The sequence below is a fragment of the Indicator indicator genome, chromosome 22, assembly GCF_027791375.1.
Source record: "Indicator indicator isolate 239-I01 chromosome 22, UM_Iind_1.1, whole genome shotgun sequence".
NCBI lineage: Eukaryota > Metazoa > Chordata > Aves > Piciformes > Indicatoridae > Indicator > Indicator indicator.
In genome coordinates, this window is record NC_072031.1 from 10,208,618 (window position 1) to 10,352,796 (window position 144,179).

Consider the following 144,179-nt stretch of genomic DNA (forward strand, 5'->3'; position numbering starts at 1 on the left):
CTGAGGCCAGCCTCGCCTCAGGCAGCGCGGCTTAGAAGCGGCGGCAGCTGGCAGGCACCTTTCCCAGCTGGGACGAAACTGCCCTGGCAGGGCACGGTAATGGTTGGCCGGGGGTTGCGCGTACCCTGGTACGGGGCGGCACCGTAGGCCTGAGCGCCCGCCTCCGCTCGGGCAGATGCACAGGAGGCGGGGCGTGGGAGGAGGCGGCCGGAACTGGGTTCGAGTCCTTCCGTTGCGCCCATGCGCTGCCGCCGGCCTCGGGGAGCAACAAAGGAGGGTTCTGGGGGAACCAAGGCCGGCCGAGCCCAGGGAGCCGTGGAGTGAGAAGCCCTTGGGGTGGCGGCGGCATCGCCTCGGTGAGGCCCGGGTCTGGGCGCTGTGGAGCGGAGTAAAGTGACGGGAGGCGAGGCCTGGAGCGCAGCCTGCGGGGCGGAACCGGCGCTCTGCAGGGAGGAGGAAGGGGCCGGAGTCACATCAGTACAGCGCTCGGAGGCCTCGGGCCTTGGACGGGAGCCGGGCGGGCTTGAGGGGTGGGAAGCGTTGTTGCGGCCGTTCACGGGTTCCCCTGTTCACAGGGCGGGCGCCTTGGCAGGGATGGGGTCGGCGTGATGGCGTTCTGGCAGCGGGGAGCGACCTGGTGGCGACCAGCCCTGCGGCGGGGAAGGTAAGCGGGACCCGGGACTCGGAGGACGACGTCCCAGGCCTGGGGCAGCTGTGGGGAACTGAATGGGCAGCTGCAGCGGACTTTGCAGGGGAGTGACAGGAAGGCGCCGAGGTGAGGAGGTGGCTCGCTTGTCTTTCAGGCTGAGTTTGAGTCTAGGTTTCTTTACAAGAGAAGCAGGCAGCTCTTGGTGGCAGGACAACCTCTGGCATCTCTGGGAGCGAGTTCTCTGGCGTGCATTCAAAGGGAGCTGTAAGTTTGGAATCTGTCCTGGTTGGAAGAGGTGTGTGGGGTGCTGGGAGCATCCCTGAGCCTGCTGCTGCTTCTGGAAGAGATGAAACTGCACAAAGCGTGTATATGGTTACCCTGTAAATAGCCGAGCAACTACGGATATTCAAAAGTGTGTTCTGTTATACCAAGATGCTGCACAGGTCAGGCGTTATGTTTTGTTACGTATGAATGGGACAGCTGTGGGTTTTGGAAGAGATGTGTCCCATTCAGTGTGTGGAAGGAATGGATGTAGGTGATGTGATAGCTGCTGTTAACCAGCCATAGAAACTAACTTTTTAAAAATTCTTTTTGTGTAGGTGTATACATCTTGATTTTGCATACTGAAAGCTTGATCCTTCTTCCTCCATGATGGCATTTGTTTCAGCACAAGGGCCTACTGTGGTGGACCAAACCACTTTGATGAAAAAATACCTTCAGTTTGTGGCTGCTCTTACAGATGTCAATACACGTAAGGTTTTGGGTTTTCTATTGAAAGTTGCAGCTCTTCAGTAGTTCGTTTCACAAACGTCGCAGTGTTATTTAGTTGATAAATGTGTATTGAATTCTCATTGAATTTTGAGTTTTGAATTTTAAAGAAGCAAAGTGATGAGCAATACTTCCATGAGCCAATGTGAGCGAGCTGCGTGTGTGCAGTTGTGTGAGAACTGTTTGTGTGAGAATTGTGTGCCTTGTAATTGGGCAATGATGGCTAAACTGATAAGATCTGATTGCTTCTTTAATCAGTGGGCTTGGTATTTTCCTTCATGATGTAGTTTTACATTTATTTATTGTTGCTTGAATTTTCGTTTTCAGCTGATGAAACCAAATTGAAAATGATGCAAGAAGTCAGTGAGAATTTTGAGGTAAATAAAAAAGCCACTCCAAACAACAAAACCCTACCAAAACCTCCCAGCTTTCTGAAATGGCAGTAGTTCTTCTTAATGTACTATGGTTTGATTTCTCATGTTTTGTGGTTAAAGTATTAATATTTGCATCTTGTGACATGATTTGTATTGTAAGTCATTGATTTAAAGTTTGTATTTAAGAATTAAGTTATTGAAGAATTGCAACATTTGGACTTAGTGAAATCTTTCACTCTCTAAGCAGTAAGCATTTAAATTAAGATTGTAGAATGCATTGAGTTGGGACCCTCAAAGGTCATCTTGTCCAACCCCCCTACAGTGAACAGGGACACCTCCAAATAGATCAGATTGTTCAGGGCCCCATCAGGTTTGACCTTGAATATTACCAAGGGTGAGACCTCTACCACATCTTTGGGCAACCTGTCCCAGTATTTCATTGTGAAGAACTTCCTCTTTATGTCTAATCTAAATCTACTCTGCTCTAGTTTAAAACCATTGCCCCTTGTCCTATCATTACAGGTGCTTCTAAACAGTCCCTCCCCAGCCTTCTTGTAAGTCCCTTTCAGATCATGAAATGCTGCTAAAAGGTGTCCCTGTAGCTGTTTTTTCTCCAAGCCAAACAGCCCCAACTCTTTTAAGTCTGTCTTTGTTGGAGATGTGCTTCAGCCCTCTGGTCATCTTCATGGCCCTCCTGGACCTGCTCCAACAGGTCCATGTCCTTCTTGCGTTAAGGGCCCTGTAGCTGGACCTAGAACCCAGGTCAGGTCTCACCATAGCAGAACAGAGAGGCAGAATCACCTCTCTTGACCTGCTGGCCATGCTTCTTTTGATCCAGTCCATGATGCAACTGACCTTCTGGGCTGCAAGTGTGCATTGTTGTCTTGTGTCTTTCTGTAGGGCTGCTCTCAGTTGTACTAGCCCAGGTTGCTCAAGATCTTGTCCAACCTGGACTTGAACGCTCCAGATGTTCATCTACAACCTCTGTGGGCAACCTGTTCCAGTGTCTCACTACCCTCACTGTAAAGAATTTCTTCCTAATCTCCACTCCAAATCTACCCTCCTCCTGCCTGAAAATGGTTAAGAGTGTCTTTGGATGTAACTTAGTATCTTCTGTATAATGTCTATTACACCAATCTTCCTGTTTTTTTTGTTTTGTTCTTCATTAGAATGTGACATCCTCCCCTCAGTATTCTACATTTCTGGAACACATCATCCCTAGGTTTCTCACCTTTCTACAGGATGGAGAAGTTCAGTTTCTGCAGGAGAAGCCAGCACAGGTAAACTGTGGGGAGTATCTCTTACCTTTTTTTGCAAATCATGCAGAAGACTAGTTCAGTAATGTACTCAATTAATCTAATGAACTGATTTATGTATAGACTTTGTTGTTAAAAATAGACCTGTCATTTGGAGTGAAAGTGAAAAAGTTCAGTTTCTGAAGAAGTTACCTAGAAACTTTGCAAATCTGGGCTCCTATAAAAAAATGAGGAACAACTAGGCACAACAGAAGTGGATTTCTTACTGAAATAGGACACATTGTTGCAAATTAATGACTTCATTGTGGGATGAAAGGCCAAAGTTGAACCTCTGTCATTAAGTACTTAAAATGGATTTCCTTAAAAATAATCTGATAAATTGCTTTTTTTAACCACAAAATTGGTAAATTTGCCTTATTCATGTATTGTGGGTAGTAGGAAGCATCATGTGTTTGTATGTAACTATACAAAGGAGAATGGCTTCTTTTCTCTTTTAATCAGGCAGAAGTATTAAGCTGAAGAAATGCTGCAACCAGTTGTTTTTTGTGGGCTATTTTAAAAGTTCTGTCTTTTTTCTTTCTTTTTTTAACAGCAACTCCGCAAGCTAGTGCTTGAAATAATCCACAGGATACCAACCAATGAGCATCTTCGTCTTCATACCAAAAATATCCTCTCTGTGATGTTCAGATTTCTAGAGGTATTTTTTTTTTCCCTCTTAAAACTGTTTCAAATTTTCAGAAAGATTTTTCCTCTTCTTTCTTCCACTCCAAGAATTGCTGGGGGGTAGGATTTTAAATAGCTGTGCTTCTGGAGCAAGAGCTGAAGGGCATTCAATTTAGGCTTCACCAGTGAGATATTTTCCTGTCTACAAGTTTTCTGTTCTCTTCTGCCCTTAAGAAACCTGAATTTTACAAATGCAAGGAATTGTTCTTGTGCTAGACAAAATTTCATTCATGAACAGTTTGCTGGATTGTATAGAGACTTTATTTTGTTTCTTACTTGGAATTGAAAGCATTGTCATATGAAGCTCACAGAAAATAACCTATGTGGAGGTGTCTCAGTGCATAAATAGCTCCACTGGTGTGTGTCTCTGGGGGGGGCATTAGAAATGGGTCAAAAATTCTGGGTTTTGTTCCAGGAGGGGTGCAATTAATTCTAGCCATGCTCTAAGGCTGCAAGGAAAGGCATGAAAGGAAAGGCATCTTGCTTGTACAAATTCATACTAATGGGGCACTTGTACGTTGCTGAGATTAGTATAATTTTACAGGGTTTTGAAGTACTTTTGCAGTAGTTAAAAGAATGCAGCAGTGGACTCACTAAAGATGCTCTTTTTTCAGACGGAGAATGAAGAAAATGTCCTAATTTGCTTAAGAATCATTATTGAATTGCACAAACAATTTCGACCAGCAATCACTCAAGAAGTAGGTCCTAAGTCTTATTATATGGTATAGAACTTTCTGCCATGCTCTTCAGAATTGCTATTCAGATGCATTGGCTGCTTCATGTGTGTTTTCCTGCTGTCCTTTTATGCTGATTGACCTGTTGTGGTGTATCCATATATTTAGTCTTTTTGATCTTCAACTAATTTTTAAGAGGGTTGCATAGTCCTAGCGCCCTGGAAGAAAGCAAATTGTCAGAGCTTAGTTGTCATTGCTTTAAATGTTCATGGACAAACGATTAGACTGAGGAATAAAATTCCTGTAGAAGAGAAGCAAATTGGTGCCTTTTTAGTTTGTGAGGGGAAAATCCTGGAAAAAAAAAAATCACAGAATCACAGAATTATTGAGGCTGGAATAGACCTCTGAGATCATCAAGTCCAGCCTAATATTATAATTGTCTCTCCTCCCCGTCTCTCCTGCCCTCCTCTCCTTTGACTCATGAAGGAGTATTTGAAAGTTGGCATTTTTATTCTGTTGTTTTCCTTAATTTTCTCCTAGGAAGACTTTGTTGGTTTATGGTAATTTCAAGTATCTCTGTCCAATTGTAATTAATATTGGCAGAACAGAAGAACTCTTTTAGATTCTTTTAAAATGTCTAGTGGTGCCTAAAGATTTTATGCAACTGTATTCTTAATACAGAAAATGTGAAATAGTGATTTTTTTTCGTTCTTTTTTTTTTCTTTTTATGGTAAACTGATTCTTTCCTTCCTAGATCCATCATTTTTTAGATTTTGTGAAACAGATTTATAAAGAACTTCCAAAAGTAGTGGTAAGCTTTTTATTTCTTATATTGCCCTTGCTGTAGTCAGAAAAGTAGTTTTTATTTCTTAATTTTATCTCTAGAAGCTGTTAAGAGAATCACTTTTGTATCTAGTGGTAAACAAATGTAGTTTTAATAAAAATACGTAACAAAAATATGTCTAAAAATGGAGAAATCTAGATTTTTGAATTGGCAAACATTCAGTTTCTAGCACAGTGTTGCTAGTATGAGAAAACTGATAGGAACTTAAAGCACTAGTCAGTTGATTGCAGTGGTGTCCATATAGCCTAATGGTTGAGGTTTTATAGAGGTGATGTGCTTTCCAGCAGATAGAGCTCTTCAGCGTGCTTCATCTCTGTGAAGGCCATTGCCTGCTTTTCCTCATTCAGGATATGTTTGAACATTTTACTTTAGCAAAAGAACCACTTAGTGGTGGATGCTTTTCTGCCACTTGCTGTGGTGGGAGTGAAAGACTGCAGGATATATGTGTAGTCCTAGTAGATACTGCAGTGTAAATGTCACACGCAGAGGAGAAAAAAAAACTGTCTGCAATAAAGTATAGGGAGAAATTACATGGAGGAATTACAGAATCACAGAAACATTCAGGTTGGAAAAGACCTTCAGGATCACCAAGTCCAGCAGATAATCCTACTCTACAAGGTTCACCCCTAAACCATATCCCACATCCAAATGACCTTTAAACACATCCAGGGTTGGTGACTCACCCACCTCCCTGGGCAGCCCATTCCAGTGCCTGACCACTCTTTTTGTGAAAATTTTTTTCCTGATGTCTGGTCTCAACCTGCCTTGGTGCAGCTTGAGGCCCTTCCCTCTTGCTCTGTTATTAATTACCTGTGAGAAGAGAGCAGCACCAACCCCTCCCCAACATCCTTTCAGGTAGTCGTAGAGAGCGATGAGGTCTCCCCTCAGCCTCCTCTTTTTTCAAACTAAACAGCCCTGGCTCCTTCAGTCACTGTTGATGAGATTTATTGTCCAATTCTAATGTGATGAAAGGTCTCCTTTGACTGTTACTAGCATTATTACATATTTCTTCTGCTCTTTGCTTGTAGAATCGGTATTTTGAGAATCCTCAGGTGATTCCAGAGAACACTGTTCCTACTCCTGAAATGGTTGGCATGATAACAACAATTGTGGTGAAAGTAAACCCTGAGCGAGAAGACAGTGAAACAAGAACAGTGAGTACTCTTCTCACTGCTCTTTGGCTATGAGGCTGGCTATTACCACATTACCTCAAATCATAAGGGCAGGCTTTTGCTTGTTTTTCTTATCAGGATTTATTTGTAGAAGCTCATTGAAACTTTTCAGCTGATAAAAGCAAATGCTTTTGTGCTTTTTAAACGGCACTGTCACTAAATACAGTGCTATTAAAATGAGAAGTTCGATTCAAAATGCGTTTCCAATGCTTTTTTGAATCAATAGTTACACTGTTTCCAAAAACGTGTTCTTTCTTTCAGCATTCTATCATCCCCAGAGGATCCTTATCTTTAAAGGTCTTGGCTGAGCTACCTATTATTGTTGTTCTCATGTATCAGGTTAGTATCCTCCAGCATTTTACATGCAAGTACTTCTTATTGCTGAATGACTTTGTGTAACTTCTGCTGGCTGACATACTGGTAAAAATGAATATAACATATTTGAGATGAAAATATGGTCTAAAACCAAGTCAATGATATTTCTTACTTTTATTTTTTTTTTCTGATGAGCTTTTGCATAGTTTGACTCTGGGTATGGCTTCTAAATTTCTTTAATAATCCTTTTTTTTTTTTTTTTTGCTTAAGCTCTACAAACTGAACATTCATAATGTGGTAGCTGAGTTTGTGCCCTTAATTATGAACACTATTATAATACAGGTTTCTGCTCAAGCAAGGTAAGAGCATTTTAACACTCTTTGGAAGATATTTGAGATAAACTACTTAAACCTGCTTATTCAGTATCACTCAAAATATTTTTCTCTTGTATCTTGTGAGATTTTGCTTACTGATATTAATCTCAAAAGTAGCAACTTTTCTTTTATGTAAAATTGTCAGTTTTGTAGGTGAAATAACTGACAGATCTTAAATATTTCCATTTGTCACTGATAAAATCCATAGTTGTGCAGTAGATCCCAATTTATTATTTGATAATGCAGAGTATTTTGATAATGCAGAAATCTGTATTAACCAGAGATGGTCTCCACCACACACTATGTTAGCTGGGACACTTGCTGCTGTTAAATCATTACCATTTCACTAGTGATAACATTTTTGCTCTTTCAGGTTATAGCTTAGGTGAAGCCTTGTGATGTTGCAAATACAGGTGCTTCAGAGATGTTTCTAAGGAGCAAAGTGAAGCTGAGCAGGGCAGCAGGAGTAGAATTGCTGTCTTTCCTTGTCTGCCTGGGTGATCTAAAAAATGGCTGAAGCTTGATAAGAGACAGACGAGTCTGTGGGAGGGAATATTGCCTGGAGAAAAAAAAAATGGGCCTGTTAGGGAAGTGGAGCCAAATGTTTGATGCTGATGTATTGACTTGGTGTTCTGTAGAAAGTAGAAGATTGTATGGCAGTCTTGGGGCTGTGCATTTCTGCTTGGAGCTGATCAGATGATGGGAATTTGAATGGCAGAGAGTTTGTTTAAAATGGGCTCTCCTGTGGTTTTACTCCTTTAACGAAGAATGAACCTTACTACAAGATGATGTAATAATGAAAATTCTGTTAATTTTGAATAAAGCTATTGAAGAAGAGGAGCAAAATAATAATGGCTGTTCAATTTAATTTCAGGCAACATAAACTTTATAACAAGGAATTGTATGCTGATTTTATCGCTGCTCAAATTAAAACCTTGTCTTTTCTGGCTTACATCATAAGAATTTACCAGGTAGGTTGATGTTTGGTTACTTTGTTACTCTTAGTGCAACAGATTTCTAGTTATGGGATGCCAGTGAGCAGGCTGCAGTAAGTGCATCAGGGACTGTAGAGATCATTTGTGTAGCAAGGCTGAAGGTAGGGCTGTATTTGGTTGTCCTTTCAGAAGTATTCTTACGTGGATGCAAAGCAAGAATGTGCTGTGTCCCAGCCTCAGGGATTCTTGGAATGGCTGCTGTATTTTAGTTTATCAAGTAGACTTCTTAAAGTGATTTTTAATTGGATGTTATTTTGCAAATGTAAAAGGCAGTCTTTAAAGTAGTGTCATGACAATTGTATTCATGTTACTGTTTATTGCAGGAATTAGTGGCCAAATATTCTCAGCAAATGGTAAAAGGCATGTTGCAGTTGCTGTCCAACTGCCCAGCTGAAACAGCACACCTCCGGAAGGAGCTTCTGATTGCTGCTAAGCACATCTTGACCACAGACTTGAGGAGCCGTATGTAGCACTTTCTAAAAATATATCCATAAACTGGAAAGATTTCAACCATTTCTGTGGATTTAAGAGGCATATTGATTGTTACTTGCTGTGGACTATTGCATACTTAGGATTGTTTTGGGAGCGGGTGTGATTTTTGTTTTGCCTTTTTTCTTTTTCCTTAAAACAATTAAAATCATCAGAATAAGATGGCATACTGTACAAGTGGCTTTTTTAGCTTTCCAAGTGTTTCTTGTTCCAACTAATTAGCACTTGATGATGGAGATTTGTGTTGGTTTGTAATTATGCCTACAGTTGTATAGATACTTTAAGATATTTGTCTCTTAAGCTGAGTGAAAGTAGTTCTGTCAAAAACTAATGCCATATGTTTGATTCAGCTCATAGTATTTGCCTCTAGCAGAGGAAAACCATTTTTGGTCTGCCTAAATTAACTAAGTTTGGTATATGCTCTGTTCTAGCAGAACTGCAGAATTGGAGATGAGTGTGCTTTGTAAAATATGAACTTTATCTCTTCCTCTTTTTGTTTGCCTCTTTGCCTACTTGTTAATACAAGTTTTGGCTTGTTGCATTATTAGGAGGTGTGAGCACTTAATGCTTCCTATTTCCATTATCTGCCTTTATGGTGGGGTGACCTAATCAATTCCATAAAGTTGCTGATTTCTATGCTCAAAAAGAAAATACTTCTGTAGTCTTACTTTGTCACTTGATTTTTGTTACTGAAATCGTCCTCTTGTTCTGTGGACTTTTAAGTTGCATGTATTCCTCCTTATATTTTGGGACGAAGCTCCCGTGATAAAATGCCAGACAAAACAGGATTGTGTTGTATGGTGTTGCCCAAAGCTGTCCTTTCCACTAACTCATCAATTACATTTAAAAAGTTCTGCAAAGCTGAAAACCCTGTAAGCATTTTTTTTCTTTTTCTGGGTGTAACTGGTTTTTGTTGTATCAGTGCTGTGGCTTTGACCTTTTACTGTAATGTTGCTCAAGGGACAGGTGTCAGTGCAGTTCATAGTCACCAAAGGTTGATTGAAAGTTCCTGTATAAATGACACTGCCTTTTGTAAGCTTCAGGAATGAATTGTATAATAAATCTTTACTGACTTAGTGTTAAATACCTAAGTTAAATAGTTTAATGCTGGACTCTGATTATTTCTTTGACAATCATTTTGTCTTTGACAATAGTTTTTCGTTTTTCCTCTCTCTTTTTAATTATAGAATTTATTCCATGTATGGACAAGCTATTTGATGAATCTATACTAATTGGCTCTGGATACACTGCCCGAGAGACACTGAGGTATGACAGGAAGTTTGGAATAGCTATCTGAGTGCCTGCCAGGACTGGTATCATTAACAAATATTGAATATTTACATGATACTTGCTTTAAAGAACTAATTTTATTAGATTCTAATATTGGAAGGCTTCTGCTACTGGAAAGGAGTTATTGTTTAACACTTTGATGCAGCAGGGTAGCATGAATGAAAGGCAAAATCAAATAAACAAGTGAATGAAAGTAATTTCCGTTTTTGAATTGCAGAGCATAACCAAAACAGTCACCACAGTGAGATCAACTCAATATCTTCTTAATATTTTCATGAAACAGCCTAAATCTTGTGTTCTGTGTAAACTCTGAATGGGATTTAAACTGTTTTGTCAATGAATATATTACAACTTACTCTTTAAAAAATAGATCAGGAGCATACTGTCTGTGTCTTCACAGAATTTAGGTGCTTTTCTTGACCGAATTAAAATGTGTTAACTTAGGAGAAATATTTCCTCTTGCAGGAGAAATATTTCCTCTTGTTTAAGTATCAGCTGTATTACCTTATTATTGCATTAGACTTAGAAGTATTCACTCTACTAGATGCCTAAACCTGGTATTTGAAAATAAACTATTTTTAGCATCTGTCAGATTTTATAATTACTTTTGAAATAGTGAACCATCAATAATTAATTGGGAAACAGCTTACCAGCACTACTTAAAATGTGGTTTAAAGCATACTAATTTGCTCTTAACTGCAAGTAGATGAACATATCTGCTGGGGATGTTCAGCAATGGGGGAAGAAAGATCAGAAAAGTGATTTTTTTAGTGTGTGGGACAGATGAATGCATCTTTGGTTAGATTGTGCAGGTTGTGGTTCTCCTGTTCAATTGAAAAAGCCTTGCAAGCTCTGCCTTTGCATATAACAATAGAAAATGTGGATTAAGAGTCTTGGAAATAGTTCCAGGCAGTAATTATGTGTTAAGCCCAATTAACAACGTTTATAATTGTCCTCAACATGTTTTCTTCATTTCTTGTTTTTACTGATAGACCACTTGCATATAGCACATTGGCAGACCTGGTGCATCATGTCCGTCAGCATTTACCACTCAATGATCTCTCCCTTGCTGTCCAGTTATTTGCCAAGAACATTGATGATGAATCATTGCCTAGCAGTATCCAGACAATGTCTTGCAAACTTCTGCTCAATTTGGTAGACTGTATCCGGTCTAAAAGTGAACAGGAAAATGGAAATGGTAGAGATATTCTTATGAGAATGCTGGAGGTATTGATTTGTTTAAAACATTTGAAAATAAGCTGACTATCCTATTTTTATAGTATGTTGTCAGTCACTTTTTGCTTTCTCCTTTCCTCAGAAATGAGAATTTGTAGAGACAGTCTGCATACTGTATTTAAGTTTAATACTTCAAAGAACTGCTCTTTAAAATGCTATGCAACTGGAATAATATCTCAAGTGTAATGGGAGATGCTTTGCTAATTCAGCTTACTCATTTAGTGATTTGTTTCGAAGCAGGAAAGTGAATGTCTGTGATATTTGAGGGTAGCTTAACTAGTTTTCTTTTTTTTCCTTTTTCTGTATAGCTATTTGTTTGAAAAGGGAGATGAAGGAAGTCTGAATGTAGTGGACCCCCTCCACCTTTGGCTCTGCCACTGACAAGCTGTCATAGTTCTGAATTTACCGGGGAAGAGATTTAGTCATTTTGGGCATCACCAGATTATTTGGTGTTACCCCTGAACTTTTTATGTTTTAAGGTAGAAGTAGTTTATGGAGTGGCTTTTATCCTAAGTCTAAAATACAAGTGATGGTGCAAGTGAAAAATCTTGATTTTATTAATTGTAGTGGGTCCTTCATTCCAGAATCCATTCCAAACTGAAGTAGCTTTCTAGTAGGCTTTGTCTCCAAATTAACCTTTTTTTTTTTTTTTTTGATACTTTGGGAAAAAAAAAAACTGTAATGAGCAGTTTGGTCATTTGTTTATCAAATTAAAATTTCTGATACATGAATTCTGGGGTGGAAGGGAGTGTATGTAACTGTGGTGGTAGTGGTGAAATACCTAAGCAAGCCAAGTAAATCGAGACTTGACAATACTGAAACCTTGTGCAACATGTCCCTTGCTTATTACCAGTCAAGAGGCAGAAATGTTCCATTGTTCTGAAGGATTGGTTGTTGCTTTCTAAATCTGATAAGTTGCATAAACCAAACACTTAAACCTATGATATATAGATCTGTTAACCCTTCTGACATACTTTACATATAAATCTGAAAACTTCGAGCTTTTTCTGCTTAATAATATTTGTCTATTAATATTTACTAAGTGTTGTCTTGAAAACTAATTTAAATAGCTTTTGATTTTAAATTCAGTAGAATTGTAGAGAGACCAGGGTTTTTAGTTGATGATTTTACTAGTTTTCAGCAAATATTTTGAATTTTAACTTGGTAAAGGAAGCAAACTATTGATGCACTTAAATGTTTGCTGTCATGTGAGTGGCTTTAGAAATAATTGTAAATTTTGCTGATCTCAGTGTGCTAACTTTAGCATGATTTTTGAAGGTGAAACTTACTTTCCTGTTCCTTCCCTCTCCCTGATCTTTTCATTTGCCTTTCCTTTTTCTGCCTTAGGTTTTTGTGTTGAAGTTTCACACTATAGCACGTTACCAGCTTTCTGTCATCTTTAAAAAGTGCAAGCCACAGTCGGAACTTGGAGCTGCTGAAGCTGCGTTACCAGGAGTACCCACAGCAGCAAATGCAGCACCTGTTCCTGTTCCATCTCCTGCCCCTGCCACTCCAGTGGCCCCTGCACCAGTACCTGTGTTTGAAAAACAAGGGGAGAAAGAAAAAGAAGATAAACAGACGTTTCAGGTCACAGATTGCCGAAGCTTAGTGAAAACCTTGGTCTGTGGTGTCAAAACGATCACGTGGGGCATAACATCCTGCAAAGCTCCTGGTGGTAAAACTGCGTCATATTTAAATACATTTGTCTTTTGTAATTCTACAATTAAAACTCTCTAATGTGAGAGCAAATAGTATTTTTAATGGTTAACTACTGTCTTATTCTTTATCTTCTTTCAGAAGCACAGTTCATTCCCAATAAGCAATTGCAACCTAAGGAGACTCAAATCTATATCAAACTGGTAAAATATGCAATGCAAGCTTTAGATATTTATCAGGTATGTAACCTGCCCACTTTAATTTATATTAGTTTGTCTTAGATTTTCTGATAAGGATTTATGTGTCAGCTAAATAACAAATTCCATGTGTAGTATATTTACATTTAATTTCAGGACCTCAGCTATTGGGAAGTTTTATCAATTTCGAAGTACTTTTCACTTGCAAGGAACAAATTCATTTCTTAGGAGCCCTTATTGTCTGTGTTTATGCAGACAGGTCAGACTAAAAGTAGCTGTCTTTGCAGTGGATGAAATCTTGCCTTCAAAGAGATAGTTTAGCTGTCAGTTGAAGCATTCACATGACTGTGTTTATCTTCTATGGTTACACAAAGTACTGATGAAATGTAGAAGTACGTGATTTGGAAATAAGTATTTTTACAAATAGACTATGGTGTTTCCTGCTCTCATCTTTTTTCTTCTCCTGACTTCGTGGGTTTGAAGTCTGTGCTGAAAATTCTGATTTTAATATTCTTACTGTCACTGTTGGCTCTCATACTCCACTTATAAGGGGCTTGCTCGTGAAACCTGTAAAATCTGTTTCTTTCAAAAGGTATTTTAATAATAGTGGGGGAAAAAGGCATTAAAATTCCATCACCGATAGCTGTGCTTTCTCAATTGCTGTAGGTCCAAATAGCAGGAAATGGACAGACATATGTGCGGGTGGCAAACTGTCAGACAGTCAGGATGAAAGAGGAAAAAGAAGTTCTGGAGCATTTTGCTGGTGTGTTCACAATGATGAATCCTTTAACTTTTAAAGAAATCTTTCAAACTACTGTTCCTTACATGGTGGAGAGAATCTCAAAAAACTATGCTCTTCAGGTATTACATTTTTATTTACTTTTTTCGATTAAAACAACACTTAGACAAGAGCTTATGCCTTGAAGTGGAATTACAAATGATAACATTGAAATTAGGACAGAAGATTAGAAGTGGTCTCTAAAAATACTTTGTAATAAAGATGGATTTTCAGAAACTCCAGAGGAAGTGATGAAATACAAACTCGAGCGCTTCAGTTTAGAAAATATGAAGGGATTTTATTCTTGTGAAGTATTGAATGTTGTGGAGTTCTTGTTTTGTTCAGGTGGTTGTGTTGATGTTCTACTGTTTTGTAGGACCCAAGTCCTATAATACACATATAATGTTAAACTTTACACTTGAATACATTAAGTTGTGTCCTGATGGTTTTCCCTGGATAGCAGTGGAGACGGGGAAAGAAATTTGTCTTAAGTTTTTATTTTAAATCTACAGTATATTTATCCCTTCTTTCTTTTCACTACAGCAACAATAACTCCTTTGTGGTTTCCTTCTATAGATTGTTGCCAATTCCTTTTTGGCAAACCCTACTACCTCTGCCCTCTTTGCAACGATTTTGGTAGAATATCTTCTGGATCGGCTGCCAGAAATGGGCTCTAATGTGGAACTTTCCAATCTGTATCTCAAGCTGTTCAAGTTAGTCTTTGGCTCCGTTTCGCTATTTGCAGCTGAAAACGAGCAAATGCTGAAGGTAAAGGTCAATTGTGTTAAAAACAAAACCACCACCACCACCAAAAAAATCTGTTTTGACTCCTAACACATTCTCCAGATGTCTGAGTAGTAATTTTACACTGTCTAGCATTTGCTGGTGTTTTTGCTTGAACCACTACTAGTGATATGTCACCATTTCTTCCGAGTGCCAACTGTCTGATTTGTAAGAGAGAGTTTCTGTGAATGTTTTCTTTGTATTTGAAACTGCAGAGTGATGCACTAATTGTGAGTGTAAATGCCTGCTATGTGGATGTGGCATGATAAGGATCTGTGTAACTTCATGGTCAGCATATGTGTGTCTTTCTGCATGTATTTTACAACTTGTTTCCCTATTGACTGAAGACTTGCTTAGACTGAAATCAGTCTTTTGTGTTTTGGTGAATCTCATTCATGTCATGTTCAATGACATAAACCTTGAGTTAGATATGTCTGTGTTCTTGAAAAATCTGGGTTAAGGACTGACAGTGTTTTCTGTGGACAATATATGGGATCTGTTTATGCTGATGAGATTTATCTCACGATTCGGTGAGTTTAGAAATACTGATCTTGAAGCAGGAGTGTGCTTTTCTTATGAAAGTAACAGCTGCCTATATCCAGAAAACATGAAGATACTAATTAGAGGTTGCTCTTATAATTTCTCTTCTACCTTAGAATAAACAAAATTTCTGATACAGATAATGTTGTGATTATCATTTCTATGCTTAATGATTTGTTACAGCAGGATTAGTTCAGTTTTCTGACTAGAACGGAGGTGAGAGAACAAATTTTCCAGATTATTTGAAAGGTAAAAGTAATATGAAGCAATATGCAGAAGTAATATGAAGCAGTCTTCATATTATCTTGCTTAAATTCTTGTAGTTTGTCATCAGAATCAAGGTCATTTGGATTTTGTAAGCTGGAGATCCAATTTAATGAGTGTGATTTACTACCTTCACAGTTTCACGCTTCTGTAATGTTTTTTTTTGTTTCCTCAGGATTGATGATATGGGCTATGGGTAGTCAATTTAATTGAGTGATGAAGGCTATTTGCAGCATTTGCATACTAATGTAGAAAGCTTTTAGTTGTTACTAAAATCAGGAATTGTCTAGCTGTTTTTGATCTGTGAGAATCCTTGTATTTTGCAACTGTTTTTCATGATTCCTGCAAACTGCTGATGTTCTCTGCTCTACAAAGACCACCAATCCCATAACCAATTTTTTAACCTGTAAAAATTTGCTTTCAATGTGAAATGTTAGCACTTACAAAAATTAAGAATTAGTGATCAAGTTAGATCAGCAAGAAGGATAAAAATAATACTGTGAAATGTCTTCTCTTGCCCTTCTAACACCTGATTTTTCCTGCATATCCCAAGATTCTCTGGAGCAAATATTTTTTATTTTGTCAGATTTGCAGAATGTTCTGTAGTGTCATTTTTTTTTTTTCTTTTGGTAGCAAAATTTAATGGATGTAAAAAATGTTCTGGGTTCTTTGTACTGTTCAAATATAGATCTAGTTATAACAAATTCTTCAACAGCAGATTAAAATTAGTGTCATATTTGGAATAGTTGAAGGTTTTTTATCTGAAAAACTCGCCTCATGCTGAACTCTTGTACATTACAATGATGATAAAATGAGTATTTTATTAATCTTCAGCCTTGTAAAATTTTTTTTTTTTTATAGCCACATTTACACAAGATTGTGAACAGCTCTATGGAACTTGCACAGACTGCCAAAGAGCCCTACAACTATTTCCTGCTGCTCAGAGCACTGTTCAGATCTATTGGAGGAGGCAGTCATGATCTGTTGTATCAAGAATTCTTGCCACTGTTACCAAACTTACTGCAAGGTAGAGCAATACCTTCTTTCCTCACTCCAGTCTCTGGTCTCTTTATGTAAATAATATTAGTCAGCTTTGTTTTTGGTTTTTTTTTTTTTAATTACATAACATAAGCCTTAACCCTGATAAATAGCTTCTGATTTTGAGCTTAGCTGTTGATTAAATATCTTGTGGTTTATTCTTATTTATTACCAGCTGCTTTTGGCTCCATAGTTTTGGCTTCCCAGTTTCTGCTGCTTGTTTTTCTACTTTTCAGTGGGCGTTTGTTGCTTGCTTTGTTTCATTATTTTTTTTTTTTTTCTTATAGGTAGCTTTGTTAGCATAAAGAATTGAGGGATAAGTGTGATAAAAGAAGCAATATTGCCAAGGTCATTTCTGGTTTTGTGGGAAGAACATTACAGAGAAGCTCTGGTAGTTCTGCACTTGAGGGCACGTGTGTGTGCCTGCAAGTGAATGATAAATACAAATGCAAGTAGTGTCAGGTGGGAAGGAAAAAAAAAAAGGAAATAACAATCAGTTTGATTAATTGAACATTGTACTTGCAAGGACTGTGTGTTCCAGAGATACTAAGGATGAGCAGGAAAACATGGAGAGCTACTTAAACCTAAGAACAAGCTAATGGGAACAGCTCCAGGAACACGAAATCCTGTGGTTTCCATCTACAGCTTTAGGAGCAGTTTTTGTTTGACTTAACAAATATGTATGTTATCCATAAGCCATTTTGGTAGAAGTGCATGCTAGTGTAGAAGTGCTAGCTAAATTTATGGAATATATGAAATCCTGACAGGGAGAAAAATAAATTGGGGAATATCGTTATTCTGTATGGACAGAAATGTACTTGAACTTATTTAATGCTCCTTATTAGGATTCCAGATATTTTAAAACCACTTTTTTCTGTGGATTTTTTTTTTATTGATACAAGAGAGAGGTTTGAATCAATTTTTTTTCTGATTTTCATCTGCTGCATTCAAATGCTATATGTTGGAGTCTAATACTAAAATTTAGAGTATGATTAGAAATGTCAATGTTTTTTAAAACGTTTTTGGTGTATGCATGTACCTATAAAACCCTTAGATGCAAGTTCTTATTGTGAATGGTATTAGGTTTTGTAAATGCGTTTTTTTACAGAATTTAAAAATGCCAGGTTATCCTGAATTTAGGTAATAGCAAGTTTTATCAATACATTATGGACTGTCTTTTGAATGTATAACTTACAAATACTTTTCAGGACTTAATATGTTGCAAAGTGGCCTTCATAAACAACACATGAAAGACTTGTTTGTAGAGCTCTGCCTCACTGTGCCAGTTCGTTTGAGCTCACTACTGCCTTACCTGCCGATGCTGATGGATCCCTTGGTGTCAGCTCTCAATGGATCTCAGACCCTGGTTAGCCAGGGCTTAAGAACTCTTGAATTATGTGTGGATAACTTGCAGCCAGACTTCCTGTATGATCACATTCAGCCAGTTCGAGCTGAGCTAATGCAGGTAAATGTTGTTTCCTGTTAGTCCACAAGAGGTCCTTGATTCACTGAGTATTAGACATTTGTGTGACCCTTTGGATATAAAAACTTGAGAAATCTCTCATGAGAACCATACCTGTCTGATTTGTATGTAAGAGGCCAGTTGATGTTGTACTGTTAAACTGAAAACTCCCTTAAAGGGGTTAATCTTAAGATTTGGGACTCAATAGCAAGAGATTACTATGTTTAAGATGAGTTGGTATGGAAAATGATTACAATTTGTTAAATTAAAAAAAAAAGAGCTAAAAGCTAATTACCTTTAGCATACTATGATGACAGCTGTGTGAAGTCTTACACAGTGAAGATGATGTGGCTGAAATTAGGAAAAGTGTTTTAAATATGGTTATTTCCCTTAATGTCCTTTAAATTTAATACTTTATTTGCTTTTTCTATTTCAAAACTAGCTCTGAGGTTAATTCATTTCAGCCTTAACTGGCCTGCTCTTTTTTCTTCCAAAATTTCATAATGCTGTTGATCTAATATTAGTCATAAACATGAAATTAGATTTTAGTGTGGCAGAGAGTTTGTAGCTGATCACAGCAGTCTAAGCTAAAACTGCATTTAGAACAATCTTGTTATAGAATGCTTAAACTGTTGGAAACTGACAATGCTTTAATTCAGTCTTGGTAAGTATTTTCTGGAAGTTATGCAGGATCAATTACTCAGAGACAAGATTAAGTGTTTTCCTTGATATTTCTCTACATGACAAGTGGAAAAATTTTGAAGTGAGAGTGATCTAACCATGTAACACTTGAAATAATTCCAGGCTTTGTGGCGTACACTGCGCAATCCTGCAGACAGCATTTCGCATGTGGCTTATCGTGTACTTGGTAAATTTGGTGGAAGTAACAGGAAGATGTTAAAGGAATCACAGAAACTACAATATGTAGTCACAGAGATCCAAGGACCAAGTATCACTATTGAATTTTCAGACTGTAAAGCGTCCATTCAGCTCCCAATGGAAAAGGTAATGTCTGCACTTATTTTCTGTACTGAGAAACCATCTTACTCATTTTTCATTTATTACAGATTTTTTTTGAAGTTAGTTTACTTGTAAATCCTGGATAAAATATGTGGTATGTGTGCCAGTTCCAGATAGGACTTAATGAATATCTTAGATTATAGAATTTACATAATTAAAAGTAGGATTTAGGAGCTCTTGCATACCTGATTTTTTTCTTCTTAAATTTTTTTTGCATCCCTTCAGTTAGACAACGGGATTGCTAATTCATTTCTGTTGCAATGAAGAAGCAGAATTGAAACTCACTTGTGTGTTTTGGCTTTGCTTTTTTTGTTGTTGTTTTTTTCTTCCCTAGAGGTAATTTTTGAGTTGCCAGACATAGTGGGTGTAAGACAAAACATTGTTTCAGAAATCACTGCAAATAGCTTGTTTTTTTCATACTATCTACCCATCAGTTTAAAGTCTCTGTATAAGGCAGGTAGACCTTCTTGTGTTACTGTAACATGCAAAGTAGCAGAAGCTTACCAACGTTTTTTTATTTTCCCTTTAAATGTTTTATTTTCTTACTGCCACCCCCAAAATAATAGACTTAAACCTCTGTTCTGCTTTTACAAAGTGATAGGATAGGGAGCTAAAATAGCAGAAGTAAATGCTTTCTGTGGATTTTTTCCCCCTTCATAACTGTTGATGTACTGCTTTAGATTAAGAGCGAGAATCTACTCTAAAACCTCTTTATTTTCCTCTTGAAATGCACCAAAACCTTAATGTAGAAATTCTTCGGTGATGATTATTCTAATGACTTCAATGGTTTGGTTTTGTTTGTGGTCTCTAGGTTGGATATAGTACTTACAGCTGCAAAACCACTTTGTGTGTGCACTGGCTTTCATCAGACAATCTCAATTTATCACAGGTTTTTAGTTCTCACTAATTACAGCAATCTAATCTGTTTTTGCGTCTTGGGATCTGAGAGTGAAGCTAAATTCTGAGTTAATTTGGACTGTAGAGTTTTCTAATACTTACTTTTTCTATTACACTTTCATAAGTAGGTATGATATGAATGTAGTAAACAATTTTCTTCACAGGCAGCTGGCTCTCTTTGGCTGTGTGCAGCCAACAGGCTTAAAAAGAGCTTGGCAACACGAATCTTAAAATGCAGATAGCATAACTGATTTCTCCTCTGTATGGAAACTGATGAGTTGCATAGATACAAGTACTGCAACTGCTGACATTTTCCCATCCCTCTAGGTTTAATTCAGACCAAATTTTCCAAAGTATTTGTGCATCTAACATGCTGGTTAATGATAGGGAACAATCTTCAGCTTCCTGATGTTGAGCAAAACACAATATTGTCTGCAGAACGCTTTGTGTTTGTAAAAAAGAAATGTCAAATTAAAAGGAAAAAGTGGAATGAACTGAAAATGAGAAATGTGTGTTTTTATTTAGTGCTTTGGGTACTCTCCTGTGGTCTGTGTAAAACTCCTTTTCATTGAGATCCTGATGGAAGTTATTCCAACAGTGATGGGATGACAGTTAGTTAACTAAGTCAGTAAGCAAAAAGATGGTTTTCCTTTCCAAGAAGGAAAATGTTCACTTTGTAGCAGAGCTTGTTTCCTGTTAGACTTTATTTACAATTGATCAGGTAGTGAGATTCCTTATTTCGTGCCCTCCAAAGCATGTGTTTTTAGTTAATGCCTATCTTGGTTGCTTATAATTAATTGCCTTTTTTTTTTTTATGGATAGGAAGTAGCTGTGTTTATATATATGCAAAATAGAAATGTTCCAAAAAGATGCACCCCTTGTTTTTATTGCTTCATGTTTTAAGAGATTACTCGAATTAATCTAAAATGTATTAAATAAATTCTCTTGCGAAGGAGAAAAAGAGTACTATGTCCATTAGGTAAATAGTTTCTAGAAGTTGCTTACAGGGACATTTATATAAATGATGTAGCTTTCGATTTGCATGGAAAATACGACAAAGTGATTTGTAAGATTGAACATTTTTCATACCATTTATATATGTGGTATTAATGCATTGTATACTTACACTGTATGGGATTAGGAACAGCAATTACTGCTGGAGGGAAGGTGAGCAAAATTTTCTGGGTGGGGGAGGTATACCTCACTCATGGCTTCAAATGCTTTCTGACCATGAGAATGAATGTATCTGCCATGAAACTTTGCATTTAAGCAGCACAGCAAATACCATGGTAGCTTCAAGTTCACTCCCTGACGTTCTCTGTATTTCTTTGCTTAGGCAGTCCAGGCTGTACTTACTTTTGAAGTTACTTCTAATATGTATTAAAGACACACCATTCCTTTGATTAATCACCTTATTGCAAGTAATTAAGAACCAGAAGTGTCTGGTTGCTATCTATCTTTTCTTCATTACAGGCAATCGAGACTGCTCTGGACTGTTTGAAGAGCGCTAACACAGAACCGTATTATCGGAGGCAAGCGTGGGAAGTCATCAAGTGTTTCTTAGTAGCTATGATGAGCCTGGATGATAACAAACATGCATTATACCAACTTCTTGCACATCCCAAGTATGACAATTCTTTAAACGTACATGTGTATGTAAAATTTATAGTGTCTTTAAAACAGCCTAATTTGAAGGCAATGGTTAGTCTAGGCAATGTATTCTTCATGGGATTTTTCCTTTGAAATCAGTGCAGGACTTTCCAGTGAGAGGAATTTTGTCAGTGTATTATTTATGCCAGTGATGTGCTAATTTTTCATACTTCAGTTTTCTTCTAATCACAGTTTAATCTGTTACATATGATCAGATGTTTTAAAAAAATTAGTTTAATATATTTAAAGAGTTGGAACATTCTGGTGCTTAATTGTGCTTTAAAGATTAACTTAGGTTGGGATGTTTTGCATGGACATGTAACTTTTCCCTAAAGCGAAAGAGATAAAAAATTCAGTTTCATTCAGTGACCAAACTATAGTACAGTCACACACATAACTTAGATCATTGTGCAGGAGCTTTGTATTTATTTGCATCTACAATTTTAGTCGTTGATACTTTATCAGCTTATTGCTTTTAGACAGCTTTGCTATGGTTGTTCACAAAGTGTGCAGACTTCTGCTTTTGCAGTGTAGTAAATGTAGCTAAAGAGTATAGTAGCTTTAATAATTTGGGCTTGTTAGGCTTGACATAAATATAGCTCTGCAGTGAATAGGTTTTGTTGGGCAGTGATTTGATAAATAATGTTTCAGCCTTTCAAGATGAAAATCAAATGGCATTTGAAGAAAGGGGAAAATGTCAAAAACTGGAAATGACATTCTGTAATTGAGTTGCAGTGTGATGCCTCTATACCTGTTATTTGTATTATACATGGCTTCTTCTGAATCATTGGCTTTAAATGTTCCTGATGAAATTGAGCTATCCATCATTTTTGAGACCACTGGTTGACAAAATTAATATGGACTGAGTGAGCTGGTTCAGCTCCATCAAAATGAGGGGAAAACAGGAGGTGGAGTTAGAAATCAGGAGCAAACTTTGAATCAACTACTTGACAAGGCTCATGACCAAGCTTCCAGTACTGGAGTTTAAAACCTCATTTTGTCTTTCAGCTTTACTGAGAAGTCCATACCCAGCGTGATTATTTCTCATCGGTACAAAGCTCAGGATACTCCAGCACGTAAAACATTTGAACAGGCATTGACAGGGGCGTTCATGTCAGCAGTCATCAAAGATCTGAGGCCAAGTGCTCTGCCTTTTGTAGCCAGCTTAATCCGCCATTACACAATGGTGGCAGTTGCTCAGCAGTGTGGTAAGTGGAATAGAGATGGTGTGGACTGTTGTGAGAGGGGCGGAGGTGTGATTTGTTTTAAGATAGTCATGATGCTGCAGTTGCTGCCTGGGTAGAGAGGTATTTTTTTGATTGATATCTGAAATATGTTTTAATTCTTTAGAGCTATGAAAAATTATTTAGCAAGTTTGAAAGCAGTTGATCACCTTTATAATATTTGTAAAATGCTACACCTAATGAAATAATTACAGCTTGGAACAGTTTGTATTTCCAGAGCATTTGTGTTACTTTACATACACAGCGGTTTTTGCAGATGGTCTTTAGTTGGGTTGCTTCCAGTTGCAGTTTCAAAGGACCATCAGAAGAAGCAAGTGAACATTAGAGCACTGCAGTGACTTCTGTCTATGAAGAAGACTTTTTGTTTGGAATTGGACTATATGACAAGTAATTTGGGAAGTGACATGGTATAAGCATATTACTCTTCATTGTCACAGTAATGAAACTTGAATTTTTATGAATCTTCAGTTTAATTAAATCTTGCAGCGCATAGTCTGGTGCATAGAAGAAAACATTCAAGTAGATGTAATCTTTTCTTCTAAGAGTGAAGAATGCCTTACAGTGCATTTATATGCAAATAGACACAGTGCTTACTGGTTTTGCCATCAGCTAGTCCAAGGAGTAGTAGAATCTAATTAAAAGACTATTCATAGTGAAATATCCGTTGTTTTACCTCCTTTTTATTCCCCCTCCCTCCTCTCTTTTCTTCCCCAATACCAATTACAGGTCCTTTTTTACTGCAGTGCTATCAGGTTGGAAGCCAGCCTAGCACAGCCATGTTTCATAGTGAAGAAAATGGGTCAAAAGGCATGGATCCTTTGGTGCTTATCGATGCCATAGCAATCTGCATGGCATACGAGGAGAAGGAGCTCTGCAAAATAGGAGAGGTGGCTCTAGCAGTGATATTTGATGTTGCAAGCATTATCTTGGGTTCAAAGGAAAGGGTAATATATATATATATATATATATTTAAATAATCTATTTCAGTCAGTGTAATTTTGCTTCTAAAATTTTGGAGGCTACCAGTGAGCTGAGAAAGAGAACTGATACATTTCTTTGTTTCCAGGCTTGTCAGCTTCCCTTGTTTTCCTACATTGTGGAACGTTTATGTGCTTGCTGCTATGAACAAGCATGGTATGCCAAACTGGGAGGTGTTGTGTCAATTAAATTTCTTATGGAACGACTGCCACTAATTTGGGTCCTCCAGAACCAGCAGACTTTCCTGAAGGCACTTCTTTTTGTTATGATGGATCTAACTGGAGAGGTATTTAATGAATGAATTATGTGGAATAGTATGGGGGAAACAAACTTTTTTCTTAAATTAACACAGATTGAACTCTTGCTAATCTTGATTTTACTATACTTCAAAATATGTTGTGTTTCTGATAGGTAAGAGTGAATGTTAGTCATTTTAAGTTAAACCAAGACCTGAAGTTAGGAGTGAGGTCTGTTTTGTCCACATAACTTTGACAGAGTTGTTGGAATTACTCTTGCTTCTTCCAGAGCAGAAATGTACAGCTCGCATTCAGATCAGTAGAATAACACTGGTCACTGTCCCTTGCACAAAAAACCCTGTGTGTGATTACTTTAGTTCATCTTATCAAAAAAAAGTATGCAGATCTAGATACCTAGAGAGTTGGCTGTTTGACCTTGTCTCATGTGTGAATCCTGTGGTGACAGCATTGCTCAGGGTTCCAATGCTTGGGTTCGTTTGTAGTATTTGTTGCATTGCAGCTCACAGCTTTGGAATGATTGGTAGGAAGACTAATTAAATATTTAGTGTTCTGTTTAAGCTTCTTGTGTTTGCAGAGGATTCATGAAAATCAGATGCTATGTTCATTGACAAGTAGTGTGTAAATTTGTGTCTTCAGTACTTATTTAATAAAAATTACCTGTGATACCTTAGGTTTCCAATGGAGCAGTAGCTATGGCAAAGACCACGTTGGAACAGCTTTTGATTAGATGTGCAACTCCTTTAAAAGATGAAGAAAAAACAGAAGAAATCCTAGTAGCACAGGAAAAGTCTTTCCATCATGTAACACATGACCTTGTTCGAGAAGTAACCTCTCCCAACTCTACTGTGAGAAAACAGGCCATGCATTCCCTGCAGGTACTTGCACAGGTCACTGGGAAAAGTGTCACGGTGATTATGGAGCCACATAAAGAGGTAAGCAAGAATACTTCCTGAAAGCCAGTTGAACGTTGTTTCCCAGTTTGGATCGGGGTACTTCCCCCCACGTTAGTGAATGAAATTCTTAGAGCTTTGATAGCATTTGCTCAGTTTCATTGTTCTGAAACACATTGTGGCTGGAGATCATACAAGCTGTGCCTGACTACTTAGCCAATACATATGGTATCCTCAGGTTGATATGTTTTCTGAAATTACAGACTACCACCCATCAGACATAAGCTAGGCCAGGCAGATGCTGCATTTTTGAACCTCAGTTTTGTGTAATTCTCTAAACAGAAGGTATATTGTGTTCTTTGTTGGTTACAATGCTGTGTACAGTTAGGAAACATCATATATCTGTTCACAAAGAATATGTAATAGTTACAGATAGTAAGTTAGTGAAACAGCTCACTGTGGATTAAATTAATTCAGAGAAATACTTTTCTTCTTGCTTCTGGAGAGATATATCAGGAGCCACAGTAGGAAATGGATAGAATTAAGCAGCCTCAACTAATGATGTCATCTTAGGGGCTGAGTTGGTGGGGTCTGTGAATAGGCTACTGATCCAGTAACCTGAATTACATTGTGTAGGTTCTCCAAGACATGGTACCACCTAAAAAGCACTTACTTAGGCACCAACCTGCAAATGCCCAAATTGGCCTCATGGAGGGAAATACATTTTGCACAACTCTGCAGCCCCGATTGTTTACAATGGATCTAAACGTTGTGGAACACAAGGTTTTCTACACAGAGGTACTTGCTTTTTATGTTCTCATGTCTGAATGTAGATGCTTAATAATTGGTGGAGTTAGAACTTCCATTGTAAAAATACATATATTCTCTCTGCATTTTAAACTATCTGAAATGTAAGAATTTACCATTTGAAATGTGAACTAAGGTCTGCCTTTACCTACAACATAATAGTTCTAAGCTAAGCAGAATATTCTAATGTGTGTGAAATATATTAAATGAAATTTTGTGTTAGACTCCTGTTCTAGTAGCCCTAAATTCCATATTTAGGTCTTCTTTTATGCACAGTATATCTGTTAATGTAGATACTGTTTGCTAAGGTTTTTGAGTCTCTAACAGTTTGAGTAAAATGAGATGCGAAACTAGCGTGTAGATTTAACTTGAAGAGATTATCTAGTCCTGTGGTTGCCTAGCTGTCTTGGACAGTGGGATATAGTTGCTAATGTAGAGAACACTCAGTATTTCCCTTAAGAAAAAACCCCAAGTGCTGTAGATCAAAAAACGTCTGTAAAGGTCTAAGTGATATATTGGTGGTGTGAAGGTCAGAATCTAAATAGCACTCTTGGAAATAAGAACAACCTTAACTTGTAGAACTTTGTTTTAACCTGTTCTGTGTTTTCTGATAAAAACCCATCCACATGTATTGAAAATGCTTGTCTGCAAAGAAGAGAGCTCTGATAGGAAAGAGTTGTCCCTGTGGGCAGTGACCCATGACCACTAAAATGTAAAGAAAGCATTTTCAGCACTTTTCTTCCTCATTAATTTCCTTCTCTTCTCTTACCTCTGTCGTCAGTATTTTCAGTCCTGGTTTTGCCACTCAGGAGGCAAGCTTTTCAGTAGACCTATTCTTTTATTATTTGAGCAGCTTGCTTGCTAGGTTTCAGCCAGCAAACTGGAAAATAGCTGATTTTTGCTTTTCTCAAGTGGCAGTGCTAATGGGGCTGTCTTTTCTCTGGCTAACCACCAGTTTTATGGGAACTTAGACCCTAATTTGAAGTAGAATTTTTGGCTGCAGGTAAAATTTGGAGGTCAATTAGTGCATTTGCACAAACTTGGATCTTTCAGGAAACAAGACTTAAGAGGTAGCTGATAATAAAATGTGATTCACAATGCTATACTAAAATGATTGATTAATTTATTTCCCTAGTTACTGAATTTATGTGAGGCTGAAGATACCGCCTTAATGAAACTACCTTGTTACAAAAGTCTTCCATCTCTTGTACCTCTTCGAATTGCAGCCTTAAGTGAGTAAAACTTCCTAAACCAAATTTTGTTGTGGATAAGTGTCCTTGTGAGCAAAGGGCAGTCTTCCTCCCAAGATCAGCAGAAAACTTGAGCGCTTGAAGACTGACTGCTCTCTAGAGGTCACAGTTTAATGGAGGGAGTAATGGGAAAGTATGGCTGCTTTCTTAATCACTAGGATGTAGTTTCTGAAATCAACCCAAAATATCTTTAGACTATTTATGTTACATAGCATTAGGAAAACTTTAGAACACCATTAGTAACATTTCCATTCTTTTGCCGTTTTGGGATGCCTGTTGCTTTTGATAAAGCATGCTGTGCTTTTAGGTCTGTAATTTAAGATGAAATAGAAGAAACTTGAAGAAATACAGAATTAGAATTATTTTTTTGTCTCTCCTGAAATTGGGTTAATAAAGAGAACAAATGTGCTTTGATATTTGCAGATGCACTAGCGGCTTGCAATTATTTGCCTCAGTCAAGAGAGAAAATCATTGCTGCACTTTTCAAGGCACTTAATTCAACAAATAATGAACTGCAGGAGGCAGGAGAAGCTTGCATGAGAAAGGTTAGTGTATTAAAATGATGTTGCTTTTGAGGCCATTGTTCTCTCTGATTTACTTCCTTCTTACAAAGCTTCTTGGGAAAGATCTCTACAGGAAATAATGGCTGCTCTCTTAAGTTTTTGTAAGTGACACCAATATAATTAAGTTTCTGTCAGATGTGGGGTTTTTGATCTTTGAACTTAGCCACAGAAATGTATTCTGGTTGAAATGAAGCATTATAAGCTCTTGGGCAAGGATCATGGTAAATCTTTAGTCTGTCCAGTATTTCTGTTTGTCTGGTCTTTGTAAATGTATCTTTATTTCTAAATGAAACATCAGTCTTTCCCAGCAGTTTTGCAAATACGCATGTCTGGCTTTAGCATAAAAGCTTTTCTTGTGTTTATTCTTTGTGCCTAAATGAAGTGGTTGAGATTCCATAGTTGATTTTGGAAAAGTAAGCAATGCAGCAGAGTTACTACGCAGCATCACAGTTACCTTGGGGAACAGGATTGAGGCTTTTAACATCTGAATTAGTATCTTTAGATGGAGCTACACTACACTGTCTGTTCTGTGGATTCTAGGTTATAGTGTAAAAAAGCTGGAAAGGCTATTCTCTCATGATTTGTTGCCCAGCAGATATGCTTAATTCTGATTCAGCAAGATTTGAATACCATTCTAAATATAGAAAATTATATTAAAAATACTTACAGCCTCTTTGTAATGATGTATAGATTGGCTGGCAAGTAACAGTGAATATAACTGTTGTAATACTGGTGATTTACATTTGTTTAGACTGTTAGCTGATTAGAGGTCAGATGTCTTTTTCATGTCACTCTGATCGTAAGAGGCAATGTGGTTTTTATTTATGGCTTCCTGACAGTACAGTTGGGATGAGAGCTAAGAGGGAGAAAACAAAGGTTGTTCTGACCTGTGCATTTGGTATAAGATTTTTTCCCTTCATTTTTTACCTGTGATAAATCCATTCCCATTGGATGTTTGATTATGAAAGGAAATACTCTCTCTGGCTGCTTGCAGCCAGGTTCTTGATCTTTTCTATTACTCAGGGTGTATGCAGATTGTAACACAGAAATTTGCTCTGTTCCCCTTGGCCAAATTCACAGGCAGTTCTTAATAAAGAAATGTCTAAGTAGTTTGTCCATAGCTCTCTCTATAATTTATAGCTGTGGCAGTTTTTCAGTCTGTCTGTAATTAAGATCACTTATTTGCTTGTTTTATGGAATATCCTACTGTGTGTCAGAAGTACTTATGTGCTTGCCAGATCCATCTTGTCACTATATATTTTTCGATCAATAAATATTACTTAAGATTTTGCATTCTCAAAGTACAAAAGAAAAGAAGAAAAATCAAGTCAGGGTTTATTTTAAGAAAGGTGTTTGCACAAAAGTCACTTCCCTCTCCATCTCTATCTTAACCCTATGCTCTCTTGCAGTTCTTGGAAGGGGCTACCATAGAAGTTGATCAAATCCACACACACATGAGACCATTACTTATGATGCTGGGAGACTATCGAAGCTTGACACTGAATGTTGTGAATCGTTTGACATCTGTCACTAGACTTTTCCCAAACTCTTTTAATGATAAATTCTGTGATCAGATGATGGTAAGCCCATTCAGGCTTTCTTTAGCTCTTTCAGAAGAAATGTTCTTTTAGATAATATTTGCATTGTTGAAAAGTCAAAGAGCGATTCAGCAGTGACTCGATGTATGTATCGGAAAGAAAAGGCTTTTGTTTCATGATTAATAGATAATCTTTAAACATTTTGAATTAATTTCTGAAGAACTACTACACCAGGAAATTGAGGTGTTCCTTTCTACTGAAGACATACCTAGTTATGCTGGGGCAACAAATTTATCTTTAAGCAAGGTGCCAGCAGCAAAATCTCCTAATAAAACCCTTGAAAATCTTTTACTTTCTAGAGAGCGAAGTCTGTTCTGATGTTTTCTTGATTTATAAAATGGTGGAAGGTATTGTCCTTCTTATTTGCAGTTTTTAAACTGTGCATGTGAATTACTTATCCTTTTGCCTTGAATATTAAATATTTCAAGCAAATCACGAAACAAGTTTAAGCCTATGATCAGGCCAGATTTTTGTGCCTTTGAATGTATGCACTCATAACCCCTGCTTCCTGAATATGGAGAGGACTTTTAGCAGCAGTACAGTCTGAGGGAATGAAAAGAACTGATTATTTTTCCCTTTGTTTCCTTCAAACAATCATTTTTACCTCTCATTCTTTTCTTGGAGCATATTATTATGGCTTGCTAAAATGGAAGAGTACAAATGAAAAAAATAATACTAATTACATCTCTTCATAGCAACACCTGCGTAAATGGATGGAAGTTGTAGTTATTACACACAAAGGTGGACAACGGAGTGATGGAAATGTAAGTTAATGAATGCTTTTATGTGGGAAGGCAAGAAATAAATAGTGTTAATGTTTTGGAATTGCAGAACTCATTCACTTGTAAATGTTACCTAGCAATTTACACACTGATGTTTTGTTACAAGCTAATGAACTTGTATCTATATTGATTATTTGCTACAAATCTTAGTAGAGGAGCTTCTTATCTGCTGCCAATGGTTACTTTAAAGTCTATTCTGTACAGATTGGTGTGCTCATTGATTGTTATGTTTTTTGTCAGTATTTCCTGCTTAGAAATCTGTTTTTCATTGGAATGGCTGATGAGCTCAGCAGCATAATTCCTCTATTTTTCGCTAACATGTTTGATGTTCGTACTGCAGTAGTCTTTTGAAAATTACACATAATACTAATATAATCACAGTTAATTCTAAATATAATTTATGAAAACCAAGCCCAATTATTTGCCATTTGAGAACACATGGAATCCTCTCTCCTATCCAGTCTAATGGCCTGAGTGTTGAACTATGGGAAGCTGGTCAATGTTTGTACCCATGGAAAACTGCTCAACATAGTGACACCACCATGTACTCTTAGTAATACAGCACTGAAGGGACTTCCTGCTTCTGTGTTCTTTCAAGGAGACACCAGAAGTCCTATAAATCTATTAAAATTTTATTAATAACTTGTATAAAGTGTTGAGATTTACTATTGCAACTAAGTTGGCAAAATTCTGTTAATATTTTTTTTTTCTATGACATTAGATTGGCTTTTTATTTTCCTCAGAACATGGAAATAGCATGCTGGATTTTCATTACTTTTTTGTCATTGCAAAGAGAGCTTTCAAATCTGAATTTAGTCATTGCTTTGTGTTTGACTTAGATGTTGTTTAATGGAATAGAATTTATTTCTTGTGTTTAAACATAAAAACTGTGCATTTTTCAGTTAAACACATTTTATTCAGGTCAGGGTATTTCTAAGGCCTTCATATTCTTTTAGGATTCACTTTTCCTCCTATGTGCTGATTACAGATATGTTGCAGATATTTTTGTAGCAGTAGTCTTTTAAACCACAGTGTGGCACCTCTAGAACAGCTTTAGTTGTCCCTAAAGCACAGCTACTTGTGAGTTCTGCTGTCGATGTTTTCTATGTAGTTGTATGTTTAGTCTCCTAAACCTGTAATTTTTTTTTTCATGTTGGTTTAAAACCTCTGTATGTTGAGGGGAAGGTGCACACCAAACACTTGAAAAGGAATCTACTGTCACATTTTGAGGGAGGAGAGAAGTTCATGGAAACATTTTCAAATAGAATTGTATGAATGGAAGTCAAATTGGACCTTTATTTTTTTCCCCACAGTTGTTGCTTTAAAGGAAGGCACAGACAGTGCAGTCTTTACACAGTTGCTCTATAGCAGTCTGTGTTCATACAGCTCCATGTAGAGAGCTGCTGCTGTAATTGTATTTTCTGAATGTGGAAGAAGTAGGCTGGTGAAACTGTTGTCAGAGTTACTATAGCTGGCCTTACTGTGATTTCTTCTTGACTGTAGTGAGATTCCAAAATCTGAGGTACTTACTTAGAAGCAGTAATGAGGAGTATTACTGGAGTATGTTGCATCATTCAAACTGAGCGAGTGGCTAGCTCTAGGAGGTGGTAAACTTGCAGCAGAGAGTGGGATTGGTCAGGAAAGCCCAATGCTTGCCAGCTGAAATGGTACAGAGCATTGTTACAATAACTTTTTCTGACCTAAAGAGTCTTCATTTCCAGCAGTACTTTTTGAAGATGTCATTTGCTGGTGATGCTGGTGGTGTCATGCAGCTCTCCAGCATAGTGGAGATAGTGGCTTGTCAGTAAGGCTTCTTAATGAAGCAGTACAAAGTCTGTGGAGTGACTTTTTATGTGTGAATGGAAATACTAGACAAACAAAAAACTTCAGACATCGTGGTTAAAAATGCTGTATAATAATTTCCTATTGTAAAGATCCACATTGATACCAGAAAAAAAAAGCTCTTTGTTCACCTAGGTAATTTTGTGATAGTCTTCCTGTGTTCCTGAACTGTGACTTGGCACTTTAGATAAAACATGACATGTGAAGTAGCAATTAAGATCCAATTCATTTGCCCAGTGAGTGAAATCAGTGATTTAAATCCCTTCTTCCTCTCTTCTCTGCCTCCCCAAGGAAAGGTATGGATTTTTAAGTCATGCCTGGTAATTGAAAAAAAGAAAATTTTAATGGGTGGTTGCCTCTGACCATCCCTGTTATGAACAGTGGCACCATAGTGGAAATTCTGCATTGTAGCCTATTAAAAGGACTTTGTAGCTTTGTAGTTCAGGTATTGAAAGTGGTTTCATAATTGTTGCTGGACAAATTTGCCTTGGAAGATGCTAAAATACAGTTTCCCCTGACTTGACAATCTCTTAATACTTTCCATTCAGTACAAATATTTGAGAAGCTATGTCTAAACGTTGTACAAGGAGAACGAAGGATGCTTTTCATCCTAATTCTTAGAAGAACAATTCTGAGTATGAGAGGTATTCAGTGTCTCCATTCTTTCATTTTGAGAGGGGAAAATAACCCTACTGAGGTCAATTTCTGACTGCAACGTGAAGAATAACATATACTGATTTGTTCATTTATTTGATACTTTTGTGGGCTTTTTCTTTTCATGCTGTGACTTCTGTTTTGGTTCAGCCTGCTGCGGAAGGGGTAGAGGTGAGAAACTCAGTGGAGGCACCAGGAAGTTCTTTGTTGTTTTAGGTTTTTTTGTTTATTATTTTTTTATTGCTTATCAATTGTGGTTTGTTAGTTTTATTTTGGTGTTCTGGGCAGAGTGCATTGTGCCTTTGAGTGCAGTGTTGTGAGTTGTCTTCTGTTTGTCTGTGGCAGAGTTTGTTTTGATAACATTGCTGTTAGGGATGTTAAGCATGTTTATACCAGGAAGAGCAGGATTTTTATTTTCTGTGAAGGTAGAAGTGCTTTCAAAGACCTTATGTGTTCTCAGTCCTGCACTTGAATCCATGAGAGCAGTCTTGTGGGAGTCTGTCTAGGCAGATCGTGTTAGAGTGGGGCATAAACTGTGTGTTTAAATTGAGTTGAGGAAATGAAACGTGCTTGTTAAGATTCCTTTGTATACTGCATACTAGAAATTGGTTTTGGAGGGATAGTGAGGGTGGATGTTTTGTTTCTTCCCTTCCCTCTTCTTACTGAAGGAAATCCATGCCCTAGTTAACTCAAATGTAGTATCCTCTTAAATTACACAAAACTCCAGAAGGATCGAATGGAACAGAGCTCCGTTTAAGTAATCAGCTGCTAGCAAGATACACTGAACAGTGCTGCAAGAAATCTGTCTTTTTCTTTGTGTCTAGTCTGAGATTGGGAGGTGCATATGAGAATTTTAGAAAGGAAGGTACTTTTTTTTTTTTTGATGCATGGGCCACTTGGTATAATGCGCTGAGCACTCCGTAACTCCCCCATCACCATTTTCATTACACAATGTTCAGCTCTTATCTGTAAAACACCACAGTACTGACAAAGAAAATAAAACTAATCCATGATATTGAAAGGGAGGAAGGGCAGCTTTCCACAAGAGCAATTATCTCCATGCATCATGGTAAGTAGATGCAGTATATATGTTAACCCTTCACTTTTGATTGCTGACTATGCTAATATAGAAGGAAAAAAAAAAGGTAGGATGTGTGATACTGTTTTTTTATCTTTAATTGGTAATATTAAATTTCTTGTATTTCTTTTTACCTGCAGGAAATGAAGATTTGTTCAGCAATTATAAATTTATTCCACCTTATCCCAGCTGCCCCTCAGACTTTGGTTAAACCTCTGCTGGAAGTTGTTATGAAAACAGAACGAGCAATGTTAATTGAGGTAAAAGCAGAAGTCAACATATTTTTGCTGATATTTTTGCTTTCTAGTATTTTTTAAACTTTAGCATTTAATAATTATATTTTTTTAAACATGCTGTGGAAGCATTTGATGAAATAAATATTCTCTTCAAGCCTTTTAGGAAGTGCTAGCATTCGTCTTAGCCTCTTGAAAATGAAGATTTGTCAATAAATTCTCGTCTTAGAAGTTCTGAATGTTTTTGTATCTGCATAAATGCCAAGTCAAATGTATTTTTTTGTGTGCTAGTAAATTAGTAGAAAAATAGTCTGTACTCTGCATTTTTAATTTAAGCTGCATACATCTTCCAGGCTGGCAGTCCATTCAGGGAACCATTGATAAAATTTTTGACACGTCATCCATCCCAGACTGTGGAGCTGTTCATGATGGAAGCCACTTTAAATGATCCACAGTGGAGCAGAATGTTTATGGTAAGCTGTATGGGGAGGGGAGCAGGAAAAAGCCCCCATCTTCATGAATCTTATGAACAAAAATGTTTTCATCTCTTTTCCATGGTTTTTGTCCCTCTTTGACCTTGTAGTCCTTAATCAAGGTCTTCTGCTGACTGTAGGGTGTCTGTTCTCCATTTTGCATCTGTTTGTCCTGAGTTGTTGATTTTATACCTTCCCAGATCATGTACGATTATTACTGAAACTGCAGAGGTTATTTTTATATCTGTGAAATATAACCTCTGCAAGTTTAGTGAGGAATATAAAAGCTACAGGATGATGTAGCCTTTTGGTATTTTTGCTTTTAAAGGTTGTTATTAAAATTATTTCTTCCCATTTTTCAGAGTTTCTTAAAACATAAAGATGCCAAACCTCTGCGAGATGTACTGGCAGCTAATCCTAACAGATTTATCACTCTGCTGTTACCTGTTGGTACCCAAGCAGCTGTTAGACCTGGTTCTCCAAGCACTACCACAATGCGTCTTGATCTACAGTTTCAGGCTATCAAGGTATTCATTTATTCTTGTTTGTCTCTGCACTAGGTACTTAAAACCTTTTCAGCTACATGGCTGTTACATACAGGCTTACAAATGTGTGTGTGTATATTATAGCTTGTAGAAAACCAGTTGTATAAATATAAAGTGTTGTAGTCAGAGTGACTCTAAAAGGGAAAAGAAACTTAAATGCCTATTTTTTAATCAAGTAAGATCCGAGAGGAAAACATGGCAACAGAATTTAGTTTTTAGATTCCTTAAAAAATTGATCTAAACTGTTTGTTTTGTTTCACTCTTTTTGAAATATTTTAGAGCCCTTAATTGACTCTAAAGAAGTGCTGTTGTATTGTTGTTTCTACTGACAGATTTGTTGTGTATCAACCGTGCATTCGTCTTCTTTTGCTTTTGACAGATCATAAGTATTATTGTTAAGAATGATGAATGTTGGTTAGCAAATCAGCATTCCTTGGTGAATCAGCTGAAACGTGTATGGGTGAGTGAAGCTTTTCAGGAGAGACACCGTAAGGAGAATATGGCTGCAACAAATTGGAAGGAGCCAAAGCTGTTAGCATACTGCTTATTGAATTACTGCAAGTACGTACAAACATTGATTTCCTACAGCCTGCATATGTTTTTTATTTTGAAAATACTGTAAAGGTATAGAAGGGTCCTAAAATTGTTTGCAGTTATTGAAGAGAATGTTTGATATATTTCATAATATTGCCATTAGCTCTAAACCCATGCCTCTCGTAGTGCCTGCTCTTTCCTCTGCTCGTTTAAAAACAAGATTAGTGTCTTCGAGTCATCAGCATACCAGTTTGGTTGGGTGCTTTTTCACAGCAGCTTTTTATCTTATATGTGTTTTTACAGAAGGAATTACGGCGATATAGAGTTGCTCTTCCAGTTGCTTCGAGCTTTTACGGGCCGATTTCTCTGCAATATGACTTTCTTAAAGGAATACATGGAAGAAGAGATCCCCAAAAACTACAGCATTCCCCAAAAGCGGGCTTTGTTCTTCCGGTTTGTAGACTTCAATGATCCCAACTTTGGAGACGAGCTCAAAGCAAAGGTAACTGAAGTAATTAAATCAAAAAAGCCTGGTATTTAGGTTTTAATTTTCTTCTGGGGAACTAGGGCAACAAAACTCGCTTGCTTAAATGTCAACGAGTTTGATAATTGGCAGAGCCATTTAGGGGAAAATATCATACCTGAAGAAGAGTGATGATAAACAGAGACAGCCATTCATCTTGCTTGCAATGCTGACTGCTTTAGTTTACACTTTCTAAGAATCTTTGCCCTTGGAAGGGGAAAAAGAAAGTGTGTGTCTGCTTCTTAAGGTTTTATTTATAGCTTCCTCTTCTAAAGCAGTGTCTGACATGCAGGTTTGCATGGGAGATTACTTGAATGTTGATTACCACCTTTAGAAGAATCTGGTAGTTGAGTGTAAAATTTTTTTTGGTTTATATTCTGTAGGTGCTGCAACATATCTTGAATCCTGCTTTCTTGTACAGTTTTGAAAAGGGAGAAGGTGAACAACTGTTGGGACCTCCAAACCCAGAAGGAGATAATCCAGAAAGTATCACTAGTGTTTTTATAACAAAGGTATCAATCCCTGTTTTCCATTAAAGGGTTTGAAAACTAAACCAAAACGTTGTTCCTGTCATTTGGCTTTTCAATCCTGATTTAAATTAGTTGTGCTGTTTCTAAATACCATCATCAGTTATATCAAATCACATTACAACCTTGAACTGTTGTGAGATCTGTCAGTCATCAGTAGGACCTGACTAAAGTTTTCAGTTTGTGGTATCTTCAGGGCTTGAATGCCTGTCTGAAGAAATAGGTCTTATGTGGCTGTAATCCCGTTTTTTCCCATAAGCAAAGCTTTCTGTGACTGAACATCACTGTTTTTGTAGTTCACCTTGATTTCATTGTAGCAATTATCAGTTATAGATGTTGTTGAAGATGAGGGTTGAGGGGTTTTATAAATTCTTCTTCATAGGTTAGCACTTTTGGAAGTTCCTAGACATGCTGAGTATTTAAAAGGCGGTTTGTGTGTATGAAACTAAATAAAACAAATGTTGTAGTTATTACTGTTCTTAAAAACCTCACAAAACAACAACAAACCACCCTAGGATATTTTGTTTGCTTTGTTTTATGGTTTTGAGTTTTTCTTTCTTTTGATCACCTTCCTTCTCTCCTCTTTGATCATCCCTGGGACTAGGTACTTGATCCAGAAAAACAGGCTGATATGCTGGATTCTCTGAGGATATATCTCTTGCAGTTTGCCACACTTCTAGTTGAGCATGCTCCACATCACATTCATGACAACAACAAAAACCGGAACAGCAAACTGCGACGCCTGATGACGTTTGCTTGGCCTTGCCTCCTGTCCAAGGCGTGTGTGGACCCAGCATGCAAATACAGTGGCCACTTGCTTTTGGCACACATCATTGCAAAATTTGCCATACATAAGAAGATAGTTTTGCAGGTACTGACTGTGGGCTTGTATTCAGTGTTTAAGGGATGTTGATGACTTCTGTAGTGTGCTTTCTTTTACTTACAAATTTATTTGGGGGTGGGAGAGTGTAGAAAGAAGTTTGAAGTGAAAACAGAGCTGGTGTAAATAGGACAATGAAAAGTATGTTTGGTTGAATTAACAAAATGGGTAGTGTTTCCTCATTTGAAAGAGACACATTTCAGTTGAGATAATGTGGGTACCAAAGAAAACTTGAAATTGGACAGTGGAGAGAGAGGAAGAGGAAGGGAATTCAAGGGAGACAGAAATATACGCTGTGTTCTTCTGATGATGAAGTATTGTCAAATTACTATTAAATTATGAGACTTCAGGAAAAAAACCCTTGTTAAGAAAACATATCTTGCAATTTCTCTTTCTTTATAAATGTTTTAGTTTTGTAATGTGTGTAATACTGATCAGAAACTTTTGCTGTTCAGGTTTTTCACAGTCTTCTAAAAGCTCATGCGATGGAGGCCCGAGCTATTGTCAGGCAAGCGATGGCTATTCTGACTCCAGCTGTGCCTGCTAGAATGGAGGATGGACATCAGATGCTGACTCACTGGACACGAAAAATCATTGTGGAAGAGGGTCACACGGTTCCCCAACTAGTACACATTTTGCACTTGATAGTACAACATTTCAAGGTACTTGAACCAATTATTCTGGTAGTCACTGGGTCTCAGGTAGCAAGAAGGTAAATTGCAGTTCGATTTGAAAATAACGTGATCTGATTTATATGGTTTAGTTTCAAAAGGCATTAGCTGCCTGTAAAGATGTTTATTTTAAACTGAAAACATCTATTCAAACTAAATAGCAAATGGCTTATTAAGCCTTATCATGACTGTAGTTAGAACTCAAAATATTAGGAGAAAGCAAGATGAATTTGTTGCACACATGCATTAGCGGTGGTCTTTAACAGAGCTGTGAAGATTCTTTAAGAGTTGTTTAAAGTCAAATTCTTTTTTTTCCCCCCCATCCTTCAGTAATCCTTATGTGTTTGATAACTTGTTTCCAGCTGTGTATGTTGGGAAACATTAAACAAATAAGGAAATGCTGCAGAATGTGAATATAAGAGCATTTGGCTTGGGGGAGATGTAATAGCAGCCTTCCAGTACCTGAAGGGGGCCTTCAAGAGGGATGGAGAGAGACTGTTTACAAAGGCCTATAGTGATAGGATGAGGGGCAATGGCTTCAAACTAGAGAAGAGCAGATTTAGATTGGATGTTAGGAACAGGTTCTTTACCATGAAGGTAGTAGAACACTAGAACAGGTTGCCCAGGAAGGTGGTTGGGGCCCCATTGCTGGAGATATTCAAAGTGAGGCTTGACAGGACTCTGGGCAACCTGATGTAATTGAGGATGCCCCTGCTGACTGCAGAGGGGGTTGGAGGTCCCTTCCAACCCAGACCATTCTGTGATTCTATGATTTCTGAAAACTCCCACTGAAGTATGATTCAAAGTGACAGCCAGCTAATGCATTTAAGTCACTTTTCAGGAATTGATGCCTCAGTGCTTTTATAAAGAACGTCTTAGTGTGTTCAGATGTGAGTCGTAGCTCTCTAAAAGGACTGACAGAAAATTGGAATGGTTGATCCTTGAGAAAAATGATGGATCTTCAGCAAAGCATCTTCATTTGGTACATGAAGTCAGTAGCCACTACTGAAATCTGTAGTGAAAATTATATTTTCAAAGCACTAGTTACTTTTCCATGTTGCAAAATCTGAATATAGTACAGATTTAGCAAACTTTGGGGTTAAAGATATTTTACCATTTTTCTTTATGTTGACTCTGTAGTTTTTTATGTATGATTTTATTGGTTAATGGCTAACATGACTGAAACTCTTTTCAGGTTTATTATCCAGTGAGACATCACTTGGTTCAGCATATGGTTAGTGCCATGCAGAGACTGGGCTTCACTCCCAGTGTTACAATAGAGCAAAGAAAATTAGCTGTGGATCTTGCTGAAGTAGTTATTAAATGGGAATTGCAAAGAATTAAAGACCAGCAGGTAGGAAGTCTAAATAAACTGGTAAAGATTGAACTGTTATATAACAGTTTTAAGTGCTTTTTTAACATGCACATTGCTGGTATTTCAGCCAGATTCAGATATGGACTCAAGTGCAAGTGGAGAAGGAGCGAGTTCTGCCTCGTCTGCTGTTAAAAGAGGATTGTCTGTGGATTCTGGCCAAGAAGTAAAACGATTCAGGACAGCTACAGGAGCAATAAGTGCTGTAAGAAAAAATGGAGTTTTGTTCAGAGACTCTGAAATTATAACCTGCACTGACTAAGCAATTTAGTGTAATTGCTTTTTCCACATAACATGAAACTCCTGGAATTGAAGGTCATAGTTTAGAAACTATTTTAGATTAGTTGTGCTTGTTGTGTTTCTTCAATGTTGCTTATGGCTTTTGGGTTTTGTGTACATGCAGGTATTTGGACGTAGCCAATCTTTGCCAGGAGCTGATGCACTTCTTGCCAAGCCGATTGACAAGCAGCATACAGATACAGTCGTGAATTTCTTGATTAGAATTGCTTGCCAGGTAGTGTGTTTATTCTGATAGTCAAACACCCACGTGGCGTTAGTAGCCAAGACCATAAGCCTCCTGCAAAAAGAGTCCTTTTATGCTTAGATTAGTCTGGTATTTGTATACCTTGTTTTGCTGAAAGGTGAGAAACCTTAATGCAAAATTGTACAAAACATAAAATGTTTCAGATTCAAGAAACTGAATTTGATAACCAGTTTCTCTATGTTTTTCATTTCACAAATGATAGGTATTACTCATGAGGTAATGCTTTAGCTTCTGATTGATGGCAATGTGTATTTGTAGCTAGATGCAGGGAGCCCGACTTGAAAATGAAACAGTTGCAATCCAGCTCTTGAAGTTGGAATAGTCTCCGTTTCACTGCTGCTGATCACTTCTAGCGTTTTCTTTGTTCTTTAGTTTCAACCAAGTACTGTATCAGAAGTGACATGATGTAAATACACCTGACTGGTACAATTTGACTGGAGACAGGCAAAGACTTAAAAAAAATTCCCATAAGCATTTTTTTCTTAATTTCCTTATTTATTTGCCTGATGCTACAAAGTGTGCTTGTTCTATTGCCTGGATTTAATGGCAAAAATATTTTACCCGAAGCCTGAAGAATATTTAGAGAGTTTAATAAGGAAAGACTGTGTCAATTACATATCTAAGAATAACAACTGTAATTGTACTTTCAAGATAAAAATCTGGAATTACTTCTTTCATGCAATATGTGGAACTAAAGCTTTTCACCAAACTTTGTTACAAATCAGCTTCTCTAGCATGGGGAAGACTTATTTGAGTGTAGCTTAAAAGTGACAAATTTTATGGCTTCTGCAGCAGACTCTGCTAAGTAACATGGGATTTAATACACTACAGTCCATTGCACACAATAGATGTGTTCTTGATTACAAAGATGAATTGAGTAAAGAGCTATGTATGTTTATGAATACTTTGCAAACAGAAGAGGTTAACTATCTGAGTTGTATAGTACAGGATTAAGCTTTCTAAAAATGGACCTTTGATGAATGGAGTGATTAACTAGCAGTTTAGGCACCAGTGTTGATCTTTTCTACTAGTTGTCATCTTTTTATACAGTTAAATAACTCTGTGACTGTACTGATAAAACTACTTAAGCTTATCCATTTCAGAAATAAGAAATGATGTGCTTGCTTGGAATGCATAATAAATTAATGAGTTGGTTACAATAGGGTGTCATTTTGTTAACTCTGATTAATTGCTAGGTAAATGACAACTCAAACACTGCTGGGTCTCCTGGGGAATTGCTGTCTCGACGCTGTGTTAACCTTCTGAAAACAGCTTTACGACCAGACATGTGGCCAAAATCAGAACTGAAGTTACAGTGGTTTGATAAGCTGCTAATGACTGTGGTAGGTAACATTCTAGTCCTGTAGGTCTTTAGGTTTCACTTACACGTTTGTTCATTGAATTCTAGTGACACCTAGATACTGATTTGCCCAGTCTTAAATCTTTTTTCTTTGTAGTGAAATGCACAAATTGTTAAGTACGTGGATTACAATCAGCAGTTGTAATTTGTGTAGCTGAAGTACTTACAAATATTAAAATAGGCTTAGGAGCAGGTGAAGTAACTTCCTGTATTACTTTGATTTTGAAATAGGTTGTAATTTGCTTGTTTGGATAGCCTACTTGCTGGTGGGATTCTGGGGTTTGGGCTTTTTTTTTTTTTGTTTGGGGTTGTTTTTTTTTTTTTTTTTTGTTATTAGGAGGTTTCACAAATTGAGACTGACCTTTTTTTTTTTTTTTTCTAAATTGCTGCTAGGTTTCTCACTCCATTATGGTAATATAAAGTTCACTGAAAGGCTGATTTCCTGTATTTGATGGTACAACATATTTTATTAGCATCTGTATGCTGTTTGTCTGCTTCTTGCCACAGAATAACTTTTTTGATACCTACTTTTTTGTATCATACTATTTAATAGCTTAGCATCTCTTACTGTGTTAACTTTGCAAGAGCTCTCATGTCACTTGTGTTTCTTAGAATAGAGGAGTAATATATTGTACTTACTTAAGAAACTGAAAATGTCTAAGATTATGAGAAAATTTGCTGTGGCCTGTTTTTTCCACCTGTTGATCCACATGGGCTATGCTTTTATAATGCTGTTGTCTTGATGGGGATAGCCCTTGAAAGGGCAAGTATCTACTCTCATCCTTTCTTCCTTCTATTGGAAGTGGTTTTTGTGTAGCTCCATTTGTTTTGGTTTTCTAAGTACTGATAGCACTGCAGGGAGCTTTACTCATCTTTTCTCAAGTAGTGTGCAACCTGAGTCAAAATTACCATTACAATTGATAATTGTTTTTCCTGTTGATAGCCTTTGAAAGCCAGGAAGAACTGCAGTCAGTTCTGGTCATTGTTGCACAAGGATTACTTCCTGCTCATCTTTCTCGCACAAATGCACAGCTATTTTAAGTGCCAAGTGATGGAGTCTGTGCAGTAACAGCAGTAGGGCTTCACAAAAGTCATGACTGAGTGACTTCCCCTGCACTGAAGCCAGAGAAGGTTGTGAGAATCTGTGTTCTGGCTGCTGAAGAAGTGCTGCATGCTTTGTACAGACCAATGTTGCCCTCTCTGTGTGGAAGAGAGGAGAAGATGGTGGAGGTGTAAAAATAACAGTAGAGAGTGCAATTTAGAGAGTTCATCAGAACGTGAAGGGCTATCTATTTCCTCTGCCTTTTTATACCAGTTTACCACCCTCTGTGAATTTGGAAAAGGTGGACAAAGTGCACTGCTCAAGAGTTTGCCAAAATCAAAGACCTCTCCTTCCCCTGCCTCAAAACAAAGGCACAATACCACCTCTCAGACCTGAGGAGGGTGGACATTATTGATAGTTACTTAATACAAGGATATGAATCTTCTGGAACAGGAATTTTGTATCTTAATTTTTGTGCTATGTGGCATCAGTTATACAAGAGATTCAGAAAAAAGAATAAGGCTTCTGTAGCAAGCAGACTAATTTACTATCTGTCTAATTTTGTAGGTATACAAAGATACATTCAGCTTTTTTTTTTAGTTCCAGGTATCCCCTTTTCTAATGTTAAAGCTGTAACTTATCATAGAATATGTTGGTTTAGCTCTTTGCCAAAGGCTTCTGAATAGCCAAAGCTTCTTCTGAAAGAAGCTGAAAAGAAGATAAACTGTAGTCCTCCGTTGAAGGCATTTCTAACCATCAGGCAAATTTCAAAACAGGATCACAAAAAGCATCAGAAAGATCATAACTGTAAATGCTTAAGTAACAGTTTGATGGTTAAAAATTCTGTAGTGCCTTGTATTTTACAGTTTTATCTTGCATGACTTATCCAGAAGATTGATGGGAAACTTAGCTTGTGTAGAAACCTCAACCTTCTTGTAGGATTTCAACAGGTTTGATCTGGAGTTACTAACTGTGTGATTTCCCCTACTCACTGTCTTTTTTTTTTTTTTTTTTTGTGTGTGTGTTCTCTTTAGGAACAGCCCAATCAAGCTAACTTTGCCAACATTTGCACTGGCTTAGAGGTCTTAAGTTTTCTGTTAACTGTACTGCAGCCCCCTGCTATCCTTAGCAGCTTCAAACCCCTGCAACGAGGTGTAGCAGCTTGCATGACCTGTGGAAACACCAAGGTTTTGAGAGCGGTTCACAGTCTGCTTTCTCGTCTGATGGGTATTTTCCCTACAGAACCAAGTATGTGGTATTTTCTTCCTCCTTTTATCCTTTATTGCTGCATAACTTAAGTCATTAAGGCTGGTGTGAAGCCACTCTTTGGAATGTGCTAATATTCTGTTTTATGATTCCTGCATTTAATGGCCCATTCTTAACTTGCACTTTCAACCTCTGTTTAAGAAAAGAAAAGCTGAAATAAGTAATCATGTGGAATACATCATTAGCCATTGACATAAAAACTTAATAACCTGTGGCTGTCATAACTTTGGTTCAAGAAATGCATGTTAGAAATTTAATGTATTTTTGCAATTACAGTTTTTCAGCTTTAGAAGTGCAATTTTGTAGTTGTTAAGCTTTTCTGTTTTGCTGAAACAAGGAAGGGAGATAAGGTGTAACAAAGAAAGATAACAGGTAATATGCTGTGTCTTAATGTAGACTAATTTAGATAATATCTTAAAAACACCCCAGTAATCAAAGACTTCTCATCAAAATGAGTTATTTAGAAGACATATTGGTTGTATTATGAAGAGGTTTATATAAATGATGGGTCTGCTTGTTGGTGTATTAGCAAGATGACTTTCCAGTGATGGTGTTGATGACTGTATGTTCATGACTGTTCCTTGCTTGTTCTATGGCTGATCGTTACCAAAAGTAAACACAACTCTCTCTGAACTTGGCAGGTACCTCAAGTGTAGCTTCCAAATATGAAGAGCTTGAGTGCCTTTATGCTGCAGTTGGAAAGGTTATTTATGAAGGACTTACTAATTATGAAAAAGCCACTAATGCAAACCCTTCTCAGCTCTTTGGTAAGTTTCCCACATCTCTACTAGACATATGTAGTGCCTGGAGTTAATATGGTCCTTGTCATCAGCCTCTGTTTTCCATAGGGAAAATGATACTGTGCAGAGGAAGCTGTTGGAACTGTTTTGAGCTAGCTTGAGAAAATAGCTTGGGATCTCTATTACCTAAGAAGAAAGGGCCTGGGAGGTTTATTGCATTCTGTTTTCTCCCAGTAGCTGACGTGGAAGCAATTATTGGAAGTGGGAAGCTCTAGCTGTGCTAGATGAAAGCTTTCTGCATTCAAAGCACTTAGGAAAAAGATGCAGCATTCAGGTTAACTGAAATACAATGTCAAAAGTTACTGAATGTTACATGGACACCCCAGAATCCTGCTCTGAGGTACAATAGAATACTTCAAGGACTCTGGAAACATTCTTACAGGTTACTGCTTTATACTTTATTTTGCAGTTACTTTTAAAACCTCATTTATCAGCTTATTTAAACAGTGTAGGAAAATTTATGTATTTATAGATCTTGAATTCTCATTAAGTAAGAAAACACAAGCCCACAATTTTTTCTTGAGTGACCAAATCTGATTTTTTGGTATGTACCATTCTGAAGATCTCTGGAGGTCCCTTCCAACCTCTAACATTCTGTGATTCTGTGAAATGTTCTTTTCTTGTTCTCTGCACATGTTTAACTGGTAGAGAACTCAGCTACATGTTACAATGAGTAAAATGCATTGGAATAATACAGTTTGGCCCAGAACTGGTTGTGTTGGTAATACAGACCTGAAATTGCACAATTTTGAGCAACTTACTGATTTAAATGGTAAATGTCCTTCATTGTTCTACTTTGTGATGTGTGTGTATATAGCTGTAATTTCGCTTTGGGAATTGCCTATTTGTCAGATGTCAGAATGTGCTTTACAACAAACTAACCAAGAAAGATGTTTCTTAGAATTTGTCCGGTGCTCACTTAAAAGCTGCTCTACAATCGTAGCTATCAGATAGTGCATATCTTATTAATTCTGTGTTTAAGAGGCTGAACTTTGTGTGACAAATTTTGTGCACAACTGAGCACAAAAAGAGATCAAAACTTTGGAAGCAGCCAGTTGCTGAACAAAGCATGCATCTGTAAACATTGGTGTAGGCTTTTGTTGAATTCTGAAGTTGCAGCAAGGAAAGGGATAGGTATAGTGGTTTTAGTGGCTATGATGTGAGTACTGAGTGTTTTATAGCATGAATACTGCTAAAGCTGATTGGTTTACATGAATATACATAAGCTTGTGTTGGGATAAGCCTTGGTAGTAACTCTGTGTAATTTGAAGGGGCTGTGACACTGTAGGCATAGTACATTTATAAACTGTGTAGAACCTGTTTCAATAGTTAACCTTTTCAGTCTACAGTAACTGATTTATGAAACTTGATATCTAGCTTAGAAAACTGAGATTGTGTAATTAAAAAAAAAATTAAAGAATTACTCAATCCAGACCTATTCATGTGAATGTTTTGCTACTTTTTCATTGCTAAAGCAAGTGTGTGACATTAGGAGTAGGTTCATTTTTCTCAGTTAACTTTTTTTTTTTAATAATGTCTTGGAGGGCTAGAACTCCTCTCCTATGAGGACAGGCTGAGAAAGTTGGGGTTGTTCAGTTTGGAGAAGAGAAGGCTCCAAGGAGACCTTCTTGTGGCCTTGCAGTATCTGAAGGGGGCTACAGGAAAGCTGGTGAGGGACTAGAGGGAATGGATCCAAGCTAGAAGTAGATTTAGATTAGACATTAGGAAGAAGCTGTTGACCATGAGGGTGGTGAGACACTGGAACAGGTTGCCCAGGGAGGTGGTAGAATTCCCATCCCTGGAATTTTTTAAGGCCAGGCTGGATGTAGCTCTGGACAACCTGATGTAGTGGAAAGTGTCCCTGCCTATGGCAGGGGGTTGGAACTAGATGATTCTTGAGGTCCCTTCCAACCCTGACAATTCTGTGATACTGTGAAATACACGCTCTCAATCCTCCCTTTGTCCCCCTTGCCCTCTATCACAGGCTTATGTACAGAACATCCAAATATTCTAATTAATGCAAAAATAAACTATTTAGTGTTATGCTAAAGTTAAGACTGAAAGTTTCTTCAAATCTCTCCAGATTTCTAGTCTGTAACTTGGATAGGACCATGCTTGTTTCATGGCAGGACAAAATAACAGCTCTGAGAATTTCTCAAAAGACTGAGAACATCCAGACTGAAAACCTGTATCTTACTTGGGTCATGCTCAATGAAAGCTTTACTTCCTTGTTTTTATCTGTAGGTACTTTAATGATCCTTAAGTCTGCATGCAGTAACAATCCCAGCTACATTGACAGGCTGATTTCAGTCTTTATGAGGTCTCTGCAGAAGATGGTCAGGGAACACTTAAACCCACAGGCTACAGCAGGAACAGCAGAAGCAACTACAGGTATTACACTGTATAGACTAAAGATGTATATGATTAGAAATGCTGTAAAAGTGTTAGAATCTTCTCACCCTAAAGGGATTAAAATGATTTTGCAGAGTTTTTTGTGCATTATTGCATATTGAAAAATACCTTCGCATCAGTGAGAACTAGTACTGAACTATTGTGGGATGAAAATGCACTGTTGAGTTCATGTTACCTGTTTAATACATGAATTTCAGTATTAAAGCAAACATCCCAGTGAGTGGTTATTGTTTGTTGAGCTACAGCACATATAGAAATACTGAAATTCTTAGTGTTGAAGGGAGAGGTGCTGAATTCTTTTGATATGTACTTTCTGGTTGTTTTCTGTGTTTTTTTTTGTTTTTTTTTTTACTTCTTCCTATTTGATAATATTGGATCAACTGTTTGTGAAATTAACTTCTTGGAGCTGCTGATTTGTTTTCATCTTAAAACAGCATTTTTTTCAATCTGTACAGTTCTGTCTATCCTCAAATAAATTAGGTCATGAGTCACGGGGAAAAAAATTAGTAGATATTCTTGTAAATGAAAATCCCATGCTAGTAAAGAGCACTGTGATTTATTAATGAGCAAGCTGCTGAAGAAAATACTTGGAAAGAATTGCTGCTTTTAGATTCCCAGCCCATATTTTAATTAGGTAAATGAGAACCTTGCACATTTTATCAACGCTGAGAAACAATTTGAAAATTATTAAACGTGACAGATAAGCAAGTCAGGAAATGAAGAGAACAGAATAGGTGTGCTGCATCATAGAGTATTTCTTTCACAAGTTAAATTGCAGTTTTTCTGTACAGGGCTTTTGTAATACCTTTTACCAAAGATTTACTGCAATGAAACCTCACAGGCTTACCTTTCTGTTTTTGAAGGGATTTTTTTGGGAGAGCTTTGTCTCAGTTGTTTGGGAATGGAAAAGTAGTACTTGTGAAAAGGTTTATTTCTAGGAATGTATTTCTAGGTAACAGGTATTGTTACTGCTATTTCTAAAATTACAGCAGCTTCTCTGGAAAATATTTTTACTCAGCATTTTATAGGTGTGTAGACAATTCACATTCCTTTTTTGCATCCACAGCAGGTACAAGTGAACTGGTAATGCTAAGCCTGGATCTTGTGAAAACTCGCTTGGCTGTGATGAGTATGGAAATGAGGAAAAATTTTATACAAGCTATTCTAACGTCTCTCATTGAAAAATCTACTGATGCCAAAATTCTTCGTGCAGTGGTGAAAATAGTGGAAGAATGGGTGAAAAACAATTCCCCAATGGCAGCTAATCAGGTAAATTAAGAAGACAAAATCATTATTGGTCTCAAATACTAAATGACTGTAAGCCAGTTTTCAGTCATGTCTTTAAAATTCTCTAGCATATATTAGAAGGAGAAATGCTTGAGTTATTTTTCAAGAACTGTGACCTTCTACCAAGCTATTTTTCAGTACTTTAGCAGTGAACGAGTGGTGTAAAGGATGGCTGAGGTGTGCTTAGTTCCATGCAAGTTTGAAGATGAATTGAGAAAATTAATCATGTCTTCTTTTAACACAGACACCTACTCTCCGGGAGAAGTCCATTTTACTAGTGAAAATGATGACTTACATTGAAAAGCGTTTTCCAGAAGACCTTGAATTAAATGCCCAGTTCTTAGACCTTGTTAACTATGTCTATAGGTAATTACAGCAATTAATCATTTATTGCAGCTTATTGGTTCATAATTTGTACCATATATGACCTTTATAACATGCCATTGATCTTTGTAGGTCTGAATTAAGTGCTTTTAATTTTTTCTCCTAAAATGCAAAAAGAATTCTTTTCACTGAGACTGTAATATATAATTACTGAAGACAGTTTGAATATAAAAGTTCTTAGAAAGAATTTCCTTTTTTGGCACCACTGAAATATCTCCACTACCCCAAGCTCTTCCTTTCCCAAAATACTAGGGCATCCTTGTAGCTGATTTGTTTTCTGAACACTGTGGCTACAGGTGAAACCTGTCTTCACATCCATAGAATATGAAGATTTTTATTTTTTTGGAATTGTATTGTAGGGTATACTTCCAGGAGAATTACTAGCTAAGTAATAAAAAAAATACAAATAGTTACCTTATCAACAGATACCAGGTAATTCATTTTGTGCTGGTGTTTATTTTGAGTTAGTGTTCACTGGTTAACTGTTCAAAGCCCTAGTGCAGACATGGTGGTCAGAAGTTTTTATCAATTAATATCATTTGGCATTTCAAAGAGGTTTCAACTATTCCAGATGTGGGTGGAATAGTTTCACAGTTATCAAGAATATCTAGTTGGAAGAAACCTCAGAGATCATCCAACTCAGAGTCCAACTTCTGACCCACTAAACCATGTTCTCAGGGATGATGACTCCACCACTGCCCTGGACAGACCTTTCCAATGTTTGAGAACCCTTTCCAGTGAAGAAGTATTTCCTAACATCCAGGCTAAATCTTCCCTGGCACAGCTTGTAAGCGTTTCCTCTAGTCCTGTCACTTATCAAGGAGAGGAGGCTGCCCCCTCCTTGCTCCTACCTCCCTTCAGGTAGTTGTAGAGAGCAGTGAGGTCTCCCCTCAGCCTTCTCTTCTCTAGACTTGAACAACCCCAGCTCCCTCAGACACTCCTTGTAGGTCATGCACTCCAGGCCCTTCATGAGCCTCATTATCCTTCTCTGCACACTTTCCAGCATCTCAGTGTCCTTCCTCTATTGAGGGGCCCCAGAACTGAACACAATACTTGAGGTGTGGCCTCACCAGTGCTAAGTACAGGGGGATGATCACCTTCCTGTCCCTGCTGGCCACTGTGTTTCTAACACAAGCCAGGATGCCATTGGCTTTCTTGGCCACCTGGGCACTGCTGACTCGTTCAGTTGACTGTCAACTAATGCCCCCAGGTGCTGCTCCAAATTGCAGCTTTTCAACCATACATCCCCAAGTCTGTAAGTTACCATGGGGGTGTTGTGACTCAAGTGCAGGACCTGGCACTTGGCCTTATTGAACTTCATACAATTAACCTTGGCCCATGGGTCCAAACTGTTATTATGATAGGATTTTATCCTGAAAGAGGTTTTACACCAGTTCTGGGGTAGTTTTCTAACAAGCAGCAAGGTTTTCTTTCCTGTTTCTTTGAAAATGCCACACCTGGATGCGTGTCACAACATGTGGGTTGCTACAGCATATCACCTCTTTGGGTTTATTTTATATGCAGAACCTAGAAGACATCTCTTTCTAATGTCTCTGTTTTTAACTTTTTATTCATTTTAGGGATGAGAATCTCTCTGGTAGTGAACTCACTGCTAAGCTTGAGCCAGCATTCCTATCGGGTTTGCGTTGTGCCCAGCCACTCATCCGAGCCAAATTTTTTGAGGTCTTTGACAATTCAATGAAACGTCGTGTTTATGAACGCCTGCTTTATGTGACCTGCTCTCAAAACTGGGAAGCAATGGGGAATCACTTCTGGATAAAGCAGTGCATTGAGGTAGGGAAATCATTGGTATCAGAATCACAGAAACAGTCAGATTGGAAAAGACCCTCGGGATCGCCAAGTTCAACCGATAACCCTGCTTTACAAGGTTCACCCCTAAACCATATCCCCAAGCAGCACATCCAAACGACCTTTAAAACACATCCAGGGTTGGTGACTCACCCACCTCCCTGGGCAGCCCGTTCCAATGCCTGACCACTCTTTCTGTGAAAATGTTTTTCCTCATGTCCAATCTAAACCTACCCAGTCGCAGCTTGAGGCCATTCCCTCTTGCTCTATCACTAATTACTTGTGAGAAGAGACCAGGACCAACCTCTCCACAATGTCCTTTCAGGTAGCTGTAGAGAGCAATGAGGTCTCCCCTCAGCCTTCTCTTTTCCAGACTAAACAGCCTGAGCTCCTTCAGTCACTCTGAAATACAATTACAATTAAAAAAAAAAAAGACATTTTAGTCCTCATTTATTTTTTTTTTTGATTGGGTGTAAAAGCATTATGCACTGTGCAGTCTGTATTAAAGGTAAAAATACTAAGCCTCAGATACTTCCTGTGGTGCTTAAAAATAAATACAGTGTCTAAACCCATGAAATGGTGGTGCTTGGTAAGTGGCTTTAATTATCAACCTCTAAAATCTATTTTCTCTGTGGAAAGCTTAATGACCAGGTTAATGCTTCTTAGGAAAACCCATTTCTTAAAAAAAGATGGTGATTATAAAAAGTACAAGAATTGTTGCAGAAGAAAACTGTTAAGGCTAGAGCAAGTGCTCTGGTGATAGGACAATTGTTAAGTGGGATTACATGGGAAAGAAATTGCATTTTTGGTTTATTTAAACCAAGATGAGACTGAACTTTTTTCCCTTTCTTTTCCCTTTCTTTTCCCTTTCTTTTCCCTTTCTTTTCCCTTTCTTTTCCCTTTCTTTTCCCTTTCTTTTCCCTTTCTTTTCCCTTTCTTTTCCCTTTCTTTTCCCTTTCTTTTCCCTTTCTTTTCCCTTTCTTTTCCCTTTCTTTTCCCTTTCTTTTCCCTTTCTTTTCCCTTTCTTTTCCCTTTCTTTTCCCTTTCTTTTCCCTTTCTTTTCCCTTTCTTTTCCCTTTCTTTTCCCTTTCTTTTCCCTTTCTTTTCCCTTTCTTTTCCCTTTCTTTTCCCTTTCTTTTCCCTTTCTTTTCCCTTTCTTTTCCCTTTCTTTTCCCTTTCTTTTCCCTTTCTTTTCCCTTTCTTTTCCCTTTCTTTTCCCTTTCTTTTCCCTTTCTTTTCCCTTTCTTTTCCCTTTCTTTTCCCTTTCTTTTCCCTTTCTTTTCCCTTTCTTTTCCCTTTCTTTTCCCTTTCTTTTCCCTTTCTTTTCCCTTTCTTTTCCCTTTCTTTTCCCTTTCTTTTCCCTTTCTTTTCCCTTTCTTTTCCCTTTCTTTTCCCTTTCTTTTCCCTTTCTTTTCCCTTTCTTTTCCCTTTCTTTTCCCTTTCTTTTCCCTTTCTTTTCCCTTTCTTTTCCCTTTCTTTTCCCTTTCTTTCCCTTTCTTTTCCCTTTCTTTTCCCTTTCTTTTCCCTTTCTTTTCCCTTTCTTTTCCCTTTCTTTTCCCTTTCTTTTCCCTTTCTTTTCCCTTTCTTTTCCCTTTCTTTTCCCTTTCTTTTCCCTTTCTTTTCCCTTTCTTTTCCCTTTCTTTTCCCTTTCTTTTCCCTTTCTTTTCCCTTTCTTTTCCCTTTCTTTTCCCTTTCTTTTCCCTTTCTTTTCCCTTTCTTTTCCCTTTCTTTTCCCTTTCTTTTCCCTTTCTTTTTCCTTTCTTTTTCCTTTCTTTTTCCTTTCTTTTCCCTTTCTTTTCCCTTTCTTTTCCCTTTCTTTTCCCTTTCTTTTCCCTTTCTTTTCCCTTTTTCCCCTTTTTTCCCCTTTTTTCCCCTTTTTCCCCTTTTTTTCCTTTTTTTCCTTTTTTCCCTTTTTTTCCCTTTTTCCCCTTTTTTTTTTCCCTTTTTTTCCCACATGAGTTTAAAGCATACTGTGAGAATAATTTTATACTCTTTAAAGTATTAAATCTCTTTCCAGAGAGATAAAAAAACCCACTGGTTTGTTGTTTTTTTTTTTTTTCCCTTTTTGGGAGGACTTTCATTGTAATTGAGAGTCTGTATACATTGAGAGCCCTAAATACACATGTTGATAAGTACAAAATACAGAACTTAGGCATAGAAACTTCCTATTTCTTCAGCATTTTCAGGAGAAGCATGAAAAACGTTATAGTTATGAACTTCAAAATGGTGACAAGATGTGATCAGATTAAGATGAAGATGTGTTAATGTATTTATTGAAGAAAGGAGATAAGTGGACCTGAAACATGTTACTGCAGCTTTTAGCTTCTTGATAACTATTAAGCCATAGTGGAATTTTGCTTGAAATATTACCCTGAAATGTCTGTTTAAAAACTCTCCTTCCTTTTTTAATGTCTTAGCTCCTGCTGGCAGTGTGTGAGAGAAATACTACCATTGGGACAAGCTGTCAGGGTGCTATGCTGCCCTCCATCACCAACGTTATCAACCTTGCTGACAGCCACGACAGAGCAGCATTCGCTATGGTAACCCACGTCAAACAGGAGCCTCGTGAAAGGGAAAACAGCGAATCCAAAGAAGAGGTAACTTACAGAAGATACTGTTGAAAGAAATCCTTGTGATGGTGTATAGCTCTTCATCAAGAAAATTTAGAGAATATGTCTTGCAGAATTAGTGAGACCTGCAATAAGTTGATCAGAAGGGTATTTTGTGGTTTTATGGTAAAACAAAACAAAACAAAAAAAAGCAAAAGTATTAGCAACTATCTGCATGCTTTGAGTTGTTTACTTCTGTGTAGGATGTTGAAATAGACATTGAATTGGCTCCTGGAGATCAGACCAGTACACCTAAAACTAAGGAACTTTCTGAGAAGGACATTGGCAATCAGCTGCACATGTTGACCAACCGGCATGACAAATTTCTTGACTCTCTTCGAGAAGTGAAGGTTGGTACAGGTCATTGGTTTCCTGGCAAATCATTTTAATGAAATCACTGAAATCTTCAAACTGACCTGGCCCACCTTATTTTCTTTCTTTCTTTTTTTTTGCCTTTCCTCTTCTCCTTTTTTTCCACTCACACTTCTGATTTTTTGTTTGATTTTTCTTTTTTATGTAGCTGTCTCTTATGATCTGATGTAATTTCTTACTTGCATAGGGTAAAAAATTATCAAGCCTTCGCTTAATCACTAGTTGTTACTGTGTCCCTTTCCTACAAAGCTAAATTTCATCCTTCTCCATCTGTAAGTGTATTTTAACTCTTCAGATAAGAAAATAGTGATGACAAAGTCTAGAGAATCAAAAGAAGCACATCAACATCTTATGTTTAAATAATTGTTAAGAAAAGAATTTTAACTGAAAGCTATGTTGAAGTGGTTTTCACAGTAGTACCATCTCTGTGCAATCTCCTTGATCGTTTCTATTATCAATCATCAACTTTTTCTTTTTTTTTTTTAATTTTTAAAGGTTACAGTAAAATGAAATAGGATTACATTCTTGTCACAGTAGTCAGCATTGTTAAAGGGAACATTCTTGTGTTGATTGTCAAAGTCATTTGCATTACTGCTTAAACAACTGCATAACTGTGAACTGTTTTCTCATAGTACAAATGGTATTTCTCCCATTTATATACATCTCTTTGTTTCTAGACTGGAGCATTACTGAGTGCCTTTGTCCAGTTATGCCATATTTCTACACCTTTAGCAGAGAAGACTTGGATACAGCTTTTTTCACGACTTTGGAAGATCTTGTCTGACCGACAACAACATGTGAGAATTTCTCCTCGCTTACAAGTTCCTCTTTGTAAATGACTGATTGTGTTTGGGTGATAAGTGACTTGCTCAGTTCCTTTGAGAAAGTTGCCATTCTTTGTGGCTAGTGAATGCTGTGGGTTTCTAGCATTACATCTTTTGAAAGAAGTAAGGCCCTTCAGTTTGCAAGGAGAAATATGCTTAAGAAGTCATTATTCTCTGTATTAGCAAGATGTTTTATCTAAGTTGTCTAACTGAAGAATCCAAATGAACAGATAACTCTTCTTCTGTTATTTTCTTCTAGGCTCTAGCAGGTGAAATAAGCCCTTTCTTGTGCAGTGGTAGCCATCAAGTCCAGCGAGATTGCCAGCCGAGTGCCCTGAATTGCTTCGTGGAAGCAATGTCACAGTGTGTTCCTCCCATTCCCATCAGACCTTGTGTCCTGAAATACTTGGGGAAAACTCACAATCTCTGGTTTCGTTCTACCCTCATGCTGGAACATCAAGCCTTTGAAAAAGGACTGAGTCTACAGATTAAGCCTAAACAGACAACAGAGTTCTATGAGCAGGAAAGCATAACTCCTCCTCAGCAGGTAGTGTTATGTTAAATGAAATACCTTATGAAATTCCGTTTTCTGTGATTTGATCTATTAGGGAAGACAAGAATCAATGTGCAAACCATGAGGGTTTCTTCTGTCATGTCAGTGTTTTTGTTCTCAATACTTGGTTGTAACTATTGCTTGCCTTCTAGAGCTTTTAGAAGAGTTTCTATAAGCACTGTGCTATTTGCCTCAGTGTAGAACATCTTTTCACTATGTACTATGTTATGTGAGTACCAGCTTGACTGTGAAGAAATGTGTGCTTACCATTGTAGGAAATACTGGATTCCCTTGCTGAGCTGTACTCCCTGCTACAAGAGGAGGATATGTGGGCTGGGCTGTGGCAGAAACGCTGCAAATTCCCAGAGACAGCAACAGCTATTGCCTATGAACAGCATGGCTTTTTTGAACAGGTACATTCTTGATTTTAGAAATTATTTGGGTAGTTTTACTGTCAGGATAAATATTCTTGTCATCTTCTGAATATTAATAAACTTCAGTCTTCTGGAAAAGGAAGAGCCACAGATCCTCTGCTGGCTGAAGTATTAGTTTAAGGCCATGTAATACCTAAACACAGTGAGATTTTTGAGCACATCTCTCATTTATGGCACTTGTAAAGCTGCCAAAGGATGACAATATTCAGGAATGAGTTAACGCACCAATTTTTTTTTTCTTAAAACTTATAACAGTTTTATGACTTCTTTTTTTAAAAGAAAAGAATGTTGAGTTAATGTGTATATAGCAGATGGCAAAATAAAATGGTTTGAATTTTATTTAGGCACAAGAAACTTATGAAAAAGCAATGGAAAAGGCTAAAAAAGAGCATGAACGGAGCAATGCTTCCCCTTCAATATTTCCTGAGTATCAGCTCTGGGAAGATCATTGGATTCGGTAAGACCTTAAAGCAGCTGTAGAACAAGTATTTCCCCCCTGCAATAGAGGTAAAAATACCCTGCTGGTTTAAAGCATTAGTTAAAATAATAAACTTATCTGAGGATGTAGCTCAGGCACAGGGGAAACTTTAAAGGGAATTAAAAAAATTCATTTTTTTTACTCCCTTAACAGACTTTCAGATGCGATATGCCTGAAGGGTTGTAAAAATGTAATTTGCTATTGGTGGAAACAGAATAGAGCTAAAATTTGTTTTTCCTGTTTAAAATGGTTGCTCTGGGAGACACAAAATGCAGCTCTTCCCTGTTCATTCACTTCCATATTATAATTGGTAATAAATAAATAAATAAATAGTCTCCCCATCTGGATAAAACTTTTGCTGTGCTTGCAAAGCTGTTCATAGACAAACAAATATGGAGAAAATGTTTTGATACACAACAGTTATAATCACTTTTATTAACACTGCCTTTGATTTTCTTAGCTGCTCAAAGGAATTGAACCAGTGGGAACCTTTGACAGAATATGGCCAGTCAAAAGGTCATATAAATCCTTACCTAGTGCTGGAATGTGCATGGAGGGTCTCAAATTGGACTGCTATGAAGGAAGCTCTGGTTCAGGTAAGTAACATTTTTGACAAGTCAGCATTACAGGTCATTTCAGACACAGGGAAATGCTCTTTGGAAGCACACAGCTGGGTATTTTGGCAATTGAAGCTTCTCACTTCAACAGACTCACTTGGTTCTCTTTTCCATCTCTTATAAAGCTGTGCTATGTAAGAAATTTAGCCAAGGCAGGTAAAAAGCAACCAGCCAGTCATTAAAAAGCAACAAGTGCTTGCTACAGAAGCATGTGCTAGCAGGGATATGTGGAGAAACTTAAAATGGGACCCTTGCAACTATATATCATAACTTAAAATAACACAGTTTTGGAGAGGAACAATAAGCTTGGGAAGCAATGAGAAGAATATAAGGTGAAGATGAGGAGGTTGGAGGAGTTGAAATTTGACTGGAAGTGGCAGGGATAACTGGGTAAATAGACTGAAGCAAGAAGTTGAAGTGATTTCCTTTGATAAAGTGTAAAGGACTTTATCCTTTACAGATAAAGCAGAAAGGAGAGATGCATTGAATTAAATGTTTCAGGGTGTGTCAATGAGACTGGCTGTGCAGGAGACAGGATTTGGGGTGATTGGCAGAGAGAGAGAGATGGGGATTAGACTTGAATAAGGATTACAGAAGGGGATAGGTTACTTCTGGGGAAAGAATAGTTTGATTCTGCAAAAGTAGGTTTATAAAGTAAATAGAATCATAATGCACAGGCATCATAAGGGCATGCTGAACTTTCAGATTATTTACTTTCAAATATTTTTCCCAAACAGTTTTTATGTATGTAATGTTTTTACTAGAATGCATGCAAGTAAAAATGGTGAGACCACGTATGAGTGGGCTTTTGTGAAATGGCACTGTTTAAATCTACAGTCTTTACTGAAAATTTGCTAAAAAGTACTTTTATCTCCTCTCGAATTGTGACAATTTGTGGTAAGTTTTGTGGCAGAAGTTGGTATCAGAATTCTAGATGCATGTTTATGATGGAGAGTGCTGAGGCTCCTAGATTGCACTGCTAGTGGAGTTGTATATTTGATGTTCTGTGGAATAAGAAGACTTGAGTATGAAGTTCTCTGATGTTTTGAAGTTCTCTGATGTTTCAAGGTTCCCTGGGAAGTTTAATCCATTGATAATTACACTTTTATAGTTTAAAGTTTACAGAACCATGAAATAGTTTGAATTGGAAGGAACTTCTGGAGGTCATCTGTGCCGATCAGATTGCCTTTTGTAGTAGAGTTCAGGGAGAATTGAGATGCCACAGTCGTTCTGGACATACTCTTCATCTGAAGTAGCATAGGTGTGCCTGACATGTATGTTGTTTTAGAAACCCAGCATAGTACTTGGCTTCTGTTGCTTGTGTGTGTCAAGGGAGTCAGTTGTCATCTTCATTTGGTAACAGGCAATATGTATTGTTTGTACTTCCCTGCTATTGACCTTCCTGATTCATTATGGAGTTCATTATTGTGTTCTGCTTGTAATTCATTTTGCTGAGCAGCATGCACTTGTAAAACATTTAACCTTCCTTTTGTCCTTTCCTGGGTTTCACTGATGAGACTGTATTCGGTGCTATCCATGTGCTTGATGAATGAATGCTCAGTAAAGTTTTGGCTGTTAGAAAAGAGTTTGAAGGTGGGGGGCATACTACATCCCAAAAATAACACTTTGAAAGATTTAAATCTGGAAGATCTTTTTTCTTTCCAAGAATTTATATAAACATATTTTTGTGAATGAAGCTTAAATGGCTTTGGAAACATGCTGTACACAGACAGACACAGCCCTTCTCCCACTTCATTTTCTGAAAAGGTGCAGCAGGAAGTCTGTAGGTACTTGAAAGAATATTTTAATGAGTTCTTCCACATGCAAAAATCTGGCCATATTTAAGGTAACTTCTTCCTTACCTTTTCTTAAGCATCTTCTTCCCAGGCAAATGACAGACTTCTCTGCTGGAATCACCAGGAGATTTTTCTGGGATTTTTTTTTTTTTAACTTTGTATGCAGTGAAAATTGAAAACTTATGTGATTTTATTTTTTTTTTTAATTTTAAGAAAATACACCCTCTTTCCATGGTAAATAGAGTTGTTCAGCTGTTAATGTAAAAACATAAACCAGCTGCAGAACTGAAATCTGAAAGGTGAGACTGCTGCCTTAAACCACAGCGGAAAGGAGCTTGCTGATTGTCATTGCTGTGTACTGTGGCATTACTGGAATTACTCAGCTAAAGATGCTAGAGTTTGGAATAAGGGGGTGAACTGCATATTTAAAATATAATTTTACTGACAAAGCTTTGAGGAGAGCCTCAGGCAGTGATTTTTCATATTGCAGAGAGGGGGGGAGAAGAATTAGTCCCTTGCTTAATGGGGGGTATATTGTTTCATCAGCAGCGTTTCAGTTTTGAACCAATACCTAGCAGTTAATATTACATGTCAAATTGAGAGTTGACTGTCTTACTTCCATATTTGCTAAAGATAAAACATGATTATGAAAAATGCTGAGCATCCTTTAATTCCAAGATCTTGCAGGATTAAGTACAGAAAACATCCTAAGAGCATGCCTTCTTGTGACAACTTAGTCTTGCATGATAAATACACTGAGCTGTGCTTCTCTCTTACTTGCTTCAATATCAAACTGAATATTACATTTAAAACAATGTACAATGTTTATTCTTCTGTAACACTTTGTTTTGTCAGAAGGGAAAATATCTGGATGCAATTAGTATGCTTTTTAAAGGCTAAGTTATGAGAAAAGTAAAAGTCGTTTAAAGTCAATGTTGTCTTTTGGTGGAACCTAAATTTAAGGTGTCCAGCCATTGCAACATCTGAAATGGAGTTTTCCATTCTTGTAGTACTGATGGTTCAAAATAAGTAGATGTCTCTAAAACTGGATTTTATTGTTTATCAGCCCATGCAAAGCCAAATCTGTAAGTAGCAAGCTTCATATGCTACAAAAATAAATTACCTTACAGGTTATATTTATGTTTTAATTAACTACTTTGGTTCTTACAACAATTGTTATTTTGTGTCCTATTTAAGTGTGCAACTTCAGGGGCTAATGAGAGAAATGGTATTATCAGGGTAACTTATAAAACCAAAAATAAGAACTGTGTTGTACAGTATATTACAGACCTTGAGTTTGAACAGAATGAAATAGATCATGTATGACAGATCCTAGTTTTGGAGATTTGCAAGTTGAGCAGAAGTGACAGCCACGAGTAACTGCTGATATGCTGTAGCTACAGCTACATTAAATGAGATATTTTCAGTAATGAGACATTTACTAAACATCTGAAGAGAAGATGCTGCTGAAGCCATAAATGGAGCTTTTGTGGCTCTACTCAGATTTCTTATAAAAGTGTCAGGACACGTTTGCATAAATACTAGAATGTGGATGAATAATTGATTCTATGCTGCTATACTCACAACTTCAGTTTTATTGATATTCTTTAATATGGATGGGATTTATCAAGTTCCACGTTTGGTACACAAGAGAGGTCAGAAAGGATGGCAAACCGTGTATCAGTTTTTGTAAATCTTTGTGAAACATTTTTAATAATCTACCTATTAAAGTTGAGCTATTAAAACAGTGAGTGGCCTTTGATAGGACCCAAGACTCATTTCCATTTGCTCACATTGCCATTGTGCTTAATGATCCAGTAGATAATGTAATAAAGAAAGAGATTATTTTCACTAAGTGTAAGGTTTCTACCTGGCAGTTTCTCTTTGCTGGCTCAGGCATAAAAGTCAGTTGAGGATAACAGAAATAACAATTGCAATGGTTAAGATACAGTATATCAACAAGAGGATAATGCAGAAGGATTTCTGTGCTGCATATCAAACCATAAAGGGTTTGATGTAAAGGGGAAGAAGATTTAAGGCCTGCAGAGTCAGCTAGTGAGCATTGGTTAAGTGCAGGTTCACTGTAAAATACCGAATTTAATTGCCAGAATTTGGTTGCTGTATTTCTGGTGTTTCAGGATATTAAGAAAAAAGGCTTAAAATGATTTTTCAAAAAATGACCTGATTTGCACCTGTACTTTGACATAAATAGGAAGGTTAGTTGTAGATTGCTTTAAACAATATATTAACTGTTTACTCACATAAACTTAGTCATGTCCTGGAGCAGGAAGTTAGGAAGCATAATGCTGGCGTAATGTGCTGACATAGGGACAGGATCCTTTAATGTGAGAAGTTGACATTACTTGTTCTGGAGTCCCTGAAGCATTTCAGAGGTGGTTTATGTTATCTGCTGAGAAACATCTTTTTACACAGGGTGAAGTGGTTTGCAGTGAGCTTCATGCTCCTGTTGCAGGGCTGCTTTCAGCTTGCTCAGCTGTCACTGAGCTACACCACAGTTGTCGGTGTATAAATACCCCAGCAGCAGGTTATATGGAGGTGCTTCTACTCTTGTACTGAATTTGCAATTTATTTGCTAGCCTGCCCTTGAGTAACCTCAAGAGAGCTGGAACTCTTCTAATGGTAAAATTGTTGGTATTTTATTCTGATATTTTTAGAAAATCAGCTAATTTTTACGGAAAAAAACCCCAGGTGTTTAAGAAGGCTTAAAAAAAAGTAACTGAAAGCCTACATCTGAGTATGAATGCTCTTTACTAGATTTTTTTTTTTCCATTTGGCTTGCAGGTGGAGTTGAGTTGTCCAAAAGAGATGGCATGGAAAGTGAATATGTACAGAGGGTACTTAGCAATCTGCCATCCAGAGGAGCAGCAGCTGAACTTCATTGAGCGCCTGGTGGAGATGGCAAGTAGCTTGGCTATCCGGGAGTGGCGAAGGCTTCCTCACGTGGTCTCCCATGTTCATACCCCACTTCTCCAGGTAAGAATGAGAAGTTTTTTATTGCCACTCGTTTTCCAGGTGCAGGTTTCAGAACTTCTAGTATCTGTGAGTGTAAACTCTAGTACTGATGGGTTTTTCAGAACGGTGTTTTTTTGTTAAAAGCTGCAGAATGTGCGTTTTGATTTGGATTCCTTTTAGAGTTTTTGTAGTTTACCTGAATCTCTTCTTTTCTGTTTGTGGCATGGAGAGATAGCTATTTAAAAATTTATCATGTGGCTCTGTTTTCTTTCTGAGCTAATGCATAGTGCACTGCAGTACCTGGAGATCTTGAACACTGAGTGGGTTTTGAAGTGGGGTCTATTTTGGGTGGGTTTATTGTTACATTATATTATTTGCAGAAGTGTTGAAATAACTTCCAAAGTGTTCTTTTCAGTTAAACGTGTTAAATGCGGTATGGAATTTTGTTGGCTCTATGCCTGTATGTTTTTGATCTTGCTTCTGATTTATTTTTTAAATCATAGAGGTAACAGTTAGCTTAGTAAGCTCAGTATTTAGAAATACTGATGTTTCTTCGAGGAGTGACAATCTCAACAGGCCTGAGCAAGTTCTGAAAATCCCTGTGGCTGAAGCATTAAGGTCAAAGAACCAAAAACTGTAATAGTCTGTTATTAATGAAGAACTTTTCAGGTGAGCTGTAGTACCTTTAGGAAAAATGCTGTAGCTTCTGGCCAGTGTGAGCCTTACCTTTCCTTTGTCATTTCTACTGAAAGAAATTCTGCTGCAAGGGAACTTTTCATCTCCAGGGGTGAAATTCTGGAACATCTCAGTGCAACACAATCTGGACTTATGTAACAGGGATGCATTTCTTGATGGAACATTACTCAGAGATCTATAAACGAACCTTACTTGTAGAAATTAAGAGGACCCTTAGGTCTGCTAAAATGACTGCACTTGTGGATGGAGCTTACACAGCAGTCCATACCTTCAGATTTTTATATTATAAATTGATGCATCAGATCAAGTGAATGAATATGGAAGTTCTCTTCATATTGAGATGAAGTTGTTGAGTAGATGGGTGCAATGTTTCATTTTCCTGAGCTCATACAATACCAGTAGAAGGCCTTAGATTAATTCCTTCCTTCTCAGTGTTCACTGATACTTCAACTTTTTCCTCCCCTAAGAATGTCAATATCTACAGCATGAAAGGATTAGTATTGCAAAATAAAGTATTTAAATGCTTTCAGATATCAATTAAAACAAGCTTTAAAAATAATCCAATATGTATATGTCCCTCATGAAGAAATGATAAATTAGTCAGTGACTGACAGGGGTACAAATGCAGCCATGAATTTGCACTGCAGTAATTATTTTTTTTTCTTAGTATCAGATAGTATGTGATTAAATACCTGTGAGAAAATTAAATTTACATGATGAATGGGTGTAGGATGAAGGTTAAGCTATTGTGAGAGCTGATACTGAGATGATTGTAGAAAATATTACTCTGTTTAATTCATTTTGTTTCAAGAGATTTCTCTCTGCAAATTCCCCTTTTTTCTTTTTAAGTTATCTTATTTGGTTGATTTAACAATGGATGCAACTGTTATCTGCCAAGTGGTAGCTTAGAGAACACTACACTGGTTTTATTGTAGTACAGGTAATTAAATTCCATTAAAGTTTGTGCATCATCTCTTCAGATTGTTGGAGTTTTAAGAAGGTGTCCGCTGCCTTTAGTAGGCTTGATACTAAAGGCTGTTGTTTGTTCATCTCATTAATTTGAGGATAGCAGATGTCAGAGAAAAAACATTCTAAACTTAGCTTCATAAAGCTAAGGTCTTTGTAGTATCTCTAAGTAACACCTTCAGGGGTATGTAGATAGTATTTCTCTATGATCAGGCTTCTGTCGAGAAGTTAGGTCATGACCAGGGAATTTATATTAGTAAGGCCTGTTAAAAGTTTTGGGGTTTAATTCTTAAAAGTTCTGACAAAAGTTGTGTTTAAGGTCAGTATTTTTACTTAAACCTTGTATATATATTTACTAGTGGTTTTCTATGATTAGGGTTGATATAGTAGCTTTAAACCTGCATGCTAGAATTTAATTCCAGCCTATAGTTTTATTTAGATATGTGTGAGAAAAGGATAAGAATAAAGAGTAGATTCCAGTTGGTGTGGGTTGCTTTTTGTTTTGTTTGTGTATGTTTGGTTTTGGTTTTTTTTGGTGTTGTGGTTTCATTTTTTGTTGTTGTTGTTTTCACTAAAAATGTGCTTCTTAAAAGCAAGACTCTACCATTTTGAGGGATCATTTGTGGAAGCATTTGTCATTCAAATTAGAAGAAAGGATGAGAGAATTTTTATCTTCACACCGTCAAGGAGAGACCTGTCATAGCTGCCTAAAGTTAAACCTAGCAAGCAAAGCCATGCATTACTGGAAGAACCTATTAAGTATGGATCAGTAAATATCTTTTTGCTACCAAACACTGTTAGAGCATTTAAGTTTTGTCAGAATGAGGTATGCAGTGAGTGAAGTGCTCGATACTTATAATGCATCCCTGGAGAAGAGGGGAGCCTGGACATATGCAGGGACCTATTGCAAGCATGTAAGAAAGTATTTATGGCACCTTTATTTTTTTAAAACATAGTTTGTTAATTAAGATTAGCAACCTGTTTGTATAAATTCTGTACTGGTGATTCAGTGGATGAATTCAGTGTTTCAATCAGTGACTAAAGTGTTGAATCACATCTCACAGATTTTTTTTCTTGCTATTTTGTTAACGATTAGATCAGTTAAAGGTCATTTATGAGACTAATAGTCAGGTCCCTGAAACAGTCTTGTTTTAAAGATGGCATCATTCATAGAGACCTTTTTGCTGACAAACTGGCTAGCTTCTTGTACAGTCGTTGATGACATTTGTACTGTTTCATGTTTTCTAGGCAGCACAGCAAATAATTGAACTTCAAGAAGCAGCCCAAATAAATGCAGGATTGCAACCAACTAATCTGGGGAGGAACAACAGCTTGCATGATATGAAGACCGTTGTAAAGACTTGGAGGAACAGGTTACCGATTGTGTCAGATGATTTATCCCACTGGAGCAGCATTTTCATGTGGAGACAACATCATTACCAGGGTAAAACTGCCTGGTCCAGCATGCATTCATCATGTAATTTTCCAGACAATGCATTGTTTGAAATAAGTTCTTTGTATTTTATTGGTTTTGTGTTTAAACATCCAGGAATGTTGTTGATTTTGGCCGAGTGTTTGTTTTGTTTCGATTTCCACTGAAGTGTTTCACTGTCTTGAGTCATCATTGTGTCTATATTGCTGTGCAAGAGAGTGCTGTATGTATCATTTCATTGACAATGACAAACATTTCCTCTTCTACTTCTAGCCATTGTCACTGCGTATGAAAATAGTTCTCAGCATGATCCTAGCTCCAATAATGCCATGTTGGGAGTTCATGCTTCTGCATCAGCAATTATCCAGTATGGAAAGATTGCTCGAAAGCAAGGGCTGGTCAACGTAGCTCTGGATATCCTGAGCCGCATCCACACCATTCCAACTGTGCCCATCGTGGACTGCTTTCAGAAGATTCGCCAGCAAGTCAAATGCTATCTCCAGCTGGCTGGAGTCATGGGCAAAAATGAGTGCATGCAGGTACGGTTGCTTTACCTCTGAAGTTGTTGCTGGAGCTTGGAGGGCCACCAGATATGCTGATTTAGATAAACTGCCTGTATGCAGAACAGGGTCAGGATTGCGTTGACCCTGCATAGAGTGTGGTTGTTCAGGCTGGAAAAGACTCTGGGGAAACTTAATAGCTGCCTTTCAGTACCTGAAAGGGGGCCTACAAGAAGGCTGAAGAGGGACTGTTTACAAAGGCCTGTAGTGATAGGATGAGGGGCAATGGTTTGAAATTAGAGAAGAGTAGGTTTAGGTTGGATGTTAGGAGGAAGTTCTTTGCAATGAGGGTAGTGGAACACTGGAACACAACACGTCCAGGGTGGTAGCTGAGGCCGTATTGTTGGAGATACCCAAGATAGTTGGAGATACTTGACAGGGCTCTGGGAAACCTGATCTGATGGGGCATGTCCCTGCTCACTGCAGGGGGGTTGGACTAGATGACCATTGGAGGTCTCTTCCAATCCAAACCATTCTATGATTCCATGATTGTCATCTTTGAACTGAATACTGGGAATATATTAAAAATAAGCTGAATTAAAAAAATAAAGCATAAATGTTTGTTTTTTTTTTTAAATCTTACAGGATAGATAAGTGGAAGAGACTTGAAAATAGGAGGAAACAACTCAATTGCAAGACTAACTGAAGCTCTAAGTCAGTTTTGAGTGTCACTCATGAGTGAAGGATGCTGGCAAACTGAAGTGAAATTATATGTGTTAAAAGGAAAGGGAAAAAGGTGATAGGCAAAACCACTGACATGATTATGAGGTCATCAAACTGAGAAACTTTTTTAAAGAAGAGTGAAAAAATATCTAAATAGCTTTGCATAGGCCAGTGGGAACTTAAAAATGTTGTCGGTTCAGAGTTTTGAAAATGAAAATGAGATACCAGAAACTCCTGCTGTTTAAATTTCAAGAGGATGTTTCATCTTAAAAAACCCTTCCATTTTAGAGGGCTTTTCTAACTAAGGCTTATTTAACAGGGCCTTGAAGTTATTGAATCAACCAATCTGAAGTACTTCACCAAGGAGATGACTGCTGAGTTTTATGCGTTGAAGGGAATGTTCTTGGCACAGATTAACAAGTAAGTGTGTTGGCTGGAAGAAGACCTAGCACACATCTGAGAGAAATGCAGCTGAAATATTTCAACCCAGTACTTGAGCAGGAAAGCTGTTCCATGTGTTTATACCAGCATAAGATTTGTCAGAATTGCATCTAAGAAAGTAAAAGTAATGTTCTTTATAATACCTTTGCTTTAAGCTGTGAAGCATATTACTGTTTTGAGGAAGATCTCTCCTTAGTTCACTAAATATCTCAACAGTCAGATTTCGTTTGGTGATGCCAAAAGACCCCTTCAGATTTCAACAGCTTTTATTATGTGTGGTACTTAGAGGCAATATTCTTACATGTCACATATGGGTGGAATAATTGCTTTACCACTGTATTGTGGACACTTACGTAATGAAATCCATTGGGTTTAAAGCTATGCACTGCAACCTCACATAGCAATTTAAGTCAGGAAATGATGAATATCTTCTTCTGTGGATACAAGAGAGAATTTTAAACAGGCAGAATGCAATTAGTTTGATGAAAAGTGCAGTGGACTTTTTTTATTGCCGTAAGTGAGCTTAGTTTTAGTTTAGATGTAAAGAGAAGAAATTATACCTCCCCCAGATAAAATAAAAGGCAGCTAAACTGCCTCTGTTCGTTGTTTCAGAATAGACTGGATCAAGGTTTCTGTTTAAAACATGGTTCTGATGTACTTAACTGTTTCTTAATCTTACTGATGTGGAGGCAAGTTTTTAGCGCTGCAGTTCAGGTCAGAAATTAGGAAGGCTGCAGTTAGGAACAACAGCAGTTTTGAACCTGAGAATGTGTGACTACTGATTACCTGTGTGTCAACTCAACGGGAAGTTAAAGGTCACCTCTGCTCTGGCATCTCCCTGTGCTGCCCATTTGCTGAGCAAGGTGATAGAAACCATTTTTAAAAAGTCATCTCAGGTGTCAAGAATGATGGATTGTAGAGAAGGAGAAAAGAAAACCAACTGAAAAGTCCCCATTTTATAAAGGCGAAGCAGTGATACAAAGTCATCTATCAGGCTGCTGCTGTGGTGCTTCACTTCAAAACCTCTGTCTAGGGTGCACAAACCTCTGAAAGCAAGTGACATATTAATGTAACACAGAAGTGAATATATACTTCTAACTCAACATCTAGCCATTTTAGTTTATTACTGTAATATCCTCCAAGTTAATATTTTTGTATTAAACCTCCCAACTTTTCAGTTAAAAAAAAAATCAAGTCAAACAAGCATCACATTACTCTTGTGTGATTTGTTTCAATGCTTATTCTGTAAAGGAGAAATGAAACACTTCTCTTAATAAGCAGTCTTGGAATACTTTAGAAGTTTCTTCATTTCAGTAATGTATTTGTGAGTTTTCTTATCCTTTATTTTTAGCCTGAAAGGTTACATAGAATCAAGGGCTGTATAGATTGGGATGAATCATACCAAATCTTGGACTAGGAACACTTGAGGAAACCTAGAGATTTCCAAAGTATCAAAGAAATAATCTTTTCATTACCAAGGTGTGAATAGACTTCATATTCCTTCACTTTCCTTGTTCAAAAATGAACTTTCAAAGCTGTGGTGATGACTTTTTCTGGGTAATGTTGAATGCAAATGTTTTAATGACCTTGGTTGAAGATCAGTTAAATAAGATGGAGTCCTCCAAAAGATAGCTAATATAACATCTTCCCAGGGTTGCTTTTTCTTACTTCCTTTTTTATTCAGCAGAGCAGCACTTTTTAATGCTTTTGCTTTTGCCCTTCATGTGTTACCATTACTCTTCCTTCTCCCAGTATCTTTCCTTGGGTTGCAATTGCAGTGCACTGGAAGTTTTTTAGTTGTTTTCAGGGAGCATCTGGAGTTCTTGGGCACCTACATAAATGTTTTAATTGTGAAGCATTTACTTTCACAGCTGTTGAACTTTAAGGAAAACTAAGACAAAACAATCATAAGGGACCTAACTAGAGAACTTAATATAAAAATGCTATTGGGTATTAAGAAAGTAATCGAGTACCCTACCAGGAATCTGGCTTGCTTACTTTTTGTTAGTATAAAAGCAATATTCCCTTACTTGTCACACTGCAGGTCTGAAGAAGCAAATAAAGCTTTTTCTGCAGCTGTGCAAATGCATGATGTCCTAGTGAAAGCCTGGGCAATGTGGGGTGATTACCTGGAGAATATCTTTGTGAAAGAACGTCAGCTTCACCTGGGAGTGTCTGCAATTACTTGCTACCTGCATGCATGTCGTCATCAAAATGAGAGCAAATCAAGAAAATACTTGGCAAAGGTAAGATCTAGATGATTTTAAAAATAATTGGAGCTCTACCCCTTCAGAAAAGGCTGAAGTAATGTTCAATGCTCAAATCTGCAATTAGAGGACTGTCAGTTGCTGATGGAAAGCTTGAATTTAGGTGGGAAGTCTGTGTGTGTGTGGTTACTGTGGGGTCACACTGCACATAACTCATCTTGGGTTTGTCTACTTCATTGGGATATCTGGGGTTTTCTTTAGATATGGAAACTTTTCTTCAAGGGGAAGGGAACCAATCACATCCAACATTTCTACTGTGTAATGTGCTGTAACAGCTGTAGAAAGGCATCCTTTGGTCCTTTAGAAAGAAGCATAATTTATTGTTTAGCATTACTGTGGATAATTCATATTAACTTTTACCTCTGTATTGCCTTTTATTCCAAATAAGACTTTTCTGTTGATTTTTACTCTTAATGCAACAAAATTTCAGCCAAAGAGCACTCTTTGTAGTATGTATTTCTCAGTATGGGGTTATTTACTTTGATCTCTCTCATGAAGAAAATCTAATATATGATAGCATACTGTGGAAGAGAGTCTGTTTTCAACATGAAACAAACAGAATATTTTTTAGCTGAAGAGTTAGCCTCAATAGCACTCTGAAGTTTATTATTGTCCTTTTCTGTTAGTGATTTTTAGTCAATGCTTAATGTATGTGGATTGAAATTAAACTGCAGAACTATCATTAGGAGTGTACTGTTACAGTAATTAAGAACACCCAAAGAAATACTTAAGTTCTGTCATTAATTTATCCAAATAGCATATTTTAGGTTTTATAAACTTGCCTCATTTTCTTTGCTTCTTCCTGTCTTGTTTCATAGCAAATAATATGCTATGTTTTTGGTTTTTTTTAACATACTTGAAATAGTCTCTCTCAAGTGGAAAAAATTACATTGGCCAGGCATAATGAATTTAAGGTCTTGTATCCAAGGCAACTTACAGACTCCAATATCATTAATAAAATATTTCTGGGGTTTTGTACATCGTAATGATTGATGGGTCTTGAATTTGAGTGCTGAGATGCCCTCTTGCAATTCTCTTTTAGGTGCTTTGGCTGCTGAGTTTTGATGATGATAAGAACACCTTAGCTGATGCGGTAGACAAGTATTGTATTGGGGTCCCACCCATTCAGTGGTTGGCCTGGATTCCACAGCTGTTGACATGCCTGGTTGGATCAGAGGGCAAACTCCTTCTGAACCTCATCAGTCAGGTACAGAAGTTAATTGTTAGTTCTCTATTCTCTGTAATCTTTGTTTTCAAGATGAGATACAAATATTTTTCAAAGCAAGCTAAGAAAGTGCCAAGCTTTAAAATGCCATTGTTTGCAACTGTTGATGAGTTAAAAAAATTCGTAATTTCTGTCTGTGAGTAGAATGTTTTAAATTTCAAAGTGAGTGCTACTTAATGACATTAAATCCATTGAAAATGTGTGTCACATGTGCATGAGGCATTAGAGCTCTCCCTCTGGAATTCTGTTACTTACTTTTTTATGAACATTATCGAACAGATTTAGAAATACACAGTTAAATGCTTGTAACAGGAGTAAGGATAGAGTTGTTAGCTTAAGGGACTGGAGGGCAAACTATTTCATTAGTTCTTTGGGTTTTATTAGACTTTATTTTAAATAACAAGGCTTTGTATGTCACCATCAGAAATCATTACTGGGGCTTGGTAAATTTCCACTTGAAGTTCAGCATGACGAATGATTAGACAAATAAGGATAAAGTTTAGGGAGTTACATGAAGAAACTGACTTCCTGGATTTGTACCTCTGAACTGACAGATAGGAGTTTTGATTAATCTTGCTTTGGGATTTAAAGATTTTACTGCCTATTGCTGTCAGCTTTGAAGCACAATCCAAGAATAGAACATACACCTCTATCTCAGTGTGAAGTTAGTTTAAACATATCTGTAGACTTAAGGAAGAAAAAGTGACATCTTTCTGTTCATGTGTTTTTTAGATACTGGTTTGTTACTGCTTTGTGCAAACGTGGTTCAGATGTTTTTTCAGAGATGTTAGCTGTTTATGGTCCAACTTCAGCTCAATTTTAGCATGTGCACAACCTGGGACCATTTTGATAATTGTTCAGGCTAATGTAAAAATTATGAAGTTCTATTAGCATACATGTGAACACATGAAGCTCTCACAATAGCCTGTACCCCAGGCCACTTCTGTCTGCAGTGCTCTACTGTTTCTTGAAAACTGGCAAAGGACAACTGCTATGCTGAATTCCTCACAGTATTCTTCTTTCCTTCCCTCCAGTCTTGATTTTTGAGATACGGGCTTGGTGACCTGTGTGGGTTCTGTCCAGCTTGGGATATTCTATGGTTCTATGCTGTCCAGCTCCTTTTATTCTGTCCCTTAACTTCAAAGCTCTGAAAAGGTGTATTTTTGCAGGGAGAGAACATGTGCACGTGTGTTTGCATGTGCATTGGTGCTTGTGTACATAAATCTAGCTAATTATGCCTGTGCATAGGTATAGGTTTCCTTGCCTTTCTCCACAAAACTAAAATGAAGCTTGAAAAGATAATGCACCAAAACAGCTTAAGAAAGAAAAATAGCTAAGGCAAAATTTCTGATGCATAAAGAGGAGACAGAAAAAACTCTTTTCAGTGAGTTGTAGACACTTCTTATTTGTGGAGATCTGTATAAAATTTTTAGAACTGAGTGCCTAAGCATAAATCCAACTGTAGTTATAGCTTAGGCTCATAAATATAGGACATTTTGTTATCTTGCCTTTAAGCTTCAGGTCCATAGAAGAAACGTTAAAAAAAACCCAACAAATTTTTGGTGTTACTAATTTAAACTCTGAAGTTTAGAGAAGTACTAGAACCTAAACCTTACAACTCTTTTCAAATAATTCATTCTTGAATTACAGCATGAAGCATATGAGTGTCAGCTTGCCATTAATACCATATTACCAAATGGGTAAATGCCCTTGCAAAATTTCTGCCACTTGGCTTAGCCACTTGAGTGGAGAAAGCATAGATGATTTAGTAAAATTATGGCTGAAGAAACCTTTAATCATGTCTTAAGATGTTCTTTGTTGTGGGCAGTGCTTAGACATATTGTTTATTTCCTTTAATAGGTACTGAGAGCTACAGATTGTAAAGGGGATGCTGAATGTTAATATCTCTTAAGTGTGGGGAGTTTTTGTGTGGGTTTTTTTTTTTTCTTTTTAATAGAAGCCTTTATTTTTATTCTTTTTGGGTGGAATTGGTATCCTCTTACATTAAGTGCCACAATTAGGTGGAGTAAAGTTACTTTCTAATGGGCCTTCTTATCAAGTATGATGGGCTTCACTGGGAATTGTGGCAGATTTAACAACTAACCACTGTCATTATGTCCGGTTTTCATCCATTAGTAAGATGTCTGAGCTGCCCCAGCTGGTGCTCTGGCATTATGCTGTTTTCAGGTTTATTAGGCAACATGATCTGGAAGCTCTAATTAGGTAATGCCTTTAACAGTGTGCAAAGGCAGTTACTATTTCATCCCCTTTGGATTTCTGTTACTGGATTTCCTAGTTTTCCGTAAGCTGTTATTTTAAACAAGGAGCTGATTATTACTGAATTGCACTCATTTGCAAAGATCTATATTCAGTTATTCTTAACTGAGCAGTATGTGTATCTCCAAATAGGTGGGAAGAGTCTATCCCCAAGCTGTCTACTTCCCTATCAGGACCCTCTATTTGACCTTAAAGATAGAACAACGAGAGCGCTACAAGAGCGGTGAGCTGGATAATGATCAGATGGTTTTGGGTCTTTGTCACTTAGTTCTGATTTGGGGTTTCATTTAATTTTACTGGGAAAATAGATGATTAGGGGATTGGAGCATCTGTCTTATGAGGAGAGACTGGGGCTTTTCAGCCTTTAAAGCAGAAGACTGAGGGGGGATCTTATAAGCATGTATAAATATCTGAAGGGTAGAGGTCACAAGGATGAGGCTGGACACTTTTTGTAGTGGTGTTTGTGATGGGACAAGGAGCAATGGGTACAAACTGGTACAGCAGAAGTTTAACTTGAACTTAACGAGAAACTTCTTTACTTTGAGGGTGATGTAGCACTGGAGTAGACTGACCAGAGAGGTTGTGTTGTCTTCTCCTCTGCAGACTTTCAAAATCCACCTTAATGTGTTTCTGTGTAACTTGATCTAGGCATACCTGCCTTAGAAGGGGGATTGTGCTTCGATGATCTCCAGAGATCCCTTCCAACCCCTCCCATTCTGTGATTCTAGAAAATATAACAATGTATTGAGGCCTTTTTGTTGTAATGCAAAAGATCAGCTGTAGTAAAAGAAATGTTCTACAACAGTTTGTGTGTTGTTGGCACCAGCATGTTTATTCTTCAGTTTTGTGTGAAGGGAGCAAAACCCCCATCATTTCAATAATTTGATCTTATATAAAACAATTATCAGTTACTTCAAGAGCATGGTTAGTGTGAAAGCTAAGGCCACACCTCCTGGTTTTGAAGTGCTTTTATTGCTCTAACTCTAGAAAGTCAGTGCCACTGAACAGCATTTGGAGCAGAATTTTCTCTCTGAAAACCAAATCTTCTCAAATTTTGTGAAATTTAATAGGTAACACACAATGAATACTGCAAAATCTAAAGCGAATTCTTGGAACGATTTATTTTATTTCATGCAGCCATGTATCAAGTTTACAAAAAGTAATTTAAAAAAAAAATTTCCACTTTGCAGATTCTGGGCAACAACAGCCAAGTTCAGTTGGAAATCAGTCCCACTCTGCCTCAGATCCAGGGCCAATCAGAGCCACTGCACCAATGTGGCGATGCAGCAGAATTATGCATATGCAGCGAGAATTGCATCCAACCCTTTTGTCTTCTCTGGAAGGCATTGTGGATCAGATGGTCTGGTTCAGAGAGAATTGGCATGAAGAGGTATTTGCCTTTAATATATCTTCCTACGTATGTGTCATCTAAGGAAAAGTTAACCGCAAAATATTTATCTAGAACGATTGTTTTGGTTATTAAACTGATGTGTTTGCAGAACTCATTGTTCTGATTGGAGTTTTAAGGAGCTTGGTTATTTCTGGAAGGAATACAGAGGTTTCCTTAAGCTATTAATTAGATGGATACCTCCTGGATTTAAGCTGTTGCTTCTGCTAACTGAAAATGTCTGGTTCTACACTGCTTCACAGATACCAGTTTCCCTTCTTGGTCTGGTGGAGTGTGACAGGTGGTGATTATTGCCTGAAGTTTGAGCTATAGCAGAGAGCCGAGGGACATGTCACTCTACTTTTATTATTTGCCTCTTGAAGTGTCAGGCCCTTCTGTTCTGTCTACCTAGAACAGTGTTAGTTTGAAGAAGTGTTGCTCATGCTGCATAATTTTCTAATATATCACAAAATATGAAATGTGCAACTTAGCTGCTGTTGAAAGAGCAGGGTGTACTTTGTGGTGCAGCATTTCCACTGTTCAGTGTGTTCAGCTGCAGGGCTAATAAGAATCAGTGCTGTCATTATGACTAAGCCTCTGATGCAGTTTAAAAATACAGTTTTAAATAAATGTTTCTGAGTGGATAACTTCAGTATATAAAAGGTAGTGTAGGAATAAATACTTGGTGGCAAATCAGAAGGCCTAATCTTTCTGACTATTTTGTCTTTTTTTTTTTTTTCATCCCTAGGTTCTTAGACAACTGCAGCAGGGCTTGGCAAAGTGCTATTCAGTTGCCTTTGAGAAAAGTGGAGCTGTTTCAGATGCCAAAATCACTCCTCACACACTAAATTTTGTCAAGAAGTTAGTCAGCACTTTTGGAGTAGGTCTGGAGAATGTCTCTAATGTGTCCACCATGTTTTCTAGTGCAGCCTCAGAGTCATTAGCTAGGAGAGCACAGGCAACTGCTCAAGATCCTGTGTTCCAGAAGCTAAAAGGGCAATTTACAACAGGTAAGTGGCTACAAAATACTATTTTTTTAGTCTTAATTTTAATCTCCAGAGAAATTTCCCTCCCAAAGTTCAACTGTGAAGGTATTCTGCTCTTTTCTTCTTCTTCCAATGTTTTTCTGGATAGTAAATAGAGAAAACGACATCTTTCTGTTGTTCACCAAACCTGAAATAATTTGTTCCAATCTTCTGTGGAGTAATAAAAATAATTCAAGTGAAAAGCAGACCTCAGTGTAGAGAACAAGTATATTGTATTTCTGTTGCCTAAATCTGTGGTCAAATCACATGTGTGTTTAAAGAAAAATTAGATCACTTCACTATAATATTTTTGCAATTTGTGTAGAACTGCCTGCAATAGCTGAGAGACAGGAAAGATCTCTGGAGTTCGGGGGTGAAAATTTATTAAATTCTGGCATCACAGCCAGAATGAAACTATTGTGTGACCATTCAAAACAGCCTACTTCTCAGAAGGAATGCTTTAATGTTTTGGATAACTAGATTAGAAAAACACTCTTACACAAATTCACATCACGGTAAAGTAAATTGTATCAATAACTTCGATCAGATCTAATAAAGAAGGTATTTAAGGGAAGTAGCTTGTTTGCATCATTTGTTTTCTCTTTATCAGTGGAGTTACCTCTTTGAGTCTCTGCTGTTGATTTAAAATTCTGAGAAAAGCTTGTGTAGAGCAGAGTGTGGTTTTGACATATTTGGTGAAAGTGTTAAGACCAGGCAGCTGCATATGACAGAGGGTGACACTGATTGGCATCAGTCTTTTGAATTGCTGGGATTTTGTTTTGTATCCATCTAAACTACATCATCTTTTTCTTAAAGATACCTGTAGAATTAGATTTAAGTGAATAGTTAAATACAGACACTGTTAGTTTGTTTGTCTTAACAGAAGAATTAAAACTCAGTAGCTGTTCAAAACTGGGGAGATAGAATTTTTGTGAAGACCTGAGTTTTCATCTTTTTCTGAATCCTCTCCTGGGACTCTGACTTAAATGATTCTGGCATGAGTTAAAACTTTACCATCTTAACTTTTATGGTGATTTAAAAAAAGTCCCCTTTCCACATCAAGCTGGTTCCTCCTCAAAAGTGAATTTTGCATTGAAAAGTTGTCCTTTTTAGAATTCTAAGTTACACAAAGTTGCCTTAACTTAAACTTCTTTGAGGTCAGTGGAGCTACTGAGCATTTACAGAGTTTGACAAGTAGACTTGTGGTGTTTTTTCAAGCATTTTACTGATAATGTTGTGAAAATAAGTGAACTGATGGGAATCTTGTGAAAGGAACTCAGTTGTAGGTATGACCTACATATCTTGTGCATGCTGTGTATTGCATGATGACCTTTTTGAGGCACAACAGTTGCATGACAGCAGATAATGAAAGTCCTGAACCATATGATTAAATTTTTAATGGATGAAGTGTACTAGAGAGAGAATTGGAAGTAGAAATATTTTGTGTCTTTAATGGAAGCATGCAGAAGGGGCGAAATCATTGGGCAGTGCTTAATGGCATGAAATTTATCAAGTCCAAATGCCAGATTCTGTACCTAGGATGGGGTAATGCCAGGCACAAGTATAAACTGGGAGAAGGGTGTCTGGAGAGCAGCCTTGTAGAAAGGGACCTAAAGGTGGTGGTTGACAGCAGCTCAGCAGGAGTCAGCAGTGTGTCCTGGCAGCCCAGAGGGCAGCCAACAACCTGGGTGCATCAAACATAGCATAACCAGCAGGTCAAGAGTGGGGATTATCCCACTGTGTTCAGCATTGGTGTGGTCTCTCCTGGAGAACTGTATGCAGTCCTGGGCCCTACAGCTTAAGAAGGATGTGAAGGTCCTCAAATGTGTCTGGAGAAGGGCAACAAAGCTGGTGAATGGGCTGGAAGGAATGTTCTCTGAGGAGTGGCTAAGGACTTTGGGCTTGTCTAGTTTGGAGAAAAAGAGACTTGAGGAGTGACCTCATTGCTCTCTGCCAGTTCCTGAGGAGGGGGCATGGGGAGGAGGCTGCTGATCTGGTCTCTCTGGTAACCAGTGACAGAACACCTGGGAGTGGTTCAGAGCTGCACCAGGAGAGGATGAAATGAGACATTAGGAAGCATTCCTTTCCAGAGAGGGAGGTTAAACACTGGAACAGGCTTTATAGCATTAATAGGGAATTTTGTGGAACAGCATATAAAAGAAAGAACAGCAACATAGGCCTGGACCAAAAAGATCATGTGAAGTCATTAAATACAATGTGTTTCTTGGTAAATTTCAATTTAATAATAAGTAATTACTTTGGGATTTTTTTTTACTATTGAAGAATTCATATCTTTTAAGTAGCATTGAACGTGAATGTCTGCAGGGTTAACTAATTATTTTGCTGATCCAATTTTAATCTAAGAAACTCAGTGTTTTAATTCATGAATGAAGTGGGAGAAAACAGAAACAAAATACTTTGGCATCATTATGCAGAAAAATGAAACTCAGGTTTTTTATTAATTGTGCAATAACAGTAAAATGTCCATAAATGAATAGAATTGTAAGTGTTGTACTAGAGATAGCAAAGGCTGTTTTAACATTATGAGAAACCACTTGCAAATCTTGGCTACTGTGTCCTTCTGTCACTCTGGAATGTTCGTATCTGTTTGTTTTTCTGCCTCTCAGTACCAGTTGCACTTAGATGATGATGGATGATTGAAGTGGTTGCCTTCCATGTCAAAAATATCCAAGCTGAAGAGCTGTCTTGGAGTAGACCCTTTTCTTCAGTTATTTCCAGATTAATGTTGGCAGTTATGTTTTATAGACACTTTCAGCTGTGTTTGGTTGCATAATCGTTTCCATTAACATCTGAGTTGCATCTTGATCCCTGTTTGGAGCCACTGGGGGCCTCACACCATTTCTTATATTCTAAGTCCTTTGTCTGCAGTAGTCTGGACTGTTAGAGCTTTGATAGGTCATCTTTTTCCGTCCTAATATTATACATTTTAAAACCAAATTTCACTTTGAATTTTTTTTCCTGAAACTTCAAATGCATAGTTCTTTGACCATCTGTTCTTTGTTCCTTCTCTCCTTTTTCTGTTAAACCTTTGACATCAAAGAACAGGCAAATGCTGAGAAATGCTCCCTTTGAGAGCTCTCTCAGCAGTAAAAGGAGGAGAAAAACTGCCTCAATTGTTCTTTTGTGGGCAGATGATAGTTGAGAGTTTGGATCAGCTTCTTACTGCAACCATCTCTCCACACTAGCTGAATACCAATGGAAAATTCCTAAATGTACACTTAAAGGGCAAGATAATTTTCTTGAGAATTTGGGCACCCAAACAATGAGTTAGTTACTGCAAACTGAAATCCCATACTCAGAAAGTGGCTTCTGGAAGTCTGAAGTGTGTCTGAAGTATGCAGAGAGGGCAGGGGATTCATGTTCAGCTTCTTTAAGTTTTTTTTTTTTTTTTCTTCTTAAGAATGAGCATAGCATCATTTTGGTAGCTCTTTCTTTAACTACCTTCTGTTTTTTGGACAACAGAATGTTATCCAGGAAATCCAAATCAAGAGATTGGAGTTGGCATCGTATTTGACCTTGGTCTGGTCTTTTCAATCTTGGTTTCCTAGAGCTGACAGATAAACGAGAAGCCTTGCTTCATATTTCTACTTAACTGTGATTGAGATTTTTCATGTTTATTGGTGCTCTCCAGAAGTTCTTAGGAGATTAAAAAGAACCTTTGTGAAAGCAGAGGCTATGTAAATGTCTGCATAATAACTTCAGAAGCATGACAGTTCCTCTTTCTTGGAGAATGCTTGGATCTTCTTCTGTGTCATATGTATAATGAAGGATTTAAACTGCTCTGCAAAGCTAAGTTTATATTTCAGTCCTAAGTGGCATCTTGCATCATGAATGTCTTGGCTCTTTAGTTGAATATCCTTGGGTCATGAACTTTCTTAAGTGGCTTTGTCTGTGGTCAGAATAATCTTTAATGTTCATGTTCAGTAGGTCAAGGGGTTTGTGGCACCAGGGCTTTTGACACTAATATTGCTAACTAAAATATTTTTCTTCTGGGTTGCTTCATGAGGTGTGATAGTACAGCCCTCATTCAGAAAGTATGAAACTTTGTCTAGTTGTGTTAAGAAGCATAAGATTTTTTTTTTAGTCTGTCTCACTAGCAGGAAGATTGTGCCCCCTGTTTCTCTTTTCATTCAGAGTGGCAAGAAATTGCCAATTATGCTGGGCTGGATGGATTCAGGTAGCAATTTTAGAGGCATTCAAGCCTTTGAATGAACGTATTTGTTTGAAATACCTATATCACACTGTAAAATCTTTAGCAGCATTGAGAACAGAGAGCAAGCTTCCTGAGTTGAAGTGCAGTCTGTAAAGTATCGTGGTCTTCTGTGAATATCTCCATTAAAGACGAGGAGGTGAATTTCTTGTTCTGTTTAGGAAAGGGTGGTATAAACAGGAAGGTATTTTAGACCAGCCTGTGTTAGCTTGCAAATATGTTCTGCAATAGTAAGTACTGGGAAAATGGATTTGTTGGAAATAAAAATACTATTTATATAGATTAAAATGCCTGCAAAGCAGAGAGATTTTGTTCGCAAATAACGTCTGCTCTTGTATTCCCCTTTCTCCCAGCTGAAGTGATTTTTCTTCTCAGATAGGCTCTCTGTGACATGAGCAAAAAGAGTAAGTGAACTCTCTGTTTTTCCCATCTGCCACTGGGAAAGCAAAACATCAAAAAAAATCCTAAAATAGACATTTCAACAAACTAGAGCTATTCTCATGGTGAACTGAAGGACTCTTTTTGTAAGGAATACATATTGATGCAGATTTTTACTACTTTGGTGATTCCCATTAGCACAAAAACTAGTTGCAATTTGGAGATACTTTCCTGTGCTTCAGGGATTCAGGGGATAAATGATTCAGTAATTTTGTCACTTTCATGAAATGATTTACTCCCACTGCTCACTAGAGGGTAGGCTTGGGATTATAAAAGAAGTGTTTTACAGTGATACTGCTATAGATGCACTGCCCATACCAAGTAGGAAAAGAAAAGTGAATATTGCAGAGTTATGCTAATATTCTAACATCTCTAAATACGGAACTGCATTTTTCATTATAGACTTCTTCTTCCTGTGGATGTGGAATGGATTTTCTGTGTGCTGAGTTTTTGCTCTGTTGTGGGCTACTACACTTAGGACTTTCACTGATACTATGGCTACAGAATGAAATATGTTAGGTTATGTGTTCTTTGATGCTTTGGTTAAGTAACAGCATAGCAAAATGAAGGAAATCCTAGGTTGCATTATTTTATGTGGTAATAGTATCCTGTCCCTGGAGGTGTTCAAGGCCAGGTTGGATGAGGCCTTGAGCAATTGAGTCTAGTTGAGAGGCATCCCAGCATCCATGTCAGGGAGGCTGGAGTAGGTGACCTCTAAGGTTCCTTCCAACCTAAGCCATTCTATGATTCTCTGAGAAAGAGTTTATGTATGGAATGATATGAACTCTTCTGATTAAAAGAACAAATGTTCTGAGCTTGATTATAAGATTCTCTTGTAGGTAACAGGAGTTTTGAATGCTTTTAGTTGTGGTTGACGAAAACTTTTCTCTCTAGTAGTTGCTGTATGCATGGACTTAATTTGCTATTAGCATACTTGCAGATGGAAGCTTATAGCACATTTAGGTGGTCAAATTAATTTCCTGTCTGAGCAGCACTTTGGTTTTCTTTGCCCACTTAGGAATGTATTATGTGAAATGTAGGTTCTGCAGTAAGATTCAAACTCACTTTTGAGACGTAATTTTCTGTTGTGTTGAACTGTAATGGAGATTCTGTCCTGCTTTAGCTGTAAATCCCAAATGCTGAATCAACATTGTCAGTCTCTTTTTTGCTGTTACTTTTTCACTTGTAACATAGTAAATGACATCTTTTAGACTCTGGTACAGAAATGTTTTTGTTTTTTTTTTAAATTGAAGCCTGATAGTTAACTTGCATGATTTGGGATGCCATAACTAATGAGATTTACAAAGAAAGCAGTTTGTTATCTAGCTGTAATTATTCTCTCATTGTGGTGCTGAAGTACTGAACCATCATTTCATTTGTGCATATACTTTATTCCTTTTCCCTCTTTTTGGAAATCCACATAATTGTTTATTTGTTCATTTGTTTGCTGTGTTCTGAAGATGGCATAGGTGTTGGTGCAGAAAATGGTCAATATTGTAGTCATTTCTCTTACAGAATTAATTAAAGTGTATTGAAGACCATGTATTGGCCTTGAGAAAATTTTTACTTCACTTGCATGTGGGCTAGAGAAGGTAGTTTCACACTGCAATAATGTTTTGTTGCAAAGGAAAGAGAAGGCTTGTTTGCATAATATTGTCATTTTTGCTTAGGCTGTCATATCTTTTCTTCCTGTGGTGGCCTGCAATTGTTTTCTAAGCCAGGAAAGAATAGAGTTTTCTTGCAGCTCAGAGCAGGAGAGTAGTGCTAATAGCAATTTTCCTATTTGTCCTGCAGTTGCTCACAGATTCTACATTGTGTCCTCAGCTGACGCTCTTTTATCCCTTTAAAAAGCCTCCACTGGTGTAAATAATATAGTTTTAATGAAACAGACAGAAAATTATAGTACTAGGCCCTAAAATAAAGTTTATTTTTCCTCTTTCACTAATGATTGGATCTAATCTAATCATGTTGGTTTACTACTGCTGTCTCTCTATGCAGTCTGTTTGGTTGCAGTGTGTAGGCAGCTAAATACTGTAGCATTATTTAAAATTCTTCCAGTATGTTTGTCTAATGTTTGCATGACTGTAAAACCAGGAAAACCTAGGGAAGTTCATTATTAATTAAATAATAGAGCATATTTTAGAGCTGCCTACAGAAAAGAGGTAGCAGCTTCTGACGGGTTTAACTTACGGATAATTTTAGGACTTTACTAAAAAAATTTCTGTAGAGATGAAATATTCACAGCCTATCACAAGCAGTCCAGCTCTGTGTGTGTGTTTGGTTTGCACTATTGAATTGTGTGATTTGTTCTCCAGCATCTGCTGTTGTGATGTTATTGCCATGGTATGATCCTGTGCTAATTGTGCTGACTCTTTCTTAATGATTCTTACGTCTCTTCTGTGTGTGTCTGAACCTGCTAGTGTGTTTAGGGTTTGTAGGTAGCTGTGTTCCTCTGCTGGACTTGCTTGGTAGTATTCTTTCTCTTTTTAGTGTTGATTTTAGTAGCTCTCCATTTTACTACAGTATCTGGGACTAGTGTGATGCTTTCATACTTAACAGGTGTGCCCTGTATAGAGGCTGTGGCTGAAAGAACCTCTTTGAAAATGCAAATTTCAGAGACTTGATAGTTAAATACCCTGATAGAATTTGAATGTGTGTGTGTGTGTGTGTATATATATATATATATATATATATGTATGTATATATATATATATGTATATATATGTTTGTTTGTTTGAATTTACCTTTTAGACTTTGACTTCAGTGTGCCAGGGTCAATGAAACTCCACAATCTTATCTCCAAACTGAAGAAATGGATCAAAATCCTGGAGGCAAAAACTAAACAGCTTCCAAAGTTCTTCCTCATAGAGGAAAAGTGCCGCTTTCTAAGTAATTTTTCAGCTCAAACTGCAGAAGTGGAGATACCTGGAGAATTCCTTATGCCAAAGCCAACACATTACTACATCAAGATAGCAAGGTAATATAAAAATATCTTCTGGTAGTTGTAGTTCTGAAAACAGAGCGAAAAATGGAAACCTTCTCTGTCCTCCACTCTTCAAAGTAGATGTCATGAATGTTTCAATTACATGTGTAGAGTCATGCTTTGCTCTAACACCTTTCTTTTTTATTTCGTCCTCTGGCAATTTTGCATTGACTCACTAAGCAACTGTTGTACTGTTTTATGAAGAGTATATTTGGTTTTCTTTTGATACAAGTTGAGACTAGTCACCCTTTTGTAGTCAGTAAAGATACTGTTTTTTCCAAACAACGACAAAGAACTGATCTAATAATTAATTTTTGCTCAAGAGCTGTGTTTTCTTAAAAATGAATAAACAGAGTCAAATGTAAATAAGTGCTTTTTTACAAAATAGAAACCACGGGCTAGCTGGGTAATAAAATTGCACCTTGAAATACAGGTGCACTGCCTTATTTATTTGATTTTCATGTTTGCTTGGTGTTTTGGCTTTTTGTTTGTTCGCTTTTACATCGTTTGCATCAGAGGAGATTAGATCTGAAGTTTTAACGTCCTTTTCTTCCTGATAGGTTTATGCCCAGAGTGGAGATAGTTCAAAAGCACAATACTGCAGCTAGAAGACTCTATATCCGAGGCCATAATGGGAAGATTTATCCGTATCTGGTGATGAATGATGCTTGCCTGACGGAGTCACGGCGAGAAGAGAGGGTGTTACAACTTCTTCGCCTGTTGAACCCCTGCTTAGAGAAAAGGAAGGAAACCACAAAAAGACATTTGTTTTTTACAGGTACTGAAAAGAGATTTTGAGTGAAAGGTTGTAATTACTAGAGTTTTTGACAGCTGCTAATCATTGAAGTTTTTATATTCAGAAGGCAAATTCCTGTCTGGCTAGGTAACTACTCTTTTCTGGCATTATATAGCACCCCTCTGATGGAGTACAGTTGATTGCATGCAATCTGGGGTGCTTTTAGAAAAGTTTACACACATCATTTGTGGTGTAAAGTTCAATTGTGAATAACAAATATAAAGCAGAGGCATGCCCCTTGGATCTGTTGCTATGGAAATGGGATAGATGTACTTCAGAACAAGCATTTAGTCACCTGGTGAGGGACAGAACAAAACTTTTCCTCCCCATGTCAAGCTGTAAGAATATTGATTTTTTTTTTTTTTTCCTTCCCCTCTTCCACATAACACAGAAAAGGAATGAATTTTTATATATACTTTCTAATTTTTTAATACATTTTATGAATTCTCTGAGATAAGAAAATGTCTTTGTGATTTGTGAAGTAACTTAATAGATCCATGGTGATGTTTACTTTTTAGGAATGTATACTGACTGGGTAGTTGTTGCCAGATAAAATCCTTTCATAATCTAGATATTAGATGCAGGAGTTCAGTTCAGTGCACATCTCTGATCCTGTAAAAGGTTACCTGGTTTGGAGAGTGCCCTTTTGCCAACAGCTCCACCTGGCAATGCTTAAACATTATGGAATTAACTAACATAATGATAGGGAGGTCTTAATGGGGAGAGTTAAGGAGGGTTCTAATATGATTTATGTGTAATAAAAAGGTCATATTGTTAGGCATTTCAAAACAGAAAGAGTGAATGAAGGCTGAACACACAGTCTTAATTTTTTCTCTTTCCTTCTTTATCTTGGCTTTTTCATGTGCAGATTATTAATTATTCATTCATTCGTAAAATGAGAAACAGAATATGAGAATCTTACCTGGCAACTTACTTGGTCTGCTTGTGATTCAACTACTGATGTCAGTGCTTTAAAATAGTTAAACTCATGTGTTTTCCAGATACAAAAGCTATTGGCATGTTACAGCTTACACCTGTGTAGTTACTTCATATGAAAATTTAAATATGTAAACATAAATATGTAAATATAAATATATAGCTGCTGCCATGAGCTTGGGTGGCCAGATGATGCAAGTTGCAGTTGACAATATTTATTTGAATTCTAACTTTAAAAAGACCAAAATGTACAAGCCAAAAGATTTGTTACAACAAAAGCTAGTGTAGTATCTGCATATGTGATGACAATTTTGCATCACTCTGAGACCAAAATAACAGAAATGCATTAGATAAAGCCTTGAAAGAGATGATAAACAAGGCCTTTGATACAGACATATATCTTCTGTATAACATGATTAGTGAAGTGACATGTTTTCCTCCAAAAAGCTTTTTCTGGAACCTATCATGTTTTTGGCAATAATTCTGTGCTGTGGTTTGATACTATTTGAAAGAACTTGAAAAACATTCATTTCTCTGCTGCCAAAGGTTAATGGAAGCAGACCAGAAGAAATAGCTCATTAACACCCCTTCCTTCTGCAAAATGCATTTTCTTCTTTAAGACCGAAGAAATTACATCAAACAATTTAAGTGCATTTAAACAACTTTCCTGTGTATATTTGAGGTTAATTATTACAGCTTCTGAGAGAGAAATAATGAGAGAATAGTTTAGATGGTAACTGGAGGTTGCTGTCAAACAGTACAGGCCTTGTCTGTCTTGATGTAGGTGGGGATACACATAAGACTCAGTAGGAGTACATCTGTTGAGTACCATGAAAGTGCAAATGGTGTTTCTGCAAGTTTGATGTTCATCAAGGAAAATTCAGTGGCTTATGTTTTCTTATTATTGAATATTTCCTTGGTGTCTTCCCTATGTTATTTTCAAATAGTGTCATTTAAACATCTATTCCTCAACTATGTGCAGGTTATTTTCCACCAGCTTTTCTGATTCACTTTAAATACCTTGTTGAGTTTAGTATATTTGTGTTTCAGAGTCACTTTTATTGACATAATACCAGGGTCATGCAATCAGATATTGCAGACCTGTATGCATCTGAACAAAATATTACCCTCTTTGCTGCAGATAAAGGGAATTAGGAAGAATGATTAGTGCTCAATGTTTTTGCTAATACAGTTGAGATGTTCCTTTTAAGATAAAAAAATCCTGCTATCATACTTAGTTTTCTTTTTAAGTGAGCTTGTGAATTAGATATCAGTGTAGTAATAAAAATCTTCTCTTGATGCACTTGAGTTGATTATCACAATCCTGTTTTAAGGGTTGATGATTGCATACTAATTCTTCTCTCAGTGTTTGGGCTATGGATTAACTGTTTTGGTTTGCTCTCTGTGCCCTGCCCCCCTCATCTCTCACCCTTCTCAAATTACCCCTAGTGCCCCGTGTGGTAGCGGTTTCTCCACAGATGCGTTTGGTTGAAGACAACCCCTCTTCACTTTCCCTGGTGGAGATCTACAAGCAGCGCTGTGCCAAGAAGGGCATTGAGCATGACAACCCTATTTCCCGTTACTATGACAGACTGGCAACCGTCCAAGCACGAGGGACTCAAGCTAGCCATCAGGTAACATAATGTAGAATGAACTTCAGTCACACCCTAACTGTAGTGTGGCAAAATTCCTTCCTGCCCTAATGCTTCACCCCTCATTGGATGTGAGACAGATATACTTCGCAGAGGTGATGTTTTGATTCGGGGTGGGGGATTTATTCTGGTTTTGCTTAATGTATTCTTGGAAACTCTTCTGTCTGTTTGGTGGTTTAGATTGTCTTGGAAAGCTTCAAGAAAGCTGTATTTGTATTAACCTAGGTTGTTTTGGTAACTGCAACTGAAAACAGAGAAGGTGGTGATTGGTTTTTGGTCCTTTGGTGTAGTGCTTTGGAAATAATTAGTAGGTAACATGGGAAACAGCAAACCTAATTTACATAAGCAGTTACAGCATGGTGTGTGAGGCAGGCTTCCCTGTGCTGTTCTAATATCCTAAAATTATGAGTGAAATAATTTCATCGAAGTAGACTAAAAACAGTTGAACAGCCTCACCCTAATAAATGACAGTACTCAGAACCAAGCTCCCTCTGTAACCTCCATCACACATCCAATGGTGATAAATAAGGTTATATTACAGGGTTTTTATCTTAAGGTTAATGTAAATTCCTTGCATAAAATGCCAATCCCACTTCCAGTAGAGCTATTAGAAAACCCACAGCACAGAGGTATCCCAGACATTGTTTAGAGAAGCTATCTTTTCAGCCTTCCTTTGTTACAAAAGATAAAAAAATGTTGCATAACATCTGTTTCTATTTTGAGAATTTCCCTTCAGGTTATCAAACTTTAAGAGCCATTTAATTGCAGTTAGTATGACTATCATAATTTCTGGTGTAATAGAACATATCCTAAGTTCACCTGGTTTTTCTAATTAATTTAGCTAGGGTATGCTACAGCCTTTACATATCTTGGTAGATCACAAATGTTTACATCTAGGGAAAAACTGCTGCCCAGTGTTAACGTACAGAATCCATTGACTACAGGTCTAAACATTCATCTTTTTGTCTTTTTGAGTTAATTTTGCTTTGCTAATAGGTGATGCAAATTACCCAGTGTCTTTCTCTGCCTTGTGTAATAAAAACCCTTTACCTTCTACCTTGTGTATGTGCAAACCTTACAGAGAGCCATCTTTAGGTTTCATGCTTTTAAGGTCCATTATGCTTAAAATAAAGGATTTTATTTTATTGCTGCATATACATCTTGCACTGAAGCTAGAGAACAGTGAGGTGTGTTCCTTTAGATTCCTGTAAGGAAGTGCAACATTGTGAGTTGAACTTCTGATTTCCTTGAAAGCCTTGACCAGGAGGTGTTTCTGATTATGTAACTTTTCACTTTCTAGTTTTCTGACATGCCAGTTAGCAGTTCTCATGCTTATATCATTTTAGTAAACATTTAGTCTCTAAATAAAGAATGTTTTCTAGCCCATCTAGAGGATGGGCTAACAAAATAGCATGTGTTTTGATAAAGAAGTCAGGAGAACAGTGTTGGATTGAAAGCATCTCAGGTCCAGGAAGGTTTTCCTAATACGGGATAGAGCAGTTGAGAGAAGAAATTCAGTAGTTGCTTTTGGCATGCTTCTCTGTTGCTAAGAAATGTATTAAAAATTAACCCTTGCAACTCATATTTTCCCTGTGTAGGTTCTGAGAGACATACTTAAAGAAGTGCAGAGCAACATGGTGCCACGCAGCATGCTGAAGGAATGGGCTTTGCACACATTCCCCAACGCCACCGATTACTGGACTTTCCGAAAGATGTTCACCATCCAGTTGGCCCTGATTGGCTTTGCAGAATTCATCTTTCACTTAAATAGACTCAACCCTGAAATGCTGCAGATTGCCCAGGTATGCTTTAGTTTGGTGTAGATGCATGCAGATTGCCCAGGTATGCTTTAGTTTGGTGTAGATGCATGCAGATTGCCCAGGTATGCTTTAGTTTGGTGTAGATGCATGCAGATTGCCCAGGTATGCTTTAGTTTGGTGTAGATGCATGCAGATTGCCCAGGTATGCTGTAGTTTGGTGTAGATGCATGCAGATTGCCCAGGTATGCTGTAGTTTGGTGTAGATGCATGCAGATTGCCCAGGTATGCTGTAGTTTGGTGTAGATGCATGCAGATTGCCCGGGTATGCTTTGAGCAAATGGAAATTTAGACTCTACTTTTGAAATGATTCAAAATGGTAATTTGCTGTATGTAATTAACAGTGCCTTTCAGCAGGCTATTCATTTATATGTGAATGCACATCATGTAGGTAGTAATTTAAACTGCAGTCCTCGTGGACATCAGCTCTACCTTCTGTGGTGATAATTTAGAACTTTGTCTGTAAAATTGTTCTTGGGTATTGGAGCTGTTCATGTAAATGACTGATAAGGCTCTCTTTTTAGTCCTCCTTCAAATCTATTGCTTTGAATGTATCTCTGCATCAGACAGATTTTAAAATAAAATGTAATAAAATGTAGAGCTTCATTTTTCTTAAAGGGAAATGACCTTTTTTCAGATACCTTTTTTTACCCCTTTTTTTTCAGATACTCTTTTCAGCATTGCCATCACGTTAAGCTACAACTCCTTTTAATAGTGATTTTTCTGCTTTAACCCAACATTTAAAATGAGGCTTGACACCTTAGTAGGGCAAAGGTGGTATATATTAAAGTCTTAATGCCATTTTAATGCATGGCAGGCTATACCCTGTATAGCAATTACAATTCTTTAATCCCTCTAGCTAAGCATTGAGATGCTTACCCAGAGTGTACAATGCACAGAGAATGCTTACTCAGAGATGGGGTGCACTGAGAATTGATATCTGTCTGCAGGGCTCCTTGTAGGAGAGAAATACATACCTGACTTTGTCCATGCCTTTAATTCTAACTTTTTTTTTTTTCCTCAAAACCTGTTTGACTGAGAGTGAAAAGCTATTGGAGTATTGTCCGTACTCTGAGGATTAAGAGTAAAAAAGAATTCATCTTCTTTAGGTTTCATTAATGAAAATCTGTTCCTTTTAATTACTGCTGTGCATCTTGCTTTTAAATCCAGGATACTGGCAAGCTCAATGTGGCTTACTTTCGCTTTGACATTAATGATGCTACCGGAGATTTGGATGCCAACCGTCCGGTCCCGTTCCGGCTTACACCAAACATTTCTGAATTCCTTACCACCATTGGGGTGTCTGGGCCACTGACTGCATCTATGATTGCAGTAGCCCGCTGCTTTGCACAGCCAAACTTTAAGGTTTGTATACCTTTTGAAAGGTGATTCTGTCATTCTGTCGTGTGCAGGCATGTGGTGTTTGGTAAATTGCAAACTAAACTGCGCTTTCTTGGTTAAACTAAACTTGAACAGTCCCTGTCTGATTTTGAATCTAGCCTAAGGTCATCACAAAGGCCAGCTAAAATGTCTGCAGTGTGCCTTTTTGGAAAGAATAGGAGCAAGATAGGTGTAATTTTACTCTTATTTTGTTAATCCAAGCTGGTTGTTTCTGTGCTCTAGCCTCTGGGCTGCCCAGAGCGGATGTGGAGTCTGCATCTCTGGAGGCTTTCAAAACCCACCTGGATGCATTCCTGTGCAGATTACCATAGGTGATTCTACTTTTGGCAGGGGGGGTTGGACTTGATGGTCTCTCGAGGTCCCTTCCAACCTCTTAACATTCTGTGATAAATCCTTCCAGATTTCTGGCAATGGTAAGCAGTGAAATGACAAATTCAACATCATTTAGAATCTTCATCATAATCTGTGAATAGAAATGTGTCTTGTCCCTTAGTTAGCAGAATAGAATGCAAAAGATACACTGTTACTTTGATGGATTGCAGCTCTTAGCAGGGTGTAGTTTTCTAAAGAGAGAGTCTAACTTCCTTTTAAACCCTAATGCTTTCCAAAAGGGGGGCACCCTCTACTTAGGCAAGCAATTTGCACCAGACAAACCTTGCACATAGTGTACTGTAGCTATGGTGTGAGCTGGTTACTTTTTAAAAGATGGAAAATACCCCAAAATGTTTTTTTTTTTCTTTGTCTAGAATGCAACAAGCTGTGTTAGTATATTTTTAAATAAGTCTTCTTCTTACCTTACAAAGCCATGTCTATACCTGCAAATGGATTTGCAGATGTCATCTAAAATTCCAACACCTAAGTGCTGTGTGCCCAATTAGACTTGCAACAGTGCTTTGGTGCAGTCCCACCATGAAGTTGGATGCTCTTTTGGGCATCTCAGTGTACTAAGGACATCAAACTATTAAGAGTGCCTCCAGAGGAGGGTGTCCAAGATAGTGAAAGGTCTTGGATTAAATATAATAGTCTGTTTTTTCTCCTTCATATAGGTTGATGGCATCCTAAAAACTGTGCTACGGGATGAAATAATTGCATGGCACAAAAAAACACAAGAGGATACTTCCTCTCCACTCTCAGCAGCTGGACAGCCTGAAAATATGGACAGTCAGCAGCTGGTCTCACTGGTTCAAAAAGCTGTTACTGCTATCATGACTCGACTTCATAATCTTGCTCAGTTTGAAGGAGGAGAAAGCAAAGTCAACACTCTGGTAGCAGCTGCAAATAGCTTGGATAATCTCTGTCGTATGGATCCTGCCTGGCACCCCTGGCTCTAACTTGAAATTTCTAATAGCTATTTTTGCTGCTGTTTGTGGTGTGTGAGCCATATATTGTGTTAAAGAAAATGTGAAAAAAGCTTTCTAGACCATGGCATCCCTGTCACACTGTGTTTTGTCAGTCTTCATTTTAATTGTGTTTACAGTAATATGACAATTTTACTGGTTTTAGTTTCTTGAGGGGACATTAGTTTCATGAGGAGCCATTTCCTCCTTTTTAAGAAGGTTGTTTAATATGCAGCAACAGCTTTCCCAAATAGCTTAAAATGAAGTTGGGAAATTTAAATAATGTACAGAAAAATCTTATTTTATGATGAGGACTATAAAACTAGCACTGTTAGATTTAGGATCTGCCATTCCTTATAACCTGCAGTATATAAATTTTTTTTATACACTAGGAAAAAAAAAAAAAGAAAAGGGCAGTATTCCCAATTACTGAATTTTACTTTGTGGAAATTTTACTCAATCACTGTCCCTTCATTATACCAAACTGAAGGCACAAATGAATGCTTTTCCTTGAAGTTCACTTCCAATTTACATGAACAAAGTTGGTTTGTACAGAGAATTTTGTACCAGATATACAGAGGTGACTCTTTTGTTAGGCACTGAGAAAACAGTGATCAAATCGTGCTAGCTTTTTCCTTGGAGCACAAACAATGTACAGTGAAAGTGTAAACCACTTAGAGTATTTGGGTTTAGTTGTGGACAGTGTTTGGAGGGGGGAAAGTTTATAAAAAGCGTGGAAAAAAGTCATCCTTTAATACATGTGTTTGGCTGTAATAGATAGAACCCCTAAAATCTTCTAAAGTTGTCATTTTTTTTATTGTAATGTTTAGAATTACAGTAGCTTCTTTAGAATGAATCCCTTTGTAATTTAAAAAAGATCAGTTTCATGTTTCACTTTCTGTTGCGTTAGCTTTTTTTTTTTTTTTTTAACCAGACTTTGGTGTTGACAATGTTGAATTTGTACAGAGTGAATTTTTTTTTTTCTCCAAAATAAATATTTTGTAAAACTCTTTGTGGTATTCATTTTGTGGAGGACATTTTTAATGTTACACTGTGGACTGAACAAAAAAATACCCAAAAGCAGGTGTACTCTGCAGTAAATGACATCAACCTGTATGCTAAAGAGCTGTGACTGTTTTTAATGGGAGGTGGATGTGATATTCTCATGTATGGTGTTGAATTTGTTTGGAGAAGAGCTTCCAGTAGGCAGTGCATTTATGGTAAGCTTTTCTCTGTTCAGTGTACAGGCTTTCTTCCCAGCTGCTCAGTTCCTTTGTTAACTGTTTGCTAGAAGCCATTTAATTTAAACAGAATAGTCTGTTCCGTGTCTACAAGAAATTCAGCTTTTAAATAAATGTTCAGAGGACAAGATCCTCTCTGTAGATGAAATCTAATATGGGATTTCTGCTATTGCCACAGAAACAGAAACCATCTTGGCTGCAATAGCAGAGGATCAAAGGATGGATCTGTCTGTTGGTTGGGTTTTTTGTTGTTTGCTTTTCAGCAGGTTCTTCAGCGATGCCAGAGCAACGTGAGGCACAGCTGTCATTCATCACCCATTCAGCAGTGTACTGTCTGTGACAAGGAGATTTCTGAAAGGTAATGTGATGACTTTATGGAGTGGGTGAGCCAACAGCTGAACATCCAACTCCTGGGTTACCTGCATATAAAGGCCTGCTGAGGCTGTGGCTCCCCCATGCCTTGCCTGCCTCTCTCTCGAGCAGCCAGTTGTGTCACTTAGAGGGTCTCCTAGGCAAGTTTCTTTTCAGATGAGATAGACCAGACCTTTTCCCAGCTGAATCACTAGTGCCTTTCCTTTTAAATGCTTTGAAGACCTTAGCAAGAGCAAAAGGACTTTGCCTTTGTCTTTCTGCTTAACAGTTCCTATATGGATTCGGCTGGGGAAGAGTTTGTTACTTCTCACCAGATACTTTTGTTCTGGATTATGGTACTGTTTCCTTGTATGATGAATAAAGCATGTCCCCTTCATTCCCACACTTTGTGGGCTCCTTATGTAGCAAAGAGATGTTGATAAACTTGTACATACTGGCATACAGCGTGACTCAAGTGGAAACTCAACTACATGCGTGGTAAGGATTCGGAGAACAAACATATCTTTTTTTTTTTTTTTTTGGCAAAGAGTTGCATCATTATCAAAATCATGTTGGCAAGAAAAATCTGAACTTCCTTCTTGCAATGCTTCCTGTATGTGTCACAACATACTCTATATGCAGTCATTCACAACTAAGCTTAGTGTTTTCATGCTTTGAAGGGAATTGTTGGCTTCTTTTTATTGAAGACTGGAACATTTGTAGCTATGAAATATGGCACGTGCTGCATCAGAGGACTTGCAGCATCGTAATCATTTGCATATGTCTGACTGTGAGAGATGACAGCGTTCCCTGAAAGGAAGTTATCAGATAGTCATGAACACAGAAGTGGCTGAATTGAATCGTAATGGAAAGAAAAAGGAGAATCTAAGTTAAGAGACAAACTATGTTGTTGTTAGATCTGTGACATCTTTCTTGTTTATTCAAACGTGCTCCTAAAAGAAACCTTGGGGTGTGAGGCAGCAGAGTGAATGGGGAAAAGAGAATCGTTTTGATGGGTTCTCTGATGATGGAAATCTCCAAATGTGAATACTTGGTTCTCTTCTTTCATGAATATATGCTATGGATTTACCATATTTTGTGAGAAGGCTTACACAGTCTTAACCCTGAGCTTTGCCACTAGCTCCAAGGAGAGAAATCCTCAGAGCTTTTAGTTACAGATGAGCATTTTCCAGAGTCTGGAGGAAATCTTCTGACATGCCTTGTGTGATCAGCAACTGTCCATTAGCAGGTAAGTGGATTGACATAGGACAGTATATAAAGTTCCTGATTATTTTCATGAGTGTGGTGTTTATCTTAAATGCAGCTAAGTCTTGCATAGTTGTTGATAATGGTTCTCTCTGAGTCGTTCAGACACATTCACAATGTGCATCTTGCTGAGCAGATACTTGAAAGTGAAATACATTAATTGTCAATTCACTCTTAAGTATTCCCTTTAAGATGTTTTCCCTCAGATTAGATACTACATAAGAAAGCCCATGTACTCTCTAAAATCAAACAGCTGATAGTTAAGAGAGATCAAATTAAAAGTTGTCTCTGAAATTGTGTACATGGGCGTAATGCCATTCTTGAAGTTCTTCCTCTTGTGATTTTCTTGGGTTTTATTCCCCTGTAGAGTCCTTGACAGGTGTGGCTGGATCTTCATGAAGGTAACTAGGGACAAGTCCTTGACAGCAAAGTTCTGTCAGCCATATTTTCTGTCAGAAAAGCACAGAGGTACAGATGTTGGTAGACTTTTGCACAGATATCTGTGCTGGTCTGAACTGGGCTTTACAGTAGGTCACTTAAGTGGCAGTAATGTTAGTAACTAAGAAGCAGATTTGGCATGAAAAGCCAAGAGGAAAACAAGGAACGTGTCCAGAGAAGGGCCACCAGGGTGATCAGAGGGCTGGAGCAGCTCTCCTATGAGGACAAACTGAAAGAGTTGGGGCTGTTCAGTCTGGAGAAGAGAAGGCTCTGAGGTGATCTTATTGTGGCTTTCTAGTATCTGAAGGGGGCCTACAAGAAAGCTGGGGAGGGACTTTTTAGTGATAGGACTAGGGGGAATGGAATAAAGCTGGAAGTGGGGAGATTCAGGCTGGACATGAGGAAGAAATTCTTCCCCATGAGAGTGGTGAGAGCCTGGAATGGGTTGTCCAGGGAGGTGGTTGAGGCCCCGTCCCTGGAGGTGTTTAAGGCCAGGCTGGCTGAGGCTCTGACCAGCCTGATGTAGTGTGAGGTGTCCCTGCCCATGGCAGGGGGGTTGGAACTAGATGATCCTTGTGGTCCCTTCCAACCCTGATTGATTCTATGATTAAGCTGTGCATTTTACATAGAGAATGATGAGTTGTCAGGTTGTCAACTGGTACTCTATTGTTTCACTCTCCTGATTTTTGTAATCATGTTTGGCTTCATCTTTATTAAACATTGCTGCTGTAATTTAACCATTTATTAGTACAGCCTGCTCTCAAGGTAGTTATCAGAATTCATTTGTGTCAGTGAATTACACTCTAAACCAAAATAATTTTAACATGAGTTAGGTGTTTCGAGTCCACCCTTTGAAACTCGTGCTTTAACTGCTGCTTTCCTCTCCTCAAATTGGGCTGTCCATGGATTGTCAGATACAAAGAGAGCAAGAGAGAGAGATTAGTTATTACTGGAGGAAGATGATTCAAAGCGTTTCACCAGCAGACAATGAAAGCTCTGTTTCGTAATGGCAGTAAGAATAAAGTTGCTTTTAAGGCACCGATCTGTTTCAAATGTGATGTATAAAATGTTCTTTTGTGGTGTGGAAACCTACTCAGGGAGAAAAAGTCACACTCACAGGAGGTTTTAATCAGGCTGGTGTGGGTGCATTTCATATTTAAGAGGTTCAAGAGAGCACAAGTGAAACAACTGGTGTCTTACATGAGATTTATCATCGTTTGTTGGATGTGTCGGGGTCCTTGGCACCCATGTGTGCAGGCACTTTAGGCTCACTCTAGGGTGTTAGTCAAATAGCAGTGCTGCGTGAGATTTCTTCTAAAGGAGGACTCCAAGTGCTGAAATACAGGGGGTGAAAAAAAGTCTGTGAAATTGTTAACTCAGAATTTTCATCTCTTGTTTGTGGCCTTTTCATTTGCTCTAGATTAGCACTGTGTTTCCCTGGGAGTTTCAAGGAAAAAGCAGAGAAACTATTTCTATGCTAGGGGTGTTGCATCCCCTCTCCACTTACAGCCTTCTCCCTTCTCTTAATGCTTTAAGAAATCTTGTATTTCTTTCAGTTACCCCACTGTGCTGGGTGTAAATGCCTTGTCTGGGTAGCACTGGCCAGAGCAGAGGCAGCTGCAGACGTCCCCATGCTGTGTGCTTGAGGGGAAGCTGCAGTGTGAGGGACCCCAGCTATGGGTGATCCACGCAGAGCAGAGGAGCAGTAATAAGCAAGGAATGTCTGAAAGGCTCCATTACACACTGCCATGGAGACCAAATGGAATCCACAGCAGAAGTGAGGGAACTTGAGGCACAGAAGCAGGGAGAAAAGGTGGCTGGCTGAAGCTGAGCCTGGTGAAATGGAAAGAAAGGTGCTTCCCTAAGGGTTTCTTTCATTGATTGTTTTTTTTTTTCCCCCTCAATAACTGATTCAGTAATTAAAGTTTTATGTTAATTGGCAATAAACTGAGTGAAATGCCCCCAAGTCCTGACCATTCTGCTGATGACAATAAGCTGCCTGGCAAATGTTTCTAGCTGTGGTAACTTACTCTGATGGCTGGATCTTGTGCAGCCAAGACTTTGAAGATGTTGTCATGGATAGAAGCTTGATAAGGGAGATTTTGGTGCTACAAAAAGCAGTTAGCTACTTTTTTCTTTTTCTGTTTTCATGAGGTGATACTTTCTGACTCCATCAGAACAGTACATGTGGAAAATCTTTGAGTGAGCTGTAAAACTTGCCCTGACCTTCTCTAGTCCTGAAAGATTGTATCATGCATCTCAGAAGAAGTGAGAAGCAAACCCTGCAGTCACAGCAAAGTTTCAGATGGTTTGTGACATTCTGCTGTGTCTGCATTTCTAAGGGAGAAGCAGTAACTAGTGTGGGTGCTCTCTCCCTTGTCCCATATTTTGGCATTGTAGTCTTTTGGACTTAGGAGGACAGAAGCTCTTTATTTCTTGTTCTGTTCAACAATGCACACCTTTTTAGCACTTTGTCTGAATGCTTACCTCTCTGTTTAATTGGTGCTGGTTGGATTTCTCAGAAGGAAACTCTTTTAACTGTCCCAGAAATGCCAATAAAACCTCTTTTCCACTTCATTCTTCTGCTCCTGAACATGATATAGACATTTGTTATATTTAGAAGGGATATTATCTTTGCCTTTTAAAATTTATGTAATCTGTGTCTAAATATGAAGCCTTACTTGTTGCCCGCACCCTAGTTTTACTTTTTTTTTCAGGGAGGGATATTTATCCAGGCTCTAAGATGCTGTCAGAACTGTACCTTAATCAGTCAACTGCTGCTTACCCTCAGTCCAGCCTCCATGAACTGTTACAGTATCAGCTATATTAAAGAAGCTTTCTCAGTCTGTTATCTGGGAAAGGACAGAGACCTTTGCAGGCTCTTTGTTTCTTCTGATACTAAGACATTAATTATTGTCTCTCTCCACTCCTTGCTGCTCTTTGTAAGAAGCTGGCATTAAAGAATCTATTCTGCTTATTCAGCAAGAGTTCTCATCAGCAGCAGTTCATAAGCTGCTTTACAATGGGTCAGTGTTGCTTAACCATCCCTTGAAGCAACACAAGTGCCACAGAACTTTTAATTGAGGTCTGGTGGTGTCACTGAAATGTTGTTTCAATCTGTAATAGCTGTCTCCATTCCTTTCTATAATAAAAAAATAGCAATTATCAAGCAGAGAAAGAAGCCATATTAAAGTTCTCGAAATTAAGCAGATGCAGTGTTGTAAAGGCTGTTTTTTAACATCTCATGCAGTAAACCCTATACTATCCTTTTGTTTTTTGGCTTGAGTGTGCAAAGGGACTGTGTGAGATTCTGTGGAGGTCAGTCGAGGGGAAAAAGGATTTGATACTTCTGAGACTTGGTGTTGGGCTGGGGAGATGGAAAATGCTGTTCTTAGTTAAAACAATCTCCTTATCTTTCTTGTTAAAGCAGTGCCATCTGGGTGGTCCAAACTCAATTTTGTTGGGAATAAATGAGTTTGGACACACTTCCTTGGGACACTGTCCAAAATTCTGTGATCTCTTTACTCTCTTCTCCCTTTTGCAACACATGCTTGGCAACAGCTAGCAGAGACCAAATGTATGGACATGTGCAGATACATAGGAGATGGCAAGACCACAATAAAAAAACAGCTGTGTGGTCAGATGGATTTGCCTTGCAGGCTGTGTCTGTTTTCCAGATGTGTAGCTAGATGCATCCTGGGTGTGATGTGTTGCTCTTGCTTTAGCCTTTGGAAATTTCTAGAGACAAAGTAGTGGTGTGTTGTTTTTTTTTTTTTTTTAGTATTGCATATAAACTCTTGGTGGAAGTGTTGGGTGGGTGTGTGGCATTGCTGTGTAGGCAAAAGTGCATGGAGAAATGTACAAATGATGCCTTGGTAAAGATTTATCTGTTTCTGTAAGCAAATGACTTGTCTTCCCTGCTCTCTTAACTCAGATTGGAATGTTGGCCAGAATCAAGATTCTCCTCTAAGCATCCACACCTTCCTTTTGTGGTGGCACTTCATTTCAAGCTAGCTGTTTCTAGGGTGCCTGTTGGCACAGAGCTTCACTCAGACACAGAATCCCACAGCCCTGCTTCAGAATTCCATGGCATTCAGGCAACCTGGACTAGTTTTCAAGGAGCCATCCTGACAATAGGTGACTTAAACTAACCCTGCTGCAAAGATGCAGACATAATTGTTGAGTGTTGCTATAGATACTAAGTGGAAAACCTTCAGGACATTGCATTCTGTTCATGAGAGGTCTTTAATTGATGACAGTGGGGCAATAACTGAATCCTTCATCAAAGACAATATAGCATATGAATTATCATGCATATCAGTGCAGTTTTCCACATCTCTGACAGTTCAGCTAAGCATCTTAACTGGTCTTTTGTGTTTTGATCTTTTGTATGCTGGAAGCTGATCTGACTTATGAAATAGAGGCACTAGGAGACTGAAATAGAGGAGACCCTTCCTCTGCCCATCTGCTATCTGGTTTTAACCTGGTGATTTGAAAAAAAGAAAAATTCAATCTTCCAGAGCCTTTCACAGCTTTGCAAGGAAAATGAGCATTAGTTTGGGATGAAATGAGGATTTGCTTGTCTCCCTTTTGGCCACAATGTTGTGAATGAGGTAACTACTGAACACACAAAAAATGCTTCTCTCATTCTTTTTGTGACAGCTATGGTGCTGTAGAGCTGTGGAATGGTTCAATACAGCTGTGGTTCTGTGTCCAGCTCTCAGAACAGACTATTAGTCATGCCTTTGTCAGATCACAGCCTTGAAAATCTCCATTTTATTTACATGGAATTGAGTGTGGAAGGAGAACTAATATCCATCGAGTGCAGGTCATTCTTAGGGGAATGCAGCTGAACGAATTGTAGCTTAGTTTACAACACCTACATCTGAGAGAAGCTCTGATGCCCACTGTCTAGGGCACAGGCTGGAAAACATCAAGATCTGTTTTCTGTTTCTTATTCTGACTTGCTTTGATATGTTGGTCCTGTCTGCTTTTGGTTTCCTCGTCACTCTCTTTCCTTTTCCATAGGGAGCAAAGCTTGAACGGTACTTGGCACAATGAGAAGCCCGAGGCAGGGTTGTGTCTTAAAGTGCCTCTGCTATGTAAATAATATGTTATTATTCAGCTATGGTTACTTCATCACCCAGGAGCACAGCAAAGTTTGGCCCTTTTAGCAGAATCCTTCTCATTTGATTGATACATGTTAGTTTTCCTGGAGTTGAAGATAAAACAAACACAGGAGTTATTTACCTTAGTTGTGAAAGTTTTCTCTCTGTGTTTGCAGGCAGGTTCCTATTCTGCCTGAATCAATGGCAAGAGCTGCACATTTGGAGTTGTATGATTCACCTCTCCACATGCATTTAATTTTATTCAAAAGTAGCAGGGATAAATGCCATCAGCTGAAGTCTTAGATTACAGAGCATGAATCAGTGATAAAAATGTGCAAATGGACCAGAGATCAGTGGTGTAGCTGAAATACTATTTCATGATTGCTCTTAGGGATTTGCAGTATCTGTCCCCACCATCTTTAATAGGTAGCTGTTCATGAATCAAACATAATTTCAGTCAAGAAGCAGCAGGCCAGTGGGAGGAAGTGTATGAACATAAATTGCATCATTATTATTCCACTTGCTTTTAGGCATTTAATCACAGAAGAGCAGAAGCCTGAAGATACAAGATAAACCTTAAAGGCATCATAATCTTAAACAACAGCAGCCACACACCAACACCTGTCCTGTAAAATATAAAAAGATTAATAAAAGGGTGATTGGGACACCTCTTAGTTTATTTTCCTCTTTCACAATCATTAGACAATAATCCTAAATTACCTCCCCATGTTTGCTTACACTGACTCAACAATTCTTGAAGCAAAAGCTTGTAGAGAACTGGAAACTTACTGGGGGAAGGAGAAACACACAGGAAGTTAATTTAGCCATAGATTGACTGTCAAGATATTAACAGCTTTGTTCCACTTTACTGTACCACACCTGGGAACAGTCATAGCCCTTGCTGCTCCTTTTCATATGACCACCTTTAAGTGTCCTACAAATATAGACATTCAGCAGGAATGCATTCCCATTATCTTCTCTGCCAGAAAAGAGCAATTCTTGGGCAGAAGATAGAAGGCATGTTAATAAAGAAGGAGTTCACCTCATTGGAGGAAATGACCTACAAATCTTGGTTTTGTTGTTTTAATTCTGTATATATCAGAAACAAACAAGCCATAAAGGGAAAACCTTTTTATCAATATACTGTGTCAATGGCATGGAGATTAAGGGCAGCTGACTTCTAGCACAAGCACCAAACGTTGGACAAAGGACTCCTATGCAATTTAATCCTTTAATCCACACAGTAAATAAATGGTTTTGATGTGAAACAGTCACTTTGATTACAGGGGCAGAGGAGAAAATATTTTCTGCTGCTGCTTTATGTAGGATTAATAGGAAAAAGTAATGATGGAGGTTTGATGGATTAAGCCTTATAAATATGCTTCCTATCCTTTAGACAAACTAATGTTTGGCTAAGGGCACTGTTATTAGCAGGGTATGCCATGGCTGAGTTTCTTATCACCAATCTCTTGAGTATGAGAAGTATACTTCCAGCAGAGTTTTGTTATTTTCTTATTACAAGAAAGATCTGGACATGCTGGAACATGTCCAGAGAGGGGCCACGAGGATGATCAGAGGGCTGGAGCTCCTCTCCTGTGAGGACAGGCTGAGAGAGTTGGGGTTGTCCAGTCCAGAGAAGAGAAGGCTCTGAGGAGACCTTATTGTGGTCTTCCAGTGTCTTAAGGGGGCTACAAGAAAGCTGGGGAGGGACTTTTTAGGGTGTTGGGTGGTGATAGGACTAGGGAGAATGGGTCTAAGCTAGGGTAGGGTAGATTTAGGTTAGACATTAGGAAGAAGTTCTTCACCATGATGGTGGTGAGACACTGGAACAGGTTGCCCAGGGAGATGGTGGAAGCCCCATCTTTGGAATTTTTTAAGGCCAGGATCGATGTGGCTTTGAGGAACCTGACCTAGTAGAAAGTGTCCCTGCCCACGGCAGGGGGATTGGAACTAGATGATCCTTTATGTCCCTTCCAATCCTTACAATTCTATGATAAGTTGCCTGGGAGAAGAGCCTGACCCCCACCTTACTACAACCTCCCTTCAGGTAGCTGTAGAGTGTCGTGTGGTCCCCCCTGAGTCTCCTCTTCTCCAGGCTAAACAACCCCAGCTCCCTCAGCCTCTCCTCATCAGACTTCCCCTCCACTCCCTCCCCCAGTCTGCTTGCTCTCCTCTGGACCTCCTCCAGCACCTCAATATCTTTCTTGCAGGAGGGGCCCAGAACTGCACAGCTTGCTCAAGGTGAGGCCTCCCTAGGGCCAAGTACAGGGGCAGGATTGCATCCCTAGTCTTGCTGGCCACACTATTCCTTTGGCCTTCTGTGCCAGCTGGGCACACTGCTGGCTCATGTTCAGCTGTTGTCCCCCAGCACTCCCAGCTCCGTCCCTGCCAGGCTGCTCTGCAGCCACTCATGCCCCAGTCTGTAGTGCTGCATGATCACTGTGACTAAAGACAGTGACTTATTTTGTGGCTATGAATTTGTTGTAAATAATATTTTTTTTTTCTCCAAACAGAGATTATAGATAAAATTTGAAAAGATTCATCAAGCAGAGAGTGAATCCTAACACATACTGAGTGCAGTGTTAAGTAGACCAAGTAGCACTAAGTGATCTAGTTGTGTTCCTGCACTCTCTGGGAGTATTGGTGTGGTACAGATAGAAAAATGAAAGAGAGGAGAGAAGTTGTGATGCTTCATTCTAAACTCCTTAGTACTTGCTATCGATTACCGATGGTAACACTCTCTGGAGCTCCTATGACAGAGCTACCTTCTGCTAGGTGCCATACAGGAAACCTCTAGGGATTGAACTAATGGTTTAAAAGTGGAGGAGAATTTAAGCAGGGTGGATTATAATAATCTAGTTAAATTAATTGAGGTCTAAAGGGGGCAGGCCTCTGAATATCTCCCGAGTAAATATTGGCAGGGTTTAGGGAGTGTTTAAGTTTGTCCTTCAGAACTACTCCTTGGCATTGCTGTTTTGTGTTTGCAGTGTGGATCCTCAAGAACTTTTCTTTATTAGTTACCACTTACTAATTACAGTTCTGAAGTCTCATCTTTATTCTTGATTTGGTTTATCCTCTTTTATTAGAAAGGTTATTTGACTCCTTAAATTGAATTGTCTAATGTCTGTGCTGGATTTCTTTCTCTTTCTTTTTGTCTTTCTTTCTCTTTCTTTTTGTCTTTCTTTCTCTTTCTTTTTGTCTTTCTTTCTTTTTGTCTTTCTTTCTTTCTTTTTGTCTTTCTTTCTTTCTTTTTGTCTTTCTTTCTTTCTTTTTGTCTTTCTTTCTTTCTTTTTGTCTTTCTTTCTTTCTTTTTGTCTTTCTTTCTTTCTTTTTGTCTTTCTTTCTTTCTTTTTGTCTCTTTCTTTCTTTTTGTCTTTCTTTCTTTCTGTCTTTCTTTCTTTCTTTCTTTCTTTCTGTCTGTCTGTCTGTCTGTTTGTCTTAGTTTTACATGCCAAACCTGTTGTCCTTTTCGAAAGTTTGGAAAACATTATCCCAAATCACACCTGGATCCAGCCTTTGTGGCTACAGAAAGCTTATTCAAATTCTAAGTTGCCTGTAGTACCCCTTTTTTTTTTTCCCTTTGTTTTGAATTGTGGTCAAGCAGATTATTCCCATTTATTTTTCTTTAAAGAAAAAAACCCAACACATTCTGGATCCAATTTTGGTTTTAATATATTAATTATACTTGGAATTTTACATTGTCATCCCTTGTGATGTCTCATATAGATATGAGCTAAAGCTTTTGCTTTGGGTTTTTGTGTATGTGGAAGAACTGGGGATTTGTGTATTTATACACTGCCCACCACAATGGGGTTTTTATTCATCCCTGCTCTGTGTTATCCCAATGTAAAAAGTAAAGTGATGATGCATTTGCCTTGGAAATCCAGAGGGGCTTTTTAGTACCATTTTTATTGTTGTTAAAATGTAATATTTTAAGCCTATTTTTTCTTTCCATCCTACAAGCTATAAATCAAACCTGTTTACAGATATGTATAGAATTCTGGGGACTAATGATTTGAAAGTGCTACCGCATGAAAACAATATTGTCACACAATAGTTGACTCCCTTAAGAAATTACCCAGCTATCTCAGTACTCAGGAGGTTTAAATCTGTCACTGCTTGGTAAAGATGAGTAATAGCAATCCTAGGTGTTCTCAGCCTTGAGTTTTAAAATTGTTTTCAACTCTCAATGCAAATGTCCCTTTCAAGGTGAGAAATGTCACACCAGAAAGGCTGAAAAATTTCCAGGCAATTACACTGGTGAATAAGTGTGTGTGGATTCTTCATAGCTCCTAAATAAGCTCTTTTAAAATAAACAATAATAGTGAAAAAGACAAAAGCCTCTTGCAATTTATATATAGGCAGACTGGACTGGAGAAAATGAGGCATCAGGTAGATCTGTAAGGCTATTTACTGATTGTGGAGATCTATAAATGATTTATTTGCCAGGCTGTTTACTGATTGTTCAAATCTAGAAATGATTTATTTGCCAGGCTGTTTACTGATTGTTCAAATCTAGAAATGATTTATTTGCCAGGCTGTTTACTGATTGTTCAAATCTAGAAGTGATTTATTTGCCAGGCTGTTTACTGATTGTTGTGCTAGGCTTGCCTCTACAGATCTGGCTCTGCAAAGGCTATTGGGTATTGTGTAATAACACTTAATGGTGATCTAATCTCAGTCAGTGACGTGAAGAGCCCCCAGATCTGATTTCAAATTGCAAACCAGTATAATAGGCTGTAGATCATGCACACGTTTTTCTCTAGTTAATGTGGGAGAATGCATAAGCATTGAACAAGAACATATCTAAACAGCAGTCTTGCCTCACCTACAGCTGTAGGCAAGGTGAAGTCTTGTACAATGTTTTCTTTCATCTCCTGGCAGGAATTTGGCCACCTGTTCAACTGGTGCAAAGAGCCTGCTTTTGTCTTCTGCTGGCAGTTTTAGGAGGTTAGTAGAAAGCCAGAAAGAGGATTGTTGCTACTGTGTTAGCTACTGAGCAAATGAAGGTTAACATTTCAGAGGAGAGAGAGGAATTTGTTTAATGTACATTGTGATTTTCATAATTTTCTGTTGATGTGCAACGGTGGTTTGACAGCAAATGGCAACATGTTGGTGTTCAGCACACCTAAGGTTTAATTGCCCTGTTGCCCCTGTAGTATGGCCCCTTGAAAGCAAGAAGAATTTGGGTGAGAGATGTTACATGACAAGTTAAACAGTTGGTTTCTATGGGGATGGGGTTAGAACCCAGCCTGGGGAACACCTGAGCTTTCTCCTTGGTTGCAAATACAGCAACAGTTTAGTTTCTGGCTCTGCTGTTGAATCTGTGTCAGTGTTGGACATTTCTTCATCTCTGTGATTATTCCCCTCAATCTTTCTACTATTCTTGCTCTCTTGCTGCATCATGTGAAAAGGCTCAGCTTAGATTCCCTGCCACAGTAGCTCAGCTTCTCTGCAGTTTTCATATTTCATACACCGAGACCAGCTCAGCTGCTGAGAATGTGCAAATTGCTGGGCATGTGTCAGGGGACTGTGAAATGAGTGCAGCTAAAGCCTCCTTATCTTCCCCAATAACTTTGTGTCTTCTTGACCATGAAGTAGAGCACAAACAGGATGATGTGCTAATGCTGAATGAATCAGGCTTCAGAACAGCATAGCCACCTGAAGCGAGACCTGCCCTGCTAATGACGGAAAGGGCTACAGGCAGCATGCCCAGGCTCTTTCCTATTCTGGACATGATGCTTGGGGCACACTGCTCCATTTGGCTTCACAGCTGCCATGGAGCTGCTTTTAGGTATCTGTAAGTTGGTCCTGGACTAAAATATGAGCACACCTGCTAAGTGAAAAGAGGCCAGGTTTTCTGAGGTCAACACAGGTTTTCAAAGAGCAAGCTGTAAGAGTTCAGTGTGAGGAAACAAAGAATCCTCACAGATGAGAAAGGAAATATGCTTCCTCAAAACTATTATTTGTGGCCACTTTGAAAAATGTTTTTTTTAAATCCCCTTATGCAAGAGAATGTTTATTACTTCAACAACTACTGTAGTTTAATGTGAATTTGAATTTTAAACAACCCATTTCCAAAGAAATATGTAAACCTGATTGCAATTATTTTCCTTGTCGTTATCCTGGAAGGAAATAGCACAGAGTGTGCCTGGTAAAAACCTGAAGGCCAGAAGGAAAGGGCTTCTATGTAGCTGCTATGCAAATGGAAGAAATAAATCTAATACCCTTTGGTATCATGTATGCTAATTGGACAAGTAAATATTTTTTTAATGTTGTCTGTCTCTGAAGCCTAGCAGGTAGAAGAGCTGAAAACACAAATTTAAAGCAACTTCTTTGTAGGCAAAACGAAGCAAAGAAGGATTAAAGCAGGTAAAGAAAGCCCATAAATGGGTAGCTGGAGAAAAGTAATTCTGTGAATCATCTAGTACAGCCAACTGTCAAAGACAGGAGACTCTACAGCTGTTTTTATCTAGTGCTTTATGGCTGTGATCTGGAGAAATGCTTACATGTGTATAACATGGAAGCAATTCTAGTACTTTCAGTGTCAGGAACAAATGGGGCAGCCATATGTGAACCTGTTTTCAAGCTTAGAGCTACCAGACTCTCATTCCTTGTGCCTGTTCAAAGCATCCACTGAAGTCAGTGGGAATTTGGGTCAGTTGGAGGTTTCATCTGGAGTTCATTTGGAGCAGTCTTATAGGAGGGCTTATATTTCTTTTCAGGATATAAGGCACAAAGAGAAAAAAGTAGGCAGCCATTCCACACCTCTGCATGGCCCGCTCAAGACAAAGCATATTCTGATTGCTCTTCATGGAGGCCAGCATCAAGCCAGACCATTGCTTAGCTTGGAGACATTTCTTCTCCCAGCCTGGTAGTCTTGAGCAGTTGATGGCTCCAGTGGATTGCAGGGCTTGCTAAGACAGAGCAAGCTTTATGCTAATGACACTGATGTCTACTAAGGGCAGGCTGAAGCTGTTAAAAGTTTAAATTTCAGTTTCCTGACCACATGTTGTGAGGTGGTTGGGGCCCCATCCCTGGAGATATTTAAAGTGAGGCTCTGGGCAGCCTGATCTAGTTGAGGATGCCCCTGCTGACCGTAGAGGGGGGGTTGGACTAGATGATCTTCAGAGGTCCCTTCCAACCCAGACCATTCTATGATTCTTTGAATGGGTTGATGCTAGTTTAGAAACTTACTGTCCTGCATCCTCTCTGCCAGTGGTGAGCACACTTTGCCTATCTTGTATTTAACAGCTAAACATCCTCCACTCTGTCCCAAATGCAGCTTAGGACATGGATAGTCAAGCCCTGGGTAAGATTGGTGTGGCAGGATAGTTTGAAACACTGGGACAAACATGGCCACTTGCTAAATTTTTTTTTTTTGGTAGTAAAGTTGCAGTGAGAGAATATTTTAACATCTGGGTTTCTCTGGTCTAGTCCTGCAAATGACAGTTTCAGCTGTGACTCTCACCTTTGAGGATCGATGATGTTTATAAAGCTGCAAAGTGTTTCCTTTACAACTTCTCAACACAATAAGCTTTGTCTTTTCCTTGGAAGCCTCCCGTTTTTGACATCTGTGAGAAACAAACCACCTGAAAAATATTTTCCTCCAAAACACTTATTTTCGAGTCTACATTGATACACACTTGGAAACCAGCACCTATCATCCAAACATTCCTTACCTAGCAATTACCTAGAGTAATGTAGCTGAAAGCCCATTACACACTCCTACCACCAGTAGCTCAACACCATGCATCTATGAAACAGTCCATTGCTATGGACATAATTAGATTTTTATCAGTTGCAGCTAGGTGTAACCATTTCATTCTAATTGACCTGGATTAGTTTCTACATGTCTCCCTCATTAGAAGGTAGAGCACCTGTGCTAATGGGTTTTGTTTCTATCAAGATATAATGAGGACTGGCATAGCTGCATATTCTCCCAGCACACCCAGAACAGAGACAACTACTCCATTTTATTACCATCTGACAGAGACATAATGATTGCTGAGAAACTCATTACCATCATATTATGCAGTGATTTAACTTGCAAACCTTGCTGTGCTGCAGCCTGGCAGTGGAGGAGCTCCTGGAAATGCATGGATTTTTGTTTTGGGGTTGGGTTTTTTTTTTTTTGTCTGTTTGAACAGTGTGAGCTGAGCTGATTCCCTTCTCCCCATGTGCTGTGCACAGCCTGTTTGCTTTGTAGCTTTCCAACTGATTTTGAGTGCATTTTGTTATTGTGCAGTGTAATTAAGGAATATCACTGAAAGATGGCTGGAAAAATACACATGATGGAACTACAGGTAGTGCAGGAAGGTTGTATGAAAGGCAGGACTTCAAAAATGTGTTGGTTTGGTTTTGTTTTTTTTTTGTCCTTCTCTCTCAGTACTCCATTTGCACACTCCCATTGTGGTGTGGTGTCTAGGTAAGACACCCTAGTGCTCTTCCTTTTGAGGCAGCTGGTGAAATGAGTTTTTGCTGCTCTTGGTCAACTTTTCTGCAGCCTGGCGGATATAGGCAGGTGGTAAAAGCTTTTCAGCTGTAATTTGTGTCTGCCTTCTCTGTGCAACTTAGCCTCTTCCAAATGCAACTGCTGAGCTGATTTCTTCAGAGCTCACTTTGGTGCAAAAGACCATGACAGAAAATGTCACTGAGCACAGTTCATCAATTGAACACAAAACCCCTCACTAATGCAAAGCAGCACAGTTCATCTGGCAAATGCTGCCTGGAGTCTCTCTGCCTCCCTGCTAGACAGAGGAGCCCAGTGTGTACTGATAATTTGTTACTGTCACCTGAGGTAGGAGGTCCTTAAACACACTAAATAGCTATGTGGTAGTCAGGGCTGCCAATTCCCTTCTAGCCTTTTTGACAAATTCACCTCGAGGTTTAGCATTTCCCAGTGTGAGAAGGGGTGGGGGTGCTTTAGAGAAGAGATCCCACTGCTCTTCCTTACAGACAGTAGTAAAGCTTCTGTAAGTAGCCAAAATTATTGTACTCTGACAAACTCTCATTTGCTTCAATTAAATGTTTTATTGTTTCTGCATGGTTTCTGGAGAGAAAGAGCCATCCTGCAAATTTCTCACTAATTACAATCTCAGTAACAGTACTACTATCAAGATGGAACTTAATTCTGTCCTAGCCAGAATGGATATTTCTAGTGCAGGAGTCATGGTAGCAGTGATCAGAAAGACAGACAAGTGCACTGTTCTGCAGGCAGTGTTTCCATTTTGCCTTTCAGTGTGTTGGATTCACAGTGCTGAAACACAGTACAGGTTAGGGGCTGCCCTGCTGGAAAGCAGCTCCACAGAGAAAGACCTGGGAGTACTGGTGGACAGCAAGTTCTCCATGGAACAACAATGTGCTCTTGTGGCCTAGAGAGCCAATGGGATCCTGGGATGCATCAAGAAAGGTGTCCAGCAGGTCTAGGGAAGTTCTTCTACCTCTTTACTCTACCCTGGTGAGATCACACCTGCAATCCTGTGTCCAGTTTTGGGCTCCCCAGTTCAGGAGAGACAGAGACCTGCTGGAGAGAATCCAAGGGAGAGCCATGAGGATGATTAGGGGACTTGAGCATCTCCCCTGTGAAGAGAAACTGAGATCCCTGGGGCTGTTTAGTCTGGAGAAGAGAAGACTGAGAGGGGATCTGATCAATGTCTATAAATATCTGAGGGGTGGGTGTCAAGTGGAGGGGGCCAGGCTCATTTCGGTGGTTCACAGTGATAAGACAAGGAACAATGGGTTCCAACTTGAACATAGAAGATTTCACCTCAACCTGAGGAGAAACTTCTTTACAGTGAGGGTAACAGAGCCCTGGAACAAGCTGCCCAGGGGGGTTGTGGAGTCTCCTTCTCTGGAGACTTTCAAACCCCACCTGGATGCATTCCTTGCAGACTACCCTAAGTCATCCTGCTCTGGCAGGAGGGTTGGACCTGATGATCTCTTGAGGTCCCTTCCAACCTCTGATACACTGTGAGACTGTGATTTCAAAGTTTGTTCTTCCATAGGTGTGTGTATACACGAGTGTAGGCTTTTCAGTGAGGGGCTGGGGGTTGCTAAGAGAGTTTTGTCATTTTGTAAGCTGTTTAAAGTTCAGAAATTGTGTTAACTTCATGAATTTCAGACGTTGAGCAGCTCTAGCCAAAGAGTCAAGGCTGGATTCATGTTTGGGGTAGCACTGACATTGAAATCACTGGAGAGTTCTGCAAAGAGTCCCTCCAAAGATAATTTGTTCTTTTAAGTAAGTTCAATAACTAAAGGAACACACACAGTGTTCACACAGGTGTAATTTATTTGGTAAGCAAGAAGAGGAGTGACTCAGGCAGCAATCTAACTTTAGCCATTCAATTTCAGTACTGTAAAGTCAATGGATAGAGATTAGTTCCAGGCTGTCCTTTACAGGAAACAACCTTTCTCCTGTGCTGATAGAGACTAAATATGGATGCCTAAAATGAGGCAGTGCCTTGTATTCATCAAGCAGAACTGCAGGGATATTTCATAAACCTCCTATTTTTCATCTAATCAGCAATGAGAACTTTGCAATACAATTACTTTCAGGACTTAATTCAATCCTGAGCTTGTTTACCTGTGTTTTAATATTTAGAAAGGAAGGAGAGGAGGAAAGGTCTTACTCTGCCTCTGTTTATGAACGTTGGTGAGCAGGTTAACAGATTCAGGTGCATACTGAAAAAAGATAATGTGAAATTGCTCAAGCAGTCTGTGCCTACCTGAAAAGAGATGGAAAAGCTTTCTCCATATTCAGTGTTTGATGGTGTAAGTAATTCAGCTGTGTTATGCCACAGAACTGTAAACACAGCATTTCACCTGGGAGAACTGCTAGCAGTTTACAGAGCAGGCTTCCCACTTGGAAAATGAACCATATGGTGCATATGTCAAACGGAGGGAAGGAGGTAAGCCTCTAAATCCATAGAGTTAACAGATTGACTCTTAATTAAGATCAGATGGTGCCTACCATTAATCAGATACCCAGGCAGTCTATTTATACTTGCCTTGATCTTAGGTGTAAAGCTGTTGTATGAACAAATTTCTCCACTCCCCCCAAATCGATGGAGTTTCACTGATGCGAATGAGTGTTTGGACACGACCTTTAGTCTGCATTGGTGAAGTTCTTGTGAATGGAGATTAGAACCTGTGTGGACAAGCCATCTGTCTACTGCCCACATGGTTGTGAGGTTGTCATTCTTGGTGAAAGATAGCACACAGAGCAGCAGGGAGCTAGGAGGAGCTGTGCATGCTAGAACATGTTTACAAAGTGAAGAAAAGATGAGACCCTTTACTTTTGCCTGCTGTTTCCACCTAGATCTTTGCTCAGCACCATGCTTTCAGATTCTAGAAGGCACCAAGGCATTTCAGTTTGTTGCAAAAAGTTTATTTGCTCTCAGAAATATTAAAGATTATTAAAACCCCCAAACAAACAGTGATCTAAAAGTCCTTGGTAATCTCCAGATGGCACCAGCCCAGGGGGAGCCAAGACCTTGTATCTTACTTCTTAAGGAAGTCCTCTAAAATACAATTTGCACAGCCTTCTGCAGTGTGAAGTTGCAGCCCTTGGTTATCACTTGTCATAAGTTTTCTTTTAGAAATTCCTTCTTCATCCACTCCTGTCCTGCACTGTTGATCTTCCAAGCCAAGCAGAGAATGAAGACCTTTGAGGTGGAAGGATGCAAAGTGATAAAATGAAAGTTTCGATTTGTTTTCTGAATACGTTTAAGTTCGCCCCAGCTGGTCCCTCTTCAAAGTGTCCCAAAAGCACTCAGCAATGCTGTGTCAGCCCCCCCAGAAGCTGGCCTGCTCTTCTCAGCCAGTGTGTAGCATCAGTTTGGTATCAAAGAAGTATTTCTTTTGTAATACAGCTTATGAGAGAAAGGGAAGAATGCACTCTTCCAGAAGAGTCTGTGGATAATAGTTACTAGCCAAGTCTGCCACTGGTGCTATGAACAGAGTTTCATCAGACCACAGCATTTCTTTTTCTTTCCTGTAGCTTTCTCTGTGCTTTGGCTAAGGCAATCACTCTGCCTGTGTTATATACCCATGTGTTTAGAGTCTGAGAGAATTCCGTCACAGTTTTTGAGTAATGAGAAGGGAAACACTGCTGTGCACAGAATTTCCCCCAACCAACTGGAGAAGTGCTGTCACAACATACAGCTCTGAAGCTCAAGTTCTTGCCATTCTTGCATTATTCTTGCACACAGAATTTTACCTTGATTATATTGACTAGAAAGAAATGAGATCATTGCACAGTGAGGCACTGAGCTTATTGCTGATGTTGTAGAGGATTGTTTTTCTCAAGTAAGTACAAGGATATTGATAGCTAAACTATACCCATGTGTTTGTTCTGAGTAAACATTTTGCTGTAATTCTATTTATGAGAGGGATCTTCCTCCTAAAATGATTGGACATGTCTGCATACTAATAAGAGATTATGCTTTTTAACCTGATGTATTGGAGTGGTTGAAAACAGATCATTTAGGTGCAGCAGAAATTTCTTCACTGTGTAATTATGAAATGCAGGGGATAGTATCCAGAGTGCCAGCTTCAGAAACCTGTTGTCTTTGGAAACAAGAGTTGTGTTCATTTTTGTGTTTCTTGGGTTGGAAGACTAGTATATTTGGAAGTTGTAAGAAGAAAAAACCCACAAAACTCAAGAAATCTGTATGACAGAGGGTTGGGGCAATCCCAGGCACCTATATAGGCTGGGCAGTGACTGGCTTGAGGGCAGCCTTGAAGAAAAGGGCTTGGGGGTGCTGGTGGATGAGAAGCTCAGTATGAAAATAACTAGAGCTGTGCAAACATTAGAAGGATGAGAACTGCTGTTTCCCATGCACAGGTTAGTGTTTGCATTGTACCAGGAGATGTCTGCTTTTTGTGTTTGTTGGTTTGGGGCTTTTTTCCCTTCAAGCTGCAAGCAAAGCAGGAGGTGACTCTGTAGTGAGCAAGATTTGGTGTGGCAATGGGATAAGGAAGAAATCAATTTGTGGTTATCCTGTAAGAATAAATTCCTAAGGATGTTTATTTTTCACATCTGTAAATGCTCATTCCATATTCTAGGGCTTGGTCAGTCATTCTTTCCAATAAACAGTTTTATTTTCTCCTATCTAAGACCATAAGAGGTTTTTAAAGTAGTATTATACACAGGACAACTCTGAAATATTAATTCTTACCTGAGTGGCTGTGCCTGCATGGCCAAGGGAAGCCCTCGCACCAGGTCTTTGCTCCCCAGATCATGGGACTGTGGCAGGAGATCATGAGAAATCAACAAAACCCCAAACCTCTCTCCTTCACCTGTCTCCTTGGCCCACTTCTGCGCAGGTTGCTTTCAGTGCAGTGCCTGGTGGACCTTTTAGGCTGTCAGGTAGTGATAGGACTAGGGGGAAGGGGAGAAAAATAGAAATAGGTAGATTCAGATTGGATATTAGGAAAAGGTTTTTCACCATGAGGGTGGTGAGACGCTGGAACAGGTTGCCCAGGGAGGTGGTAGAAGCCTCATCCCTGGAGGTTTTTAACGCCAGGCTGGATGTAGCTCTGGGCAACCTGATGTAGTGTGAGGTGTCCCTGCCCATGGCAGGGGGGGTTGGAACTGGATGATCCTTGAGGTCCCTCCCAGCCCTAACGATTCTATGATTCATTCTATGATACATTCAATTCTATGATACATTCCCTCTGGACTGAGATGATTGGAAAATTTGGTACTTTGATTTCTGTCTGGTCTGCCCAATTTGAGAAACTGACCTTAATAAATCAATTAAGATGAGAAACACTCTTTCCCTAGCACAGACCCATGGAGATTCCTGATGGCCATTTGGATGACACCCAAGCTCTTGTAGTGGTTGCCTATGGTGAAAGTCCAACTGCTTTTGTGCATAACAGGCCTCTGGGCATGGATGGAACATGTTTGCATGGATCCAATTGTAGGATCAAAGCTCTCATTAGCTCTGCTCAGGCTTTTGTTGGAGGCTGATCTTTCACTTGCACAGACCTCTGCTTCACCACTGTGGAAGTGTGTAGCTAAATCACATGAATTTGCAAACAGGCTGAGCAGAGAGAGGCTGTAACCACCACATTAATTCTGACTCTTGTGACACAGCAGGAACTTTGCAGCCCACCCAGCTGTATGTCTTGCACCCAGCCCTGCATACACATGCAGAAACAAAGCTCATCTGTCTCCTTCAGCTAAAAGAGTTTTACTGACCTTAATGAAAAGATTATCCTTGTGATCTGGTGCCTTCCTTGTCATCACTTTCTGGTCCCAAATTCACCATGGGGTTTGAACTACTCAAGAACCTGTATGTTTGAGAATAGCTTTCAGTGAATAACTGTGTTGCCTTAATTCAGTGAGGGAACAGTCAGGACAGAGGGGTTTTGCCCAAGAGCTAGGATTTCTGTAACAATGCCATTAATTGTCTAAATGATAGTAAGTGTAGTTTCACATGCACTCTGAGCCAGCACAAGCAGACATTTCTGCCAAGAGTAGCAGTTCAACCCTCCCTATGCCCCTGGCTAGTTTTTCCCATTGCAGAATCACCCTCTTTGGTGAACTATATTGTTTTCATTCAGATTAAGCTCCCTGATCCACTTCCCCATACGACCACACAGATACTTGTCATCAGGGATGAAGGAGTGGAGCTGGGAACAAACAACTGGAACCTAGGGGATGGGCAGGACTGCCTCTTCTGGTGCCTGTTCCAGCTTGAGCCTACTTAGAGTGTATGTGGAACTACAAAATAATGTTATTTTATGTCTTACTCCTTTAGTTCTTCACATAATTCCCACTTCAAAGTGCCTGCACTGCAGTGCCTGGTTAGAAGAGCTGCAGTAAGAGAATATTTGTAATGTGTTAGAAGATGGGCTCAGTTAACTGGAGTTTGGAAAAGGATTGGATCTTCTATTTCAAGTCAAGGAATCTAGAGTTTATTTCAGGGGCAGACTAGGGGGGTGGTTCTGGAGTCATGGATTCTCCTAGGCCTCCTGGCTTTCTTTCCTTATCAGGTTTGTTGGCTGGTCAGCCTTTGACTCTCTAGCAGCCAGGGCAAATTTGAGATGTTGAGTTGGTTTCTGTTATACATGGCTGTTTCTTCTCTTGACACTGCATTTGGGAAAAAGAAGGTAGATGACATGAGGCCACCTCAGCTACCTGTCTTGCTGAGCATGTGTTTGCTGCCCTGTGGAGTACTGGAACACCATCTGCTTCCAGCGCTGGGATACCTGCCAGATAAATGTGGGGATATTCAGACAGACTGAGTGCATTGCCCCTGAGCTGGGATTGCAAGGTGGACATTTTTAGTTTGTCTTGTGCTTGCTGCATGGTTACCTCTGTGAAGGGCCTTGCTGATTGTTCAGCAGGGCCATCTTTACTCAGTCTCACCAGTTGTTGCAACTTGCATTCAAGTGGCCAGTTTTGTAAAAGCTGCTGCAGTCTTTAGGCTCCTAATGACTGCTAAAACATGAACTCCCATTCACTGAGACTGAAACAAGCACCAGAGAGCTCAGGGCTTTCTCTCTGTGTTTTTTCTTGCTTTTTTTCATGGGTGAATTATTATAAAGGAAGCTATGAACCCACAGACATATGCAGTATTCTAACAATAACTGGAAGGAGCTTCCTGTTGAGGAAAGAAGTGTGTCCTGGGGTGAATAAACTCCAAGAGAGAAATCTCTCTCCTGCCTGTCCCAGGTTAGTGCACTTCTCTGTGATGCTGGAATCTAAAAACTTCAAAATGCAAGGCTGAGGAATGTGGGGGTAATAGAGCTGGGAAATACATCTACCTCCCTCTAAGTCCCATCTCCTGTCACTCCCCAGGCAGGAGCCCTTGCAGTGATAAATTGGTCATGACAGCACAGCAGTGGGGAAGATATGATGAGAGGTTGTCCATTTTCGGTGAGAAAGCTCCTGGCTGCCATGGTAGGAAAAAAGCCCTCAAGGGAGAACTCTAGAATCTGAGAGAAGAAGCAGAGAACAGCAACCACTCAAGTGTTTTTCTCTGCTAAGGACTGTTTTAGAGGAAAAAATGAGGATAACCTTAGAGAGCTCCTTTTCATTTTAGTAACTTCTGCAGACACAAGCAGCCTGGTCCTCAGTCCTCTGAGTCAGCTGCATAAGGACTGCTGATAGATGAGGCAGGAAGGATAACCACATGAAAACTGCTCAGCTGAAGGCTTCCTCCTTTCTATGAACATTTACTTCTCTATACCTTTTAGAAGTCAAGGTCATTTGCTGAAGATTATTTGCCCAGGGTTATCGTAGGGGTTTTAGATTTTTTGTTTCAAGTAAGCTGGGGAAATCTCTCTGTTCCAGCAGGGAACCATGCAGAGTGTATGGTTGATTGAAGAAAAACCAAACCAAACAAACAAAACCCACAAAACAACAACAACAAAACAAACAAAAAAACCCCACCCCCCAAAATTTACAATAATTAAAGGAAATCACTGACCTTGGATTAAATTTCACTGTCAGCTACTCAGAGCGTGGAGCTTTGTGTAGCTGTGGGGTGATTATGCAGATCAGATGCACAACCAACCAGAAAACAGGAATTCTGTTCTGTTTTGTGAGTTGTGCAACAGTAGCACAACAGCATCTCTACACCCAGGGTGGCTGGGGCAGGACTCCTTCAGCCTGTGTCAAGAAGCCACCCACACAGAGGCCAATAAAAATTCTCCTTCATTCAAAATCCTTTCATTCCAGATAAAAAAAATTTCATGGTTAATTGTTATCATCTTGTTCCCTTGCTAGGTAATTAGCATTGCATTGTTGCTTTGTGCCTTTCCCTATGCTCCCTTCATGTTAGAGAAGTTTAATTGACATTAAAAGAAGAAGAAAAGAAAGGGATTTCAATCAGTTGGTCTTCCCTATCTGTTTTAAAAAGAAAAGCTGGAGTAATAGGGAAAAAATAGGCTGGTGTCTATGCTCTCTTATCATCTCTTTTGCCATTCATTACTGGATTTATAAGAATGTCAGCTTTGCATATTTAATCATATAACTGACTAAAATACCATTTTGCTGTCAGTGGGTCTGTAGACAATATTAGAGACAGTCAATAAACTTTTGTCTAACAATTGCCTCAAATGTTTAAAATTTTCACTCAGAAACCAACACTTGGAGTGGACAAGGGATGTGCTTACTGCAGTTTTCTCAAAGCAACCATTGATACCTACTGCAAGATGTCTCTCAAAAAGAACTAAGTAAGAGAATGATTTTCTTATCTATAAAAACTTTTCAAGTATATACTTTAAGGGTTTCTTCTTTCTACTTCAAGATTTTCTGAATGAAGACTTGGATGCATGAAGCTTGCAGAATCTACACATGCCTGATGTCTTAGTTATAAAATGATTGGTAAACTTACATTGAAGGTAACAGAAAAAAGAATATTTTCAAGTCTACTAAATATTCCATTCCTGAGAAAATTTTAGAGAAATTGTAAATAACAAATATTTTCTGCAATTTTCTAGAATCCAACAAATAAAATCCATTTAATATACTTTAATGACCTGGGATTGCAAAGAAAAAAATATTTTTTTCCCCTGGAATTTTCTAGAATCCAACAAATAAAATCCATTTAATATACTTTAATGACCTGGGATTGCAAAGAAAAAAATATTTTTTTCCCCTGGAATTTTCTAGAATCCAACAAATAAAATCCATTTAATATACTTTAATGACCTGGGATTGCAAAGCAAAAAAATATTTTTTTCCCCTGGAATTTTCTAGAATCCAACAACTAAAATCCATTCAATATACTTTAATGACCTGGGATTGCAAAGAAAAAAATTAATTTTTTTCCTGGAATTTTCTAGAATCCAACAAATAAAATCCATTCAATATACTTTAATGACCTGGGATTGCAAAGGAAAAAATTTTTTTTTCCCTGGAATTTTCTAGAATCCAATAAATAAAATCCATTTAATATACTTTAATGACCTGGGATTGCAAAGCAAAAAAATATTTTTTTTCCTGGAATTTTCTAGAATCCAACAACTAAAATCCATTCAATATACTTTAATGACCTGGGACTGCAAAGGGAAAAAAATTTTTTTCCTGGAATTTTCTAGAATCCAACAAATAAAATCCATTTAATATACTTTAATGACCTGGGACTGCTAAGGGAAATTTTTTTTTTCCTGGAATTTTCTAGAATCCAACAACTAAAATCCATTCAATATACTTTAATGACCTGGGACTGCAAAGGGAAATTTTTTTTTTCCTGGAATTTTCTAGAATCCAACAAATAAAATCCATTCAATATACTTTAATGACCTGGGACTGCAAAGGGAAAAAATTTTTTTTCCTGGAATTTTCTAGAATCCAAAAATAAAATCCATTCAATATACTTTAATGTCCTGTGACTACAAAGAAAAAAAAAAGTTGGTCTTATTTTTCTGAACCAAAGATGTTGAAGAACTTTTATTGGTTTTCTTATAGTGAATTTGGTTTTCTTATAGTGAATAGCAAATATGGATTTTAAATCTAGTATTTATTAGGCTCTCTTCTAGAACCTGCAACACTAATAAAAAATCAGAGGGCATTCTTTAAATAGTCTTGAAGAAATTTGCTGTAAGAATAGGGCTTCTGCAAGTTTATTGTGTGCTGGTCAGAGGTGAACACAAACATGCCTCTACCAGGCAATTAATGCAAAACAAATTGTTAGGGATTTCAGGCTGTACACACTGCAATAAGCAAGGCTCTCACTGATTTCAGTGCTTGGAGTCAGGCAGTGGAAATGAGATCCTGGCAGCTGCCCAGTGCAAGCTGATGGCAAAACTCCCATTGCCTCACTAGGGCAGGATTTTATACCAGATTTTGCTAAAACTAAAGTTTTTACTCTCTAAAGAAAAAAAACGCAAGAGATGCATCTCATTAGGTGTTTGCTATTGATATTTAGGTGGAAAGCACTCAAATGCTATAGTCAGCTCTGGATTTATCAGCTTCATTGCTGATGAAAGATGCCCTTCAGGACATTTATTAGTCATTATTAGGAGATGGAGTCTTTTGTGAGGAAGTGCTTACAAGGTCTGACTGTGTAGAAGCTGCAGAGTGATGCCCTGGTAGGAAGATGCTGCCTAAACGATGTATATGGAGAGGAAGCTTCCTTGCTTATATCCACCCATTAGCTGTGCTCATCTCAAAACCATGGAGGTGGATACACTGGTTCTGAATCCCATGGGGCAGTGTTTCTATTTCATATTTTGTTCCTTTCTATTCTTGGCATAAGATAGCAAGCAGGACAAATTGCTTATCACAGGATCAACCAGGGTGGAAAAGACCTCAGAGACCATCAGTTCCAACCTATTACCTAATACCTAACACCTCCTGACAACTAAACCACGGCTCCAAGTGCCACATCCAATCTTTTTTTGAACACTTCCAGGGATGGTGACTCCACCACCTCCCTGGGCAGCACATTCCACTGGCCAATTATTCTTTCTGTGAAGAAAAAGCCTCAAAAAAACCCAAACCTTAAAACCCTGCTTAGGATTTGTTGGATCCCTGAGCTAAGTCTTTCTAGGTCTCAGCAGCTGATGATGTGTTTCCATGAATCCCAGAACAACACTGGCAATTCTATCTGTAGTGAATGTATTAGAGGCAAGATTCCATTCTCCTCTGTAAAAGCACTTAAAATGGAAACTTTGTGTGTTATCCACCTCCTTTTGCTGTTCATGGACTTAATGTTGGAGATTATTTGGGACCTGACAGCAAATAAGTAGCAGTTTGTCTCCTAATTTTGTAACTTGCTGTCCAAATAAGACACCCAAGATAATTTCAATTCCGCTGAAATGAACACAGACACTTTTTTTTTTTTGCTTTGGTTTTTAAAAAAACATGGGTGGGATCCTCTGCTACGTGCTAGCAATTATGAGAATCATCATGTGTGGGTATAATTACTCCTATGCTTAGTTTTCATCCTGATTAAAGGCAGAATAAATTTATCAAAGCAAAAATGGAAGTGGTTTGGCCCCAGATGTGGAATCATGCTCTTCTTGCATGTAAAAAGTTGGCTGACAGACTAGCTGACAAGCAGATCTCTTCTGGGAGGCCTTTAGCTGTTGTTTAACCTAAACAAAATGTATTTCCAACACCATGTGCATTCCACAGATTTTATTTTGGGTGTCTTCTGGAGAAAGTTTCTCTGGTTTTTTTTTGAAGGCCATTATCTGCATGAGCATCACACACACCTAGGTACATCTGTGTCTTCGTTTTACAACAGTATCTGCATCTGTAAATGGAAGCAAGCAAGGGCAGGTGTAGTGTGGATCTCCTGGGTGTGGAGTGATGCTGTATCCATAACAGTGGCCATGTGCTCTGAAAAGAGGAAAAAGTATTTACTGCTACTTTCTTTTCTGCAGCTTTACATTTGAGAGATCCTTGGACTGATTTAATTTCAGGATCTGTTTATACATAGCTGCCCTGGTATGGGAAAGCCGGAAGGTAATTTAAAAGTGTCTTCTATGTCTGATGATAATACTGCTACAGTAGTATAGATGTTGACTAAGCTGCCTTCAAACCAGCTTGCTTCTCTGAAGTAGTATAATGCCAGCAGCACAGGGGTAGTTAGAGACTAAAAGGCCACCTGAAAAACAAGGCTAAAAAAATAACAATAGAATTCTTTACAATCCTTAAACAAAACCGAACAAACCAAACCCAAAAATATCCACAACAAAACCACCCCCTCCTCACCCCCTATATCTACTGTTTTAGGAAATGTAATGCTTCAGACAGCACAGAAAGGGAAATGTACTTCCACATTATCCATCTGCCTTCATGGAACTATCTTTAAAAGGCTCTTGGGGGTTAGGATGAGGGAAACCTCTTAATTTCTATTTCACCAAGGTCAACAGCATTCCTGAATGTTTTTCCTGTTATTTTAATGTTTCAGAGACTGAAGGAACATGGACTCCTCCATCAGCAGGGAATGAAGAGAAAGCTGTGCTGCTTTTCAACAAGTGGACAAAACCAACAACTCGGAAAGGAGATCTGAAGAGGAAGGAGACTCAGGCCCATTCACTTCTGCTTAATGAAGCCATCTCAGTTCTGTAGTAGTAGTCCCTCTAATAACTCCTGAACAGGGCTATTTTCCAGCAATGGAGTTGAAGGACATTACACATCTCCAGTCCTCTACTCTCTCCCTTCTTGTCCCTGTTTTGTTTCTGCAATTGGTAAGTAGAAAGCTTGGATGCAAACTGACAGGAGTCCCAGTGGTTTCATAGCAATCAAAGCTTCCCCCAGCTTTTGCAGGGTGTCCTGCTGTGAAGTATGAAGGATGAGCAATTCAGTCTGCACTGAGGGCTGGGTCTGCAGTCCCTGCCTGAGTGCACAATCAGGAGGGTCTTTTGTTGGACTTGGGGGGTGATTTCCCTCGGGGAGAGGCTTGCTCCCTGAAGCTCCACTCTTTTAACCTGAAGCTCCCTTTATTGATTCTGGGATGGGGTCTTACAATAAAGAGCCCATGTGCCAATTTGTTTTAATTAATTAGACCTATAGGAAGCCATTAACTAGGGCTATGCTGTGTTAAAGCCATCAGCATTACATGGCACAGCTTTATCTGTCCCTTCATAACACTTTGGCAGGGCAATGTATGCCAAGGAGACAGTGAGACCAAGGGAAAAGTAGCCTTGTGAGCACGGTGCTTTGGAGCCTACCCACTTTAAGGCACAGCTGATATGAGTAGGTGGCCTTTGGCAGGGAATAAGACTCTGGAGCACCATATTGTCCTCCTAACCTGTGCTGCTGGGCTGCTCTTTGCAGCGGGCCACAAGAGGGAGGTAGATGCTACTTAATTATCAAGGAGGATAACAGCAAGGAGATGCAATCTGAGTGATACAGGGAGGGCAAGGAGGCTGGCTGGCCAGAGCCGTAAATCCCAGACCTGTGATGAGCTGCTGAACCCTTACTCTTGTCTTCACCTTCCAGATTCCCAGTGTTTTCAAACGTGAGCAGTGTCATTGTGTCACCCGTTTCATGGATGGGCAGCCTGAGCTGTAACACTGTGATGTGAGCTGACAAGGATTATGGAGAGAAGCTGTGTGATAAGGCACTGGAGGCCTGTGTTTGGCCCAGGGCAGTCTGTTTATGGCAAAAGCTCCTTCCTTGTCTTGTCCTCACTCTCACTTGCTGGGGAACACCTGTATTGTTGCAGTGTGTGCTGTATTGTGTGTTACACTGCTGCTCCTCAGTGCTCAGAGGTAGCTTTGTGCAGTTCTGTTGTAGCAGGTGTGACAGGATTTTTCCAGCTCCCCTCACAGGCAAACATGCCATGGGAGCTTGCTTAAGCAGAAGTTTTGCCGTGTTTTAGTAGGGAGCTGTGACCCTTCTCCTGAAAGGCTAGTGGTGTCCTTAGTGTTCAGCACCTATTTACAATTTCACATATTTGATTGTAACTTGATGCTAATGTGAAAACCAAATTGAACATGAGAAGAACCTAATTGTGTACTTCCTGTTGAATAATGCAAAGCAGTGGCTGTCATTAGCCTTGTACTGCCTGAAAATGGCTCTTCCCTTTGTGGGAAGCACATAAATGCAAGACAAAGAAAGAAAATCCTCTCACAAGGTTGTCATTGTTCCTTTCTCTCAAATCAGAAGCAGTGTCTTAGTGAATCAGATTCCCAGCACTGAGCATTCCCTGGTGTGCTAGATATTTGAAAAGAGGGTGTAAAAGATGTTGAACTAGCTAGCAAGTCACACTAGCTTCTTTGAAACTGGTGGTGGCATGAAATGCCCACCTGGTCTTGAAAAGTGTAGTTCTCTGCTAATGTGAGCAAGTGGAAGGAAAGGAAAGAAATGAAGAATTCCATGTTGAGGCTGAAGGATAGAAGGAGCAAAAAGTAGCAAATGGCTCAGTGCTCTCTTGGTAGCACCAACTGTTTCTAGGTGACCACTTTCATAGCATTCTGCAAAGCATCTGGATCCCAATGTTTCCAGGCTCACCTGCTGATTCAGATTCAAGTCTTACTGTGAGGTCTTGGTATGCAAAACTTGTTTCAGTAAGGAACCTTCCACATGGAGAAGGTAGGAGGAGGAATTTTTTTTTTGAGAGGTAAAATCATGGGCTGAACAGAAGCAGAATGCAAGGCACAAGGACACATAGAAGTAGCTCATTAATGAAGTTTGGTAATGGGCTGCACTATTTTGGCAAGGCTGTCAAAACTATTGTTTTCAAATATCTGCCCAGAGTGGTGAATGCTTAGTGCTTCTGCAAATCCAGGCCTTAGCATGGATTCATCTGCTTGAAGAACTGTAAAGCAACTTTGCCAGAAAAGGAATTTTAAAAATGTTTGACTGGAGTAACAGACCAAAAGTCTCCTGATGTGTGCCTCAGCCTTCATCTCTGTCCCACTGGTGTTCAGGGAGCAAAGGAAGAGATCAGAAGGGATCTTTTTCTTAATATAATATCCCAGCAGAAGATAGTTTTCCTCTTTAGCAGACAGAGATCTGGGAGAGAGTTTGAAGAAGACCTGATCCCCAGTGGAATATATATTTACTGCTGGCACTAAGAACAGTGGCTGGATTTAATCCATAGTGTCCTGTGGCAGTCACATCTCACCAATCAACACTCCTTATACTCTTATATTTGCTCTGGTGGGATTCTGCTGTGGGAGATGCAGGCAAGCATCACACACCTTGATCCCCTTCCTGTCTGTCAGCAGGGCTGGGTGGTATGTGCAGCTGACAAGCCAGCAATGCTGCAGCCCTGAGTAGGTAAAAGCCCTGAAGGAGGTAAGAGTGACTGCCTCACACAGCTACAAGCCTGAGAGCATATCATTATGTCTGTTGTTTGCACTGGGACTAGCAGCTGCCAGTGCACAGCAGTAGAAGCTCTGACTCACTATTGTTCCTGTTCCTGGCACTCACAGTATTTGCAATCACCATTGGGCTGATTGTTATGAGCAGTGCCACTCTGCTTCACACATCTGATGTGTGTTGATTGTAGTTGTGTAACAGAACAGTTTAGAACCTTCTGCTTCTTGTCTGTACGAAAGGGATGTTTCTTTTCACCCCTTTTGACACTTGAGAAATTAAAAGCTCTCTCAGCTGGGGCTGTGCATGATCTAAGACTCAGCCCTGTCTTCTGTCATACCCTTCCCTTTAGTCCTTTGGGGCAAGCTGTGGAAGTGTTTGCTTGTGTGAATAAGTGTGGTGGGTTTTGTCTTCAGATTGCAAGTGTGACAGTCTGAATTTCAGTTCAGAACGTGTGTGTAGTTTTCCAGGCTCTGAAGGTGCAAACCACTCCACTTAGAGTTTACTTAATGTGATTTGGGAGGACTGGGAGTATGGGCAGAGCAGAAGTGTCAGTCCCTTGACTGGATCACCTGGTCAGACTGATCTTTATTCCAAATACTTCAATCCCTGATAATACTCTGAAGCCAAACTTTTCTCCTGTAGCCCAGCCTTAAGAGGATAGGGAGGATGTTCCTGGCTACTGTGTAATCTGCAGTTGCACAAATGTATCTGTGTGATGTGAGCATATGAAATATGAAACTACCTAAGTTGGGTTGCTTTTTCCTTGAGTTGAAGGCTTATGATTTGCTGGTAAGTCTCATGCAGGATATGAGTGGTTTGGGAGAGTTCCTTATGCTTTCCTTTTTCCTCACATTCCTTCTAGACCTGCAGAAGCCCTAAATCCCAGGCCTGTTTGGCACTGCCTAGATGCTTTGCTAAGATGCAAGTGAGGTGGGCTAGGCTTGGGCTTTTCCCAGTTCTGCCCTGCTGTTACTGTCTGTTTCTCCTGTGAGTTCCTGCCTGGTTCTGCTCTTTGTTGTTCTTCCTGATTTATTATGCTTTATATACAGTAAAGTTTCATGTAATATGAAGATAAGCAGTACTGTGAGCTCTCCTCATATCTGTAGATTGACTAGAAAAAGGTCAATGAGATTTTCTTAATGCAAAAGCAAGAATGTCAGTGTTTCCAGGGTTGCATTTCTATCTGCACTACCTGCAGGTCACAAGGAAAGTGAGGGTGTTCCTGTGGGGCTGTCTTACTCCATGCTTGCCTTTCCCACCCTACACATCTGCTCATAAATCCCGTAAATGGGATTTGGGGTAGATTTGTAACCAGTTTGAGAAGCAAAAATTCCTCTTTTGGTAACTTTTTTTTCCCCCTTATTTTTTTTCTTGTCTTCTAACCTGAAGAACAATTTTTCCTTTCTCAGTGTCAGATATTTAGACTCATAGAATCATAGAATGGTCTGGGTTGGAAGGGACCTCTGAAAGTCAACTAGATGAGGTTTCCCAGAGCCCTGTCGAGCCTCACTTTGAATATCTCCAGGGATGGAGTCCCAGCCATCTCCTTGGGCAACCTGTTCCACTACCCTCACGGTAAAGAACCTGTTCCTAACATCCAATCTAATTCTGCTCTTCTCTAGTTTGAAGCCATTGCCCCTTGTCCTGCCACTACAAGCCTTTTGGAAAGGGTCATTTTAACAATGGTTGGTTGAGGATTTTAAAGCAACAATTCTGGGACATATTTTAAAAGAGTTTAATTTTCCTACTGAGAGAAGGAAGCGATGTCTGTATTTTTTCTGTCAGATTGCTAAGCTCTCTGCATTTCCAGGTTTAGGCTGCTTGTGGTTTTGTCTCGCTTTTGTTTTAGCAGATGATTCCTTTGAAGGCTCTTGGTCAGTGTTTCTCAACTCCAAATTTTGTTGCCCAGCCCTTAGTCATCCTTAAAAATGAAGCTGCATTTAATCCCTAGTGATGGTCCCCACAGTTAATGTAAAGTTGAAACCAGCTGCCTGCTGGTTTGCATGTTGGCTTTACTTGCTGTGATCCCTGGACCTTCTAGGCACAAAGTGAAGGTCTGCCAGAAGCTTTATGTTGGTGACCTTTATCAGCCTTCAAAATGAATTAACAGACCTCTCTTTCACCAAAGGCTGAGTCAAGTCTCCTGCAGTCCTGACCTTGATGTGACACTGTACATGCTGGTGGCCTCAGCCAGTGCCCTGGGGCTTTGCAGTCAGCACCAGGCAAGAGGCTGTGTGTGTTTTACACTGCTGAGCACCCTGGTCCTTGAGGTGAGTAAGGGCATCCTTCAGAGGTGTGTTTGCCTGGACTTTAACCTCACCCTGGCATAGCTGTGCTTGGCACCAGGGCATTTTCTGCTTCTGGACCTGCAGGGAGGAATTTGCCTTACTGAGATACACTGTATGATTAATGAGAAGAGTCCAAGCAGTCACTGAACTTTGAATAGGAGACAAGGTGCTTTTAGTGATTCTACCATGCACTTAAATACCTTTATGAATCTATATTTTGATTACTTAAGAGTGGCATTTCCTTGAACTTCTTGAAAGTCCTTGGAGCCTAGCCCAATTTAGCTAGGCTTCCAAGCTAAATCCACATGCTCTGATGCCTGTAAAAGTTTTACAACTCTTTTACCCACCTAGGCATGGAATAACACTAAGGATGATAAATGAAATGTACGTTTAAAAACAACACAAAAACTACTGTCAAAAAGCACGCTCAAAGGCTTTAGCAGTTGTATGAAAGGAGAAGAAAATGTGGAAAAGAATGGTTCTGGTGGAGAACATCACCACACTTCTCTGGGAAATGGTTTGAAATGGCACACAACAACATTTTCTAATCCTTCAGGAGCAGAGAAAAGGCTTTCAGCTCACTGCTTTTAGCACTTACATGTTGTGGCTTGGCTTTACCCTTAAATCCCAATAATTTAATATTTAGCTGAGAATAAATGTCTCTGGAAGCAAGAGGGGGAGAATGGCAGCCTGCAATCTGGAAGGCTTTGTGTTTTGGGCCTGGTTTTTGTTTGATTTTTCGAATGTAATTGAAATGCTGTTGATACATTTATAACCAATAGGTTCTTGGAGCTTCTTAAATGAAAAAGAATGTGTGATGTTCTGCAGAATGATGTCTTGTGAATGCACAACTTCTCTTTGGATGGTTTTGCCCTGTGTCATTCAGGTCTTACATGGTCAGCTGGAACACTGCCATTGGTTTAGACAACAAAGAAATTTTTTCCATCCAAATTATTCCTGCTCATGCTACTTCTCTTAATTTTCCTTAAACAGGTCAGCTTATTGATGTACTAACTGTGTAGTCAGTAAAGAGGGACCAGTCCTGTGAACATCAGAGAATAAATCTATCAGGCAGAGAAGCAGGAGTTTGTGTCAGAGAGAAGTCAATACAAGACTGTTGTCCTGAAGTCCATAATCCATTTAAGCTCCTGTCTCAACACACATTAGTATGGGCAATTTCCTTTAAGAGTCACCAGCATTTCCCTGTGTGTATGCACCTTGCAGTGCTGTCTTCCCCTCTCTAAGCATGGGGCCATGTGGTTGATGCAGGTCCAAGGCCCACTGGCTTCCAATGGAACTCTCTTACTCGACTCTCAGGTGTTCTTGTGTTGCCTTTATGAAACTAGAGGGGGAAAAAAAAAATCATTGAATAATGACATTTCCAACATGAAAAACTTACTTAGAAGGTTTCTATTAGTTATTCCACGAAAACTAGAAATGGATCCTTTTTTCTTAATCTCAAAGTAGTGAAGAAAGAGAAAGTGCACAAAGAGACTATTCCCTTATGGAAATGTGGAAAGCAGTGGGTGAGTTTTCTTGAAAGGATGGATTTTTTTATACATTTCAAACCTACCACACTCTTAATGTATCATCTAGGGAGAAAGATTGTTTATTGCTCTTCTGTTTTCCTGCTTGCTACTCTATCACTGTTTTGCATTGGTACATATTCACAGAATCATCAGGATTGGAAGGGACCTCAAGGATCATCCAGTTCCAACCTTCCTGCCATGGGCAGGGACACTTTCCACTAGATCAGGTTGCTCAGAGCTACATTCAGCCTGGCATTCAAAATTTCCAGGGATGAGGCTTCCACCACCTCTCTGGGCAACCTGTTCCCTCATGGGGAAGAACTTCTTTCTAATGTCTAATCTAAATCTCCCCTCCTCTAGCTTGGATCCATTCCCCCCAGTTCTATCACTACCCAACACCCTACAAAGTCCCTCCCCAGCTTTCTTGTAGGCCCCTTGAAGATACTGGAAGGTCACAAGAAGGTCTCCTCAGAGCCTTCTCTTCTCCAAACTGAACAACTCCAACTCTCTCAGCCTGTCCTCATAGGAGAAGAGCTCCAGCTCTCTGATCATCCTCATGGCCCTTCTCTGGACACATTCCAGCATGTCCAGATCTTTCTGGTAACAGGACATCTTTCTTGTTGATACGTTGCCTTAATGACCCAGTGTTATACTCCACATCTCCTTCCTGTTTCACAGAAACTCCAGTGAAAAAACTGCTCCCTTCTCCAGTCTCTGTGTGAGAGACAAATCATTTTGATTTGGTAGCCATCAAAGTCATTTTTCTCTGAGGTACTTGCTGTAACCCATGCCCGCGATTGTCTCGTAGCTCTCGCTTTCAGCCATGCCACGCACTTCAGCTTGGCAAAGCCAGCAAAGATGTCCTAGTCTAATCATGGTGTTTGTAAGGAGCAAGCTAATCAGTGAGTTCTGGGTGATTATTTCCAAAGATAGACTTAAACAGATGCATGCACATAATGTGGTGGCTCTTTGTGTGGTCAAGGGAGCTGACCCTGGGAGAGAGGAAGTGGCATGTTGGTGGTGTAGCTCTTGCAGCTGGTTTGTTTCCTGGGCTGACCAAAGGAAGTGGGTGAAGGTTATTTGATGTTTTGTTCCACTTAACCAGGCATGTTTTGATGTGTGGGTTTTGGGTTGGGTTTTTTTGTTTGTTTGTTTTTTTCTGGAGATGATTAAACTGGAGCTCTTGTAGGCAATTCTCTACACAGACACAATTCTTATAGTTGGTGTGGTATAGACACAAATACTGGTCAGGGTTTGTTTTTAATCCTGAAGATGGACTGCCTTCTGCAGGCTGGTTTTTTCCCACTTCTCTGTAGAATCATATAATCAACCAGGTTGGAAGAGACCTCCAAGTCCTCCAGTCCCAGCCCTAAACAATCAACTAGACCATGGCACTAAGTGCTTCATCCAGTCTTCTCTTGAACATCTCCAGTGATGGCAACCCCACCACCTCCCTGGGCAGCACATTCCAATGGACAATCATTCTCTCTGTGAAGAACTTCCTCCTAACATCCAGCCTACACCTCCCCTGGCACAACTCGAGACTGTGTCCTCTTGTTCTGCTGCTGGTTGCCTGGGAGAAGAGACCAACCCCCACCTGGCTACAACCTCACTTCAGGTAGTTGTAGATCACCATTTAGAAATCTGCTCCTAAAATATCAGATTGCTCTGTGCTGGAGAGCCACTCCCTGCCTGCAGAGTGCTTTATTTCACATGTGGAACCATGAAATAGATAGCACTGCTCAATGAATAAGATATTATTTGTTGTGTGAGAGAGCAGCAGAGTAAGAACAGTCATTGGCTATGTGTTTTGTAAGGCTCTGTGGAAATGTCCCGCTCTGGGATTTGACCATTGCATTCTCTTCTATCACAGAACCTCCTGCTCCCTAGGTGTTGTGAGGAGTAAGTGGAAGGTTTTGCTTGGGTGATGCTTTACCCAGCATAAAGGAATAAATAAAATCCATAGAGAGTGTTGTCAGAGTCCATCTAGTAAAAAAAACTGAACTGTACAACATGGAGAAGTGAACTGGATTAAAGGATCGAGAGAGCTTTCTGAAATTCCAGACTGAGAGTTCTTTTCTGACTGTAAATAACCTATTAGAAGCTTGTCACAAAGGAATATACGACGTAATGGATGGTGGCAAACCCCCAGCCATTAAATCACTAAATTAAATCAATAATCTCCAGAAAAGAAAACCTATTTTTGATGGATTATAACTGATAGCAAACACTTTGATTATGTAGATTTATCTTTCACTGTGTTCTTTTTGTGGCATTGATGGATGGTGTCTCCAGACACAGTGGCAGTTTACTGAGCTAGAGTTGAGGTCTTCTCTGGAAATGTTGCCACAAGAGTGAGTTAACTTCCCAGGAAAACACTAACCACCTACAATGCTTTGAGCTCTGTGTTGGCAGTGCAGCTCTTAAATGAAGAATGGCACAATTATGCACAAGTCCAACCTTTTTCTCAGTGTCTTCTCTTTCATTAGGGATATTTCCAGCCTGTTCCATGCCTGAGGAAGGGTATGCACTGTGTGAAAAGTTCTGCTGCTCACTTCGGTCTTGTGAAATGTTATGATTGCTTTTGCACAAGGTTGCACTAATTGAGTTATCTCAGGGTTGTCTCTGTGTCAGGGCCAAGTCCCGTGGGGTGGCTACATAGTAACACACATTTGATGTCAGAAATGGACTTTGGAAAAGCAGGACAAGATAATAACCGTGTTCTTATCCAAGAAAAAAAATGAATCCAATCTATTCAGGAGCAAGAAAAAGCTGAAATATCAGGATTTCCTCCAGCTTGGAAATTAAAAAAAAAAAAAAATAGTGTCAGGACAGTTCTACCACTTCTTCTGATGACAATGTTGGAATAGCTATTCAAATAAAATAGCTTTAATCAAAATAGTGATTTTAACTCACTTTTATTTTGTGATTTTTAGTTGTGCTGCTTAACTTTCATGCTGAAATGCTAATTTCTGAATCTATACTGAACTATACCAAAATGAAACAGATGTTTCCATACGGAAGCGTAGAATCTCTGATAGCCTTGCACCAAAGGTAAAAAGTTAAAAAAATGAGTAGTTTTGAATTTATATTCTACTTTTAACTAACTTCCCTGATTTATAAATAGAATATGAGGGTTGTAGAAAGCTTCATTCTGAAGTAGTGTCCTTGAATCCAGATGAGATGGTTTGCTTGACCCTGAGGTTACTGAGGTATCAAGTGTACAGAAGTGGTTCTTTTTTTTCCCACTTGTGGGAAATGCCTCTTACCTAATGCAGGTCTGAACTGTTCAGATCCTGTTTGTATCGTGCACAGTGCATGGGCATGGAACAAAGCAGCGAGCTCTGACACCTTAGAATGATAACACCATCACTGATGGTGCAGGAAGCAACTGTTGTATTTGATCTCAGACACTCAAGGTGTAGACAATATTTAAGAAATCAGTGATTCCAGCTCTGGTTAGGCCACACCTTGAGTACTGTGACCAGTTCTGGGCTCCTCAATTTAAGAAGGACATTGAGATACTTGAACGTGTCCAGAGAAGGGCAACGAGGCTGGGGAGAGGCCTTGAGCACAAGCCCTATGAGGAGAGGCTGAGGGAGCTGGGACTGTTTAGCCTGGAGAAGAGGAGGCTCAGGGCAGACCTCATTGCTGTCTACAACTACCTGAAGGGAGGTTGTAGCCAGGTGGGGGTTGGTCTCTTCTCCCTGGCAACCAGCACCAGAACAAGAGGACACAGTCTCAAGCTGTGCCAGGGGAAGTTTAGGCTCAAGGTGAGGAGAAAGTTCTTCACAGAAAGAGTGATCTGCCAGTGGAATGTGCTGCCCAGGGAGGTGGTGGAGTCCCCATCCCTGGAGGTGTTCAAAAAAGGATTGGACGTGGCACTTGGTGCCATGGTTTAGATAGTCATGAGGTGCTGGGTGATAGGTTGGACTTGACGATCTCTGAGGTCTTTTCCAGCCTTGCTGATTCTATGATTCTATGATTTTTACATCTCAGAATTCTGGTGATGTTACATGGAAAAGTTGGACGCTCAAGTGAAAATTGCTCACACAGATATTTTTATTTTCCTTTCTTTCTAATGATTTTGCCAAATCTCCTCCACTGGCTCATCTTGGCTGTTCAAGGACTTGGTGTTACAGCTTCCTTTCCTCCTTAATAAATCTTCCTGTGGTTTTGAACAATGGGAGTGAAGTGGTAGCCAAGACAGCTTGGACCGTTAGAGTGATCACCTGTCCTATTTTATCACTGGTAATTTTTCTCCAGCCTAGCTGCCTGTTGTTGTTTGTCCCTTTGTTGTTCCCACAGTACAAATGTAATCAGTGAGCTGGAAGGCTTTCTGCTGCTTGCTTCAGGTTCAAATTTAGGCTAGGCAGGGCATCTTCCAGGTGTTGGCAGCCTCAGCCTCGTGTTGTGAATACACAGGGATTAACAATGGTCATTATATAGAAAGCTTTTTAGTTGTTTCTCTTCACAAAAGACATCTGCAAGCAACAGCTTCATGGTGTTATGTCTGGGATGCTGATTAAGTTTATATCCTTATTATTATTATTACTACATATTAGGACAGAGAGAGCCAAACCTAATACCTGTGAATTGACTGCTTGCTTTATTCTGCTCCGTTGCTTTGAGATGGTGTTTAATGGCATCACTAAAATGAAAACCCACACATCATTGTCCTAGGACAAACCACTGTGAATTCAGGCTTTCCATAAAGCAACTTGTGTCTCAGCTGTAACTGGCAGATTTTACATTGTTGTTACCTCAGATGCCATTTGGTATTTTAGTGACCCAGTTCTGCTGGAACTCAATATTTCATCTGTCAAACTGCATCTCAGGTTGAAGAGTAACACTTTAATGATCCAGTTTCTGCCAAAGCTTACCCTAATGACTTGAGGGACTGTTCAGTATGCTTGTAAAGTCCTCTGAATAACAGCAGGAGGCAAACCAGTTAGACAGTGGTGGTGTTCTGTATGATAGCCAATTGTAACCCAACCATATCCTCCTTTTACTCTGATTTCTTAAAAATAAAAACCTCTGAAGAGGAAACTCAATGGATCTTCTCTGCCTAGTGAACTTATTCCTCAAAGGCTGTGATCATAAATCAGCAATTATCAGTGGCAGTTTCTTGAGAACTACAGGGCTTGAATTGTGGACAACACTTCAAGGCTAATGCAAACAAACCTCCTGGTAGCTCCCAGAGAGCCAGGGAGACTTCTCCCATCCTGTGACTGCTGCCAGGCAATGGTGTATCTGTCTCAATATTTATAATGTGTTCAGTCTGTAGTTATTCTTGCTGTTTACTCTGTGCTGCTTATAAAACAAGAAATCCAAGCCCAGAAACCTAACTGACATTTTTCATTATGGAAGAATGTTTTTTGATAAATGAAGTAATTAAAGGGATGAGGCAGCTGGTGTGGTTATGACCTCAGGGAGGAAGAACACGTGAGTTTGGACCTGTGCCTCCACACGTGCATTTCAGGACCATTATGTCTGTGCTTCAGGCAGAAGGGGAAGCAGCAACTTCCCAGCTATCTAAATGCTGGTTTGGACCATTAGTATCTTCATAGTGTACTTGCAGCATGACCCTAATAGAAGGCATCTGCCTGCTAGCTCTTGGCATGAAAACTTTGCCAAGAACCTGTTTCATAAACAAGTTTGTGTTTGGTACAGTTGAACTACAAAGTTTCCCTTCATGATTTTCTCCCATCTCCTTGTTCTTTCTCTTCAGTCAGAGGAGCTTGGAGTCGTGCTCCTATTTGGCTATTCTGCTTCCAGCTCAAATGGAGTGGATTTTTCCTTAGCACTGGATATTTACTGCGTAAGTTCCACCCTAGGAACCAGGGGAATGTCTGCAGAGAGTGGTGGTGTAATTGAAAAAAAATACAGTGGGGTTGTACCACACAGCAGCAGTGCAAAACACTGCAGTAATGAGTGCACTGAGTGTGTGTTATGGGATTCAGAGTTTTGGAGTGGATTCCTGAGTTATGCACCAAAATCAGCGATCTGCCTTCAAAACAAATGAGCCTCTGACAGATTTCATTATCTTTAATTCTCCCTTCCCTCAGTTTGCCTGTCTGTCACATGAAGGGAAGCTTTAGCTCACTGCTGGGATATGGCAGGGCTGGATTCTTTTGTATTTTTTAACAGTAAAATAATAGTCCAAGGCTGAGGCACTGGCATGAAACTGGGATTTCAGTTCTGGCTGTGCCTGGGCAACTCAGTTGATCTGTCTGTGCCATGGTTCTCAGTGTAAAACAGGGCAAGTCCTATCTCTCACACAGCTTTTCCCTCTCCATCTCTAGTTTGTCACCTCTCCAGGCCAGACAACTATTTCTGACTGTGGGTACATTCAGTCCTTCATGCAATGCAAGACCTAAACATAATTCTGTGGCTAGCAGGATAAAGAGCAAACCATTAGGCAGAATTTAAAGGACTTTGGGACTTCCTTTGCTGCCATTTCAGTTTGCTCAAGTTTTCCTTCCATTTTAACTGAAGCATTAACCACAGCTCACTCAGGCTTTTTCAGTGCCTTGCTCAAAAGTCTCTGAGTAGCATCAAAAATGAGCATGCTTCAGTGGTGAGTTCTGCATTTAAATCCTCTACACCTCCTTTCTCCCCCATTGGGTGGACAGATCTCCATGGCTACTCTGCAGCAAGCTCTCAACACTTTTCTAAAGCTCCTTGACTTTTTTTGTTTTGGCTTTTTTTTTGCTATTATTTCCTTCTTCCAGGATTTTCTTCAGTTTGAAGCATTCCATTTAATCAAATTAGGCTTGCATGCTTGCTGAGGACCATGCTAAGTGTGTTTAATTAAAAAGACCAGCTGCTTTGCCAGGGAATGGCTTCCTGACTTACTTCCAACTCTATATTTACATTTTCCAACAGGATATTTTATTTACAGACACTGCATAAGTAATTTGCTTTGCTTTGACAGTTTCCAGCTATCTAAAAAGAAACCCACCTTTTGCTGGGTACCTTTCTACCAGGGGACTCTTTTTTTTCTGCCTGTATGTGATTGATGGTGATGCTTTGTTCAGTTAGAAATGTTTTTTTTTTCCAGGTTGGACCTTGCTGCTCTGAGCCAGACATTATCTACAAATTGAGCATCTTCTAACTTTCATCTGAATGAAATGCTGTAGATGTTATCACACATTTTAGAATTTCTCTCTCTTGCAAGAATGTTGGAGTGTCATCCCACCCAGAAGAACAGTTTCATTTTTGTTATTAAACTATTTAGTACCTGTTCTTTATTGAGCCCTATTTTAAATAAGTGTGGTTAAATTAAATGCCTCTTTATAGTGAATGGTTTAGTGCTCTGGCCTTTTGTCTCTGGAGACCTGAAGGCCATGCTTTTGGTCCAGATAAGGCTGCTTTGCACCTCTGAAGTATGAAGTGACATTCAGCTAGTCTCAGAGGACTGTGGGCAGAATTCTTTATAGCTTGAGAGCACTGCACAGAGACTTTCAAGAAAGTTCCTTTCCAATCATTGCAGTGTAAGGGTATAATGCAAAGAAGTTCTTTGGAAAACTCTTGACTTGTGCTCAAGAGGAAAGTCTTGTACTGATTTCCAGCTTCAGGTCACAGGCAATCAATATTTGTTTGACTTTATCTGAGTCTAGTGGGTATTGGCCACATCACATGGGTGTGTTGCTGTCTGCTCCAAGTGTCACATACCTGCTTGCCAGCTCCTGGAGTGACCAGACCTGCAGTCCACCCTGGCAGAACTGTCTACTGCTTTGTATTGCTTTGCCTAAACCCCCAGGACCTCATCTCACCTAGAGGGTTCTACATTTGTTTACATGTGATGGGGCCAGTGCAGCATACTTTGGGGGTGTTGAGGGTTCTTGATTTGAGTAAAGGTTTGCCGGACCAGACATGGGTTTTGTTATACCTCCTGAAAGAGCACACAACGTGTTGGAACATTTCTAACACAGACATGCAGAGGTGGTGTTGTACACAGGTTTGCCCTGTGCTTGCAAAACTTGCCTCTGTGGGTTGAATCTTGCTGAACACTTTGGGCTTTTGTGGTTATTTTAAGTCTTGGGTAGTTTGATGAAAAAGTAGCTACTTTCAGGACTTTTATTTCTATGAGTTCCAGTGAGGAAGTTATTTTGATAATGTAGAAGTAGAAAAGCTTTAAAAACTGGCTGCAGAATGAAGTGGAATTGTTTGGGTTTAAAAAAACAACAACAAAAAAAAGCCTTTAACAATCTAGGGGGATCTAATGTATTTCATAGTGATGTGTAAAGTGACATTGGATGGTGTCATACTCAGGTGAGTCAATCTAGCTTTGGTTGAGGGACAGGCAGGTCCCTGTCTATCTCTGACAACTCCTTCAAACCTGTACCTTTGGTCATTTCCATGGTGATCTGGATTTATTCTTATCTTTGAGAAACTTGGAAAGTAAGGAGCCCAGGTACTGGATTTTGTGTAGTTCAGTATCACTTATGAAAAAAGTTCTACCATTTTACTCTGCCTTCACTAACAGAGTGTAGCAGAATCACCTGGGATGACAATGCTCTAGGTGAGAATTTGCTGTAAAAGGTCTGGGTAAGGTAGCAATTGGATTTATAGCATGCTGATATAGCAGCAGTTAATAGGGACTGAATGAACACTGAGATCTGCAAAGCTAGACTTTTGGGGAAGTTCAGATCCTTTGGCTTCTTTCCTTACACTTGCTGTGGGTGCACTTTTCTGTGCTGGACTCTGCTGAACTCAGCTGAACTAATCTGAGGTAGCAGGAGCAGCCTGTGCTCCTCTTCTCAGCTAGAGCTGTGGCTTCAGTGGCCAATCCCTAATTTGATTCAACAAAAGGAAAAGAAGAGGAGGAAGGAGAAAAAAAAAAAAAAGAACTTGCAGACTTGCAGTTACAGAACAGTCTCAATGAACATTCTAGCTGTCATTGTAATAACCTCTATTTCATTAAGTTTGAAATTTCATTATGCTCTAGTCTGGCACTGATTCACCTAGACACTGAGAAGGTATTAAGACCACCTTGTCAAGGAGTTGCAGTAATAAAACATTTCCTGTGTTTCTGTGGAGAGCTTTATAGAATTAGGGAAAAAAGTAGAAGTACAGCTGATGAGGGCTGCATGATGCTTCATACTTCAAATGGTTTTTGTGTGTTTCTCTGTTTCACAGTTTGCAGCAGATTTCACAGTTAAAAGACTAATTCTGTTTCTTTTTGGGCTCAATTTGTTTTGTCTGCTTCATGCAACTAGGTGATTTAAATGGTTCACAAGTGAGACATACCTTGAGGACAAAACTTAGTTTTATGCTTCATATTATTCAGACTCTAAAGCTCAAAGTAATTGAATCTCTACTCAGAAATGAAGATTGAGTATTTTTATTTTAAATTTAAGTGTCTATATAAACATGATGCCTCAGGGCTCTGCTGATTTATAATATATGTGATTTGAAGGGTGCCTTAGTGGCTTCAGCAGAACCCTTTTCATTATGTTAGTCTTTGGGAAAAAAACCATGCAGCCCATAATTCTTTTCTTTCCTACACTATAATATTGCTAATGCTCTTTTCTGTCGTGATCCTCTATAATGCTATTAGCTAAGCAGCTGTTCTGTACCTCAGACACATGACAAAACACCTTATGATATCAGTTCCCCCCTGTACTAATGATAATCTCTGTGCTTTTGTTCCTCTCTTTGTGTTTGCCTCCTTCCCCTTGCTGCCTCTCAGCCAGGTGTCTTCAGCCTAACGACCATGATAATGGATGAGCTCCTGTTTCCAGAGCCTGCTAACATCACACCACGGTTCCTTTGACGTCTGTCTGGTGTTATGGCAAACAGTGGGATGGCTGCCTTCAACCTACAGCCTGTTCAGTTTGAAAAGAAGGGCTTGGAGTCCTGTGCAGTGTCTCACTGACTTCTGTGGGGCCCTGCCCAGCTCTGAAGGGTGACTGATCAAATTCCCAGCGTGTGATTTAGCTGCCTCCTGCCAGAGTACCAGTTCAGAGATATGAAACCTGTTGAGTGATTTCACTCATCCTTTTTCTTTGTTTTGTGACTAGAGTCCCATGGTAACAGGTGCGAAGATTATGTCAGCCACGAGGGCAGCGGCTGAAGCAGCAGGTTGGTTTGATCTTTTCTAGACAGCTGACAGGCTGTGTTATGGCTTAATCTATTTCAGATGTTTCCAGACAACAATGACTTCAAAATACATTCCTTTAAATTAAAAATCATGACAAGTTAGAGCCACAGTTGGACTGAGCACAGAAAAGTCTTCGAGATGCCCTAGTGGAGCCCAGAGTGAGCACTGCCTTGTAAAGATATCCATTCCAGCTTTTATTTGGCACCTAGCACAAAGCTTGGGATTTGCAGTACTGGCAGTTTTAGTGTGAGAGGCAGCTCACCCTGGCCTGACTCTGATAAGGTTTCATGAGCCTCTACTTTCTTGGGAGGATCTCTTGCCTCTTCTCGCACTTCATGGGTAGCCATTGGTCCATCTTGAAATCTGGAATGGCCACGTGTTTGAGTGGGAATCTCATGCCTGCAGCAGTTTATGTACTGTAACCTGCTGGTGAGAGCATAGTGATGCTTGAAGAACTGTGTCATTTTCCTCAGGGAACAACAGATGTTGTAGTGTGGGGGGCTGAAGTTCCCCTCCCACAATAACAGCTCCAGACTAGCTCGGTTCAGAAGCAAATGAAGCTGTATTCTACAAGCAAAACCACAATCTATAATGAAATGTAATGAATATCTACAAATATACACTATTCACAACATCTACTGATATGCACAGTTAACAGAAAAACACAACAAAGCCCCCTGGCTCCAGAGGGGCCCTGCCTCTTTCCCCACCCCCTGTTCCCAGAGCTAGCAGGCAAAGGGGAAGAAAAGAAACAAGGAGCAAAAAGAACTATGTTAGAAAACTTAGCCAAGGTCAAATGCCAAAGCAGAAGCCAGAAGAGAAGAGCAGAGAGCACTCTGTTAGCATGGAGAGAGCTTCCCAATCTTTGTTTTAGGAACTGAATCTTCAGAGACCATTCCCTCCAATGGAAGAGTTTAGAATAATCATTATTTCTCTTTCTTACACCCAGTAGTGATTTATGTACATTCTTTCACCTTTCTGCTGGAACTTTGTGAAGAAAAATCAAAGGCATAGCCTTGAACCCACCACAAGAGAAAATTTGCTGCAGGTTTGATCTGCCTTTTTGATGACATGATGAATGTCTTCTGTCTATGTGCAGTGAGATGGGGACTTAGGGACAAGTGCTTCTAGTGGCACTGTCTATTTGGAAGCTCATTCTTGTCAGTCAGGCAAGGATAGTGGACAGAATTATCTTTTGTCAGGGACAAACCCCTCACCTTTGGCAGCAATGCAGCAGAATTGGGATTTATTTTTTAATTTATCTTTTTCTTCTTCTTTCTAGACTCACTGCCCATGGAGAAATGAGCTGGCCTCCTCTTACGTGCAGGAGGCAAGAGTCCTCCTGCTCATGTAAGTTCCATGCTTTAAAAAAAAAAAAAAAAAAAAAATCCTTATCCTTCTTTTTCTCTGGGCTCTATAGAAGAACATTTGTTCTGTACAGAATTGACAAGAAAATTGGCTTTAAAATTGTTCAGATTATTGGAGAATAGTGTTTTCATTGCTGTGCTTAGATGCCACTGGAATACATCCCTTAGAAAAACCTAAGAGGGTGAGACGTAGCTACAGGCAGGGTAGCATTGCACTCCCATTGTCATTTTTCAGCATGGACTGAAAATGTTTATGCTTAAAGAAGTTATAATTTTGCATGTTTGCTGGTGAACTTTTACCCAGACTTCTTTTCAGGCTCAGTGCAAGAGCCCACATAAGCATACCTCCAAAATAACCTATATTTTTGTTGTTCCTTTGCTGGAGTGAGGTAGTTGCCTTCCATAGTCTGTTTCTTGTGTGTGATGTGAGTTGGATTTGAATCAAAGGAACGTCTTGGGACCTATAAATTCTGATGTTGCAAGGTCTACTCCTATTTTAAGGAACCAAGTGCTAGTTTGTGCACAGATGCTAATACAGGCAAGCACAGGCCCTTCCAGTGTGCAGGAGAGTGCTTTTTGTGGTGGAAAGGGAATGCTAGCATTTGAAAGATGAGGTCTGTAAATCACATTTTTGACTGAACCATCTTTTTATGTCCCACACATCCCTCAGGCCACTGGCTATGAATTATCCCACGCTGTTGGTCTATTTCTATCCCTGGGCTTTCCTCATCTTCCTATTTGTATAATTACATGTGTTACCTAAACACACTCTATACCTCGGGAAGAATGGTTATTTTTTGTTTTGACTACTGTTTCATTTCCTAGGATGCTGCTTGTTTCCTCAGGAGCCACAGAATAACAGCTGGGGCACAGTATGTACTTCCAACAGACCAGTTGGGTTATATGTGGCTTTAGTTCCTAAGCAAACAAACACTGATGGTTTGGGGTTTTTTTTCCACCATTTCCAGGAGCAGCCTCTTTTCCACTGAGAAAAAGTTTAATATGTCAAACTAGGAATATTCCTCTCATGCCTAGCTAAACAAAACAAACTAACATATATTATGTCTCGCTCTGAATACTTCTGGGAGGTGTTTGAACAGTGGTCCAGGAGAAGTATTCCCAGTCCTGCCAACTTCATAGGTGAAAAAACCCCAAAATAATAAAAAAACAAACCAAAACAAACTCCAACACCAACATCCTCCCCCACCCCCCCCCCCACCCCCAACAAGAACTAAAAACCCCAAACCCACAAAACAACACAACAAAAGAAAGAAAGAAAGGAAATATCGTTAATGAAAGAAAAACTATTTTGGCTACAGTGTCTGAGATGAATGAAGAACTTTAAAACTCCCCCTTTACATTAGTTATGAGTTTTTCACTTCACTTTGAATTCCAGTTAGAGTTTTGAGTTCCAGGAAGATGTGTTTCCCCTTTCCACTCTGCCCTTGCTTTTCCAGCAGCACAGCTACAATTCAAAAGGAAAAACAGTGATCAAAATCAGGGTAACGATACCAAACTTCTCCATTTGGAGGCAGTGATCTGTGGGGTGAACTGGCAAGAAAGATGGATGGTGTTTTCCAGCAAACTCTGGCTATGGGTAAGGCCTCCAAGCCCTCTACTCTTCATTCCCAGCAAATTTTGGTTTCTTATCTGTGTAAGACAGCTTGTGTGGTAAAAAGCAATAAGTGATAGCCATGGAATGACAAACTGGATCGATCGATGTGACTTGCCCATACTCAATGGAGAGGTCTGTGGTAGAGCAGGGAATTGCTCTGGGTCTTGTGAGCACCAATCTTTGGTGGCCTTTTCTAAGGATATTCCTTTTAAAGTTTTGCTGCTGCTTCTTTTTTTGTTGCTCTTTCTTGGCCAGTGTTCCTTGGTGATTTAGTAGCATCGCAGATGCATTCTGATAGACATCTGAAAAATGCATGAAACCCAAATTAATACAATAGAAAAAGCCATCAGCTGTTGTGACAATAAGAAAAGGGGATGAAAAAACCCTCAAACCTCTCATGAGCCATTACTGAACTTCTATTTCTAATATCAGATTAATTATTTTTAATAGCTTCTTTAAGGAAGAAAGAAACAGGATCAGGGCTGCAATGCAAAATGACAAATGTTCAGTTTGTTATTGGTTCCAGTTAATAAATGTGAATATTGCTGTGAGGCTCTTTCAAACTGGTGGGCATAACAACTGAAATTCCATTCAAGCTAAATGAGGGAGCAGTTAAAAACATCTTTACTTAGTGAGGGCTGAAACAGTGGAGGCTGCTGCCAAAAGCATAAAATGGTAAAGCACAGCAAACAAGTTCATCTGCTCAAATTGAGGCATTTCCTTGAAATAATAGAACAAACTGAGGGATTGAGGTGCTGGAGATGAGGAGCATATTTGGAGAAAAGGAAGCAGGACCAGAAAAACTAAGTTGGTCAGAAAAAACATCCCCATCATTTGGAAGTAAATTAAATTACCCCCTAAGTGAAATAAGATTGTCTTGCAAGAAAATGGGATATTATTCCTTTCCTATTAAAACAAACAAAAAAAGGAAGGGGGTGGGGGTTGAGAAAGAGGGGAAGGAAGCAGGGTAGCATGAAAAAAGGGTCTTGCCTCCAGCATCTCTTTCTCTTTCAGATGTGTATGACAGCTCAGGTTTGACCCAATGCTCAGGTGAAAAGGGAGGTAGCGAGGTCTATCTTTGGGGCTGGATTGTCAGCTAAGTGAGCACAACCCTGTGCTCTTGACCCTTTATAAGGACAAGATGTGCAGGAAGAAGTGGGACAGGTGAACAAGTTTTCTTCTCCTTCGTTTAGGTCAAATTAGATGTCATTTGACACAGGATGATTTCCAATTTTGACGTGTTTTACTGACAAAAAACGATGCTAGGATGAAAATAGAACTGCTGGAAAGAGCTGATATTCCACCCTCGTCTGACCAAGCTGCAGAAAATAGGCTAATTATAGGTGTGTGGAAGATGAGGAACCTTCTGAACGTTGCCATTTTCCCTGTAAACAATAAGCCCACTGAGACTCATCCAAACTCTGTTTGGAAATAAACAGTGGGAGTCCATTGCTGTGGTAAGGTTAGGGGTGAATAAAAAAAAAACATTTCTCTGGCTTGTTTTCAGCTTTTAGGTGAGGAGATAGTAATTTGGAACAGGATGTATGGTTCCCCAGTTTACCTCCCTAGGATGTGATGAGGCTCACTGCTGTGGTTAGGATGTTTGGCTCATCAGAAGCACTATTGCAATGTCAGTGCACACATGCACTGTTAGGAAGGAATGGTGTGTGCTTAGAAACTTTGTTGTGGCTTTGACTATATGGGCAGGGGAAATATATTGAAATATTTCAGCTGAGTACAGAGTACAGCTGAGCACATTCTCTAACATACTCTGCTGGAGCTGACAGGGACAAAACTTTGCTGCCTGCCTCTGCGGTGAGGGCTGGGAAAGCCTCGTTATTGAGCCTGGGCTGCTTACCCTCTCAGCAGCCAGAGATGAGGCTCTGTGGGGAATATCTGCTGCAAATAGTTTCCAGTGTTTTTCATTTACCTCCTTCCCTCTAGGCTGCAATCACTATTTATTCTAAATTTCTGCCAAACACCAAGGAAAGCAGGTTTGTTTCAGCTGTGACATCATAGCCTCCAATTCTGGCCACATACTAATGAAATCACAGACACTCTTACATCCACTCACAAGGAAGAAGTGTTGCAAAGATGGTGCTATCTGCAGGTTTGGTCTTCCCAGCACAAACCTATTTCTGCAATACCAATGACTTGGTGTTGCAAATGATTTACTCCTTGCTTCCTGGCCTTTAAACAGTGTTCTTCTCTGTAGCAGGCCTTCACAGCAAACAAAGTTTTCTTGCTGTGACATGTTCCTGCCTACCTAAGGAAGCCACGTTCTCTCCTTTTGTCACTGAATAATGCCAGCTGCAGAATTTGTTCATCTACTGACTCTTTCAGCTACATTGGTGTCAGCAGAGCAAGCTGTAAGAGAGCACTTGAAGGGACCAGACACTGTGGGAGGAAAGAGTTGCAGATCTGTAGGGAAGTAAGGTTGTGGTTAGAATACCTCCAAAGCAAGAAATCTACCTCAGAAGGTGTGTGGTAGATTCTGTCTTTTAAAGATTTGCCTACAGTTAAAATTTTTTAAGGTCTGTCATTATGATAAGGCACAGAAAGACTTTTACTACTGGCTCATGTGTAATGTCTTTTCTATTAGAGAAATTGGTTTATAGCACTTTTACTGTCTCAGTCTCCCCATGTACCTAGGACTGCTAAATGTATGTAGCAGCATGAACCCAGGAGGAGAACAAACAGTGCTGAAGAGTAAGGAGAAACTGGAAGGAACTAAAATCTTTGGAAAGGTAACCTAAAAAATGTTCAGGGCTGTGGCTTTCCAGGAGTTATTCTAGCATCTTTGCAGTGTACTTGGCACCTTGTGCTATATTTACAACCTAATGAGAGAGAAGAGCATTCACCTTTTTGGGGTGGATCTTTTTTGAGGCTATGAGTTCTGTTTGAACTTAATCTCTTTCTCTTTCTGGGCTCTATGTCTACATGTATTAAACTAAGTGCATTTAAAAAAAAGAAACCCTAACCCATGTATCAAAAATACCCATGCTGTAATGTCAGGCCCACAGCTAACCACATCTCCTCGCCTCTCAGAAGAGGTTGGTTTTCCTCATCTCTTCTTTTTTAGCCTCAACAGAGCAACTGCTCTGCTTTTATGAGACAGAGTGTTTGGCAAAGCTTTGCAGCCAATAAATATGGCATGCTGATTATAAAGGAATGGTGCCACCACAGTAAATTGCACTCAGACATGGTAAATGAAACAATGGGAAGTTACCTAGTCAGTGATTTACTGACAGCTTTTAGTTAGTCACTTGCTATTTCACTCTGGTTTTAGTGACTATAAATTCCAGAGCCATAGAAACCTCCAAAGCCATAGAAACTGCTTTCTGCATCTGTGTCGAGGCAATCCCAAGCACAAGTCCAGGCTGGGCAGGGACTGGCTAGAAAGCAGCCCTGAGGAGAGGGACTTGGGGGTGCTGGGGGACGAGAAGCTCAACAGGAGCTGTCACTGTGCACTTGCAGCCCAGAAAGCCAACCAGATCCTGGGCTGCATCAGGAGAAATGTGGCCAGCAGGTCAAGGGAGGTGATTCTTCCCCTCTACTCTGCTCTGCTGGGACCCCACCTGGAGTACTGCATCCAGTTCTGGAGCCCCTATTACAAGAGGGATATGGACATGCTGGAAGGTGTCCAGAGAAGGGCCACCAGGATGAGCAGAGGGCTGGAGAACCTCTCCTATGAGGAGAGACTGAAAGAGTTGGGGCTGTTCAGTCTGGAGAAGAGAAGGCTCTGAGGTGACCTTCTTGTGGCCTTCCAGTATCTGAAGAGGGCTACAAGAAAGCTGGGGAGGGACTTTTTAGGATATCAGGGAGTGATAGGACTTGGGGGAATGGAATAAAGCTGGAAGTGGGGAGATTCAGGCTGGAGGTGAGGAAGAAGTTCTTCCCCATGAGAGTGGTGAGAGCCTGGAATGGGTTGTCCAGGGAGGTGGTTGGGGTCCCATGCCTGAAGGTGTTTAAGGCCAGGCTGGATGAGGCTCTGGCCAGCCTGATGTAGTGTGAGGTGTCCCTGCCCATGGCAGGGGGGTTGGAACTAGATGATCCTTGTGGTCCCTTCCAACCTTGACTGATTCTATGGTTCTATGATTACCCTGCATTCTGTGGTTATTTGGCACTTTTTTATGGTGTCAATGTTGTTTCCTATTCAACTGCATAGTAGCTAATTTAACTTAGATAAATTAGCTGAAATGAAAGCATAGTGTGACTGCAGCCCTAATTGCTTTCTTTTTATTAAAAAATGCCAAAAAAAAAAAAAACTGGGAAAAGTTCTAAACCCATGGAGTGTATCTGCAGGATGTGCAATTAGCTCCAGACTGCAGAGAGACCCTTGAAGAAGGGGCTGTGCAAGTTACCCATTGCTTTTGTCACTTCTCACTCAGTATGTACCATATGGGAACATTCAGCAGGGATGTGTGTAGAGGTAAACATCTTTTTGCATCAGTTCACCCGTGGAGCAAGGTTTGACAGGCAGCAATGCTTAGATTTGCCTGTAGAGTTGTACTTTAGTCTGAAAACCTTTCCATGTATTTAGCCTTTTACCCATTTCGGTTTGCTTTGCTGAATCTTTGTGGTTTGTGGAGTATGTTTATAAAGTGAGCTCCGTGCTGAGTTGCCTTCACCTGTCAGGAGTCTGTTATAATGCAGCTGCCATGTCTGAAGACCTACCTGGTTAACTTCTGGTGACTCAGTCTGCTTACAGGGTGGTTTGTGGTGTAACTCAGACATAGGCAAGTCAACAGTTGTTGCAAGCACCCTAGATTTCTTGAAAGCTTCAGCACTCCTCAGAGAAATAACAAATTCTGGAAGATAGGCAGCTTTGGTGAAGCATTGGTCTGTGTTTGAAGGTTTATTTATAGTAGTAAAATGCATCTTACTGGAAGGGAATGCACAGAATGGTTTCCTTGCCTTAGCTTGACAAGTTACTGCTTGTGAGCTGAAGGCTCTGAGGAGACCTTATTGTGGTCTGCCAGTATCTTAAGGGGGGCCACAAGAAAGCTGGGGAGGGAGTTTTTAGGGTGTCAGGTCATGATAAGACTAGAGGGAATGAAAAAAAAATAGAAATAGGTAGATTCAGATTGGATGCTAGGAAGAAGTTCTTCACCACGAGGGTGGTGAGACACTGGAACAGGTTGCCCAGGGAGGTGGTGGAAGCCTCATCCCTGGAGGTTTTTCCAGAGCATAAGATGTTAACTTCTGATTGCCATTTAGAGATTTATTGATATCTGCTCCTTCCTACAGCAGTTTGAAAGATGCTTACCTATCCTTCAGCTGCAGATTCAGTTATTATCTTTTGTTAATTACTAACCTAATTGGGGTGTGCAGTATTCCACTGACATGAAGGATAGTGCTCAAGGGAGACACTCCTGATATTATTGTCTGTAAACCTCAGGTAGTAGCTTTCACCCCACCAGGGATAAAAGTTGTTTGCATAGCATATGATGGGATGCCAAGGACCTGCTGGGTCAGATAGGGTAGTAAAATTTTGTCAAACTGGTGTTTCTGCCAAAGAAATGGCATTAAATATTTTCCCCTGATTAATGATAAGGTGGTAAACATTCAGGACATTCCTAATTCAGGAAAACACTCTGATTTATCTTTGGGTTTTGACCAGTTCTTAGATAGCCCAGATGAGTCTGTAGTGCACAAACTCTTCTAAGAAATGTCCAACTCCTTTCTCATGTGTTATCCACGCTTTGTGTCTGAAGCGTTCCCCCCAAATCCCATTAAATCACCTCCTATGTGCCAACATCCTTCTCCATCTTCTGACCTCTTCAAGCAAATTAGAAAGACACTCCTGTACATCTCTTAGCCACATTTTTCTATTGATAAGTTTTGAGTGCTCATCTAACACTTTTCAGCTTCAAAGCTCTTCAGAAGT

At 39.1% G+C, this 144,179-nt stretch overlaps 1 protein-coding gene and 1 non-coding gene across 4 annotated transcripts; both read left to right on the plus strand.

The window, feature by feature from the left end:
• Positions 1-1,300: 1,300 nt before the first annotated feature.
• Positions 1,301-89,229, plus strand: TRRAP (transformation/transcription domain associated protein). 3 transcript variants are annotated; one of them, XM_054391219.1, is made up of 72 exons: positions 1,301-1,400; positions 1,745-1,794; positions 2,961-3,071; positions 3,640-3,744; positions 4,385-4,468; positions 5,199-5,255; positions 6,317-6,442; positions 6,722-6,799; positions 7,046-7,134; positions 8,024-8,120; positions 8,468-8,606; positions 9,821-9,899; positions 10,916-11,150; positions 12,507-12,834; positions 12,957-13,054; positions 13,679-13,873; positions 14,367-14,558; positions 16,239-16,404; positions 17,624-17,880; positions 18,682-18,882; positions 21,268-21,419; positions 22,453-22,652; positions 23,415-23,632; positions 23,755-23,952; positions 24,595-24,855; positions 25,450-25,611; positions 26,756-26,852; positions 27,294-27,415; positions 28,843-29,013; positions 29,727-29,795; positions 32,277-32,328; positions 32,458-32,480; positions 33,528-33,647; positions 33,974-34,093; positions 34,456-34,620; positions 35,018-35,199; positions 35,476-35,674; positions 36,079-36,207; positions 36,827-37,093; positions 37,558-37,764; positions 38,969-39,127; positions 39,216-39,350; positions 39,549-39,659; positions 40,886-41,032; positions 43,126-43,339; positions 43,999-44,124; positions 46,402-46,548; positions 47,639-47,838; positions 48,101-48,222; positions 49,821-50,034; positions 52,467-52,646; positions 52,862-53,008; positions 53,708-53,827; positions 54,114-54,401; positions 54,683-54,820; positions 55,186-55,298; positions 55,780-55,915; positions 60,535-60,726; positions 63,616-63,811; positions 64,073-64,338; positions 65,342-65,442; positions 67,508-67,709; positions 68,773-68,937; positions 71,365-71,455; positions 72,423-72,622; positions 73,368-73,629; positions 81,065-81,290; positions 81,857-82,074; positions 84,478-84,662; positions 86,279-86,482; positions 87,668-87,862; positions 88,945-89,229. In XM_054391219.1, exons 1-72 carry the CDS (start codon positions 1,301-1,303, stop codon positions 89,227-89,229), a joined length of 11,586 nt encoding a protein of 3,861 aa, XP_054247194.1. The 3 variants fall into 3 exon arrangements, with proteins under 3 accessions (XP_054247194.1, XP_054247195.1, XP_054247196.1); XM_054391220.1 differs by lacking the exon at positions 32,458-32,480 and having other exon boundaries at positions 33,526-33,647; positions 63,616-63,844; positions 72,477-72,622; XM_054391221.1 differs by lacking the exons at positions 32,277-32,328; positions 32,458-32,480 and having other exon boundaries at positions 72,477-72,622.
• On the plus strand, positions 1,524-1,666 carry LOC128974699 (small nucleolar RNA ZL1). Its single transcript, XR_008489317.1, has one exon. It is a non-coding gene; the product is annotated as a small nucleolar RNA ZL1 (small nucleolar RNA).
• Positions 89,230-144,179: the final 54,950 nt, after the last annotated feature.

Bases quoted from the DNA above. Each gene is read 5' to 3' on its own strand.
- TRRAP (XM_054391219.1), top strand. From the start codon at position 1,301: ATGGCATTTGTTTCAGCACAAGGGCCTACTGTGGTGGACCAAACCACT. The intron at 33,648-33,973 runs GTAAAAGCAGAA...TACATCTTCCAG, and splicing joins AACGAGCAATGTTAATTGAG to GCTGGCAGTCCATTCAGGGA. The intron at 67,710-68,772 runs GTAAGATCTAGA...ATTCTCTTTTAG, and splicing joins CAAGAAAATACTTGGCAAAG to GTGCTTTGGCTGCTGAGTTT.